A 119,304-nucleotide genomic window follows, 5' to 3' on the forward strand; every position below is an offset into this window, starting at 1 on the left:
AAGTAGAAAAAATCAATTTAGCATAACACTGAAAGTTTCACCAAAATTGGATGTTAAATAAGAAAGTTATGACATTTTAAAGTTTCGCTTATTTTTCACAAAACAGTGCTATGCACAACTAGGTGAGTCAGTCGATGATGTCCATCACTCACTATTTCTTTTGTTTTTCATTGTTTGAATTATACTATATTTCATTTTTTATAGATTTGACCATAGGGACTGACTTGACTGAACCATATAGTATAAACAATGCTAATTCCACATGTTCAGGGAGGAATTACTCACTGTTTCGCTTGACAGTGAGGAGAAAATTAGAATATTTCATATCTCATATAATAAAATACAAAAGAAATAGTGAGTGGATGACGTCATCAGTCTCATCATTTGCATACCAACCAGGATGTGCATATAACTGTTTTGTGAAATTAAGCGAAACTTTAAAATGTCATAACTTTCTTATTTTACATCCAATTTTGATGAAATTTTCAGTGTTATGCTTGTTGGATTTTTATCTTTTTATTCAAATCAATTTTTGTTGGGGTGGACTTGTCCTTTAACAAGGAAGTTTCTGTAAAGAATTTAACTAATTTTAAGGAGCTTCTTACAGTCACAGGTCATTTATGTTAGGTGTCATTAACTGCCTCGACTTAAGTAAATGAAATGAAGGTTCACTTCCTTCATTGGGGACTGTCATCTTAACTCTTCACCTTATAGGCAATTTTGTAAGAATGGATGAGTTTGGGACTAGATGGGTTAAGTGACCAAATATCTTCTGTGTACAGCTTTGCATGGCGTGAAATGGATTACAAATAAGGGGAAGCATTTCCAATGTCTTTTTCATCATCACTTTTATCCACTGATTGGCTTCTTTGCAAATACAAGCCCTTACCAAGAAGAGGAGTGAGAGAAAGAGAGAAAGTGAAAGAGGAAGGGAGAGGGAGGAAAAGAAGGGGCTCTCTTCTTGATCATTGATGCATCCAATCGCTTTTCGTGGTGGAGCACCAGCGTATAGTGGCACGACAGAGGGGTATTGTGTGGGTTTTTGTTGGCAGAGACTTAAACCAGAAGCTTAGCATTTGGTATGAAAGGACAAGAAGCGTAAAGAAGAAAGCTTGGTAAATCAAAAGAGAAAGAGAGAGAGAGAAGGGGAGAGAGGTTGCGGAGGCAGTGATTGCAAAGTCGATCTTGTCAGTTCACATGCATACAAGGCATTGAGCCTGTGATGTTTGCGTTTCCTCTCAGCTAGCAGGAAGATACTGGAATAGCATTGAGAGTAGTTCAACTGTCTGACTCCCTTTCATAGTTTGTTCATTATAAGACTAGAATGAGAACTTTCAGAGAGGACCAACCTCTGCATGAAGCAGCTCTTCTTCGTTAGCCCTGCACGGATTATTGATTATCATTTTGTTGGAAGGAGGTTGTATTTCTCTGAACTGTGCGGAGGTGGAGGTGGGTTCGTCAGAGGCACTTGTTGGCTTCACATTCTGACAGCGAATCGTGTTTTCCTTCAGAGATATAGCAAGACGAGGGAAAAAATGTTTTGTGGTCACTTCACAGCTTGAGTCCTGAGCCAGGAAACTAGGTTGGAGGGGACGGCCCACCCTAGCCTTGCGAATTGCCTCCCAAATAGTGTGTCTTCAGTGATGATCGCAGTGATGGCACCAACAGATAGATAATATTTGTTTATGGTGGTATAGGATCTAAATGCATGCATAGGATATCTACATTAGGTTTTAGAAGAGTTGGATAAACCATGGACTGTTAAACAAGTATAAAAGGAGATCACTGTGGATTATTATCTGGTGTTGACTAACTGGGAAAGTTTACTTTTGGAACTTAATCACTACCTCAAGTTTTGATGAACTCCTTTTGTTATGGTAAGTGTGATATTGTAACTGATATTGATTGCTATATTTACAGCAGCTGTATTTCTTTTTCTGTCCAAAATATCGCAGGTTTCATGAAAAATAATGTTTCCTATTATTACTAGTGGTCCACATAAGCTGTGTGCTTTTCGTGGAATATTTGAACAGAATTTATACTACTAAACCACAAGTTGAATATACATCATTGAATTGCTATAAGATATAGTGTAGCAATAAATAGAAGATTAAGGAGTATGCTGGATACAGTTTTCAATTGATAATGAATATGAACTTGTGTGATTATAAGCATTGCTGGAAAGAAAGGAAAGACATCAAAATATATAACGCAGCATTTTCAGCTATGGCCCTGGCCCAGGTCATAGGCCATTGTTATATTAAAATGATTCTGAACTGATGGAAAATGAATTAGGCTATGTAGTTCAAATAAGATATTTCTAAATTGTAAAAATATTTTTGAAATGAATAAATTAAACATGCTGCTTATTAGCAATGGAAAAGAAATAAAAGATCTCAGATCATCATCAAAAATATCTTTCTATAAAGAACCCAGAGGATACCCTTTGCTTTGGTTACTTTCCTTGTTCTGATCATGGACCTGCTAGTAGGTCCATGTTCTGATACCCTGAAATTGAATCTTCAGTACATAGAGCAAGAGATCTCTTTTTTTTTCTCTGACAGTCCAATTTCACCTTCCCTATTTTACCTGCCCGCATTTAGCCTTTCCTTTTCTTTTCCCTTCCGAATGTTGTAAGAAAATTATTAGCTTTCAAATAGAAAAGAAGTCTCACAAATACTTTTTAAATTATCCCATGTACCAGAGTGTCCCAAGTGGTGGACTGGTGGTAATGTTCAATATATGGAAAAACAACATTGTCACCACCAGTTATGTGGCTTTCCATAAATGGAAGAAAAAAATGATGCCCAAGTCGCCGCCGAATGTTGAATAGGGCCTTAGTTCTTTTACTGTATCCATTTTCATTCAGTCGTAATGTCTGCTTGGACCTCTGTGTCTGCTTGTGCTTTTTGTGCAAGATCTGTAATTTTGGTTTGATAAGGCACTCTTGTGGTTTCTTGGCCGAATGAATCCTGATAATATCTCGAGTCATTCCCATATCTAGGATTAGAGCGACATTGGTTCTTTGTCATGCAAAACGGCAAAAACATGGGTTTTATGATAGAATGAGGAGACTTTATTCCACATGGTTATATCAGCTGATTTCAATTTATTTTCATTTGTTGTGGAAGTCTTAAACCTATTCTGCAAACTTTCTTCTGTATTTTTCAAATGTTTGTTTAATCTTTTGCATACTGAAAGTGGGTGGTCCTTGTACAGAGCCAAGATGGGAGTTATAGAGTCTATTTTCAACAGGTTAAGTATAACAAGGTTCCCCTATCTTCTTTAGATGAAAACATGTTCATGAACTTAAAAGGTAGAAGATCGCTAGGCCCTGCATTAGTTGATTTTAATTCAAAGCTTTTTTATATCTAGGGTAGTATAAAACCCACCTCTAATCTTTCAAGTTCCAAGTTAATTCATTTAAAATTCAAATTGACATAACTCTGACTATATGATGTAGAATGGGGGAAAAAACTTAGTTGTTGTTGCATTATGTTATTTGGTGCTTGATCTTTTAATTTACAATACTATTTTATGTTCATTTTAAGATAAAAAAGAATTACAATAAATTTGAAACAATTTATGGGAACCGGGATCCAAAGTATCCCCAATATTGTGTGTGATGAAACTATCATTTTATTGTCTTTAAAAAAAGTGGGAAATAACCATGATTTTTATTTCCTTGCCACTGCTTGTTAAGGGTGTAGACTTGAAAGAAATAATCTTAGGAAGAGGAAAAACTGACAGCAAGACATTCCATAGACAAAGAGCATACAAGGAAGAGACTTCATTAGTTTGTTAATATGTCTGAAGATTCAATTCATATTATCTTAAAGGACTTGACTTAAAATGTAAGGCTGATTACTTCAACACCTTATTTGCAGGGTTGAGCCCATATTTTAAAAAAGGGGAACCGGAAAAACAGGTGCAAAGAAAACTCTTTTTCAGTCCATTTCTTGATATTTCCTGGTCATTATGATCATGGAATGAAATAGATAGGAAAGAAGATGTGGATTTGTGGAAGATTTGTTTTTCCTTTAAAAAGTTATCTTTTGGTATTTAGTCATTTGTATTTGGTGATATTCAGTGATAAAAAACATGGTTTTTCTTTATAATTATTATTATAGTAATTCTTGGTAATCACAACTGGAGAGAATTGCAGTAGCTTTATGCGTTAATTTCAACGTTAAAAAAGCAATATAGTTTGTCTCATCCAATGAAATCAGGGCCGGTTGCATAAAAGTTACTATTAATGATAACTTCCATCCAATGGTAACTACCATGGAAACAGTGCTCATCAGCCGATCAAAATACCATTACCATTGGATGGCAAAGTTACCATAATAGTAACTTTATGCAATGGGGCCCTTAAGTCATCCTTTGCTTTATTAGTGTATTTCCAAACAAAACTTGATCCGAACCTGAAATGGCAAAAGTCAAGCTTAACTAAAGTTTGATTTTACTCGATTCAGGCCTCTGTTTGCTTTATTATGGGCAATTCCCACTTTTTAGTGCTCATTATTGTATGTTTTAATATGGATAAGATGGTACACCAATCGTTAATTTGCACGTATGCACTAGCGTACCTACGGGGGGGGGGGGGGGGCAGGGGGGGCACTCTGCCCCCCCCCCCCCTGACGAGCCACAACCCATACAAAAGACATATACCTGCCCCCCCCCTGATGAGCTTAAAAGACCTTTTTTGCCCCCCCTGACGAGCTTGAAGACCTTTATTGCCCCCCCCCCCCCCTGGATGAGCTTTTTTTTCTGGTACGAAAACCTTCATTTTTTCATTGAAGACCTTTTTTTTTTTTTTTTTTTTTTTTTTTTTTTTTTTTTTGCTTGTCAATTTTTTTCTGGTACGAAAACCTTCATTTTTTCATTTTTTTTGGGGGCTTGTCAAATTTTTTGGCGGCCGATTTTGCCCCCCCTGTGGAAAATCCTAGGTACGCCACTGCACGTATGCCTTGTTGTGACTCTGTAGATCACAGCATGAGAGGGTAACAAAATGCAGAATATCACCTTTGTTATACAGGCAAAACTTTCATTTATTATTTCATGATGTTTTCATTGATCAGACAAGAACAGTCTCAGTATGTGGAATATAAACAAACATAAGAAATAGTTCTTATTTTTTTATTCAACAAATTATATGAACAATGTAATTTACCTCAATTCATATTTATATGTAGACCATTAGCAACAAAGGAAATACCTGACATTCCATAAGGGTAACTAAATTATCTGCAAACACATAAAAAACAAGCAGATTATTAGATGAAAGGCACACGCTTGTAGGACAGACCTTTATGGAATTGTTAATCCTTCCCTTATATAGAGATGTTGAAGATCTAAGAAGCTTATCCAATCTTGTTCATTCTGACCAAGTAAGCTAATTCCAAGATTAAATGAGAGGGAGAAGAAGATATTAGAAATACAGATTGGAAACTATTTCCTTGTGTACAATAATGATACAAGTGTTGATTTAGTTTTCAGACCAATCTCAAGAGTTGATTGCTTTAAAAAGCAGTAACTTTTTTAAATGTTGTGACAAGAGCTACCCTTCAAATAAAAAGAGATTTTTTTTATACCGTAAATTTAAGGATGAATACACATTAAACCTTTGTATGTTTTTTTTTCTCTATATTTCATTCATATAAATAATAAACCACTTACATCTATTAACTTAGGCATCTTTGACTTGATTTGGGGGGAATTCTTTATAAAAATCTAAAAATAAATTTAAAAAAGAAATGGGATGGGCTGCCGGAGGGGTGGGGGGCTTGGGGATATGCCACTCCACTTTTCAACTTCTTGAGCTCAAATCAATTGGGTTATTGTTTCAGGAAAGGTATTGGAGTATGACTTTGAATTTGAGTAGATATTTTCATCAATTTTAATTACCCTTTTCTCTGTTAATTCCTTGGGTAACAACGGGTACTTTCTAATAAATCAATAACCCCTAAAAATGGGTGTAAGGTCAGGGGATGTCAGTTGCATACCCCCCTATTTAATCAAAATCTGGGTAAACCTACCCCCCCCCCCCTTATGGTCAAACCACTCTAAGTCTTTACCAATGTTATGACATTATATGAAGTCCTTACAGCTAAGGGGGATGTTCGAAAAGGGGGGGGGGTTATGGTCATGGGGATAGTTTGCTTTTGTAGGCCTTGCGGAAAACAAAGCATTCACATCATGTTCAAACACACCCCCCCCCCTCAGGGTCAGGCGCATAGTCCCAACACTCAATTCAACAGGAGAAACAACCCACTTCGATAAGTCGAGGCAAACCAACGTGTTTGATCAACTCTCTTCAACTCACTTTATTAGTCCACCGCTGGACAATACTTGATTGTACAAGACATGATCCTAGGAGCCAGGTTGGGTGTAATTATTGAGTATCTGTGAATGTCCTTGATGGCAGATTTACTGAAGATGTCACAGAAAATGCATTGTGTGCTGGTGACGGAGGTCTATTGTGTGTTGAGATGAATTGAATGTTTAAAATCAGGCAGGCAAGATCACTAGAGGTGACGTGCCAAGCTTGATAGAAGGAAATAGATTAATTGTCATAAGAATTGGCCGTGATCTGTGTTAACTTTATCATTACTGCTGGATGCTTTTAATATATTGATGATAATCATGCCTTACTTATAGGCCTATAGCACACAGTAACAAGACACCTCCCTGTGCTTAATAATGTATAAGAAAATAAATATGGCATGCATTAATTCTTGAATATGATAATAGGGAATTATACTGTTTACATTTCTATACTGTTTACATTGTTTTGAACTTCCATATTAACTCCAATATCAATTATCATAATATTGTAACTTGAAAGATTTTTTATTCTGATTACTTCATGTTTCTTTTTAGAAAATATTTTATGGTTTTATGAATGAAAAAAGGAATCAAACTTGTTTTATCATTCACCTGACTTAATGGTGAGAACAATAACAAATGTTCATTTTTGTGTTTGAAATCGAAAATAATAAAATGATATGTAGAGACATTTTCAAGAAAATACTATACATATATACAGGGGCCTCGGAACGGTTTTCAAAGTGGGGGGGTGCTGACCATGGAAAAAAGCACAATTGTATGGTAATTTTTACGTTTTTGTACACGATTTTGGAAAAAAAGGGTGGGCTTCATCCCCCCCCCCAGCCCCAGCCCCAGCCCCTGATATATACTGTATATATTTATATTGCAGTGAGTATGGATGAGTGTATGAATGAGGCATGAATTTTGAAAGTTCTGACACAAGCTGATACTGAATGGTCTGCTCAACTTGACACAAATTATTAGATTTTCAATGTTAAAAAAACCTGATCAAAGCAGATATTAAATGGCCTAATGATGCAATCTTGTTGATTTTAAGGTTTTCTGTATATTATTCGATTTCATACCTTTGGGTTTTACTGTTTAAACTTATTATCACTCGACTTTAATCCAAGTGTATTTCTTTCTGTGTTTTATTTTCAGACCCTCACATAAAGGTGGCGGGGAAATTATTTCACGTAGCAGCTGCCAAAGAAAAAATCATGTCAGTCTTAGACACCAAGGTAAGAGGAAATCAATGTAATCAGTAAGGGTGGGGGAACATACAGTTGTTCATGAAGTTATGTAGGGATTTATGAACGAATGATGTGATGCAGTGTCAGTTAGAATTTGAATTGACATCTTAAAGTTGAATTAAGAAGACGATTCCAAATATTGAGATATTTACATTAATAGCAACCTTACAACCCCCCAAACACTAAGAGGTGATTCGAACCCCCATTTTCTTTTTTCAAAATAGTGAATTTGAACGATTTATCCCTACCCATTTTCCCCGAGTTCGCTCCTGCAATGCCTACCGAGACGGGTGTTCTTTGAGTGTGACGTCACCGGGGGGTATTCGGTCCCGGTGTAGTAAACATAGGCAGTGCCGCTTTGTGTACTATGCACGTACGCCTTCATATGGAATAACTGCAGTTGAAGTTGTATCTGCGAGCCATAGAACTTGCAAAGAGGAAATGATTAAAATATTTGTGGCCGTACTATTATTCCAAATATGTAAATTCCCTCAGAATGATACCATAGACCCTAAAGGAATAATTTCAAGGTGAATAATATGAAATTTGATCGAGATCTTCTCACCAGTCGATAACGTAGCAGACGTGTTATTATGACATATTTATCCGCGTGTGACGCGGCTCTTGCAAAAAAACACAGTTGGTTGCGGAATTGCTTTGTGCCGACCGGCCGCCCGCTCCGGCGCAGCTAGCTGTCGAGCTACCGTACCGCATACCTTCCTTGTTGTCTTCAACCATAGAGATGTATACTAATTACTATATATCTCTCTGTCTTCAACTCACTTGCGAATTGCGTTTGTATGTGTGACGGTGACCCCTAGCGTAATTAAATATAGAAAACAACTCAGAAGGCCGAGAAAGAATAATACGTTTGGTTCAAGATTGTTCTGTGGAATGAGCTATGAGTGGAAATGATCCAGAGGATATAAAAGTGGAGTCAAAGACAAAAGAAAAGAAGAAAAAACGCCAGGGGATCGCTGCACGGCCACCAGACCATAACAGTACACTCAATGCCTGGGTGTTGTGTGTACTATACTAGTATTATGCGTTCAGCGCGCGCTGAGCGAGAGCTGAGCTATCCGCCGGAATTACTTTCCAGCTACTCACTTGATTGAACATCGTGATAAAATAAATGAGAAATAGTGAAAATATCATCCAATAACTCACTGTTTGCTATCTTACATCATGATTGAAGAGTTCATGATGGTTATTCATACTGTTTTTTATACAGGGAAAGTAAAGATTTGTACATATCAGTCCTATTTGTTTGATTCGAGTTGCTTTGAAAAAAAATTGTAAAATATCTTTCTCTCTCTGCATAGCATTTCTGTATGACATTCAGGCACCTCTTATACTAAATTCCCCCCGGTGACGTCACACTCCGAGTGACTTTTCTGTACACTCGTCTCTCGGGCTCTGACAGGTGGCTAATTTCATAGACTTTCAAAGCAAAATATCGAGAAGGCAGAGGATTTTTGTGACATGCTATCTGTTTGAACAACTTATATATACTATATATTGTGTGTAGAACCTATATTTATGGAAACTCACCCCCTTCTTAATTCAACTTTAACAAAATATAATTCTATTTATGGTAATCTCCTAATTTTTGTGAATTATCAATATTCGGTTATAAGTATTAACCAATATATTTTAATTTAACCTGAATATTTTCAAATTCAAATAATAATGTAGAAAAAAATTATGGAGAAAAGATACTTGGCATTATATTTTAATCTTTGTTGTGTCATGTATTATGTCTTTAAAGTATCTAAAAACTGGTTTCCCGTCTGTTTTCTCCCCAATCATCCTTTTCACAGAGTAACCGTGTGACACTGAAGATGGATGTGTCGTACACGGAGCACTCTCACGTCATCGGCAAAGGGGGCGCTATAATCAAGAAGGTGATGGACGACACCAAGTGCCACATCCATTTCCCGGACTCTAATAGAGGGAGTCAGCAAGAGAAGAGTAACCAGGTCTCGATTGCGGGACAGATTGCTGGCGTGGAACAGGCACGGGCTAAAATCAGGGTAGGTAGATTGTTAATAAAATACATAATACATAAATTTTGGGAGTTTGGTGTTGAGAGCTGGTGTCGATTTCACCAGCCACACCACCAAACCTGAAATTAAGTTTATGCTAAAACCTTCATCACGAGGTGTTAGCTATCAATAACATGAATTGTGTTGTGTTTGTACACCATGATTCACACTCTTCCAACACTGTACTTCAAATCACCTATTGATCATATTGAATATAGAGTTGGTGTTAGCCAAAGTGATGTGATGGTCGGTTGGATAGAGTATCTGCCCCACAGCTGGTAGGTCACAGATTATAAGCGCAGGTTGAGTCATTCCAAAGCAGGAACTTAATAACTATATTCTGAGCTGGGTAATTTTTTTCTGTTTTGTGCTAAATGAAAGTTCTATTGAACCAAGTGACAGGGGCTCTTTCTCAATTTATGAAAGCTATTCAGTCTTTTTTTTTTGGTTGGGAGAAATCACCTTCTGCCTCTTATAATTTCTTGCCTGTACCTAAGTGTTTTAAAATGGTACCTATTGCCTTCTCCATCCATATATTTGCCATTGTAAAAGCAGCAGGGAGATTGCTGACATTTAAATATTTGTCATCTTCATAAGATATGAAATTGTTTCTTAGGCTATGTAAAGAACACTGCATGACTTCAACTTGAACTAAGATTTATTTTCTTTCATTTATAGATAATCTTAGGAAAGACATGAGCATCACCAACTCTGAAATGTAAATGCTTTAATTTCAAATAAGTAAAGTGTTACCTTAGCTATGACATTTGTGGCTTGATTATGTATTACATTACAATTTAAGATATTATCTTTTTTTAGGAATTATTACCACTAGTGCTGATATTTGAGCTGCCAATTTCCATGGGGGTGGCCCCCTCCATGAACTCCCCCATCGTGCAAGAAATAGTACAGACCTACAAGGTGGCCGTCAACATGAAACAGAGGGGTCGGGGCTATTCCACTACGGTGACGGTGAGGGGTGCAGTCAACAATGCCAGAGGGATGAAGGAAGGGACAAGCAGGTTGATGGAACATTTGACTGGAACAGCAGGGGTGAGTTATAGTATCAGTGATGTGGCACTTCCATAAGATAATCAACTGTTCTGTATGTGTAGGGCTCACAGGCCTAATTCATTTCCCATAGACTCATGTGTTAAAGTGGCACTTAAATAGTATTCATAAAAAATAAGGAGGAAATTCGAGGGTTGAATGTTTACTACCAGTGGATGAGATAAATGTCTGACATTCCATATCTGACCAGAAAAGGGTACCTCGACCGGCTCTTTTAAAACTAAATCAGCATTTGTGAAGACTACACCTGACTGGATCAAATTCATCACTTGAGAGAGTAAAATGGCCCTAATTCTTCCGCCAGTAAAAATATAGTTCCATAGTGGTGATATATCTTTCCAATTTGGAAAAAGGAAGTTCAGTAGCTCCCCTCCCTAGAATCAGTGTTAGATTGTCAGTCATATTCATTCATTTTTGTCAATCAGCAATATCAAATTTAAAAATTGAGCGATGGGTTGGCTCGAATGAATATCTTTTGCCTGCCAGTTGTGATTAGGCCCGTGCAACCTGTAATGCCCAATTTTTCTCAATTTTCACTTCTCTTCACCAACTGGTCAACCTGCTATAATTATATGAACTAGGAAACGAGAATGAGAAAGATTATTTCAGAAAGTTCCCATATATAGTGTGTTGGAATACACACTTTACTGAATTTCCCAGGAGCGAATAATCAGTTTTATTCCCAGTTTTGTCACTGTAAGGAAAAAGTGGCTCAATCTATCTCACACTCATATCTAAGCATACATGCCTTTACAAAGTATTTTTTGTTCCACATTATTTATTTCGAAAAGGTATTCTAACGCATTCACAAGAACTGACCTAGTGCAATTATCATGTTCATGACCTTTGATTCATTTTAAATTTGTCTAAACCCTCTCTTTCTGGGTCAATTTTCTTACACTCTCCTGCTTTATTTCCTGGAATAAGCCACCTCTAAAAAGTATAAAAATTCTATAACTTCTCTCAAGATATATATGTCTCTTTTCACCACTTCATATTTACTTTGAATTATCATCTCTCCCCATTTTTAACTATGTTAAGACATACATTTGGGCTTAATGTTAGTATTATGCATTATGCAAGAGTGTTTGATTACTATTCATTAATCTGTTTACTCCTATAAATTGTTTATGCTTAGATACTTTCCCTGAAATTGAAAATGTTAAGTAGATATCATTAATGGAAATTATGATTACATCTCTTTTGTCAGGGCACGTTACCGGTAAGCACGCAGATTGAGATATCCCCACAGCATCATCAGTTCATGATGGGACGAGGAGGATTAAATATCAAACAGATTACGCAGTGTACGGGGGCCAGTATCCACTTTCCTGATCCAAACAGCTCTCAGAAGAAAAGCTCAGTGTTTGTCTCTGGAAGCATCGACTCGGTGATCGTGGCGAGGCATCTGTTGATGGTGAGTGTGTCTGTTCCTCTTGAAAACCATCTTTGAAATAATCCAAAAAATTTCACCAAGACAATGTCATTTAGCTGAGAGCTGTTTGGTACTCATAAAAACTATTGTTGTAAGCTCCTGAAATTGTGTTTGAGTGCAAGGAGGGAAGCATAAGATAGGGGGTGGTATTGTGCTTTTCTTCATTTATTTCTTCATCTTAAAGAATTTTGATGATAACAAATGTAAAATTCAATTCATTCATTTATTGTCATGTTATTTGCTAAAAAGCATAAAAATTGTTATCAGATTGCTGATAGAGTGAACAGAAAAGTGCTTGCAAAATTGATAGAATTAAGAAAATTGAAAATGTTATTTAAAAAAAATTAAGTATTCATATTCATCATTCCTAAATAAATAATAATACCATCTGTTGCCATGACTACAGGGATGTCTTCCTCTGGTGTTGATGTTTGACATGAGAGAAGAAGTGGATGTTCATACCACCAAACTGGCTCAACTAATGGAACAATTAGACATCTTCATCAGTATCAAACCAAAACCAAAACAACCAAACAAGGTAAGTCAACATTCAAATTCATTGCTGGGCAATGCTATGAAATAAGCAACCTATTTGTAAAGCCGACGTCCATTTTCAATTCACTTTGTAGACTGCTCGAGCGATTATAATTAAAGAACAGTACAACCTATGATATGAACTTGAAGAACAGAGATGGCGCATCTTAGGAAGGTCCCATTAAGATGGGGTCGGATGAAGATTTTATGGAATTGTCCTCAATGTGCTGCTTCAGGCAGATATAGCTGTTTTCTCTTTTATCCACATTACAGGGTTCCCAGCCCACCAGGGAAAATTATTTTACGTTTTTCCAGTCAGGGAAATATCAGGGTATTTGATTTTTTTAAATACCTCAAATCAAGGAAAAAATGCCTCAATTGAGGAAAAAATCACGGAAGTTTGATCAGCCCAAAAGTTGAAAGTGCAGTAGTCAGTCAGGCTCTGTTATATTTTGTTGCATATCAAAACAACATCCATTGAATGACTGGTTATGGTGGTACTAATTAGTTTTACATTATTTTTTTATGCTGAAAGTACATGTAATTCACTGCAACAACTTAGAAAACGTGTGAATCTGGGAAGGGATTTAAATAATAATCGGGGAATTTTTAATCTTCATGAGGGAAAAATCAGGGAATTTTGTTTTCTTGAAAGGTTGGGAACCCTGACTTTAAGTATTTAATTATTGGTTAGCATTTCATGAAGCAGTTTTCAGTGACAACTGTGAAAAGCTACTGAAATCTTTGCATCCAATTGGCTTAGAGCAAATATGTCAATGGAAATCACTGGCATGTTTCAGTAAATGCCCCCTGGAGATTGTGAAATAGGCAACTAAATCTTTCATTTATTAGGAAAAGTCTTATTTCATGAATTTATATGCATCCCTTAGAAATGATTGATACATATTTCAAATAAATCCATGATTGAATGCAAAGTAATATTATTGACATTGGAACCTTTGGAACCTCTATATTTCACAATAATAAATTACTACATTATTCTTATTTGTGAAAGCTGCATTGCTCATGCTCAAATACTTGAGTTTTTCTACACTTATCCCTTCAAGTATATGGAAATTATGAAAATTATGAAAACATTAGATTTTTTAAGGTTTTCATACGAATCTTACATAAAAAAGACAGTCCCCCCCATTAGGCCTTTTGACAGCCATGCTCAATGTGAGTAAAATCCTGTCCTTGGATTTTCTGTAAGAAAACTGTTTTGTCAAGATTAAAATATCAGTGGACTCACCCCATGGTGTTTTAGCTTGAATTCGGACATAATGCATTCCTTTCACCCAGTGTAAACATGCCTGACCAGTGTATGGAATGTTGAGACTGTTTGAATAGACTTCTTGCCTTGTGTAAACACACTCCTTTGAACAACATTCTTAGTAATGGATACAGCAGAGGCCTGCCCAATGTGACCATTGTCATTCAAATTTTATATCAGGTCAAGAAACTGTTCCTGTTTATAGTTGAATTCGGCTTTATGACAAAATAGATGAAAATATGTGACAGAATCTGCTTGATAATTTTTTTTAGTAGAGCATCCATCTTGCTTCAAGACAGTTTTCCAAAAGAGTCTTTGGCCCTCAGTCAAGATTATCATTGATTTTGAATTGAATTATTATATTTGCAATATCTGATATTGTTTTTCATAAATTACAAGTACTGAAGATTATATTTTAATGATTTTGATTTCATATCATGTTATTACGCATGCCATAAACAAGAAAATGCAATATTCATGATCAGTCTTACAGAGTCCTTTCATTAAAATACCTTCAATGACTTGTAACAAAGTACATAAAATCAATCTTATAATTGAAATCAGTTGTAGGTCTGTGGTAAAATACTTAAGTTGCAAGTGATCCATCAGATTTACAGCCTTTTTCAACTCTTGTTATATACTCTTTATGTCAAAGCTATAGAGCACTGAATTAAAAACAAAAACTATTGTTGTTTGAAATTATTACTATTGTGGCTTGTTAAATTGCTTTTTCTTTTCACTTATAATTAATTTGTCGATACGTGGGTCTAACTTTTAGTTAGGAAATTATAGGTTCCATGAAATTGTGCAAGACTGCTTCTCTTGCACTATTTTATAATGTTTTCTTGACAAGCCCGCTCTAAGTGCATTCTGCATTCAAGTATTCCCTATGTCTCTCAAACGTGAGCAGGGGGCCCTCTATCCCACCCTCATAGAACCTCATTAGAAATTCTGTATATTCATTATAAAAGCCGAACAAATACTTACATTTGTTCTGTCTTTAAAACCTATTTAATGACTTGTTTTATTTCTAAATTTTTTATTTTCGTTGCAGTCTGTCATTGTGAAAAGCATCGAAAGAAATGCTCCCAACATGTACAGAGCAAGACAGATGCTCCTTGGCCAGGAGTGTGAAAGTTGTGCCGTCAATGCCAATCCTTCCCTCGGCATGAATGGAACATGCCTGCCTGTGCATGGCTACAATGTGGGCACAGTTGGTAAGGACACTTCCATTATTTTATCATGGGGATGTTTGGTGTAATCTGCTTTTTTACACCTTTTTTTTATCATTATGGTTTGCATATTGCAGCATTGGAGGATTGTTACCATTTGGATTTTAAAAGTCTATATGTATTTTCAAAAATATATCTCTCCCTCATCTTATCGTGCACAACATCTTTAGAATAAAAAAAACAATTATGCAAGCATTTGAAGTGTTAATTATGTAAGGTATGCTTAAGAAGTTTGTTGTGGTGTTACTTTTTGCACATTTTTGTTGAGTTCTGCACTGGCTTTTAAGTCCCAGCTGACTAGAATAGCTTTGTTGTCTGTGTGCTAGTGTAGAATTTGTAGTGTAAAATTTCATGTGGCCATTGAGAAATATTGAAAATAGAGCTTCTTATCTTATCTAACTACTCTTGACAAGGCTGAAGTGAAACTTAATGGGTGGTGCTCTCATATTTTCAAAACTTACTTTGAAGTTCAGACTATAAAAGAGTTGTAGTCCATACTTGAATAGAAATTCTAGGCATTATTTTCACCATTCAGTAATCAATAGTCATTCTTTGCACATTTATCAAAGAAATCATTATCATACTCTCTTCTCATTTCACTTCAAATTATATTTTTAAACACTTTTCACTGAATGAATTCAGTATTCTGCACTTGATAAATTGTTTGGCACCAGGCACTTCCATAAAGTATGGTCCAAATGAGATAACACACACTCATGTGTTTTCTGTATACTTTTGTGCAGGAGATTGTCCAGGATTTAGAGGGACTTTGAATTAAGACAAAAAAGTGAAGAAAAAAGGTTTATCATTACTCATGAGGACATTTTCATGTGAATTTGTTTGACAAGCAACAGGTCCACAAAAAAGGGAAGGCACTTATTCCCCCCTCTTGGATCTGTGCCTGCCGCTAGGTTCCAATGTATACATGTTTGCGGTGATTGATTTGTTGCACCCCTCCTACACCCCTCCAGGTCTCCTTGGGCACCATCAAGGATCCATACCGGGTCTCACTACCACCGTCCTTCCCACCCTTAATGGATTAGCTAACCTTAATAACCGCAATGCACTACATCTCACCAATACTTCCACCACACCACAGACACAGTGGACGCTGCAGAATATACCTACCAGTCTTGCATCAGGTTTGAAGCCAGCTCTTTATTTTGGCATGCCACTAGTAAAGAGATCCATTGCGAATTTGTTGCAGTTGTGATAGACAGGTTTACTAACATTAGTAGTAACATTCTTTGAGGTTTTTTTTAGAAGATTATTCTTCACAAACAAAATGTTTGCTGAAAGCTTGCTTGATGTCGCAGTTTTCTAAAATTGTGTGCAAACTGGATATACAATTCATTACAGAATATCTTTTGTAGCAACTTCATTGATGCCATCAGAGTATGATTTAAGAATTTTTCATGTACCCTCGATCTATGACTGTATAGAATAGGATAGAAGTCAATATGTCATAAATTCATCTAGGAACTTGAATCTCTATTCCTGTGCAAATTATTCATGGATTGTGTCCTTTTGTTTCAGGTTTGACGAATGCAACGATGACTCCCGTCCTTGTACAACAGCCAGTGAATCCTCTCTTGCTGACGTCACCTAGAGGATCCATCAGCTTCACTGCCAATGCTGCATCCAATCCAATAGTCACCAACCCATCAATGTCACCTTCAAATCCCACCGCTGTCACCGTTCCGACTGCTGTACACACCATCCCTAATGTCACCCCCATGCAAGCGACATTGCCTGTTGCTACTGGTATTCAAGCCGTAGCACCGTCCAACCCAGCGATAGGTATGCCAACCTTACAGACTGCCCTGCCTACCAGCCCAACAAGGGTGCAAGTCCCCCAAGGCTTAGGCTCTGCCAATCAGACAGTTCTGCAGCCTGGTTTGCCTCAAGTGAATCAAAGTGCAGCTTCTGTACAGCCAAGCATAGTAGGAAATCCCACCGCTGCCACCAGTATTCAACAATCATTACCCATGAGTTCTGCTGCAGTGATGCAGCCACCATCAACAAGCCAGCAGACACCGGTGTTCCCCACACCTGGATTACTACCTCAACAGACTCTTCAGGCCACCATGCAACAGATGCAAGGTTCCCTCAACCAAGCGGCGCGTGACCAGCAGCAACCTCCTCTCCAGATGAATATCAACACCAGCATTCCACCACCGCCTCTCCCCCAGGACTTCTTCAACAACCTCAACATGGCCAGTAGCGCTGCTGCTGCTTCATCTGCAGACCAGCCCCCATTCTCAGAAGCGCCTATATACACGACAACGCCTCACACACCGCCGCCGCCTCCTGGGTTCGTCAAGCGGGATCCAATGACTGTGACATCACAGCTAGCTCAGCTGGAACTGAATGATATCACTGCTAGAAACCAATTTACTAGTATGTGCAATAATAACAACCACATGAAGGACTTGATGATGCAGCTGAAAAGCATGCAAATGACACCATTGCCAAATTCAGGTATAATATTGATGTTGTAACTCCAGGTTATTTCATTTATTTAAAGTAGAAATATATTGAAAATCATAAAAATGAAGAATTATATATCAAATTAAAGGGGAAAATAAGAAGAACACGATGGTGTACATAATTTTTCATGGAGACCGATGAAACTCACTTAATTGATAGTTTGAAGTTCTCTCTCTGAATGCTTCAAACACGCACAATTACGTCCGCGAAATTTGGTTTTTTTTATGACGTGTATGAGTGTACGAGAGACGTGATTGGCTCTCCCACGTCAAGCTCCACTTGCATGCAAAACCTGTTTCGAGGGTACGTTTTCTCCACACTAGCTGTCACTGAATACTTCGATCACGAAATGAAAGAAAACCCAGAAGTTTATCTAGATTTTTGATTTTCAAATTGATGATTTAGAAGATGAAGTTTCTAGCTCTAGTGACGTGGATGGTGGTAAATTAGGGGAATTACGCCTATGATGATGAGTCGGACAATTCAACTTGCATGCCGATTCGCTACCAATTCATGCAGCTGCTTGTGCCACTCATCATCATAGGCGTAATTCCCCTAATTTACCTCCATCCACGTCACTAGAGCTAGAAACTTCATCATCATTCTCTTCATCTTCAAAATCGTCAATTTGAAAATCCAAAATCTAGAAAAACTTCTGGGTTTTCTTTCATTTCGTGATCGAAGTATTCAGTGACCGATGGGAGGCGTATTTCGGAGAGGCATTTTAGTGCTTTTTAATTGGCGATTTCCACCTTATGTATTACTTTCGTTATTTTTGAATGACCAAATGATAATCCCCACATCATTACCTTTCCACTGATATATAATAAGGCCATATTCATAATCAATATATTTCTCCTTTAAGTTATGTGTATAAATTTTTGACTTTTGTACGTAGTGCCTAGATCATGATGATCACACATGATGCATTACAGAAATGGATATGACTCTCCTGCACAGAATGTATGCACATTCTCCACTCCCTCTGATGATGTAGAAAATGATTTCCTGTAATGCTTGTTAGTTTTCACTGGCTAGAATCTTCAGAGATAGCATATTGTGATTCTGGACAAATTTCTATTGAAAATACTTATTTCCTATTTGGTTGTTATGTCCTCCTTCCTCTGGAGGGTGTTTAAAGAGTAACAAACTTCTGATGCGAATAGGTACTTAAATCATCAGGAGTATTATAAAAAAAAACTTCTGGCACTTGTGTTTCTTTCTTTTGATATCCAAGGCTGTTACACCAATGGAGATTTAGCCTGCAAATATTTGTTCTGGAGTCAATGGAAAACATTTGCTATAGCAAAATCATCCCGTCTCCAATGGGTACCACGTTTGTTAATTTTTCAACAATGAAATCATTATTGCCCTGTGAATGGAGGATAACATCACAAGTAGTCATGCTGTGGTGTTAGGCCTTTTGTTTCTCCTGAAAATGTGAAAGCTTTTAGGTACAAGATGTAATATCACCTTGTGACTTTATATTTTATCAGGCCAAACTGATAATATTGTAGAATATGAATGGCATCTCAGACTTCCATGGCTTTTACTTTCTTAACCTCCATCCAGATACAAAGTGCCCATTTAACCAAAGTAGCAGCCAGCCACCGACTCCGAGAGATTCTGGCTCCATAGACCTCATCACTACGGTAACACCCCCACTGGGTCAGCTGGGTCAGTCGTCGGACAGGACTCTTGACCACAGCGGAAGCAGCAGCAGTCAGAGCATGCCTAGGAGTCCAACCAGCTTTGTAGACTTAGTGCTGTCACAAAACAACAACTGCTCACCGAGTAGCAGTATGAAACTACAGGTTAGTAAAGTCCAGGGTGGTGTTTTACAAAGAGTTGCGATTGATCCAATCAACCTCAACAATATGGAAATCCATCAATGTCATAATTTTTCCTACAGGAAATGTTCACAGTGTCATTTGGAAACAGAGGAGCACACTGAATTTTTTAAGACAACAGTGAATGTATGAATATACATCATATCTAGGAAATATTTTGAACAAACATGCGTGTCTAGATGTTGACGTTGCTGGCTTTCCATAATTGTGGTTGATTGGATCAACTTGTAAGACAGGGTCCAGAGATATAGGGCTGAGGCAAGTCTCTTATCAAAGACGGGATCCTTTATCAGTAGCTTGTGAAATGATTATTTGATTAGGGTTAATGTCATAAAATAATCAAACTTTTTGCACTGTGTGTTGAATGTAGACAACAACACTACAATGTCTAATGAGCCCAGAGAAACAAACTTTATTGAATGTAATATTTATCACCTGACTTCACGATTAAATATCTAAAAGATGGCAGAACTTGAACACTTGTAAATAAATATGTTCATTTTCTGATGATAACTTTTTAGCACCACTGTATAGAGTGCATTGACAGTTATTTTTTCTGTTTTGTCTTTGCTCACCACCATACAGAACACAAGTTTTTCACCAAACAATAGCAGTCATGACCTATCAGGCATGTTGGGTGGCCATCGAAGGTCACTTACTCCAGACGAATCATCCATCTCTCTCTTCTCAAACAGCAATGGTAGTGTCACCCTCAAGTGAGTATTTCAGCAGCAGGCAATTGGTGTCCAATCTCACATTCTTTCTATGTTTTGTAGATATTAGGGTATTATTAAGAGTCTCTTTATTAGTTGATATATTTAAGTTGCTTTTTTAAGTATTGGCCTATTCAATAAGTATCTGATACCGCCTGATTTTGTTTAGGTTTACTCTACTTCAGGGTTACTCTACTTCAGGCCACCATAAGATTGATTTGTAGCCCGAGTTGGCCACCAGAAATACAAGATAAAACGGTACCCTGATATGATGACAATTCATATATCTGCAATATTGGCCTATTTCATTCTATTGACTTTCTTTGGTCGATGACTTCCCAGTCACAACCATATTATATGATTATTAAATGAGACATTTTCAAACAAGTTGTCATAGAAATATTCACCCAACTCTCAAGTAGTCTTTAACTTTTTCGAATGATTGTAGATTTATTACATTCAGTTCAATCCAATTTACGAATAACTTCTATTTAATTGTTATTAAATTTTACTCTTATAGTGGATATGGCACGAGGTCCTCTGAATCAGGATGCGATTCTGATAGCTCCGATAAGCGTGCTCCAGGATGTGAGAGAAGGGAAAGGAGAAGGGAGAGGAAGCTTGAGCAGGAGAACCAAGAAGGAGCCGACTCAAAGGATCAATCTACTCCATATGGAGAGGACTATGACAAGAAGAAGTTCTTGGCAACTAAAGGTACCATCACCCTTTTGTCCATCAGTTTGTGTCGGGTCATTCTCTAAATACCCTGTTTAATCATTCTATGCAAGCCTTGTGTGTGACTTGCAAGTGACTATTTGTGCTACCCGCAGGCCGCACACAGTTGCCCTCAGGAATTCACGCAAGCCTGATTTGCCCCTCAGAAAAATTGTGGACATGCTCAAACCTTACCTGCCAGCTTGCTTGGAATGATGTGACCTGACCTTTAGTTCACTCCAATCTTCACCTATCCCAAATCGTTTCCACCCTCCGTCATGCATTTCAGCCATCTATTGGTCTTCCTCAATATTGATGAAGGTTGAAACCTACCTGTAACAAATTAATGCTTATGTGTCTGCCAAATCAGGACGATTGGTCTGCTTAAAGGAACAAATGGCTATTGAAAGTATCAAAGGTGCTGATCCCCATTCGCAAACATTCAGTTTGTTTATTCACAGTGGTGGACCCAGAATTTACAAGGAAAGGGTCAGGGCCACAGAGTCTCAAAAAAAAAAAAAAAAAACAATTGACAAGAAAATATCGTGGTGCATTTTCCCATTAAAAATTTGGTGACAACAAAATAGGGTCATCTCCAATTACAGGTTGCACTTTCCTGTCAACCTTTTTTTTTTGGGGGGGGGCCCAAAAATAAAAAAACATAAGAATAATTTCTTTCACAGGAGGGGCACATGCCCTTGTCCCCCTGTGTCTGCTACTGATCCAATTAAGAATTAATTCAATTGCACCACAGAGTAAATTTGATGCACTCTGTCACTTTCCTTCTATTTATTTTTTGTTCTATCAGCAATGAAGAAGAAACCAATGGCTCCTGAAGTTCGTGTCCCTACTGATCTTTGGAGTGGTCTAGGATTCTCCAAGTCAATGCCAGAGTCGGCCATCAGGGAGGCACGGAAGACCAACGGTTTCTCACTCTTTCAGATGGATTCTAATCCATTACCGACAACCTATGAGGTAAGAATCCCAATAGATTCTTTTGCAAGTCATTCATTTGCATTTGCTGCACTAGACCCAGGTCTTCCAAATAGATTCCAACCCACTACCTAAAACTTATAAGGTAAGAATTCCCACATGTCTTCTGGCGAGACATTTATCTGTATTTGCCACGCTCGACCCAGGTGATGTGAATGGTTACAAGGCAGGATTTATTTTGTGAAATGTTTGGCCACTACAATGGGAGAAGGGGGTACTAGTCGTGGAGTCGTATCTTTGCAATTCCATAAAGTTTATTCATCTTTTTCATATGTCTGACCCCCATTGCATTTCATGAACTGTACAAGTTCTGATAATTTGTGAGCGTTATACCTTTCCATATGAACTCGGAAAAAAACAAACATAATTTTTGGAATATGCTACAAATAGAGAGTCGGAAACACACATTTGAGGAAATTCCCGATCTGACATGTGTGAGCCTTCGTTTATAGTGCAATATAATCATAATTGCTATTACATAATTTCCAAGCCAGTAATGAAATGTATTCTTCACATTTACGGATATATTTCTTTGAAGGAAAGAAGTACTGCAAGAACTATTGTTCTGAAATATGATTTCATACGATTGCTCTGTTATTTCATAATTTGGTGTAAGCCTGTGTATACTGGTACAAATCGTGGTGATTGATATTGTATGAAAAACAGTTTGAACAATTCAATGTAATTGTCTTTATTTTGTAACAGACACCCAACCAGGAGCAGGGTGAACAGGGAGAGGATCCTTCCTCATCGACCACCAGCTCATGGCCTCCTGGTAGGTTGAACGATGACCCTCCTCCCAGCGAGGTTTCTAATGGTGACTTTGATTCCACACCTGGCTATGTCAAGAAGAAGAAAAGTAAGAATTAGGAGAAATAAGAAATAAAATAAATTTTCTGGTTTAAATGCTATAGCACGTACCCCTCATATTTTACCTGTTAAGAATGTGATGAGATGAATGTGCACTGACGTTGATGTGGTCCCATTCAGACAATAATAAAACACTGCGCCTCTGAATAGATTATTTCTAGATGGTGCTATATAAATGCCTATTATTATTACTACTAATGGCAAACATGTAACTGATGTAAACAAAACCCTAACATACCAAAGTATTCATGACTAAAATGATCATTACTTCTCATAGATTGCTTAACTTACGCTATAATCTGTTCATGTATCTGCCAACAACTGTCTGGCATTTCCATGAAGTATATACATTCAACCCCTTTGTGTGGGACCTTCTGAAATGATTTTTCTCTACTATGGGCTTCATGTGATAAGCTGTGATGCTATCAAATAATCATTATCGCGAGTTTTTCATAAAGTGAAGGAAAATTTTGAAAAACTTGGATAAGGGCATTAAAAAGGTGGTTATGGAACTGCCCACTTTCTGATATTTAGAATCGACATTATATCCTTAGTTTTAAGTATCCAATTCGCCAAAGTCCTTTTTTGAGAATTTCTCTTTTTTTTTTTTCTGCAGCAACTACTTTCAGCGACATAAGTTGCAGTAACTATATTGAGAGCACAACATTGCCAAAGTCAAGCAAGGGGTTGTGGACAGCAAATGACCTCAATGCATCCTTCTCATACAGACCGGACCTTGGGGATATCTTCATGAATCTTGGCCTTGGGAAATATACAGATGTCTTTCAGCAACAAGAGGTAAACAAGTCATCTTCATATCATTGTGATCATCATTATAGTATTGTCTTTATCACTTTGTTATCACCGTCATAATCATCATCACTGTCATAGTCATCAGCTAAATCATTTTCATTATCATCATCAACACACCATAATCACCATCATCATCAGTAGCAGAAGCAGCAGCAGCATCATTATCAGTAAGTACCCATCGTCATCATTATCATCATCACCATCACCATCATCATCACCACCATCATCACCATTAATTACCACTACCACCATCATCATTTTTACTACTTCTACTTCCACCTCTGATTGACATTTTCCCTCTGAAAGACATTTTCCCTTTCCCAAGAGTTTCTGAAGCCTGCACTTATGAACCATAAGAACACTATGTTTACCTCTATCACACATATCTTCAGCGCAGTCTTACTCCATTCTCTATCACACCCCTCCATGCTCTAACCTTACCCGCATTTGTGTTGAAATAATTAATGGTATATTTATAAATTGCTTTGTCTGTCTCTTTGCAGATTGATCTATCAACGTTTCTGACACTTACTGACAGAGACCTAAAGGAACTGGGTATCACTACATTCGGAGCAAGGAGAAAGATGTTACTAGCTATCTCAGGTAACAGTTTGATTTGATTTGATTTCAATTGATTACCTATTTCAAAATGTTCATTTATCAACATTTGAGGATGGGAGCGTGAATTATAGGACATTGCTCACTGATGTTAGTTCCATAAATCAACTTGTATGTGACATTCCATATACATGGCAGTAATAAATGTGAAAATATAAAATAATTTTGGACGATGTGTTATAATCATATTTGTTTTGTCTGTCTGTTTGAATAATGATAATAATAATAATATTCCGCTTTTATATAGCGCTTAATACAATCGGAACGACGTGTTTTAGCGCTTTCCAGATATATTATTACTCCGGTCATTGAAAGCCTTCAATGATTAGTAATTTGCCTACTTCAACATTATAGTGCTTTATAGTGTTTAATTTGATTAGATCCAAGTAGTATTTGTTGAGATAATGACTTATATTTGAACATTAATGCTTCCTGGAAAGGGCCATCTTTCAACCAAGCATTCCTGAGATTCTGAAACACTATAATTATCTGAACCCAGTGACATAAAGCTAAGCCATTGATTGCCGGGCTGGTTTCTATGATTGGTTGCATTGACAATTTGTGATGATCCATCATAACCGGTGTGTTGGCTCAGTTGGTATAGCGTCGGTCTCACAACCGGGAGGTCGGGAGTTCAAACCCCGGCCGCATCAGACCAAAATACGTTAAAAGATTGGAGTTGCTGCTACCCTGTTTGGCTTTCAACGATTGAAGGGATAGAGCCTCGTAGATCTGGCGTTGCACAGCAGCTGCCCGGCCCACGATCAATTGGGCAAAGCCAATTTTCAGAGTATTTCATTTCATGTCTATTTCGAACAATAAAATGTGGATTTTTATTTTAATGTAAGACTCCTGATCAATCACAATTATTTATGTCACTGTCACAGGGTGATGATTTGGAGGGACTATGACTAATTCTATTAGTATTTATTTTTAAAAATTCATTTAAGACTAAATTGATTAGAGGAACTTAAACAAGATATGCCTTTTCTCTTGAAACAGATCTCAACAAAACCACCAAGGATTCCCTTGCCCCACAGACATCCAATGCCAATCAGGGTTACCATGGAAACACACCTAGCAACGGTTTCATCACGGGACAGTCCAACCAGCATACAACGTCATGTTGGTAGTGTGTGTATGGAGGCAGGTTACATGTGCCTTGGTCTTGAAGACAATCAGCAATTACTTCAATATCTTCAGCAGCATGAAACGGGCTGTTCCGATTAGTCTTCAAGTTGGCTTGATTTTTTTTGGGGGGGATGCCTAGCTTCATTTTTTATCTAGTGTCAAAGACCATAATTGTGAAAATAATATTAGATACCCACTGTTTTCTTATGCAATACAGATAATTTGTATGGTCTGGGGGTGTAACCTAAAGAGATACGATCAATATTTATGATGATTGTAACTTTACGTACATGGATTGCCATAGACTTATATTCATGCATGGTTGTACAATTGATTGTATCTTTTGTGTAACAGGGCCTCTGTGTCATATTCTATGGGGCATACTGCTACATGCACAAAAATTGCAAGCATATGGGCAGATGTATCAGGGTAATAATAATAATATGGTCCATTAATATAGCGCAGCTACTATAATTGCATATACTCTACTGCGCTTGATACTTGGTATCATGTTATTACCCCGGCCGTAGCTGAGCAGCCATATAGGTGCTAAACCATTCAAGGAATAAATCCTACCGGGTACCCATTCACCTCACCTGGGTCGAGTGCAGCACAATGTGGATGAATTTCTTGCCGATGGAAATTACGCCATGGATGGGATTTGAACCCACGACCCTCTGTTTCAAAGTCCGAAGACAATCCACTGGGCCACAACGCTCCACACATTGTAATACAAGATAAAGCATTCAGATCTGACAACTATGTCATTGGCTGACATCTTGTCCTTGGTTTGATTGGCCAATAAGCAATGGGGGTGTAACCTAAAGAGATACGATCAATATTGAAAACTTGTCAGAGTTGACAAGCTTTGTCAAAAAAATACCTAGGACTTGGTGCATATGAAAATATAATGATGTAAAACATGAGAACAATGGCATTATGACATTAAACTATTATATGGATGGTTGACCAATGAGATTACAGAACTCATGGGCACTAAGTGCTAAAAGAAGAAGAAAATAAAGATGTATAAGAAAGAATTTTCACATATTAAGGTTTCCTTTGTTGAAACATGCACTTGAGTCAATACTTGAATTTCTTCTATTGTGTATGTTACTTGCGCACAAGTATCTAGATCTTGTTCGAGCAAGATATTCATGACATCACAAAAGGATTTTACTGTGAAGGGGAAAAAAGGAATAATGAAATTGAGAAAAAATATATTTAGGGGCAATGCACTTTTATTCAGTTGAACTCAAAATATTTATTGATAATGCATTATGACTCGATCAGCAAAACACAAAATCTTCATCACTGTAGGTGATGATTAATGGGGAAGCAACACTTTTTCACATGATCAACTTATACCAATCCGAATTTAGATTCTTAGTATGTGGAATATAAAAACAAATAACCGGAAATGTATTGTATTTTTTTAAACTTCACAATGTGTCTCAGGGTATTTTATCCATATTCAATCTGAATTATAAATGATGTAGGCTGAATATCATACAAAGATTGAACTAAAAGAGTGCCTTAAGATTAGTAAAATCTTGGAGTAAATTTGAAAACCAGTATTATTACAGAACTCTTCATTTCATCGTGCTTCCCAGAACTTCAAGAGTTTTTTACCTTGATCCTAGTGCTTCTAAGGGAAATGAATTTAAATATTTATTTTTTAAATCACAAGATATGTTGGAAGCACTTGAATATTAATATTCCATCACTATCACCTTGGTTTTCTATGTAGTCTTCTGGAGTTTAAAAATGAAGGTATTTTTTAATGATTTCATGTCTTTATACCAATATTTATTCATTGATTTTCTTTGTACATTTATATTAGCAGGAATGTAATAGTTGATCAGAATGCTACATGAAGAGCTTGATTTAACCACAATCTGATCAAATGGCTCTAATATACTATAGCCCGAATGTACAAAGGTGGTTTTGAAAACCATCGTTTGAACCCCTGGTTTATGCAGATTTCATGTTAAAATTTAATTTACCGCGTATATTGACAAATATCCAATACTGATGCGCGCTTTTGTCATATTGCGCCAAAATGATGCCTATTGCCATGGTTGTGTATGCTATTTTATTCATGAGTCCACTAATTTGAAGAGTGGACTCATGAATAAAATAGCAGACTTAAATCGTGGCAACAGGCGTCAATTTGGCGCACTGTGACAAAAGCGTGCATCAGTATTGGACACTTTTGGAGTACACGCGATAAATTAAGCGTTATTTTTGCACAAAATATGCATAATCCATGGGTTCAATGGATGGTTTTCAAAACCACCTTTGTGAATTCGAGCCTATATGTTTGGCTCAATTGGTTTAATATGCCCGAGCTGGAAGCAGGCATTTCTATCTTTGCCGGAAAAATTGTATTCCTACATATGCAGGTTCACATTTGATTATGTTATATTCACTATTTGGTGTCCTCATTTTGACATTAGTGAACTTGTTCTGATTTTTGACCATTTTATTCTTAAATGCTTCCTTTCTTTGACAATCAATAAATTTGGTTTGATAGAATTTTATGAAAATTACCCGGTAAAGACAAAAGTACAAGTCAAAATGTATGTAGCTTTGACTTTGCTTCCTTGAATTTAAAAAGGAATTATCATATCATATAGGAAATAACAATGTTTATTTCATCAAAATTCAAGGTATTCATGTATAATTTTTGAAATCTAAGGATTTCTGACACCCTCATTTTGGACAGTTATAATATAATTACATCGTACTCTAGCTTTTTATTTATTCACCTCGGTTAGTTCAGATATCTGAAAAAGGCCAAACTTTTTTAATGCTTTGCCTGTTATAGATGGGATCATGAAATTGAATAAAATTGTTTGTTTGTAGTTTATGGAGACCAGCCTACGAGAATTTGATTTAAATGACTGCAACTTTATATTACTGTTCTTGTTATCAAATATGTGCTGTTTTTTATTACCATTTTTCATTGGTATGATGCATGCTGGCATGCATTATCACTTCGTCTATCAAACATTTTAGACTAAGAACATATTTAACGATGTCTAATTACTGATCACTTAGTTCTTAATGATATAAGATGTGCTTATTTGAATTATTTATACCACAAAGTTCTTTTCTTTTCTGAACATATTTGAAATGAAAATTTCTATTGTAACATTATTCATTTTAATTATAATGATAAGCTGTAGATATATTGAACACACCTATAGAAAATGATTATGTGTTTGATCATTCACTGATTAAAAGGTGGTATTTATTTTAAATTGGATATTAAGTTATTGATTGACAAACGTATGTTAAGAACTTACAATTGAACAGAAAAAATATGTATTATAAAAAATTTGTTTGTTGATACTTCATCAGAACTGGATATAAAATCAGATATTTGAGTAGGTTTCACCAATCTGTAGGAGTTATAAAAGCAAATGATATGATCTTTTATGTGTGCTATCTAGTTTGATTTGAGAGGAAAAAATGTGTAAAGATAAGTCATTTTCATCTAAAGCCCATTATGAGGCACCTAAACTATAATATGAACTCAGAAACATTATTTGAATATGTTGTAGAAACGATTGTTGTCGAAAACAAGATATTGGGATAGGGCACCCAGGTCAAATTATTGACTTCTGTAACTGATTGCTTTCAGTGACCATAGTTTTGGGTTTATATTTGACATTATTTCAATCATGATTTTAAATTGAACTTTAAAGAGTAATCATATATGCCAAAGATGGTGTAAGCACTGATTAAAATATTGCCGATATTCAGTTATTGTAGGAATGTGTTATACGAGGTTACTGACTGTATATAATTTAGTAACAATTTATTTATCAAATATTTGCAAATGTTCATCTAAATATTCTAGTGTTTCAGTGAGAAAGGTGCACAATTACTTTAATGAATAATTACACATGTCTGTAGGTTTATTGTGTATTATGAGAGGTGCATAATTACTTCACGGAATAATTACACTCGTCTTAAAGTATTATGTATTATGAGAGGTGCAGAATAAAGTATTATGTATTATGAGAGGTGCAGAATAAAGTATTATGTATTATGAGAGGCGCAGAATTACTTCACAGAATAATTACACTTGTTTTAAAGTATTACGTATTTTGAGAGGTGCACAATTACTTCACTGTACAAATACATCCGTATTTAAGTGCATCATATGCACATATTTTGTATACATTGTTTTGACAGTATGCAACTTGTTTTGTAGGAAAATATTGGGGTTTTCATCCAATGCAAAATATAAAAGAAAAGCACAATATTCATTTTAAAAACAGAGATTCTGTGCTCAAAACCAGGACAACCTGTACAGTTGTAATTTTCTTGGCTGGTATTTCTTGGCAATTGGGTAAACAAAGCTAGGAAATAGGCTTAATTTGATGTCATACATATTAGCTTTGATCATATTGATTTACATAAATATGAGAAATCTTCATTTCTAAACCCAGGCAGGAGATGGGGTTATTATTAATTGGACTCTGCTATGGCATCATTACTCAATTAAGTCATTGGTAATGAAGTGATTTTATCTTTTAAAAATTGAAGGTTAAAGTGTAGTATCAACAAGTCGTTGGAGAATGACCCCTCACCCGATATGGTCAAACCAATAACATATTTAAATTTCCTCTTTTCTGTTTGTATTGCAGTTCGCACTGCTTGTAAATTACTTCATGAACAAAATTCACATGAATTGCCTTTAAACTCTTTCATAAGATCTGTTTGCACATTCCTGTTTTGACATAAGATGGAAAAATCCATAATATAACTGCAAAAAAAAATCATTTATGTAATTAAAAAGGAACTAAAAATATACCTCCATTGAACAAGGCGGCAATGTCTTTATCATTGTCTTCGCGATGTATATAACATGTTTTTTTTAATAACATTCTGGGTTCCGTAACACAAGCATAACGATTGATCGTACGCTTGATTTTTACGATCGATTGTACATTGTAGTCAATGCAATCAATCATAAAAATTGGTTCTACGATCATTGCTAAGCTTTGTGTTACTGGGCCCTGGTTTCTCCTGTACTTGATATAAATATATTGAATTCAAAGAGAATAGCAAGGATTGTATTTTTTTTTAATTTGTACTCATGAATAGAATTTAAGATATCTGGAAATAACACGTAAGTGCGACTGGTTAAAGTGAAAATTTACAATTTTATTATCAATGCTATTAGAAAACAAATAACTTGTAGAACATGGGCTTTCTTGATATATTTTGAGAACAAAGTATGAAAAGGTATGATGAAATATTGAAAATGACATAAGTTTCATATAACATGACAGGGATCACTTGTCTTTTACTTTAAGGCATTGTGACCTCATTGTGAGTTTTCTATTTTGACTAGTTAAAAGAATTTCACTAAAGACAGGACAAAATTAGGCCTTTTAAATGATTGTTAGATTTCTCATCATTATTTCATATATCATTGTTGATTTTGATTTGAATTTAAATAAAAGAATGGGAAAAGAAGATGACTATGAAAGAAGAATACAAATAGATTTAAATATTTTTGAAAAATATAACATTTTGTGTTTTATTTAAAACCAAATAACTATTTCCATGTGGTATTGTGTGTGATGACATGTTATGTAAAAAGAGTTGTAGCTGCACAAATGTTCAAGAACAACTTGACATAAGGCTTGCGTGCCAAGACAATACAACTGTTTGTACTGTTTTATTACTATTTCGTGTACAATTATTATCACATGTACATTTGAAAAATATTTTTAATCAATTCAAGATTATATCAAATGTAAAAGTACTGTTTTTATATTCACCATCTGTTTTGATAATAACATTGGATTTATTATCAATCTTTTGTATATGTTACGTCACTTATTGTCCAGTCAAAAACAATCATGTATTTTATTTTCTATTGTACACTTATTTTCACAAAATGTACTCAACATTAAGTTGAGCAATAAAATTCACAAATGCAAATATTGTACTTCTAGTCATTTATGTTGTCTTGAATAATCTTTTAGACATAAATACTTGTGAAATTTAAAAGGCAAGTCCACCCCAGAAAAATGTTGATTTGAATAAATAGAGAAAAATGAAACTAGCATGATGCTGAAAATTACATCAAAATCAGATGTAAAATAAGAAAGTTATGACATTTAAAAGTTTCGCTTATTTTTCCACAAAACAGTGATATGCACGATTCAGTAACATGCAAATGAGACAGTTGATGTCCTTCACTATTTCTTTTGGGGTTTTTTGGTTTGAATTATACAATATTTCATTTTTTTACATATTTGACAATGACCAACTTGACAGAACCATATACATGTAGTATTAAACATTGCTAATTCTACATGTTGAGGGAGAAATTAATCGTTGTTTCACTTGACAATGAGGAGAAAATTAGAATATTTCATATTTCTATAATAAAATACAAAAGAAATAGTGAGTGGACGTCATTAGTTTCCTCTTTTACATACCGACCAGGATGTGCATATATCTGTTCTGTGAAATTAAGCAAAATTTAAGATGTCATAAGTTTCTAATTTTACATCCTATTTTGATGAAATTTTCACTGTTATGCTTGTTGGATTTTTCTCTTTTTATTCAAATCAATTTTTTGTAGGAGTGGAATTGTCCGTAAAAAAAGGGGAAATTTGGGAAGAAAACGAATAATGTATGATTAGAAGAATGTTTGAAAAATAAAAATATTACACAATGGTGATATGGATCCTTATCATATGATTGACTATATACTATCACAAGACCATTCATTTATTACATTATCAGTCATTTACCGAACAGGAAAATTTGCAAATGAATGTTTTTTTTTTAAATAATAATACATGTGATAGCTGGAGTTACATAGTGCTTTTTGCCTGAGGATACACAGTGCTGCTATTATGGATATATCGAAGTTCACAACCCGGCTTTAACTGCGCTGCCTATATAGGCACTTAAGCATGCACCATATTTCTTCCTATCAGGTATCCATTCACTTCATCTGGGTTGAGTGCAGCACAATGTGGGTAAATTTCTTGCTGAAAGAAAACATGCCATGGGTGGAATCGAACCCACGTCCCTCAGAATGAAAGACATGAGTCATAGTCACTAGACCGGTCATGGTTTGACGATGAGGATGGTTTCTGAAATAACAAGGGTCCACATCAAACCATTTCGCTTGGGCAATATAATAATTACACACACTCGTTACATTTCAATATTAGTCAAAACAAGGGAACCTTGTGCTGTGTGTATAGTTCTTACTTTTGCCTTTAATGATGTGTATTATTTTATACTATCATACTATCAGATTAAGGCACAGATTGTTCTTACATGGACCTATTTAGAATGGCATGAGGCAAGATACAGATTGAAATAATGCCAACGATTCATCAGTTTGAACACATGTATCAAAGTTTGCACAGGCATTAATATACACACATCACAATATGATATGTAATCTACATACACTTTGCATTCTCTTGTTTCATCAGTGGGCAGCCAATGAGTGGTAATAATGACAATTATCATAATGATAATACTAATAATATAGAGAGCAATTTATCAACAAAAAATATATTCCATTATTCACAACATGAATTCAATTTCATCTTCAAAAACACATTATCAACCTTCAATCAATTCATTTAAAAACTAAATACAAGCACCTACTGCCTTTGTTGAAAAGTAATGATGAAGACTATAATAATGATAATGATGATGAACAGCATTTGTATTGTGCCATATATCTGTAAAAATATTCAAAGGTGCCGGCCCCCCAAAATGTCTCATATTATTCACACAGTATCATCAATGGCATGTTCCGCCATCTTTATTCTCGATGAGCACACGCATAAAATCAGCCTGAGATGAACTTAGTGCTAGATTCTCTACTTCAGCATTAAAAGCTTCCAATGTGCCTGGTCCACTCATGTATCCTAGCAACCGAGAGGTCCGGGATGAGGAGAGAAAATCTGCATCTTTGAGATCAAGGCTCGCAACAAGTGCATGCTGCTGGCGAAGAAAGTACTTTTGATGGTAGCTGTGAAAGAATAGAATATGATAAGAAAATAACTGATATAGTCAGTCAACCAAACTCGAAAGAGAAAATCACAGGTCTGGAATTGGACCATTCAATCAAAAAAATGTCTCTTCAGAGAAAAAATATTGCAAAGTTGGTATTTTTACTTTTGTCAAACTGGAAAATGGAAATCATTATTAATTTTCACTCAAAAGCTAAACTCCTATAAAATGTATTCATCAATATCCAATAAACAACATGAGGGAATGTTGTAAATAAAACTATTAAATTCTTTAGAGCCTATCTATGATTAATAATACTAGCTCAAAATATAGCATTCGTTTTACTAAAATGTCAGAAGTCATTCTGACAACTTAGCTACTTTACTGCATTTGATGATACATTTGTACTGTTGCTGAAACAAAACATTTTGTTGGGCAAAATTTTTGTATATTTCACCTCTTTTAACAAATGCCTTTGAACCCACTAGGAAAGCTCATCAATGAAATTATCTACATTTTCGGGGAAACTGAGGGCAATATGGCTTCATATTTCATACATAATTCAAACTGTACTTGATTAGAAATTTCAAGCAGACTTACTAAAATTAGTTACTAAAATCAAGAAAGGAAACAAATACAAAAATTATCTTACTCTTCTGCAGGGTAAAATTTTCCAGCCGGTAAAATCTTTGTCACAACCTCCAACGCTTCTCCTCTCCTCTTCTGTTCAGCCTGTAATGATGCCTCGGCTTGGTGGCGCTGTACTTCATCATGATAGAAAATGGCAGACATGTATTGGGTCTTGTAAAGCTCTGTCGCATCATGATCTTGGTAGAATACTCTCAGGAGTTCTCTGTAACTTGTTTTTGTTGGATCAAACTCAATTTCTACAGCCTCTGTGTGATCTCCCCTACAAAAAAGGGAAATGAGATTTAGACTCACTGGCCCGTATTCTGAACTCAGGTTAAATTAAACCCTGGTTTAAAGTTGTGGTTTAACTATGGATAGCCAATTGGGGCACAAATCCCTAACAGTACAAATCCATTTTATTAACTCATTTGACACTTACATCATTCTGAACTGTCTGGGAATGATAATTGAAGTATTTTCTTCATTATGAAAGCAAAAGGAAACAAAATGGTAAACAAAAGAAATATACAATATAAACAGAATATTTGAATTTTTGGCTCCCCATTATTTTAGCAAAGAGTTAGACCATTAGAATTCAGAATACGGGCCATTGTATATCCAATTTCTGGCTTAAACCAAGTAAATTGCATACTCAATCTGATAAATAATTGAGATTTATACTTATCTTCCATTGATATCAAGAAGTGCATTTTTTATAGTGGGTTGTTTGTTTGAATTAATATTGTTCTCCAATCTGCAAGTAGGCCTATCATTGTAATCTATTCTAAGTTTTATTGTGCATTTTGGATACTAAATGTGAGTCAGTCAACACATTAATATCTCAAAGTCTAAAGGAAAAAAACAACCTTTGAATGTCAGATGATTTAATAGCAATTATTATAATATACCTGTTAGTTTCTTCTTGACTGCACTAGTAAATTGGCAATCATTGATAAAGTTCTTATAGAATTAACACCAAAAACAATCACCAAGACGTATTAGTTTGGAGTCAAAGGTCACAGTAAAATGCAGAGATGTGAGACTCATCATGCCTTTTGATTTTCTACATTCAGAATCTTAAAATAAACCTATCTCACTATAAGTGCCATATCTAAAGATATAGGCGATCATGGCATGCCACAAATCTCTGTTCCTGGCCGTCTGAATCAGTTCCACCTCCCGCTGATCCACACCTCTCTCTCTGTAATCCATACATTCAGGCTGTGGTCATCCAATTCATCCGTTTCCTTCTTCTACCCCTCTTATCCTCTATCTTCCCCGTCAATGCTAAATATTCAAGACTATCCTTTGTAATTATATGTCCTACATAACTCATTTGCCTTTAATATTCTTATATCTATAATGAGCTTTCCCCTCACACCAGCTCTTCTTAGGCCTCTTCATTGGTTACTCTGTCAGTCTATTGAATAAACCTATATCTTTATACATTTTTCTGTGCACTGCTAGATTATGTAAATAACAACCTCTAATGATCTTTTGTGTCGCTGATATTTAATCTTATCTGTTGGTTATTATTTCATTAAGTCTTAAACTCTCTTGAGTATTCAATCAAAATGGAAAATACCGTCTATAACAATTCTATCATTATAATAGCATACAGAGGATTGGTGCAAAGGGGGAAGGTGCCCCCAGCAGTAAAAAGAAGACAAGGAATAAAAAGAAGAAAAAAGAAAGAAAAAGAAAAATGAAGGGGAAAGAAAAGAGAGGCCTTGGATTGTGTAACTCTCTATATACCCCTCCTGTTCAATAGAAAAAAAGTGACATTATTTTTTACTTGTGCTGCCACTGACCAAACATTCAAATGATGTAATACAGGCATGTAACTTACAATCTTCTGTAATTGGGGTCCTCCAGCTTTCCACCGGTGTAACCAGCCTTGACTCTGACCACACCCGGCAACGCTCCGAAGGATGCCTCCACTCCCCAGAAACATCCCATACCAAATGTGGCTTTGACAGTCGAGATAAGAGGTTCAGAGTACGGAGTGGTAGAAGGCTCTATCTGTTAGGTGAATTGAATTTATTATAACGTCACTGGCATTCACCAATATTTTGTTCAAAAACAAAAACAATTGCAGTTATGATTGTGTAATATGTGACATGTGAAAAATATGGACAAATAAAGCAAAACATTGCAAAATACAAACAATAATCATGAATTGAGAACAATGATCTAATAATAATGATGGTGATGATTATTGATGATGATGATGGTGGTGGTGATGATGATGATGATGATGATGATGAAGGTGATGATGAAGGTGATTATGATTATGATGATGGTGGTGGTGATGGTGATGGTGATTATGATGTAATGATGATGATGATGGTGATGATGATGAAGATTGATGACGGTGATGAAGGGGATGGCGATGACGATGATATTGATGGTAGTGATGATGGTGATGATGATGAGAATGATGATGAAGATGATGATGGTGATGGTGGTGATGGTTACACTTCGTAATTCCGAAGGTTCGTAATTCAGAAACACGTAAATTGCCTATACCTCGATGTTCGTTAATCCGAAAACGTAAAAGGGTTCGTTAATCCGAACATTTGTGGCGTTATTCCGAAGGTTCATTATTCCGAATGTTCGATAATCCGAAAACGAAATAAGGTTCGATGTTCCGAAGGTTCGTTAATCCGAAAACAAAATAAGGTTCGTTGGTCCGAAAACGAAATAAGGTTAGTTAATCATTTCGTTTTCGGACTAACGAACCTTCGGAATTACGAACCTCATTTCTTTTTCGGATTAACGAACCTTCGGAATTACGAACCTTCGGAAATATGAACCTTCGGAATAACGAACCTTCGGAATATCCGAAGCTTCGGAATTACGAATGTATGCGGGTGGTGATGATGGTGATTATGATGAGAATGATGATGATGATGGTGAAGATGATGATGGTGATGGTGGTGATGATGGTGATTATGATGCAATGATGATGATGTTGACGATGATGGTGATGATGATGAAGATTGATGACGGTGATGAAGGGGATGGCGATGACGATGATATTGATGGTAGTGATGAGAATGATGATGATGATGGTGAAGATGATGATGATGGAGATGATCGATGGTGATGATGATGACGACGACGATGATAATGGTGATGATGATGATGGTGAATTGGTGATAATGATGATGGAGATGATGACGGTGGTCATGTTAATGGTGATGATTTAATACAACATCCTTTACTGTTTAAGCAGGCCGTTTATTACCTTTCTGTATCTCAAAAAACTTTCAGCATCTCTACAACCAGCACTATCAGTTGCCATGGTAACAATCCATGTTGAACTCAGCAATCCAATTATGTACATCACAGCTGCAGCCAATTTCCCATCAATATTGTGATCCATTGTTTAAATGAATTTCCTTTAGGAAGAATGAGAGAGAGGGAGAGAGGAAAGGCAACTTTATTTAATTACCATTATTGGTATCAGTTCAGTTCTGACTTGTGGGATGTTCAATCAGGTATAGTACAACAAAATGAAAAAATATTTTAAGGTTTTTTTACAAAATACTATCTGTCACTGGTTATAGGATCTCATTAACACATGTGCATAAAATGTACAAACAAACATTAGTCATTACATTTGTCAAGGCTGCAAGACACTGAATCATTATATCATTCATTCATCTGGAACTGAAATAACTGTCTAATGAATTGAAGAATTCATAGATCATGGAATGTCAGAATCTAGCCACATATTAAAACTTGCATTGCAAACAAGCATGTCAACATGATATTGATATAGATTACTGTAGGCATATATGTTACAGTATTACGTTGCGAGAAGAGTACGTGTATACGTATTACTACCAGGCACCGACACCAAGCGCCCCGACCAGACAGCGGCATTGGCTCGGCGCTCTCGGTATCGGGAAGGCGTCTACTACCACTAACCCCAACTAACTACTGTCTGTTTATACAACAACTAGCCAAGGCAAAAGAATCATAAACTATCCCCATATTATGATGCAAATTTCAGACAAGAATACCCAATTAATCTTAACGAAGTAACGGTCTAAAATGTACTAAACATGCTACAGAAGAAGAGAATTATCAGGCTTACCTTGGTCGTCTGCTGGAATTGACCCACTCGCACGAGGTCCTAGATTGTCGGACGTTGACAGTGGAGTTCGTAAGCTGATTATGGTATTATTTTGGAAGTCGGATTGGGGTCAATGTCACATTACCCATCGGTTTAGTTGGGATTTGAGCTTACCGTGAAAATTGAGAAATGTACAGATCAAGAGATATATGTATGTATCTATATGTATAGATAGATAGACAGACAGATAGATAGGTAGATTAATAGAAAGATAGACAGGTAGATTAATAGAAAGATAGATAGGTAGGGGTAGTATTAGCCCATATATAGCTCTATGATTAGACAAGTAGATAGACAAAAATATAGGTATATATTGTGTAAATATGCAGAGAGACACTATCTAGAGAAGCATAAAGAGAGACACACAGATACAGACATGTCTCTCAATGTCCGTCTCTCTCCAGAGAGATACTGTCCTCTGCTTAATCCTCCCTTTAGTCCGACTCTGTGAATGACAAGTTAATCAGTTTTCTAACCATCAAGGTCCAAGCCTTCCTCCTGGAATGTAACTGTTCAATGGTACATTTATTTCATCTTTTCCAGCCTTTCTATTTGTAGAAAATTATCCCTTTTTCATTCCATTGTTTTCTTCACTTTCTCCTCCTCAACCACTCCCCCCCCCCCTTATCTCACTCCTTCCCTCTTAATCATTCCCTTTCTCTCTGCCCATCCTTGCATCCCTCTTTCTCTCTTGATGCACCCTTTTCTCACTCCTCCAGCCCAACCCTCTCTCCCTACACCCACTTATCTCTTTAAAGCAAACCTCCAAATTCTCTCTCTCTCTCCTGCACCTTCTCTTCTTTCTCTATGGAATTGCCCATATTCATATTTTCCCTACATACAATGGCCTGTATTCTGAAGTCAGGTTTAACTTAGACCATGGTCTAACTCTGTGCTAAAATTATGGGAAGCCAAAAGTGTCAAAATGTTTAATAAGTTGTATGTTTCTGATGTTTACTGTGCTCTTTCCTGATTCATTGATGGTGAAGACAATCATCTATTTATACTTCCAAGACAATTATAAATGATATGAAAGCCAAATGAGCTGAAATATGATATCTCTACTGTTATGATTTATGTAACAATTGGCTATCCATACTTCAACCATAACTTTAAACCCGAGTTTTAGTTAAACCCGACTTCAGAATACGGGCCAATGAGTTGCATGAAAAAAAGGAAGATATCCTGACCTTGGCGATCAATTTCCAACACCACTTCAAACATTTATCAATGATAGAAAAAAAGGATGGTTTAGTCATGATCAAGCAGTTAACAGGCACATACACCCATTGACACTTCATCGACAAAAGGGATTTGAGACAAGCCACAAGCAGCAATTATCAGCTTACTTCATCAATTCAGGTTCCTGATTTGAAGAAGTTATGTATATTTCCTAACAGCTATATTAGTCTGCAAATCCAGACCACTACAGTATGTTCAAGAAACTAGTGTTTGTGCCTGCAAATATATGACCATGTGGGTGAACTCACATAATAGACTAAGAAAATAAAAAGAAATCATGCTAACTATAATGATGTATACATGTGTAAATCACTTTAATCTCTTCCTCTCATAATAAACACTTCACATTGACTCGACTTACTTCCAAATAGTATATCATTTGAAGTAAAACCATTAATACTTTTGACAAGTGATTGAACTTTAATTCACTGATCACACCATGAAAAAGAACAGAAATCCTAAAATCCATGATCAAAATGCAATATATACATCATAGGGGTATGACAACAATTTCTTCAGAATACCAAACACTGGGGAGAACATTTTGCAAGACACCTCCATAGTTTTGTACATGTCTTTGAATATGCATTGGCACAAAACTAATTCTGCTGATAACGAGATCCTTTTCACGCCTGGTGGCACAAAGTTGTGAACTAATCAAATACCTAGGAGAGTCTAATTAGTACTAAATAACATGTCATTAGTTGTTCATGTGACTATTTACGTAAAGAGATAGAGAGTTAGCTCATATTTACCATACGTTATAAATATAAATATGGAGGTCTGTCGTATCATGAGCATTTTATAGTGGTGACAGATTTGGGGAGAAATTTATGAACAGGCCCTAATGTATGATAAGTTAAGCCGGGACACAGAAAATAATAACTTCCCGAGGATCATAGCATACAGCACTAACAATCACAAAATAACGAAACTGAACTTTTAAAGTTTTTTACCCCCTAAATGGTAGTCAGCATTAAAAGTATAAAACAGGCTTAAAATGAGTAGGTCTGCACATGTACTAAGTAGTAAAATCACAAAGACAAAATTATCACTTGGTCCATGGGAAAACAAACATTTACAAAAAATCTACATAAAAATATTTAAAAGTGAAATCCAGATTGACAGTCGGAAACAACTTGTATTGTTACATAGCCGGGTTTCTTTCACAAACAATCATGACAATCATTTCCCTTATTCATACTAATACATTTATTTTGGAATAATTATCTGTCAATAGGGGTCAGCTTTTTATTCCACATCAGTATAGATTTTCTGTCGCTGTACAATATCCACAGAAAATATCAAGAAGAATTCATGTTTGTTCAAAAATCAATTAAAATGAAAATTTATTAAAAAATAAATGTACTGATTGAGATTAGGTGTATAACCATCAGGGATGTAGTCCAGGCCGGCCTCATGCCACATTTTGCCGGCCTTGGCCTCAGCCCAAGTGACATGCATGAAATCTATAGAAGAATGTTTTACCCGGTGGCCTTGAGACCAATGTTGTAACCCGCACCCGTTGCGGTACGGGTTAACCTGCCGGTATGCCCCCGATCGCGGGTTGCGGGCCGGGCCGAGTTCATTCTCAAACCCGCAGACCGTCATGCGAAAAAAAAGGGATAAGTAACGACGCATAATAAAAACATTAACAATGAAAATTGAGTTAGGATCATGTGCTTCTTACGTGGCGGATTCTTTTAGAGACGTAGATATTTCCTTTTAAAAAAATGCTGGCGTATTTTTGTCTTGTGAACAGTGAACAGGACTGAGTCCAGTTCGACATAAATACATCGAGTTGCTCTTTCGAAGAAGGAGCGCGCGCCAGTGCAGCGCAGCACAGTCTAGTAAAAAACAATCGCATAGGCCAATGAAACTCGATGTCGAGTTTCCCGTCCCATTTTTTCCAGCTCATAATGAGGATTTCATTATTCATTATTTTCCAGAAGATGAAAGTTTGACCTTTTGTAACCTTTGAACGCACTTTTATTCTGTGGAACTGTCTTGAAGCCAGGGAGCAAATCAATCATTTTTTTTCGGGGGTTCCATTTTCATTTTTTGTAATATTTCAGGGTCTCCATTTCTACCGTTTTGGAGGCTACTTTTTTCATTTCGGGGGCTCTTTTCAAATGCTACGTTTTTGTATTTTGAGGAATCCCTGTTCATTTATTAAATCAATTATTACTTATTGTTTAAATATTGCATGATTTTAAAGTTATTTTTTTAATGCTTAGAATCTTGGATGTGGGTGTGTTTGTGTGGGTGTGACTATGAGTTGAACTTGGATATAAATGAATTCAATATCTAATTTCTACTCCATCTAATTCCAGTACTTGGCCATGTAATAAAGGCCCACATACCCTAACTTTTCCTGATGTTCTTTGAAAACGCAGATCTCCACGAAAATTGCATTTCTCTATGGGGGAGTCTAAATTTGGTGAGAATGAACTCATTAATAACTTAAATATACATGACAATGAAGAAATCATCTAACTTTATTGGCAGTTTTGAATAATATTCCCGAAATATAAACTCTGTCTGAAACATAAAATCACCATCATTGAGGCCTTTACAGAGCGAATTGTCCCCCAGAGCTCTGGCAGAGAGACAGAGCTCAGACTGGCTAGCTAGTACAAGCGCCAATGCGTACGTGCGTGAGCCTCCTGTCGGCCTTGTAAAACAGATTGAGTTTTGTTTGATGATTTTTTTGTCTGATATGCCGTATGACAACTCACCAATGCGAGGTTACTAGACTATGGGATTTATTGAGGTAGCTCGACCAAACCTCGAGCGATGTTCATGCAGGCTCCACTCCACTTCACTACCGCTACATCGGGTAGGTAGAGCGTAGTGTAGCAGAAGTGAAGTTGAGTGGAGCCTGCACGAACATCGCTCGAGGTGTGGTTGAGCATGCAGTGTCATTCCATTCACAAGAAAAAAACAAGAAAATAATTACAGGTATTTACATGATATACAAGTAATTGTGACTGAAAAGCTTTATATTAATGTTTTATATCAGTTCTGAATCTAGATCTATGTCAAAATAGTAAAATAATGAATTATTTTCAGAATTTGATTTTTAAACGCGGTCCAAATTTCATAACGCGGGCGGGCGACGGGAAACTGAACATCGAATTTGCTGGGCAGCCTGTGCTACATGTAGCTAGCGCGCGCTGAGCTGCGGCTCCGATCCGAGGAGTTAATTGCGCAATGCTTTCGATTACGAGATCAGAGCCGACCCATTTCGGGTACAAAGTAACCCCCAAAAACATTTTCTCTCCGGAATAAAAGGCGAATTTGCAAATTGTAAGTAAATTCACTCTAGGCTAGGTTAGTAGTTGGCATATATTTTCGTGATTTGAGCCTGTATAGTGTGGGGATTGCAGAAATAATTTTCATTTCAAAAGATAAATTTACTTGCGGGTTAAAACCCGACGGGTCAGCGGGTCCCGCTTGCAAATTATTGGATTATACGGGACGGTACGGTTCGGGTTTTCACTTGCGGGTTACAACATTACTTGAGACTCTGAACTACCAGCCTGGACTACATCCCTAAAGAACATTTATATAAAATGCACATTATAATGTGACCCAGTTGACCAATGCACAATGCACCTTGTAACATAGTTCAGCAGAAAAGACAGATACACAAGGGAGTTTAAAAAGACAATACAATTGAAATATTTAAGGACATGAAAACAAGAAACCCAAAATGAAATGGCGCAGAATGACTTCATCCTTGGTAGAGATGTGATTGAGAAAGTCTAGTGGAACAAATGGGTTGCCTTTGGTGACCTTTGGCGTACATGATAGTGTCACTTACACGGATGAACTTGGAGAAAACAAATAAATTTAATAGAAGCTATTTCCTCCCCTGTTCATTCCAAGGCCCATCCCAGTGCCGCTGCTAGATCCTGATCCATAGAAACCACTATTTCCTGTGCTTCCGCTAATCCCTGTGTTGCCTATGGAAAAATATCAAGAATAGAAAATAATATGAAAAAGATAGAAAGTGCTTAATACATTTACCACACCAGTGCTGTCTAGAGAGTGGCAAATGGAGGTTTAAACAACCTGCCAAAGTATGCAGGTGCTGTGGTGGGATTTGAACCCCAGACCTTGTGGATCAAAGTCCAGAGACTGATCTATTTAGCTGCAACACCTCTACAGTGACAGTTGTGGGATAGATGAAAACAATTACTGTGAGCTGTCAAATTCTAGGACCCCAATTAAAAAAAAATCTTATAATAACAAATGTGCAAAAACAGTTAAAGGCTACTGAAATCCTTCAATCTGATTGGCTAATACAGTCCGACCTCTCTTATCCGGACACGTTGGGACCAGCACCAATCCGGATAAGGGATTTATCCGGATCTGGGAGACCCAATATTAAATACACGCAGCTGCCTCCGCAATAGAAGCTGCACGTAGTCTATTTAGTGGGCATACACAGACAGTATTCACTGCAGTGTCAGTGCAAATTATAGGCGGTATTTTTACGGAAATAAAATCGATTGGTGGCCAAAACTGTTGGATAATTTACCTGCTCAAATGATTGAGGTATAAATCGAGCATACTTCGAAAGAAAGAGAATGAATGACTCCATGAAACTAAGTTTTACAATAAGATCATCGTGGCGGCTATCGCAGCTTCGCAATGTCAGCCATTGTTACACTGACTGTAGGCTTAAACATGATAGATGGCGCTGTTCGTATCGAGGCCTAGCGTTGGCTAGCGAGACATGTGTTGTTTTTCCCAGGAAAAAAAAAGAGAACGTGATGAAATGTTTACATTGCGCCCCATTTTCCTGGAAAATTATCCTGCCTAAGTTCTTTCTGTGATTTGGGTGAGATATTTTCATGAAAAATAATGTTGTTTTAGGTAGACTATATTGAAAAATATATGTAATCAAAGGGAGTTTGCATATAGGATTGAGTTAAGATTGCCATCTCAATTTACTCATGTACTAGATTGAATTAAAAAAAAAAATCTCGGCAAATGTGCGTCCGGATAATAGAGAGATCCGGATAAGGGGAGGCCGGATAAGAGAGGTCGGACTGTAGTATATTTACTATAGAAATTGTGCATTTGCTTAATTATGACAAGTCTTCATGAAACAAGACCCTATCCTTGACATTTAGGAAGAATATCCTGGGGAGAAATGATAGACTGCAAAGGGTTGCTCTTCAAATGCCTTCACATTCAATGTAACAAAGAGCTAAATACTGTATCTTGTATCTCTCTGGGCCTCGTAACATAAAAGTTATTCAGCAAATGCTCATATGGCAAATTTCTATGTTTGAATACATTGATTATTGGGTATGATCAATCATAAAAATCAGCTCCATGAACAAATTACAATCACTATATCCACTCCTGATTGTTGTAGTTTTCATTGCTGCCCCCACCCTTTCCCCAACACCCCCCCCCCACATTAAGGTTACTCACTATATCCAGTGCTGTTGCCATTACCAAAACTGCTGTAACCACCACCCAAACCAGATCCTCCTAGAGAGCTGCTACTGTAGCCCCCACCGACACCGCCTCCGTAGCCACCTGTAATGACAAAACAATATGAAACAGATGATCACTTGCAATATATGACTCATTACCATGTTGCCGTTTGCCTCTGTTTTTAGTAAAAAAAAAAAAAATTGGGAGGATTCTTGTGATTCATCACCTTAAGTTTATTCAAAGAAATATTACTATCAAAAGCAATGTGCTATAGTCCTTCTGAGCAGTGCTAGCTTGACCCTCATACATGAAAACTTGAACCTTACAAGAGCAGCCTGCAATTGTTACATTTATTTTGGAGATGATCAATAGGCCTTAGTCAAGCCTGTCTGTCCACTGGAGCCCAACAGATGCTGCCAGCCACCAAGGCAATTTCCCACACACTGGAGTATTGATGATAATAAAGTTATACATAAAAATTTGGTGCTATATAACTTTGACAATTTGACAAAGGTTAAGATCTGAACATCCTAAAAGTTTTATAGATTAGATTTCAAGCCATAAATCGAAATCACAATGATTTAATTTCCATAGGCCTGCTTGTTTGATTGAAGGTTTGAAATTTAATATTATGTGATAATTTTGATACAGACCAGAAAATGAATTTCTTAACCTTGCTCAATTCTCAAGTCATCACAGACACAGAATTTCTCAGTATTTATTTCATTGGTCCAGTAGACACAAAAAAGGTTTTGATGCCAGCTTAACTATCCACACTGTGCTGCATTTGACCCTGATGAGGTGAATGGGTACACGGCAGGATTGAATACACTGAGCACCGTTGAAAAACTGCTAGCTCAATCTAAAGCCGAGGAAATACCAGCAGCGCTTTGTATCCTCAGGCAAAATGCACAATATAAATCCAGCCATTATTATTTATTATCCAGGCTATTTCAGCAGTACACCTACCTCCCGAGTAACCTCCAGAGTTTCCCTGGCTACTGCCATATCCTCCAGCTCCGCCACCGCCAGCGCTCTCATCGTTGTTAAGGAACAGCTCAATGTAACGAGGTCCAATCTCCTGTTTGTCCTTGGACATGGCAGCCTTGGCGGCTTCAAGGGTCTGGAATTCCACATCGGCTTCACCCGTGGAACGGTTGTTGATCTTATGAATAACAACATTGCAGGGGGTAGCAACTTGTCCAAAGAACTGGGGGGGGGGGGAAGAGATACAGGAGAAATTTATACATCCAGTGCTCCAGGAGTATCTTCTCATGATAGGTACTAGCGCATCACAAACATCAACATTATAAATTTATCACTGTTTCTCTCCAATGGTCCATCACTGTAGCCAGGAAGGATCTGGGGTCCATTTCATAAAACTTATTGTAATAAAAATTTTACAACAGTTAAAAGCTACTTAAACCCTTCAATCCGATTGGCTGACAGTAAGTTTGTTACAGAAACCGTGCATTTGTTATAATAACAACTTTTCATGAAAAGGAACCCTAGATCCTACTGCAGAAAAGTTCCCATTGTGGTAACTTTGTCATTCAATGTTAACTCTCATGAAATCCTTGATTTTATTAGCTGTTTAGGATTGTTACCATGGAGTTACCCAGTGGATAACCGGAGGGGGCCTAGCTCCTGTCAAGGCTGGATGACATCATAAAGTACCTATTCAATTGTATTTTCCATACTTCTGTTCTATACTGTTCATTCTTCAATGCACACACTAATTACTTTTCTGGATAGTTCTTGATGTCATTATTTCGACTATATCACCATTAATTTTTTTTTAATATCCTCCAGAATCCGGTTTCATTAAACAGGACATAAATTCAAACAAATGAGATTAAATTCAATAACTAGAAAACTTCACAAAATTGGTGAAAGAAAACTGGGTGAGATATTTATTTAATTCATTCAACTCTGGATGATTTACAACCCCTGTTACACCGTCAACAATGCATGCAAGCTCACCTGGGTGATGTCATCCTCTGTTGCTTTGTATGGGAGTCCTCTCATGTGGACGGAGTAACCAGCCTTTGGTACGTAGTCACCACCAGCACCAGCTCCACCACCACCATAGTCCATGCCACCGCCGCCCATGCCGCCACCCATGCCACCGCCCATGCCGCCGCCGCCCATGCCACTGCCCATGCCGCCGCCCATGCTACCTCCCATGCCACCGCCCATGCCTCCGTAACCACGCTTGGCGAAGTCTCCTCCTGTAGTGAGAAAAAAATAGTGACCTCTAGATTAATACAGGGTGTTATACTATCACCAAATGCAATATCACAATCACTTGATAAATTATTTCCCATATAAGTGAACTTGGCTAATAGTGGCAGTGCACCTAGGAGAGTGATAACAGTTGATTAGGATGGACATATGTTGATAATCAGGGACAAAAATCTGGGATATACATCATTAACAGAAAGAACATGTGACCATGTATGTGTCAAGTAGTTAACTTTATGAACTACCACCGTTTTGATAAGACAGAGGTTTATATTTAAACTCTATTTATTACTAGAGTGGTATTTGATAAAGCTGTTTGCAAGTCTTAATGAAACTAAGGGAAACCTTTTATAAAAATATCAACATGTGATGTAGGAATATTTTCAATCATTCTAATTCTAAAATAATTACTTCAAAGAGAAGGCAAAATGTCTAAATAACAAAACACACAAGGGGTATATCATTAAAGGAAAAAGACTGGTTGTTCATTTTCACCAATCAAGCAAAAAAAAAGCAACAGTAGCTTTTAACATTCTAAAATGAGATCAGTTCAGAATAGGTTTGTTTTCCTTAACCAAGGAGTGTGAAATGTCCTATTTTGTGACATAGCAATATGTACTTGGGCATCAAAAATGGGTCATTACGTCACCACTGTTTTAGCCTAGTTATTGCCCTCCTTATATTTCTTGATGGACTTTATGCTTAATTAATTCTTTCTATTTCAAAGTTTACATAAAATCATTCACAATGTACAAGTAATTTATCATTTCATCTATGCAATAAATCCTAAACCACTTTAAGCTTTACTGGCAAGTCAGAAGAAGAAGAAGAAACTTGGGAGTTGAAAATCGCTTCACATCATTACAAGGAAGTCAGATCTTTATCTCACAAGAGTTAAGCTTTACGCTAATCAATTAACGCACCTATACTTTCTTATAAGAATAAAAAGAATTTGGGACAAAATATGTGCAAGGTGAATGCATTTACACAACAAATTTACCTTTTTGTCACAGAAAATGATGTTTTTTTCACACCGACTAGATGACATAATGCTCTGGCAATGTTTGCTCCTTAAATTCTGACAGTTGCTATAATCCATATCAGGAACAGGAAATGCTCCAATGATGTTAATGTAAAAAGGAATGGTTCTATGCTAACACTACAGTGAATTTTTAAAGGTCCACAAAAATTATTTCTGAACCAAGTGCGCGAGTGTCTACCCATAAAGATGATTTTATCATGTGAAAGACTAAACTCCTTGTATTTATATAGCGAGATACATAATGCACCCAGTCTGATTTGAATTAGGGCCAACCATCCCCAGAGCTTGTGTCAGCTAATCGATGCATCATTTGAACAGAAAAAAAATTAAAGCAGATTGCGCAATTAAATACTTCATGCCACTGACGCACCTCTTGGCAGAAGCGGCTGAGGTCCACCTCCCCATCCCCCTCTACCTGGTCCGGAGATGCCACGCCCACTATATCCACTACCACCACCACCACCACCTCCTCCTCCTCCTCTTCCTCCTCCGTATCCGTACCCACTGCCAAAGCTGTAGTCTTCGTCATAGCCATATCCTGCAACAAGAGAGAATGTTAGTACAACACTCAATGTAACTTCTAGTTTTGGTGACAATCATAAAATGATTTCAAACAGAATCCATTGAACTAGTGCTGCAAGTCTGGCGGCATGTTCGGGTTCTGTTCGGCAGTTTTTTTCCGAACTTTGGTTCGTGGTTCGGCTATCAATGCCAAAATTAAATTATTAACATAAAATAAGGAAATGCCGACCCTCGAACAGATAATCTGTCATATATTTATAATAAATTTTGTTTCTAAAAAGAATAGTTTCTTTTATTTATTTTAATCTTTAAACAAAAATTAGAGTCATTTCTACTTTCATTTTTAAAATGAAATAAAAAAAAACAAAGAAAAAATATTGATGAGAGAATCAGGACAGAAATGGAATTACAAAGATCATATTTTTTTCATGATTATTTCATGTAGCTATGATCATGATCGATTACAATGTCATTGCAAACGCTGCACGCAGCTTCTCCGATTGGAAATTGTTGATCGAGAATGTCGAAACAGTAGACAAAACAACCTCCATTCAACTGTTATTATACTGGTAAAATACACATTCCAAAGAATATGAAATGTTTTAGAAAGTCCCTATTTTCTGAAAAGTGGTTAAATCTGGTCGATCAATTACTTTAAAAAGATAAAATATCAGTCCATTCTTGGTCCAGAAAGATCGCCGCTACGTGACTTCAAACATATTTCCAACACGAAAATGAGTACATGGGACTGTACTGTGTATTTTAGTGTTGTGAAATCACTCGGCGTTGATCTTCAGAACCAAGATGGAACTGATAATTTATCATTTCATTTTCAGTAATTGACCAGATTAAACCACTTTTTAGAAAATATTGACAATGGAAAAACATTTCGAATTCGGAATACAAATTTTACCTGTATAATAGCAACTGAGAGCAGGTTGTTTGGACTTCCTGTTTCAACTTTCCTTATCATTTCCGGAACGCGATCAGGGAACATGCGTTGATTTGGTTTGAATTTTTATCTTTTCTGTTTTTTCTACCCTCATTCCTTCATCTCTTATTTATTTATCTTTTATCTTAATATGAAAATTTCAGAAGGTGAAATATATATACTTTACCATTACTTTGTCTGTCACAAGGAATTAGTTTATGTATTGTCTTTTTCTTTTTTTAAATACAAAACAATTACATGTACGTCCGATTACAATCACGATCGATTACAGCAATACGTAATTCAACTACACTTTTGAACTGTGTTTAGCTTAAAATGTTCCCAAATTTCATGAAGAAAAAAATAAATTCATGTTTATAAAAATATTGAAACTGATAAAAATTCAATCAAAGACGAGACCGAAGCTGTCATACCTTGTCATTTATGAGGAATGAATTTATGTCTGGTCCTTTTCTTTATTAAATACAAAAATAATTAGGTCCAAATACGATCACTATCGATTACGACAATATGTAATTAATCACACTTTTATACCGAGTTTAGCTTCAAATGTCCCCTCATTTCATCAAGAAAAAATATATTCATGTTATTAAAATATTCTTAAGTTGATAACAGTTCAATCAAAGACGAGATGGGAGCTTTCATAGTGGATTTTAAAAATATTTTGGGTGGAATTCTTATTGTGCACAATCACTAACCAATAATTTTTTTATTTATTTTACACTTAAATCTATGTAGTCCCTGCCGTTATGCATTTCAATTAGCTAAATTAATGTGCCTTTTTTTTTTTTTACTGAACCACCGAACTAGGCCTTTGCGTTCGGTTTGGTCCGGAAGTGCCAAGTTCGGCGAACTTCCGTTCGGTTCGGCTTCAGCACATTGAACTTAGTATCCAAGTGTGTTGATTCATAAATCCTTTTTCTTCCTGGTAGAAAATGAGCACAGGTAACACAAGTCAAAATAATTCCTTATAGATGTCTTTACTATGAAGAACATATCCCTTTAATCAAGGAATAAGTTAGAAGTGGCAGAAATCTAATAAATTCGCACTCACCACCATATCCACCAGACCTTCTTTCAAATCCAGAATTCCTCATCCCCCTTCGGCCCGAACCCATGGGACCAGCGCGATCGTACGGTCCAGGACGGTTCATTCCTCCGCGAGCTCTGCCCGGGTTATTACTTGCGTGTTTCGCTTCTGATGCGTTGCACTGAAATACCTCAATGTACCTAGGGACAAGAGTTACAGCATAAGGAATTATGATTTGTTTTATTTTCTGGATTTTTTTACCCCACTTAATTCATTGATTTCTTTTACAGGCCATAATAAGTGACAAACCAATTATTCTCATGATAAAAATTCTATTTAACAGTTTTCATTCTCTTTCCAATTTTTGCACACTACTAAAAAGCTTTAAAAATGACAGTATTTCATAATAAACAAAGCACAAAAAATAACTTTCACGATGTATTATGTAGAATGACAAATATTCACTGTCCAAAGAAGAAATTAAATCAAATATATACAGGACTGTCAGAGAGAACTGATTGAAAGGCCTACAATATGCCTAAAACATCCATTAAAGTTGCAAATAGAGTTGCAGCAGTAATACAAAACTTTTATCACTGGAATGGGCAATTAAACCCTAGTAAAACTGCTGAATGCTGATATTGTAACTCTCCATTTTATCTTCCATAGTGGGGAGGATGTGATTAGAGAAGTGGATTAAACAAATAATTATCTGCGATCGTTACACAAATGAATTTGTATATTTTCAATTTTCTGTTCCAAGTCATTGGTATTTTGGGATGTTATTCTTAAATTCATGTCCAATGCCTACACAAGTTATGTTTCAAGAGGCAACATCATTATACATGTACCTACAAATTTAAACTAAAGGATGAGTGGGTGGTTTTTATTAATATATATTAATCAGCATTATTGAAAATAATTCATAAATTTTTTGTTCAAGAAGACATTGTAAAAACCAAAACTGATCTACTCTCATAAAAGATGAACTACCAAAAATCTCTTCCCACCTGTGTCCCATATCACACTTGTGCTTAGACAATGCCCCCGTAGCAACTTCCTTTGAGACGAACTGCACATACGCTTCCCCCGTGCTCCTCCCATCGTAATCCGTTGGTAATGTAATCCCATCTTCCGAAATCTGGTATCCTTCGCATTCACAATGGTTTTTGCAAGTCCAGTGTCATTTCCATCCCACCCAGAGAAGGGTAAAGTCGGGGCAAACCAGTTTTAACCGGTTCCAGCCAGAGGATGCCCACCAGGCCCACCCAGTCCGTGTTGTTTGTTGCAAGATGGTACCGCCCACCAAGCCCAGCCAAACCAACCATTCAAGGGAATGGGGAAGATGCCGTCAGTTGTTCCACCACGCCCACCAAGCCCGACCAACCAACCAATCAGGACACACCCCCGGGGGTTGGTTGTAGAGTAGCAAGGCACCGCCCACCAGCCCGTCCAAACCAACCAATCAGGATACAGGATGACAGATGAGTTGTGAAGCCATGCCCACCAGCCCAGCCAACCACCCAATGAGGGGTAAGGTAGAATTCATATATGAAGGGAAGGGATACAAATACACATCTAATGAGTTCACAGTCATGCACGTACCATATTATTAGTCAATATAATTTCAAGAACTTGGCGAACAGAATACTATTACTGACAAATCCAAAGAGCAATTTAGCATTGTATATCAATTCCTAATAAAAACAGAAAATTTAGAGGAACTAGCCTGCCAAGGTTTGCATCAAATCAGGCAGATCAAAAAATTATGAATGTTGAAAATAAACATATAGGTTATAGGTGCTTCAAATTACTTTCAAAATGTGATACACAAAATTATATCAAAATATTCTACATAAATACATAATTCAATACTTTTTCAATTATTTTCTTTCTGACAGTTAAAAAGATTAAAATGTAGTTTAGGCAATTTTTTGAAAGTTTATTCATTATTAAACGACTGATCTACTCTAACTAATACATCGGTCACATTTGCTCTACGGCGGCCGTACGGCGATTCGAAAAGAGCAGTTTAATTCATTTTTATTCAAACCACCAATATTTAGCTGGTACCAAAAATGTTAAAACGGCTGTTTTCGACTCGCCGTACGGCCGCCGTAGAACAAATGTGACCGAGGTATTAGCTATACAAGTCATTGTTCAATTCATTTCATAACGTATTTCTTCAAAAACGTATTTCTTCAAAAAAGTTTTCTCCTTCCATTATTCATATATAGGAATAAAAAGAATTTTGTTCCAATGCAGATACAAGTAATTATATATGTGAAAATGAGTTAAGCTGCAAAACATTTTATGTTATATGTTGCTATCAATCCGTAGTACCTCAGCGGAAAGAGGAAGGGTCTACAACTGTTGCCATAGCCTAGGAATATCAACAGAAACAAAATCAAGCTTTTGAAAAATTTTATTTGTGGGAGTTTTGTAAAGATTTGCAGAAGTCATGCATGACTTCATGAAATACGCAGATCCAGATACTTAATCACTCCACTACTTGACCCCTTTCCCCTACTTCATTCAGAGGCAGAGTGAGTTTGAATGACTAACCTTTGAAAAATTCCACAATGTCATTGGGTCTGCAATCAAAAGGGAGACCACGAAGTCGGACACAGCCGTCATTCTCCTCCTTTGCCTTTTCTCCGCCTCTTGATGTTACCCATTCCATTTCGCTGAGTTTGGATCTGTATACTGGAAAAACATATGAACACAAGACGATTACTGTAGTATCTAAAATGTATTTTCAATGTAATGGAAACATAGAAATATTTGCGGTGCATTTATTTTAGCAAATTTCACTCAAGGTATGCATGATAATCCAAATCGCAAAAATATTTTACCAGCATGTTCTTATAACTTTTTTCCTTTCAAGTGTCACGCAACTTGTGAGACCTGGGGCCTGTTGCAGAAAGAGTTGTGTTTAAACGCAAGTCAAAATATCAAGAGCAAGTCCTGAATATCGGTGCCTCATTGGCTGAAAATCAAGTTGCGAAAGATTTTTTGAGTTATTTTGATCGCAACTTTTTCTGCAACGGGGCCCAGATTTGCAATACCAAGGTATGCAACACATATATTACATGTTCTTTCATACCTGCGTGTAAAAAATAATAGCTCAAAAATTTAATTTTGATTAGAAATTTAATATAAAAAATTATGCTTTAAACAAAAATTGATAGATGTATGAGTTTTTGATGACTTTAAGAAAGCAAGATTGTAGGCTATACATACAATTTTATTTTAAAAAACAGAGAACAAAAGACACCCCCCCCCCCATAAAATTTTTTTTTATAAACAATACAATAAACTAGTTTTTATATATATTTGTTCATACATGTAGTAGTATGTTTACTAAGAAGGCCATAAAAACACATCTTGACCAAAAATATGCTTATTTTGATCTCCAGGTGACAACATCACATGGCCGATGGCACAGACCCTGAGAGAGGTGTCCCGAACAATAATCTACCAAAATGAAACCCATTCAGTTAGTGCTAATGCCTAAGTGTTCGGAATCTTACCTTCGATGTATCTATGACCGATGTGATTGTTGTTTTTCTTCAGGGCCTTGAGAACATCTTCGGCAGTCTTGAAATTGACAAAGCATTCTCCTGAAGGGCGCCCTCCGGAAAGATGGACAAACTTGATACCATCAGCACCTCCCTCAATCTCGGAGTCTGATTTAGAAAGATAGTATATGGCAAATTATAAACATATTAACTTTCAACATTAAGGAAATGGTTAAGATTGTCCGTGTCAGTTTAACGCTAAGCATAGAACTGACAGATTAACACGTTTCCAACTTGCACTACTGTATGTCTACAAAGTCACTGTACCTCACAAACATAATATTTCAGTTATTTCTTGGCGCAACACTGTAGTCAAGTTATAGTCTATAAAGCTTAGAGTATATTTTCAGGAACATTTGTTATGATCCTCTGTAAGCTTTTTTCTTCTTCATTAGTTTGCTGAGAGATGAAACTTTTTCAAACAAGTAACAAGAGTCACAAGACTAACATGAAGGAAGACCTACAATGCAAGAGGCCCAGTCATGAATATCCAAACAACTTTCCTTGAGTGAAAGGGTTTCCAAAGCAAACTAGTTTTTTATTTGGGTGCTTGTTAAGTAAAGGTATGGCCTATTTCTATACTTTTAATCCCCTGCCTTGTGAAAAATTAAATGATCTTTTAAAAATTCAAAAGACATGTATAAGAACATCTCAATTATGTGGATCTCACTCACCGCTGAAGAATGTGATGATATCATCAGCAGTAGCTGACCAGGGGAGACCCCTGGCTCTGACGATGAATCCGTCTTCTGCTGACATTTTGTTGGGTTTGAGTTATGTGAAGCAGTCAATGGGGCTCTTCTGAAGGCTGCCAAAAATGAAACATTCAATTGCAATTAACATACCATAGTTTTTCTTCCATCACAATCATTTACAATTTCCTTGGTTTTCTTTATCTCGCAAAGTACTCTTGCCCAATAGAAAACAAAATACATTTTGAAACCGAGACATTCACACTCAAAGTTTTTTAAGCCAATAGCATTCAATTACATTCATTCTTCATGCAGATGAATTAGAGTCTCGATCAATTTCAGCGTGCATATGCACTTCTTAAAAATCCAAAGAGGCGATTACTTTTAGAAACTCAACTGCTTGATAAATTGAGATTGTCCTTGTTTACATTTTTTTTTATACTTACCCCTGCTGGACATACATGTAGACGTCAATTACTAGGATATAGCATTCTAAAAATAGATGAGTGACCTCAATTCCCCCCAGTTCACCATCTATTTTTCACGACTTGCCGTCTTCCAATAATCTTTATTTTAAACCCGATATGTTTACTTGACTAGCGCACTTGATTGGTGTCGGCACTTGATACGTGAATGAACTTTCCTATTTCTTGTGTGGCGAAATCTTTGAAAACTGAGAACAGTCCCTGTACACTGGGACGATCCAAATTTTCTGACCAGTGCCTCGACCACTCACCTATTTGTTTGCTGCATGTTTGCATTATTTTGTTCGCTAACTTTTCAGTCCATATAAAATTTGAGGCAAAGCGATGTCTAAAAATTCAAACGATGATGTCGAGATCAAAACCAAAGTACAGCCATTCCCATCAGTGATATTCGGAAAAGCGGTAGGAATATTGACCTTGAAATGTGATTGAGAGACTTGCTATGACATTTGATTTCCAAACAATAACTGGTGGAGAAATTTTCTTGAACTTTGAAGTCCGCATTGCTGGTGCTGGCATTGGCGCCAAAAATACTGCAATCTGCAGAAAATTTCAACATGTTGAATCTTGGGCAGGTTAATCTAGATCTACTCTACATTGCAATTGCTTTTGGAAAAAAATCATCGGGTTGTTATAATATCATTAATACAAAATGGATAACACATGCACTATTGCTTTATTAAAGGACAAGTCCACCCCAACAAAAAGTTGAATAAAAAGAGAAAAATCCAACAAGCATAGTGAAAATTTCATCAAAATGGGATTGTAAAATAAGAAAATCATGACATTTTTTGAGTTATGCTTAATTTCGCAAAATAGTTGTATGCACATCCCGGTCGGCATGCAAAAGAGGAAACTGATGGCATCATTCACTCACTATTTCTTTTGTATTTTATCATATGAAAAATGAAATGTTCTTATTTTCTCCTCATTGTTCTGCGAAACAAAGTTTTATTTCTCCCTGAACATGTGGAATTACAATTGTTTAACATTTTATGGTTCAGTCAAGGTGGTCCTTATTTAGTGCCCTAAGTTTTCCGCTTTGCGGATTTTCCGCGGAAATCGGGGTAGAAAGCGGAAAACACAGTTTTGAAAAAAACAGTGAATTCGGTGAGAAATCTTAGTTTTAAACTTTAAAGTATAAAATATTGGTTCCAAAAGCATCCTAATTGATAATACAGTCTATAAAATCTAGTCTAGGAATTGCACAAATTAAGCTCTTTGAAACCAGCCTACCGATCGCGATCGCAAACCTTACCAGATTTGACCCACAATAAATGTATAAGTACAACAACACTACATACTACTAACGCAATGCAGCTATCCCAGCAGCCTTTGTGAGTGATTCGTTCTGGAAATTTCCATGCATAGCGAAAGCAATATTCACGTGCACATCACGTTACTCCGGTGATGGAACGCTTGGTCGCCTGTACTAGTAGCATGTATGCATTAACGAACGTCCAAGATTTCTAGTCGAACAGACCGAAACCCATGTCATCATCAGACTCCTCTGACTCTTCCTTCTCTTCCTCCTTCTTTTCTTCGCACATCACGTTACTCCGGTGATGGAACGATTGGTCGCCTGTACTAGTAGCATGTATGCATTAACGAATGTAGAGGGCAGCAACAACAAGTGTGTTGCTGCCCTCTACGTTCGTTGGTATGCATGTTCATTCATTCAATATGCACATGTATGTACTGTGATGTGCACTGTTGTTGTTTTGATCGTTCTGCTTGCATGCGCATATGACTTTAGTTATTCGAATTCGCCCATGCTTTGGAGTACGTAGGAAGGGAAGTCAGGTAAGAATTTTTACAGTTTTTACTCATTTAAAATTTTAAAAGTGTCTTTTCTGAGCTTTCGAAGAATTTCAAAGTGAAGAAATTTAGAAAGCAGAAGAAAGCAGAATTTGAGGTTTGTAAAGCAGAAGAAAGCAGAATTTCAGGTCTAGAAAGCAGAAAACTTTTGGCTTTATCCTTATTGTCAAAGCTGTAAAAATTGAAATATTGTATGACTCAAACAATAAAAACAAAAGTGAGTGAGGGACATCATTGATTCTCTCATTTGCATGTGACTAAATTGTGCATATAACTATTTTGTGACAAATAAGCGAAACTTTGAAAAATTGTAACTTTCTTATTTTACATCCGATGTTGATGAAATTTTCAGCATTGTTTTTCAGATTTTCTCTTTTGATTCAAATCAACATTTTTTTGTGGTGGACTTGCAAAAATATACCCGTTTTGCAGTAATTTAGTCACCCCTTGTAAAATTAAGTAGGCTACATGACATGCCCAAATTTGAAACGGTTGAGACCCCCATTTTCAGCCTAAATTTCGGTTCCAGAGTATCACCAATTCAGAAAGCCATAGAATTAGAAATTTCCATTTATTCCCGTTCCAGAGACAATCAAATTTGTGATTTCTCGCTCCAGAGAGTGCCCGTCATGGTCTACTCAGCAGGTCGGAGCGGCGAGCTCGATCAGCACGGAGCCATTATGCTCAGTAGAGGCGCACGGCCAATATTGGAGACTGTCTCCAATGTGGGAGATTATCTCCAATATCAGAGACTTTTGTAAAGAATTTGGGTATCCAATTTCAGAGACAGTCTCCAGTTTTGGAGTCCAATTTCCTTTGTTTACATTTGCTGCAAAAGGATTACCTTGGCGGCAAATAAAAATGTGATAAGCAGATTCCTCATGAAAAATTACCCCTTTTCACCGTCTACTTTAAAAATTCACCGTCTACTTTTATTTTGATAAGGAATTTTGTTGTCAATCACACACAAAACAAATGGGCTTCTGACCTCAGTGAGACAAAATTTTGGGTGGAAAAAATCATACTTTTGTTGGTGTTGTTTCTTTTGTCCTTTTGCAAAGCAAGTCTCCAATGTGGGAGATTGTCTCCCCTATTGGAGAGAGTCTCCCATATTGGCCGTGCGCCTCTACTGATGCTGGCCCGCCGAAGCACCCAGCGCCCACTGCTTGCTTGCGCTGGCCCGATATCTAGGAAGTCACGCACGCATTTATTACGTAGCCAATAGAGGCGCATTGCCAATATGGGAGACTCTCTCCAATATGGAAGACAATCTCCCAATTCAAATTGGAGACTTGCTTTGCAAAAGAACAAAAGAAACAACACCAACAAAAGCGTAATTTTTCCACCACAAATTTTGTCTCACCGAGGTCAGAAGCCCCTGCCACTGGCACATCGCACAGCCACAGGAACCAACAATTTGTTGGCGTGGCACATAGCTTTAGGTATCATGTTATAATTCGAGTACCCCCCCACACCCACCCTCTCTTTCATTCTTTCACTCGCCGTTCTCCATCTCCGCTTGGGCCTTGGCGAACCGGGCAGCGCGGCGATGCATAGTCTTCAACCATAGCCATAGCCCATAGCCATAGCCAGGCCATGCCAGCGCCAGTTTGGCGAGCGTGATGATGAGCCTGTGTAAGAGTACCGTATGGGTACTAGTATTCAACCCGGCATAATTCAAAGATTTTGACATAGGGCCTAGGCCTACTCCCCCAAATATTTAGTAATAGGGAATTTATCTTAATTTCATACCTTTGTTATTTCCAGGGTAATCTGTTGTCGGTATTTTCTTTGTCAATCTGTCGACTGTATGCGCGGAGGATCGAATTATGCGTCGATGGCCTTTTGCACTGAATGGCACTAGTATTCAACCTAGTGAGGATTGATAGGAAATCTCAAAAGGGTTTAAATTGCTAAATTAGATCTAGATCTATGTAAGTCTCTGGCTTTGATTAATTCCCTGTTTGGTCTCATCTCAAATGGTCTAGTCCATAGTCGGATGGGACAAGGGCAGATTGAGAAACAGGGCCATCTTTCATCGCTAGGTTGAATACTAGTGCCGACGGGTTGAATACTAGTACCAAAATCCGTCGCCGTATAATTCGATCGCCCGCGCACACAGTCAACTGGTTGAAGAAAAAAATAACGGAAAAAGAATAACCAGCATTTGCTCTTGGAAATAAGACGGGTCTGAAATTCAGGTAAATTCTATATTTCTATATATTTGAGGAAACTCTCCAAACGGGTTGAATACTAGTGCCCTTACGGTACCGGTACCGGTAGTATGACTCCGAGCCGAGAAGAAGTCCCGCAGAAAGTATTCTAATTAAATTGTTAGTTTCAATGAACTAGTGCAGGAATATTATCTACAGTATTTCTACAGGATATCCATACATCGATAGCAATGTTAAAGTGCATATGCATTTGCCTCATACATTAGAAAACGGGAATAAAATACTTCGAATTGAAGGTCACTTACTCGGATAAAGCGGAGTGTCACTGGAAGAGGATTGTCTAGGATCCGATTCGTCGATGATTAACTTCGCAACTTTATCCGTACCGATTCGGCCCTCGCTTCACGCCACTTGCACTGTCTTAATTGGTGAATTATCGTATGGTCTAATACAACTTGGTCTACTTATCAGTTCGTCCAACTTCATAAAGTCTAAATCCATTTCGTCTACAATCAGTTTGTCTAATATCCGGTTCGTCTAATTCCCACTTGGTCTAATATCCAATTCGTCTAATTCCCATTTGGTCTGATGCAGTCGGAGCCTCGGCTAATTCACGGTCTAATATCCGATTCGTCTAATTCCCACTTGGTCTAATACCCTATTCGTCTAATTCAGCAGTTGGGCTATAACCATTTAGTCTAATATCCAGTTGGCCTAACACCACTTGGTCTAATTTCATTTCGTCTAATTGTCATATGGTCTAACTTAGGCCTATTGGCCTAATTTCCATTTAGTCACCAGCCCTACCCCGGCTCTACCCATCCGGATCCTGCAGGGCGACATGTATTTATTTATCCATGACCATTTTAGATCAAATAAATCCGATAATGATTTTATATTAGACTAAATGGACATAAGACCAAGTGTGAGACCAAACGATCATTCATATAACAATTAGACGAAATGAATATAAGACCAATAAAACGATTAGCCCAACTGCATGGTCAATAGACCATTTGGCTATTAGACCAAGTGGTCATTAGACCATCCGATAATTTACCATCCCAAATGCCTGCCGATAGAGACAATTGGGATTTTTCGTTCAGCGACTTTGGGAGAGTACAAATACCCGGACAGCTTGGAGGTCTTTGTCGAAAATTCAGCAGCGCGATAACTTGTACTGTAGTTTAATTATGTTTGAGTTGTTATTTCTGTTTATACTTGGTCTGTGTTGACCCAATAAAACATGTAAATAAAAAAAAATCAGCAGCGCTGTGGGTGTTCTTGCATGCAGTCGCTACTGCATTGGCCAGTGTGACTACATCAGGATGTAGTGATGAAAATGTAATATTTTAGTTATAAAAAGTCTGAAGACAAGACTACAAGTAAGATTCTAGAAAGTTCCTCTTGGACTTCACTAATGAGTCACAAATTAAGAATTTCTTTGTTCATCTCATCTACTTTCATTTTGGGAAGAGTATTGGTCATTCTCATTGTCGAAGTGATGCAGTAAGGTTCACGTTATATAACACTGTAGCAGAAATCTTTAAAAGTTAGTTGTGGAACATCTACAAAGGCCCAATTCGGTAAGAATACGATTTGATTATGTTAATTATGTTCTTAGTCATATTATTTAACGTCAATAATTGTCATTTTATTTGAATAGATTAATGTTTGGTAGAGATATAATTTTACTGAGGTGCTATACCAGCATATAGCCTACCTGTTAGTAGTAGACAAAGAGATGAGTCATGTTACAGTGTGCGAAGTATATAGCAGAGTGGAGTAGATTTCCTTCTTTACGTTGATAGAAAGTATAATTGTGCATATATATAATTAAGTAATTCAGTGTTAATCGAATGTTTGATATGTGATAATATAGATTACTGTTCGTACATGTAGTTCATGATCAATTTGTAATTTAGAGTATTAGACCAAAACTATAACTTTCATCGGAGAGAAAGAACTTTCCTTTGTGAGTGATTTAGGGAGAAACCTTGAATGAGTGACTGTGATGGAATGTAGTTATGTTCACACGGCTAATCTGTCTATTGGTAGAATACTTATATTAGTAGTGCACTGCACAGAGTGAGTGCAGCTGTGTTCATATGAGGATTTAATCGCCAGCTTAACTTTATTCCTTGCATATTTTTATACTCTGTTGATTTATGTAGGTTAATGTTATACGATATAATAGTACATGGGTATGTTGATTCTTATTTAATCACACATAATAGTTATTGCTATACTAATTTAGATTTAGTTATTGACAAGTTTTCCAGATGAAACATTTGTTTATTATTGTTTGTTTATTCATTTTGTTACAGATTGTTATCTCAAGGTTTGACTCAAGGTTTGAACTTACAGTTTGGATCTCAAGGTTACAGAGATAGTGTTGAAGTTAACGCTATTGAGTTGCTGAATAAAACATAAGTTTGTGGAATTCTAGCAAATTGTGTCCAGCGTGTATTTCGTTGAGAAGCCTTGTGAATAACAACAGTTGGAAATAGATGCGAACGAAACTCCTTCGTATAAAGATTTACGAAGGCAGCCACAATAACAATCGAAGAGCATTAAAGTTTTGCAGCAGAGTTATTAAAGAAGGTGTGACGTCATGTCTTCGGAACCAGCATCAAGACGTCAATCGACATCAAAGAGGATCTCCACATCAAAGGCCAGGAGTCTGGCAGATGATGAGTGCATCAAAGATGGTGTGGAAGGACAGTGTGAGCCAGCCATGAAGGCCGAAAGCGTAGCAAGTTCGCGGATGTCCCGCAGAAGTGCCAAACTTGCTGAAGCATTCCAAGCTGAGCTGGCAGTGATGGACCAAGAGGACAGACTAGAAGCTCTGAAGTATGAGCAGTCAATGAAATTGCGGGAGGAGCAGCGAAAGCTGAAAGAACTGAAGCTGAAAAATGAGTTGGCAGCAAAAATGTCAGCACTTGAAGATGAGGATGATGCTTCAGAAGGTGACAGAGATGACATCCAGGTACCACATGAAATACCTGGTGATTCTGTGCGAAGGTATTTTGATTCTCATCCGGACGTGGAAGCAAGTGCAGCACCTCCTCCTCACGATGTACATCAGACGGGATTTGAAAAGATGGCGGAGTCCATGGCTGAGATGGCAAAAGCAATGATGCAGCAGAATGCAACAACACATGGTCTCGCCATCTCAAGCCAACTTCCAAAGCTTGAAATACCAGTTTTTAGTGGTGATCCCTTGCGGTACGCCCTTTGGAAAAACAGCTTCACCAACTTGGTGGACTCAAAACCCCTGGATGGAGCAACTAAACTCAACTATCTAAATAGCTATGTTATGGGAGAGCCAAAGAAGATAGTTGAGCACTTCATCTTGTTGGGGACAGAAGAAGCTTACTTCCAAGCGATGGAGCTACTGCAAAAGAGATATGGCAGTGGCAGCGTGATCAGTGCTGCCTTCTCTAACAAGCTGACCTCATGGCCAAGGATCTTTGACAAGGACCCTGCAGGATTGCGGAAGTTTGCAGATTTCCTCGAACAGGTAGCTGCAGCAAAGTCGACTGAGTCTTCTTTGGGGATATTGGACTATCCTCAGGAAAACATCAAGCTAGTCAACAAGCTACCCCTTTACCTTGAAAGATCTTGGCGTGACGAGGTGGATAGATGGCAGACACATGGCTACGGAAGTTATCCTCCATTCAAGGTCTTCACCGACTTTGTTAGCAGAGCGGCCAACAAGGCCAACATTCCTGAGCTGGAGGGACTGCGAAGCGGCGAGTCTAGACCACGGCAGTACCAAGAGGAACGCCCTAGGTACGCTCATCAAAAGGGAAAGGTACTGTCAACCAAGGTCGAGTCCAAGATTAGCAAGGGAAATTACAGCTCCTGTCCTTTCTGTGAAGAAGATCATCACCTAGATGACTGCAAAGACTTCAAGAAACGGTCACTTCATGCAAGGAAAGGATTCTTCTTTCAGAAGAATCTGTGCATGGGGTGTGGAGTAACAGACAGCCATCAGGTGAAGGATTGCCAACACCGAAGGAAGTGTAAGGTGTGCCATGGAAATCATCTTGCAAGCCTTCATCGATTTGAAAGGGCTAAGATCCAGGGCGAGGGAGCTTCATCCAATTGCACCAACGTCTGCTCCCTTCCGGACCAAGATGGCCAAGAGCATTGCATGATCGTTCCAGTGTGGGTGAGACACAAGGATGAACCATCCAGAGAGTTCCTTCATTATGCAATCTTGGACGATCAAAGCAATGTAGGCTTTGTGTCGGATGGACTGTGCGAGCAGTTAGGAGTCCAAGGAGCCGAAACCACGCTCAAACTCACAACGATGCACACCACAACGAGCATCCAGAGCAGGAAGGTATGTGGGCTGCAGGTGCTGGACTTTAAAAAGGAGAATGAGATTGATCTTCCACCAAGCTTCTCCAGAGAGTCTGTTCCAGCTCATAGGTCCCAGATTCCCAAAGGTGAAGTCATGAAGGAGTGGCCTCATCTGGAGCCAGTGGCTCATGAGCTCATGCCCTACAACACAAGTATTAAGGTATCGCTCCTTATTGGAAACAACTGCCCCCGAGCCATACGCCCTCGTGAAGTCATTGCCGGTGAAGAAGACGACCCATATGCAGTAAGAACAGCACTTGGATGGGGAGTAGTCGGCAAGGTATGCCTAACATCTTCAGGGGAGGCGCAGATCTGTAATAGGATTTCTGCAGTGGAGAGGTACCCAAGGTTTGCCTTCGCGAGTAAGGCCAAGGAGATCCTGGACACAGAGAAGATGATCCGAATCCTTGAGCAGGACTTCAGGGACTCGGGTTCGAACGGTGCGCCGTACTCTGTGGAGGAGAAAAGATTCCTGGAAATCCTGGAAGGTGGTATCCGCAGACGTGATGATGGCCACTATGAGATGCCGCTACCTCTGAAGGCTCCAAAGGTTAGTCTTCCCTTCAACAGGCCTCTAGCACTGAAGAGGTGGAACCAGCTGTCTGGAAGGTTGCGGAGGAACCCAAAGTTCGGCAGAGACTACAGGGAATTCATGGATGACGTCATCCAGAATTATGCAGAGAGAGTGCCCGCAGACCGTCTCAGCCTACAGGACCGGGTTAACTATATCCCTCACACTGGGGTGTATCATCCGAGAAAGCCTGATAAGATCAGAGTAGTCTTTGACTGCTCTGCACCTTATCAAGGAGTATCCCTCAACGATGTTCTCTTGCAAGGACCCAACACTATGAACAGCCTCCTGGGAGTGCTCTGTCGTTTCCGAAAGGAAGTAGTAGCTGTAGCAGCGGACGTAAAGAGCATGTTCCACCAGTTTTACGTCGCCACAGAGGATAGAGACCTCCTGAGGTTTCTCTGGTGGGAAAATGGTAATCCTGAGAACGCTGTCGTGGAGTATCGCATGAAGGTGCACTTGTTCGGTGCAGCTAGTTCTCCAGGAGTAGCTACCTTCGGGCTGAGAAGAGCTGCAGATGACGGAGAAGGTGAATATGGTACTCCAGCAGCTAACTACATCCGAAGAGACTTCTACGTCGATGATGGGTTAAGGTCAGAACCAGATGTAGCATCAGCAATTAAGCTCCTCAAGAACAGTCAGGCAATCTGTGCTAAAGCCGGACTAACGCTGCATAAGATTGCATCCAACAAGAGGGAGGTCCAAGAGAGCTTCAACAAGAAGGAGGATCCAAATGAGGAGAAGGGTCTAGGGATGCAAGGTGTGTCGACAGTTGAAAGAGTGCTCGGAGTTGTATGGTGTGTCAAGAATGACATCTTCAAGTTCAAGATTGAACTCAAAGAAAGACCGTACACCAGACGCGGAGTGCTGTCAACAGTCAGCTCTTTCTATGATCCTTGTGGTTTCCTCAGCCCTGTCATGCTCAGAGGGAAGCAGATACTCCAAGAGCTTTGTCGGAGCAAGCTTGACTGGGACAGTCCAATGCCAGGCAATCTTCGCCCAGCCTGGGAAAGATGGCTGCAGGAGGTGTTTCATTTGGAGAAGCTCCAGATAGCCAGATGTTACAAGCCCCACGACTTTGGACAGGTCAAGGCGACAGAGATTCACCACTTCTCTGATGCAAGTCAGAACGGATATGGACAGTGTTCCTATATCCGTTTTGTGAACACTGAGGATAAGGCCCACTGTTGTTTTGTCATCGGGAAGTCTCGAGTGACTCCATTGAAGCAGGTCAGCATTCCAAGGTTGGAGTTGACGGCAGCTACAGTTTCTGCAAAAATGAGTTCATTTTTGAAACAGGAGTTAAAATATGACGACATCAAGGAGTATTTCTGGACCGACAGCAAGGTCGTACTGGGTTACGTGCAGAACGAGGCCAGGAGATTCCATGTCTACGTAGCAAACAGGATTCAGCTTATCCGAGACCTGACGGACCCTGATGAGTGGTGCTATGTAGACACAGCCCAGAATCCAGCAGACGATGCTTCGAGAGGACTATCTGCCACTCAGCTAACAGAGAATTGCCGTTGGTTGAGGGGACCTGGTTTCCTGCGGACAGATGGCATGTTCAAGCTTGATCATGTGCAGCCACAAGTCCAGCTTGAAGAGAGCGATCCAGAACTGAAACGTGCTACTACCCTAAAGACAGGAGCCGGTGATGCGAAAGGTCACTTCGAAACTAGCCGATTGAACAGCTTTTCGAACTGGCACAGAGCAAAGAAAGCAGTAGCTAGGTGTATGCAGCTCACAATGAAGCTGCAGAGTAGAGACGTCAAAGTTTCGAGCTCATCTCCAGATGCAGGAAAGTCATCCATGAAAGAGCCCGTGACTGTAGATGAACTGCAACGTGCTGAAAGGTTGATCCTTCGGAGCGTCCAAGCAGAGTGTTTCTTGGAGGAGTTGCAGACATTGCAGAAGCTGAAAACTACAAGAGAGCTCACTGACAGACAAGCAACCCGTGTCAGGAATGCTGAGCTCAAGAAAACGAGCTGTCTTTATAGGCTCGATCCTTTTCTTGACGAAGAAGGAATCATCAGAGTTGGTGGACGTATAGACAGAGCAGATGTCAGTAGAGATATAAGGCATCCAATCATCCTTCCCCGGAAGAGTCATATCACATGGTTGCTGATCAATGATTGCCACAGCAAGGTCAATCATATGGGACGTGGTCTAACACACAACGAGCTTCGCCAAAGAGGTTACTGGGTGATAGGAGGATCTTCTGCAGTTTCTCAGTTCATCTCCCAGTGCGTTACCTGCAGGAAGCTTCGAGGTTCTCTTGTGCAGCAGAAGATGTCAGAGTTACCCAAGGAGAGAGTTGAACCATCCGCCCCTTTCACCTACTGTGCAGTCGATTACTTTGGACCGTTTCTATTGAAGGAAAGGAGAAGTGAGGTGAAGAGGTATGGTGTCCTTTTCACATGTATGTCTTCGAGGAGTATACATCTCGAGACTGCAAACAACCTTTCCAGCTCCTCTTTCATCAATGCTTTGAGGAGATTAATGAATCGCCGAGGAACCATTCGACAGCTGAGATCAGATCAAGGGACAACCTTCATAGGTGCCAGGAGTGAGTTGAAGCTAGCTCTTCAGGAGATGGACCAGCAGAAGGTGCAGGAGTATCTGCTAGAAAACGGGGTAGAGTGGATACCATTCAAGTTGAATGTTCCACATTCTTCACACATGGGAGGCGTCTGGGAAAGACAAATACACACGGTGAGAAGAGCCTTAGACACTGTACTTGCTAAGGCCGGCAGCCAGCTTGACGATGAAGCCTTTCGCACTTTCATGACTGAGGCAGAGTGCATCGTCAATTCTCGACCTCTCACCATCAATGATCTAAGTGACTCAGAAGCGCCTGAGCCATTGTGCCCTCTCCATCTTCTGACGATGAAGCCAAAGGTCATACTACCACCCCCAGGGAAGTTCCAGGGAGCAGACAAGTACTCCAGGAAGTGGTGGAGAAGGGTTCAATACCTCGCCAACGAATTCTGGTTGCGCTGGCGTCGAGAGTTTCTCCAGCAGCTGCAGCCTCGTCAGAAGTGGACGAAATCTCATCGGGACCTTACAATCGGCGACGTGGTTATTGTAAAGGAAAACGAAGACGCTCGACTTCGATGGCCTCTAGGAAGGGTGGAAGAAGTTATTCCTAGTGAAGATGGACGTATTAGAAAGGTAAAGCTCCTCATGGCCGATGGAGCTCTGGACAGTAATGGTAAACGTTTGAAAAAGCCTTGTTACCTTGATAGGCCAGTTCACAAGCTCGTCCTGCTATTACCCACAGAAGAGAAGGAATAATTGAACTGTACATTGAATTATATCGATGCACGAATAGTGTTGTTAGTAGACTCATATTTCTTTCCTTCTGTTGTGTTTCTCTCTCTTTCTTTTCCTGTTCAGTGCTCATTATTCTAGCTACGCTTCTTTTGTAATTTCTTTTTCTCTATATTCTTTTCTTTCTTTCACATGTATTCCTCCTCTTTATATTCTTCAATATGTTTGTACATATTCCCTCGTTTGGTATGCCTATTTGGAGTTAATTTCTGTAGTAGTCACGCAGAAGACAAATGGGATTCCCCCTCAAGGAGCCTTGGTCATCGATGTCGTATATTTCTGATGTCAGAAGTATTTTTCTGTTAATTTGTAATTTTCATGTACATTCATGATTATGTGGTTAGTGGATCAAGCGTTCAGGTTCTGTCAGTGTTTTTGTAAAGTAATAGGTTGTATACTTATTTAGCAGTACTTAAGATTGTCGTTTTCTTAAAGTATCGTAAGTCCGTATAATCGTATATTGTTATCACTTGTGTTAATGGTGTTTAGGTTAAGTAATTTTGCGCTATAGAAAATCAGTTTATCGTTATTATCATAGGTTGAATTACAGTTGTTTGAGTAAATGTTGCGAACATTTAAAGGAGCCATGTGACTACATCAGGATGTAGTGATGAAAATGTAATATTTTAGTTATAAAAAGTCTGAAGACAAGACTACAAGTAAGATTCTAGAAAGTTCCTCTTGGACTTCACTAATGAGTCACAAATTAAGAATTTCTTTGTTCATCTCATCTACTTTCATTTTGGGAAGAGTATTGGTCATTCTCATTGTCGAAGTGATGCAGTAAGGTTCACGTTATATAACACTGTAGCAGAAATCTTTAAAAGTTAGTTGTGGAACATCTACAAAGGCCCAATTCGGTAAGAATACGATTTGATTATGTTAATTATGTTCTTAGTCATATTATTTAACGTCAATAATTGTCATTTTATTTGAATAGATTAATGTTTGGTAGAGATATAATTTTACTGAGGTGCTATACCAGCATATAGCCTACCTGTTAGTAGTAGACAAAGAGATGAGTCATGTTACAGTGTGCGAAGTATATAGCAGAGTGGAGTAGATTTCCTTCTTTACGTTGATAGAAAGTATAATTGTGCATATATATAATTAAGTAATTCAGTGTTAATCGAATGTTTGATATGTGATAATATAGATTACTGTTCGTACATGTAGTTCATGATCAATTTGTAATTTAGAGTATTAGACCAAAACTATAACTTTCATCGGAGAGAAAGAACTTTCCTTTGTGAGTGATTTAGGGAGAAACCTTGAATGAGTGACTGTGATGGAATGTAGTTATGTTCACACGGCTAATCTGTCTATTGGTAGAATACTTATATTAGTAGTGCACTGCACAGAGTGAGTGCAGCTGTGTTCATATGAGGATTTAATCGCCAGCTTAACTTTATTCCTTGCATATTTTTATACTCTGTTGATTTATGTAGGTTAATGTTATACGATATAATAGTACATGGGTATGTTGATTCTTATTTAATCACACATAATAGTTATTGCTATACTAATTTAGATTTAGTTATTGACAAGTTTTCCAGATGAAACATTTGTTTATTATTGTTTGTTTATTCATTTTGTTACAGATTGTTATCTCAAGGTTTGACTCAAGGTTTGACTTAAGGTTTGAACTTACAGTTTGGATCTCAAGGTTACAGAGATAGTGTTGAAGTTAACGCTATTGAGTTGCTGAATAAAACATAAGTTTGTGGAATTCTAGCAAATTGTGTCCAGCGTGTATTTCGTTGAGAAGCCTTGTGAATAACAACAGTTGGAAATAGATGCGAACGAAACTCCTTCGTATAAAGATTTACGAAGGCAGCCACAGCCAGTATACTCCAGCAGTTTTTAGTTCATGAATGTACCCTTTGGATTTTTAATGGCGTTGAGTTTTTATCTTGAGTCCATCTCAGAACACATAAAAGCAGTTCAGTTAAAATTTGATAGTAGTGTTATTATTTTAGGGTACGCCTATATATTTGAAAGCAACCCCCTACATGTCTGCCAAAATTTCTGAACCCCCTTTCACGGGCTTTTCCTGCCTTGGAGACCCCCTAAATCTGGAACACTGCTCAATGTACCCCCTATCTCAGATGAGCTCTCATTCGAACCCCTATCCCAGGACAGACAACCCGCCCCCCCCCCCTTCATCTCAGGTATAAGCTGTCATTTCTCTTTACACGTTCTATCGTAATCTCTCTCGCAGATTTCGAGAAGTCCGTACTATCGAGTCGATCGTGTGGGGGGGGGGGCTATGTTTTTACTTTTCAAAATGAAATAATTCTGAATGAGCTTTCAAAACTAGCAGAAATTTCAGGAATTTGATCAATTTTTGTCTCACCTGCCGATAGCAGAGTGAGACTATAGGCGCCGCTTTTTCGACGGCGGCGGCAGCGGCGTCAACACCAAATCTTAACCTAAGGTTAAGTTTTTGAAATGACAGCATAACCCCAGGGGGGGGGCACTCAGTATATAATGCATAGTGGGTATGTGCCGCGGAGGGGACCCCCATTTTTACACTCAAATTTCCGTTCCAAGGCATATCATTTTTTGTCTTATTGAGAAAAAGAACAAAGAAAGCCGCTCCAAAGCATAGCATTTTCTTCTTATCGAGAAAAAGAAGAAATAAATCCGCTCCAAGGCTTCGCATATTTTCCGTTACGCCGTTCCGGTCGCATTGTTCTGCTACAATCAGCCGCAATTTTGGTGAAAAGCGGCCACAGAGCGCTGTCCGACCATCGCCTCTGCGCTAGCGCACCCGGCGCCCGTGCCGCTGGGCTAGCTGCAAAGCAGCTGCATGCACGTTCCATAGGGGTGCATACGCACTCACACGCAGGGACCCGTTCCAAGGACCCCCGTTTTCACAAACATTTGTAGTTCCGAAGCCCGTTCCGAGGACCCTCCTTTTTACAATAAGCCCGCTCCAAGGCCCCCGTTTTTTGTCTCGCCCGCGGCACATACCCACTACTTTTTGGTCGAGTGCCCCCCGGGAGCATAACTTAGAAAGTATATGGACCTAGTTCATGACACTTGGCCATAAGGTTAATCAAGTATTACTAAACATCCTGCCTGAGTTTCAGGTCACATGACCAAGGTCAAAGGTCATTTAGGGTCAATGAACTTAGACCATGTTGGGGGAATCAACATCAAAATCTTAACCTAAGGTTAAGTTTTTGAAATGTCATCATAACTTAGAAAATATATGGATCTAGATCATGAAACTCGGACATAAGGTTAATCAACTATTATTGAATATCTTGCTTAAGTTTCACGTCACATGACCAAGGTCAAAGGTCATTTATGGTCAATGAACTTTCGCCAAATTGGGGGTATCTGTTGAATTACCATCATAACTTTGAAAGTTTATGGATCTGATTCATGAAACTTGGACATAAGAGTAATCAAGTATCGCTGAACATCCTGTGCAAGTTTCAGGTCACATGACCAAGGTCAAAGGTCAATGAACTTTGGCCATAATGGGGGGTATCTGTTGAATTACCATCATAACTTTGAAAGTTTATGAATCTGATTCATTAAACTTGGACATAAGAGTAATCAAGTATCACTGAATATCTTGTGCAAGTTTCGCGTCACATGATCAAGGTCAAAGGTCATGTAAGCCTATAGGTCATTGATCTTTGGCCATTTTAGAGGTAATTATTAGATTGCTGTCATTACTTTCAAATTTTATAGATATAGTGTATAAAATGTGGATATAGGGGTAATCAAGTTTCACTGACAAGTTTTAGGTCACATGATCAAGGTCAAATGTCAATGAACGTAGTATTGTTTAATTATATGAATGGTTTTTTTTCGTGAATAATTATTTGATAGTAGTTTTCAAAGTCAGCACTGCTGCTATATTGAATCGCGTGATGCAGGTGAGACCGCCAGAGGCATTCCACTTGTTTATGATATTCAAGATATTTTATAACCCCCTTTTTAAATTTCTCAGGAGTCCAAAGAGAGAGAGAAAAAAAAAAACCTTTTTAAAGAAATCTCCGGGTGAAAAGTCAAATACACCCCTTTTTTTACAATTCGCGGGCTGGACTTGTTCCACGAAAAGGTACCCCTTTACCGGACCTTTTGGGAACACACATGCGGTCCCTCCGACCCTGGAGTGGTATTTGGCTTCTCCATCATTTCTGACGGGGTTACTATGCTGAAATCAACTGGCGTTTCCAAAGACGAAACTGCGATTTGGCCGAAACGGGCTTTTTTGGAAAGGTCGCAGTTAACTGATCCATGCGCGTATTCTGGGTAGTCCAAAAGGGGCGCCAAAAAGGAGAAGAAAAGAGAGTAAAAGAATAGGGAGAGAAAAAAGTAGGGAAAGAAGAAAAGAAAGATAAAAAAGGGGAAAGAAAGAGAGAAGAAAAAGAAGAAGAGTGAATTAAGGGGCGCCGAATTGATGTTCGATATAGGGGGCCCCGAATTGATGTTCTATACCTAGGGGCACCGAATTGGAGTTTGATATAGGGGGCACTGAATCTATGTTCGACCTATAAGGGGTGCCGAATTCGATATAGGAGTGCCGAATTGATGTTCAACCGAAGGGGCTCCGAATTGATGTTCGACCACGGGGCGCTGATTAAGGGGCTCGCAATTGATGTTCGACATATGGGGGGGGGGGGCGCCGAATTGATGTCTAACCGAGGGGGGGTGCCGAATCGATGTTTGACCTAGGGGCTCAGAATTGAAGTCCGACCTATAGGGGCGCCGAATACAGTCATGTTCGACCTAGGGGCGCGCCGAATTGATATTCGACCAAGGGGCGGTGATTGACGTTTTATTTAGGGGCGCCCAATTGATGTATAACCGAGGGGGGGGGGGCGCCCAATTGATGTCCGACCTAGGGGTGCGCCGAATTGATGATTTACACTAGGGGCGCTGAATTGATGTTCAACATAGGGGGGGGGGGCGAATTGATGTTCGACCTAGGGGCACCGAATAGATGTTCGACATAGGAGCATCAATAATTTATTTGATGTTTGTCCTGAGATGCCAAATTCATGGTCAACCTATACAGTGCGTATTAAAAAAAACGGGACAGTTTTGAAGTCTATAAAAAAATTGTTTCAAATTATGATATCAATATTTTGATGGTAATAGATGCTCTTAAATCTTATCTTTGAAATGCCATATTAAAATATAAATTTTGTTCATGCTTGAGCAAACACGGGACGTTTTTGTCGAGGGTTCAAAAAGAGGTTTGCGCCAAAATGGCAAAAAATAGAAATTTGATGATCAGACTTCTTGCTAATCAGCAAACTTCCTCTTAACCTTTTCATTATCTTTGCCATGATTTTCGAATTATAATAATAATAATATAGGGTATTTATATTGCGCACATATCCACCTTGTTAGGTGCTCAAGGCGCTCCTATATTACCCGGCTAAGCTAGGCGTTCACAGCGCACACAGCTTCTTGAGGAATTACTTCCTACCGGTACCCATTTACCTCACCTGGGTTGAGTGCAGCACCGTGTGGATCAGTTTCTTGCTGAAGGAAATTACGCCATGGCTGGGATTCGAACCCAAGACCATCTGTTTCAAAGTCCGGAGACTAATCCACTGGGCCACAACGCTCCACATGCTGTCAAATTTCATTAACAAATTTATTTATTTACTTGAATTATCTTTTTTATTAAAACTTCTTTAACCTTTGAATTTTCCTTCATAAGTAAGGAAAGAAGACTTTTTGTCAACCCAAGCAAGAAGATTTACATTATTAATTGGGAGAACTTGTAATTATTCAAATTTTATTTTATTATGTGAACAAATTATGTTATGGTACCTTTAAAAAACATGAATCCTATTTTCATGGGGTTATTGATTCTTTGACCAATTTTAAGTATGTGCTTGACAGGACAAACAGGAAAGGATCCATGTCTTTCAATGGCAATGGTGTATTGGGTCAAATTTGAAGGAGCTAGATATGGCAGATCGGAGAAAATGTATCAAAAAAGTTGTGAGCGAGCGAAGCGAGCAAGGAAAAATTTCCACTTTTTTGTTAAAATATCAAATTCTGTGATAGATTTTGACATAATATTCCTAAAATAAATCATATTTCACTTTCTATCTTTCCTTTTATTTTCGTTCCATTTTATTTTTTATTGGGGGGAGCACCCCGAGCTCCCGCCCATCTGTATGCCACTGTTCAAAGGCACCATAACCTTTGTAGCACACAATGAAAGGATTTGAAAAAAAAACACGCTCTCCCGTACTTCGGTTGAAAATTATTTTGTTGTTTTTGCTTTAATAAGGAACATTCAAAGTTAAAGAGAACATATTCAAAAGAAACAACAGAACAATTCAAGCAAATAAACAGATTTGAAAATGAATTTTGACCGCATAATTCGAAAAGTATGGCAAAGATAATGAAAAGGTTAAGAGGAGGTCTGCTGATTAGCAAGAAGTCCGATCATCATATTTATCATTATTTTTATGCCATTTTGGCGCAAGCAATAGGCCGCGGAGCAGAGGATTATCTTTTGTGTTTGGGGGGGGGGGACATCTATTGTTGCGTCCCCCCAAACACAAAAGATAATCCTCTGCTCCGCCGCCATGCCAAGCATCCCTTTTAACCCCAGACAAAAACATTCCGTGTTCGCTCAAACATGAACGAAACTAATTTTTCAAATGGCATTTGAAAGATAAGACTTCATAGCACCTATTAACACCAAAATATAGACATCATAATTTGAAACAAAAATTTAATAGACTTTTCAAATCCGGTCCCGTTTTTTCATACGCACTGTATAGGGAGGGGGCGCCAAATTCATATTCGTCTTTTTGGGCGCCAAATTGATGTTTGTCCTGCCTTTGTCCTGGGGCGCCAAATTCATGTTCAACTTAGGGACGGGGCACTAAATTCATATTCGACCTTTGGGGCGCCAAATCAGCTCTGATGAGAAGTTAAAACCCCAAAGTGCTTAAAATTCTATGCTTCAGTCTGGTCGCATTTATTCTTTTCAAAAAGTTGTATGACAACATGTGCCCTTTTTCACGTGAGTATGAAATAAGATAATTCAACACCTCAGTATAGCGGGAGGGGGAGCCCGGCGCATGATTTTCCAAAAGTGCACAGGGCTGCCAAAAAATGGACCTGAGCTGTGACCCCCCCTCCGTAGTCGAGGCTCCACTCGTTCTTGCCTCGGCCATCGCTGAGACAGGAATTTTTGCAAGTGATCTCGATTGCCCTTTTTGACAGGCCAATAGGTGCCTGATTTTGTGCCCATTTTGTGCCCCCCCCCCTCCCGACACTGAGATCCCGGGATGAAATTTCAGGGGCCATAATGTTTATGTACAAAAGCCGTCTTCTCAAAGTAAAGCCCAAAGCCGGCAACAGGCTGAATCAACGCCTGTTGCTCCCCCCCCCCCCCCCCCCACTAAAATATGTTCCATATACGTTCCACTATGCATGGACCTATACATGGTTCCACGTACCGTCCCCAAAACCAAACTATAAGACAAGTCAGGCTAGAACATAATTATGGTAGGGGCGAATTCATAACGAAATGTAATCGAGATTGGACGAGTTGACATCGTATTGGGTCGACTCAATCTATACGCTGTCCAGATCCGATATCCATCATCGATATATGATCCGCGTGCTCGCTCCGACAAAGCTGCGCATAGCCCTATTGCGCACTGTAAGTTTCCGGGGGTGTATTAACATATTGTAAAAACTTGATCAAATTGGATTTCGTTTAAATCGAAAAAAATAAGAAATATTATAAAAATATCACAACTCTGATGTTAGTTGGAGATCATACATACAAAAATATAAAAATTGTAATATTCAAATCAACTTATTCCATAGCTTTCCTTTTTGTGAGTCCTGGTGAGTATGCACCTCATTTTAAATTAGAATTAGAATCATGCTGAAAATATATGTGAACGGACCCCGGAACACGAGGCTGATATAATTGCTATATTTTTGTATGCGGCATGCATGCATCGCATCAATCAAAGAAAGGTGCAGCACGCCAACAGGACAGTGGATCGGAACAAACCCCAAATATAAACTGATTTTACACAGTCTTTAATTAGGTACCGTATGCTTGTCGAACTCATTCTCTAGTGGCTTCGCTAACTTTTAAACAATAACTAAGTGTGGTAGCCCGATTCTGAAGTGTACTATGGAGGTGGTTCTGCCCGCCACCGTCATGACCGTGTCGTGTGTGACTGTGTGTGGCCTGTGGGCACCCAAGGCCAGTGTTCATTTTACATGCCGCCGCGCACAGAAAAATCAAGCCATAGGCATAGCCATAGTCTAGTAGAAGTCTAACCCAGGGAGCTCCCGCCCGCTGCGCGGGCGGGAGCCCAGGGGCTTACCGTGTATTTTACCATACTCACGGGACTAGGGTGATTTATGGTCTAAATATTTCTCCAAATGAATTGTATTTGTAAAAACAGAAATTATGCACTTACCACGATTATGGATGAAGGTTTAGGAAATTGGCAAAGCCGATCTCCTAATAATAAATATAAAAGTTAGATCCTAGTCCTACCTTAATTCTTGCTCACCAGAGGATAGAATGTGGTCCAGCCGCTCAGAATCTCAGGTAAATTGCACAAATCCGTGAATAGAAATATATACACTTCACAATTTCAAATACAGTAGATAAAGGGACAGATGTCACAAAATGTCTCGCGAAGTAATGAGCTCATTAAATATGCAGAGAATATAGACTTCGAATGAGTGGAAGTGACGGTAAGGAATAAGATTGGAAAATGCAGAGAAATAATTAAGTATAAGTTGATCCTCCACAAGATTTGATTCAATCCTCACTAGCAGCTGGATGAGATGGTCAGCATGAGTGGACAGGACGAAGGCAGAGAGTAGAGTGATGATGTGGTAGAGAAAACAAGTTGTTTTTACCAACATCAGAAAAGATGAGACAAAGAAATAAGCGCCAAAAAGGGGGCAAAACACAGTTGAGAAGAACAAAGAAGAGAGAAGCAGACTGTGAGAAAAGCAAACATGCAAGCATCTCTGTATGATGTTGTATACCTGCAAGTTCATTGCAATAAACAAGGAACAATGAAAGGATGTTTGCTACAAGTCTAGGAACAAAAGAAAGGTTGTTTCTCAATATAAGAATGTGTTTGCCAAGTAGATTTGGGCAGGAAATTGTCTTGCTCTGTGAATGTACAGTATTGTAGTACATACACATGGCGTGAACAAGTGAGAATATATGAAATTGGAAATAAAAGAAAGAATTTATATACATATACAGAATGTTGAAATATAAATGAAAATATATACAAGGAAAGAATATATAGATGTAGATAAAGATATAGTCAAGTCACTACAGTAGCTCCCCCCTAGGCCTAGATTTGTACCAAATAGAAATGTAGTAACAAATCGACAAGGGAAAGTAAAAGGGAACTTGGCTATATAAAACAAGAAAATAAAAGGAGTGGAAACATCAGTGAATTTTGAGACATGTTTCAACCGTCTCCGAAAAATTGAACGTATTTGGCAGGAAACCTGACATTGCGACCAGAACGGGTCTTACGAATTTCGGGAGGCATATGCTTGTCATCAGGATCCCCTGCCAAGTCCGTGGAGTTGGATTGTTGATGAACTTGGTCAGGTGGATCTTGATGATGAAATGGAGTGGTAGCCTCCTGCTCGATGAAAGCCGGTTTCAGTCTGTCGACACTGACATTTTCATGTTTACCATTATAATCAATGGTAAAATACTTGTCAGTGCGACGGATGACTCGGAAGGGTCCTCTGTATGGAGGCTGCAATGGCTTTGTAACAGTATCATCTCTAAGAAAGATGTGAGATGAAGAATGGAGTTCAGGATGTACCTGCGTTCGAGTTTGCTGTTTTCTAGTAGGAGTGGGATGTAATTCCCGCATCATTCTCTTTAGTCTGTGGGCATAGTTAGATGGGTCATCGGCAGCATCAATTTGTGAAGGAGCTACAAATTGTGCAGGTAGAGTGACTGTAGTCCCAAACACAAGTTCTGCTGCAGAGCATCCAATGTCCGCCTTGATTGCTGTGCGTATACCCAGCAAGACTAAAGGGAGTGACTCAGTCCAACGGACCTTGTTATGAGCCTTGAGAGAAGCTTTAAGTTGGCGATGAAAACGCTCCACCAAACCATTTGCGGCGGGATGGTATGCTGTTGTGCGGATGCGTTTAGTGCCAAGGAGGTTGGTGAGTGAAAGGAAAAGTGCTGACTCAAATTGCCTACCTCTGTCTGTTGTGATGGTAGTAGGTGCGCCAAACACTGCTAACCATCTGGCCACAAATGCTCGCGCTACCGTCTCCGCAGTGATGTCTGGGATAGGGATAGCTTCTGGCCATCTGGTGTAGCGATCAACACAAGTAAGAAGATAAAATTCGTGCTGGAAAACGTTAAAAATACATCTTTTTCGAACAGTATTATTGATGTTGATAGTCGCGCTTACTTTCGGTCAGAAGTTGATTTTCATTTGGGCGTAAAATTCCAGAGGATTGGCAAAATTTAATAGGATTTTTTCTGATGATCAGACAACAATTGCACAGTATTGACAGCGTAAAATAATGTATTGAAAACTGGAAATAAATTGCGCATTGCATTATACAATGTAGGTAATGCAGGGACTTTCCCTGATCGCAGCAATCGAGCTTGCATGACCGCATCTGGTTGAAAGAGGGCCAGAGATCGAGCGGTGACTGTCAATGTCCGAGAAGGGATTGAGTAAACAATCGCCCCGGGCGCTCGTAAAAAAAGCGCCAGGGAAAGTTAACTGTCACAGTGTGACAACAATTTTGACAGCTGGAAACAGGTGGTGGCCATAAAATGCTCTTGTTGAATGTCCATTTGTAATAGGTCCATGGTGGGATTTACTGGAAAGAGGCACTGGCAATGCACAATCATTAGCGCCTCTCCCGACAGCGACGCTGCGATTCTAATTGCCATTGGACGCTTGTCACGTTTAAGTAGGCCTAACAAGTTAGGCCCTATACTAACTTTTTAATCATTCAGAATGCACACTAGCTTAGCTGCCACATCTTGCCACTTGTACTAAGTTTAGTTTTATTTTTGCAGGCACCACGGAAGGTTTCCAAACTGGGGGGGGGGGGGGGGGGGTAGCCAGGAGGCTCGAGCATGTAAAGAGTTAACCCAGGGGTGGTATTCTGAGATCAATTTTATCTTGGATAAAATAAGATATTTTATCTCCGTTAAAATCAGTGAGATAAAATACCCTTAAAATCTCTCAGAACAATTTTATCTCTGTAAGACACACCTATTTTTTTAATCAACATCCAATTAGAAATGCGCTTTTATAGCTCTCATATCACTCAACTAATGGAAATCCATTCCGCCAGGAGGTGTGGCAAAGGAGTGAGATTGCGTCAATTTATTGACTTCAAATATGCTTGCACTATACGCTTGCACGTCTTTACTGAGATTCCTTTTTTTTAAATGACAATACTCTAATCTTTTTTTCGAAGTCTATATCGCATCTTTTCAAGCATCATTTCAAAGACACTATTAGTCAAGAAAAGTCTCATGAAATACTTCCTAATTGTACAGGAATAATGTTAAGGTGTTATTTATTCTCAATAAATATATAATTTTCATTTTCATGTTAACATTTGGAGTTATTCACCTAGAAATAATGATGAAATCAACATCGCGGAGATAAAATAGCCCCTACCCTCTTTGAAGTTTATTTTATCTGGCTTCAATATAATATGGGCGCAAGCACATCATCCGCGTTGCAATGGCCAGATACGCGATGGGTATGTCTACGCAGGCACTGCTCTGTTGCGTATCATTCAAGTATCATCTGTAGATGCGCAAGATAAATTTTATACGCAAGATTAAATTAAAAATTTTATCTGAGAGATAAAATGTCATCTATGATGTCGGAATACCAATTTCATTTTAAGAGATAAAATAAAAATATTTTAAAGATAAAATGACCTCAGAATACCGCCCCTGGACTCGTCCTAGTAATACTAGACGGACATATGCTCTCCAAAATGGGGTCGCAATAGCACTCAAAATAAAAGGGGAAAATATGAATTATGCACTTACCTCGATTAGACGGATGAAGGTCTATCGTGAGACACAGAATCCTGACATCAAGGCACAAACTGGACCCTCAAAAAAAGGAAAAGTTCTATCTCGTTCGTTCTTCTGTCAAAATTGAAAACAAAATGGCTGATCGATACCGAAAACAAACACGACAGAGGTCTAACTTTTCCTTTTTTGAGTTGGTCGAGAGTAAAACAATTGGTATACACATAATTATTATAATTAGACTATATCTAATTATTATTATATAATATTGTTGTCTCAGTAATATTAATATTATTTTCTCATTATTTTTAAGCCTGAGTCGAATCGATTTTAAAATTGGTGTTCGATCGATGTCATCGAGCGCCGGTGCAAATTTTGCAAAATTGGTGCAGCCCCGGGCGATTCGTTTGGTTCACATAATCAATCATCAAAATAAACAGTAATGTCCAACTTGACTACTACTTGCTTGATTGATATCCCTCCAAAATGAAACCGATTGTGTAATTATGATGCCTATTCACCATTAATTTGAAGTTTATTGCGATCATAGTTCGAGTTTTACTCGTCTGCTCGTGCCGAGATAATGTATGCACGATGAATTCATAAAAGGAAGTCATCGCATGCGCAGTACTGTGCTTTAATCAAACCAGAAAATAGCCGGAAAATTGACGCGATCAACATAAAAATAAACCTTGCTTTCATGAACAATATTAATATCATGACCATGGAACATTTTTTAATCATAATATTTAACAATAATTTGCATATGATAATCATTGATATGAATTTAGAGCTTGATGTGAAACGTTTGTATTTCGTTTCAATGTTCAATGACGGACATCACATGACGATCGACTTGAGTGAGTGCACTTGTCTAAAAAAATTATCACGTCTCGGATTCTCGAACATTGTCAACATACAGAAACTCTTTTCAAGATCGTAATATCACCATATAATAACATTTTACATGACATAACAGAAACTTGCGTTTGATTTTTTTTCTCCATCAATTTGAAGCTAGTTTGTGCCCAACTTTGGGCTCTGATTTCATGAATGGAAAATATGTCATGCGTCAATGAACGCGCATGCGCATTGTGCTTTTTTCTCGGAGACGTCCAGGCCAGAGATGGAATAAAAATTAAAATAATGCCAGTATAATACTATTAATACTTCCATATGAACATAACATACTTTGCTGACACTGTCAATATTTTTAGTATGGCCATGCATAAAATCTTATTAAATCGTAATTATTTAACATCCAATAATTATATGATTTAGAGCTTGATCCGAGACATTCATATTTATTTCGATCGCATGCTCTTGTTGTGTCTGAAATTAAAAAGAAAAGAATTATCATATCAGGATTAATTCTCGAACATCGTCATAACTCATATTCCACAATCTCCCCTCACAATCGTTATATCAGCATTGAATACCAATTCAAATGACCATCCAGAGAAAATTACGTATTTATTCCCATCAATTTGGAGCTCATTTTGGATCCAACTACACAATCTCAGGCAAGTTACAGTGCTCCCCGCTGGTTGCACTTGTTTGCTGGCGCTGGCAAGCACGCCTGTCGTTTCGGGAGAGTGAGTGTACGGGGCTGCGGCGCAGACGGGGCTGGTGTGTGCGAGTCTGGACTGCGAGTGCTATTTTACTGAAAATCATTCGGATCGACTCTGCGTGATTCATGTCTTTAATATTGTTTCATTTTAAACTTATATGTTGTCATCTGCAAATATCATTGTTGAACATATTTTGGGAAGAATTCTGCATTGGTCCCCGTTTTTTTTTGTGTTTTGTGATCATGGAAAATACAAACGAACTTTGCTCACTCATCTGCTTGTGCAACGCTCACCCGGCCAGCGCTTACCGTCAGTGCGTGCATAGCGCATCGACGCGACGGCCAGAGTTTTCCCCGCCGCACCTTCCAAATTTCGATGTTCGATCGAATGAAAGCTGTCGAACACGGGTTTTCAAAATAGTCGATATGACTCGGGCTTAATTATTATTATTGTTGTTCCAGTAATATTGTCTTATCATTATTGTCTCCACTTGTTTTAAAATAGCATACCTCGTCGGGCGTGATGAAAAGTTCCCACAACTTAAATTTGGTGGGAAGTGGTCCATGGGGGCCTAAGATATGACTTCTTGACTTCATAAGGCCATGCAAAATTGATCACATATTGATCGTCCAGATTTTCTGTAAAAGAATAATGGTTTTTCTTGCAGTTCTTAAAAATACATTTGGTCTAGCATTTCATGACAGTCAGATTTTAATGATCATTTTCTCAAAACATGGGGAATGATAATCTCTTTTAATCTAGTTTGAGTTAAAAGGGTTAGTTTTAGGTCTACCACCTGCCAGCAGGAAATGGTTTTCCAGTCCTTTTTCACTTCCTACTATTTCTTGCTCTGTGCGAATGATTAAAAAGAGTGCCAGATGCACTAAGAACAATTTGCATTGTCAGAAATAAGAAAACAATGATTCAAATATTTTACCATGTTTGTATCTCTTTTGATTAATTGTAACAGGCTTCAATAACACATCAACAGTGATCCAAAGAGATGGCTGAAGATGATGGTTACGTCATACGGGCCCGGGGTTTACCCTGGAGTACCACAGCAGCTGAATTGATGGACTTCTTTGAAGGTTTGTGGACAACTACAGTGGTAGTCATTGTGTGTAACTACACTTGAATTACACTCGGTGCCAGAGCAATCAAGTGACCAAGCAAAGCCAGGGTTCCCAGCCCATTAGAGAAAATTATTTTACCTTTTTCCAGTCAGGGAGAAATCAGGGAATTTGATAACAAAATACGTCAAATCAGGGAAAAGTGCCTGAAATGCGATAAAAATCAATTTTTTTTTTATCAGCCCAAAAGTCGAAAGCATGGTAGTCAGTCAGACTTTGTTATATTTTGTTGCATATCAAAACAGCATCTATTGAACGACTGGTTATGGTGGTACTAGTTTTACAATATTGTTTTTATAATGAAAATACATGTAATTCACTGCAACAACTTAAAAATTATGCGAAACTGGGAATGAGTTTAGGGAATTTTTTAAACTTCATCAGGGAAAATTCAGATAATTTTGTTTTCTTGAAAAGCTGGGAACCCTGAAAGCCCTATCTATTGTTCTGACCCGGTGTATAAATTCCAATGTAATCTTTTGTCAAAGATTGCTGCCTAGGTCTGTAGCAACATTTTAAAATTGTCATTAGTTACATACTTACAGAGGAATTCAAATGTGAATGTCTTGAGTTCTCATAGGGTGGAAATTTCAGAGTCAAGAATGTGTGAAAAGCTATTGAAAGGAAATACTTAAATGAAAGGGGGCCCAATGTCTGCACAATTTACATTTAAATGGGGTTCAATACAAACTTCTTTCTATTCAACAAAATGTGTCCGTTGATATTTCTAATATTTTGAAGAGTAAATGTGCAATAAATCTCATTGAATTTGATAACATTTGAACAAAAAACACAGCTAAAAATCATTTGTCTTGTGATAGAAGCACCATATGATTTAAGACCTGGCATATTTAAGATTAGAGGGACTTTTTTTAAACATACACTTGCAGTCAGGATATGTGATTCCTGACCTATTGCGATTACCTGATGGTTTGAAGTAACCATTGAAATTTGTTCAGTGATTAGGGAATGCATGGCTGATTTGCTAGATGAATTAATGAAATAATATGAAAAAATAGAAGAAGCACCATCATATTTAATACCCGACTTGTTTGAAATTAGGGAGACTTTTTTTACATGTAGTCAGGATACATGATTCCCGACCCATTGCAATTGAAGTAACCACAAAAATTGGTTCAGTAATGATCGAATGTGAGTGATTTGTTAAATTAAAAAGTAAAAAAAATATGTGTATGAAAAAGATTATGCTTTACCCTAATCCTAGGTTGCAATATCGTTGATGGGGAGAAGGGCATCAACTTTACCTTCAACAATAGTGGCAAGCCCTCTGGAGAGTGTTTTATAGAGTTTGAGACAGAGGATGACTTTCAGGAGGCGATGAAGAAAGACAAGGGTTACCTACAGAAGAGATATATTGAGTGTAAGTTGAAAAAGTTTAACATCACATGGTAATAATAAACAATATACTCGCCAAGAAGTCATGTCAAGGAGTGTATACTACCAGTCAGCTATCTCTAACTCACTATTACCTGTAAAAAACAGAGAACAATAGATTCAGTGGACCAAATCTATTCTCTGGTTTTTACGGTAATAGTGAGTTAAAGAGAGCTGTCTTGCAGTGTAAGTAACGCATGCAGGGTGACTTTCTGGTTTATATTAATAATGGATTCGTTATTGATCTGGTAAAATGGACCTTGTCCTGAATAAGGCAATAAAAATTGGTTAATTGTATGCAATCACCTTCGATATGTATTGGGGGCCAACCCATCTCTTTTTTTTTAATCCACCAAAACAAATATTTGCTACAAGCTGGAATACCATGTTTATTTTATCCATTTCTTAGTTGTCACACATCTTCTACCAGAATCAAATGGAACATTTTTTTAAAATATTTGATAGATACAAGCATTTGGGTGGTCATTTATTGGATCTTGTAACTAATTTTTAGATTGTTCCCAAAACATCTGTATTTATGTTTTAATACATCCATATTCTGTTTGTTTATACTCAGTATTCAAATCTAAAAGGACTGAAATGGTATGGGTCACAAACCGCAACAGTGATGGAGGTGAAAATCTTGTCAAACTGAGAGGGCTCCCTTTCAGCTGTTCTAAAGAGGAGATCGCAGAGTTTTTCAGCGGTATGTATCAAAATTGTTCAAAACTATTTAGGGATTGATAAAGGGAGGGCCTTCTTTTAGCTTATACAATGTGGATTTTGGTTCAGAATGTTGGTACAATATTTTTATCCACAAGCAATTGTTATTTTTCCATAAAGTAATCAGAAAGCACGAGGAAGCTGAATACATTTTCACACCGAATCCAGTATTGCATTTTATTTATATTGCTTGCTGTCTGAAGTAATTTTCAGTTTCCTATTTAATAAGAATGAGGGAGAAAACAAAGGGGAGGAGAAAACAAGTTTGCTTGCTTTATTTCCTTTAAATAAAATATATATCTATATTTGTATACAAATAGTGACCAGGGGTGGTATTCTGATATGACATTTTATCGCTCAGATAAAATTAAAAATGTTATCTCGCGCATCTATAGATGATGCCTGCGTAGACTTACCAATCACATATTTTGCCATTGCAACGCGAATGATGTTCTTGCGCCCATGTTACTTTGAAGAAAAAATAAAGTTAAAAGAGGGTAGGGGCTATTTTATCTCCGTGACGTTGATTTCATCAATGTTTCTAGGTGAATTAACTCAAAATGTTGACATGAAAATGAAGAAAAGTTTAATATTTTTTGAGAAAAACAACTTCACTTTTTCCTGGCGGAATGGATTTCCATTGGTTGAGTGAGATGAGAGAGCTATAAAAGCTCGTTTCTCATTGGATATTGATTAAAAATAGGTGTGTCTTACAGAGATAAAATGAAGATAAAATTGTTCTCAGAATGACCGGTGTGTTGGCTCAGTTGGTAGAGCGTCCGTCTCACAACCGGGAGGTCGGTGGTTCAAACCCCGGCCGTGTCAGACCAAAAGACGTTAAAAGATGGGAGTTGCTGCTACCCTGTTTGGCGTTCAACGATTAAAGGGATAGAGCCTCGTCAATCTGGCGCTGCACAGCGGCTGCCGGGCCCACGATCAATTGGGCAAAGCAAATTTTCAGAGTATTTCATTTCATGTCTATTTCGAACAATAAATTATGGATTTTTTTTTTTTAATACCGATTCGGAGAGATTTTAAGGGTATTTTATCTCACTGATTTTAATGGAGATAAGATATTTTATTTCATCTGAGATAAAATGGATCTCAGAATACCACCCCAGTTCATGATATTTATCATTTAGTGCAATTCCAGTCTCAGAGAAGAGAGTTGAACAGGCTTTGTTTCACACCATTTCTTGCTTTCTAATCAATAAGCTGGGACAGGAATACTTGGAAATGAATAGTCAAAATTTTGCAAGGCAGATGTAATTGCTGATGACATGACTTGATATACAGTACTAGTATGTATGTAGGAATGATAAATAATTTTCCATACTTTTTAACGTTCGTATGCCTCGTAATGATAAAATTATTTTTTTAATTGAAAAATGGAAGTGAATGTGCATAATCCTTTACAAAAGGGAGAATCATATCTTCAACAAGTTTGTAATGTTGGAAAATTAATTAATGCATTTAAATGAAGTTTTGATTTCAGAATCAGTTTGAATAACTAGACAGGCGAAAGGCTAAATGTAGCCTTTGTTTTATTGTGGGTTTTTTTAGAGGGGGGGGGGGATGGGCAAACATTCAAGAGGTGTTGTGTTTGCAAAAAAAAACATTCATTCTCATTTTAGATTTCAGCCTCAAATAGAAATGTTTGGGTTTGCATGTGGGCAGGGGGAGGAAACCCCCCCCCCCACATGTTGTTTTGACCTACGGGCTTGGTTCTTGTAACATTCTAATGGGGGAAGGAATTTATTACAGTGTTTGTTTGCAATGTCTGATGTTGTCACTGACCTGTGTATGTCCATTCCTTGTGCCTTCTTCTCCCATTCCTTCTCCCATTTGGGTTGGTGTTGCCGGGGGCAACATGTCAACTATCTCTCACACACACACACACAATCTCCTTGGTTAACCCTGTATCGGGTTGGGCTCGCTTCCGCATATGGGGTGTGGTGTTGGTATCTCTCCGGGGCCCTATCGACGGTCGGCGGCCTGCGACGTTGGGGTTGGTGTTTTTTGCGATGATGATGGGATGGATGGTGAACGCAGGGTTGACGATTCAAGCGAATGGGATTACGCTACCTACGGACCACGATGGGCGCAAGACGGGAGAAGCCTTTGTGCTGTTTGCATCAAAGGAAATCGCTGAAAAGGCTTTAAAGAAACACAAGTCACATATGGGGCACAGGTGGGACTAGAAATGTAGTATGGTATGGTATGGTTGGTTCAATGATAGATGTTCAGTGTTTTAGATCCAGCAAGTTCTTTTGTAATCACTTTCATACAGTTATACATAACTATTTTTTTTATAAACTTGGGTGAAGATTAAGAATTTGTCATTTCGGTTTCAGACAAAGTATTTCCCACTTTCAGTAGACTGCCATGACTTTACCTGATTTTCATAATTCATAATACTTCATTACTGAATAACATGTGGATTAAAAATGCATGTTATCCTCTAACAGTAAAAGAAATATTTTCCCATTTTGAATATCACACATTTGTAGGCCTCAAATTTCAATACTCTGAAAGGCAATGGGAGGGGCATTTAGGCCAGTTAGTAGGGCATCCAAGGCCTTGACCTTGGATTCAATGAAGCCCTGCATTTTCACCTTTCAATTACTCTAGGATTTGAAGGAACAAAAACTTCATTAGCCTTCTTGTCTTCTTGAAGATCTTGATGTTACACCTTTTTGAGGGGGTGGTGTTAAAGGAATTGGCCACTGTCACTGTATGGGGGAGGGGGAATGGGAGAAAAACATAATTGTCAGAATATGGGATTATGTGATGGCTAGAAAAAAAAAAAGCCCATAACATCTAAAGTTGAATTGCCCTCTTGGACTCGGGTGATATTTAATTTTATTCATGAATGTATAATTTTCCTTATTTTTTATTTTGGAGGGAAGTGATTTGAGAATTGCGTTCAGGGACTGCAATATCTTATGTTAAAGTCACACCAACGAAACTGACTCCAAACCGACCGATGGTATGCAATTGGAAATACCATAAAAGTTTTGATCAGGCTGGAGTCAGTTTCGTTAGTGAGACTGGAATTTAGGGGGAACTTGGCCAATTGACTGAACTTTGTGACGTCTTAAGCTTCTATCCTGTGTTCCCTAAAAATATCATGAGCTCCTCACAGCATAGTTGCCTTTGTTGAACCAGATTATTACATCATAAAGTTCAGCAACTAGTCTAAGTTTCCTTGCAAGTGCAAGTTTAATGCTTGTTGTAATTGTTAAACCAACAAACATTCCTTTGATCATGTGTCAAAAAGTGCTGATATAGTCAATATTATTAGTCAGTGAATAGTTTTTCATTTTAAGTTGAAACAGTGTTGAAATACTGAATGTTGATCAAAGGTAAAAATGAATAACAAAAAGTTATGCTCTGTTACCAGTTTACATACTACCCTCAGATTGAGATAGCATTTCTTCCTATTGATTATGATTTTGATTATTATTATTTTAATCTAATTTAATTTTTTTTTTTTTTTTTGGGGGGGGAGTTCTGTCATGTGTTAAATAGACAAATCTTAATAGCATGAGCACATTTTTGTTTTTTTTATTGAATAAGTTCATATCAGAAAATTCATTGAAAATATCAACTATGTGTTGGCTTTGTCAACTGTTATTAACTCACTACATACTTTTCATTAAAAATACATATTGTTTTGGGTGAATAGAATACATGTACTTCACATTTATATTGAAGCTGTTCTAATAATGTATTGTGGGTATCTCTTGAACACACAGGTACATTGAGATCTTCAAGTGTCAACGGGATGAGCTCGGAAGGGCAACCAACCCATCACGTGGGCGTGGCATGAACAGACCCGGACCCTATGACAGGAACTCTGGCGGGGGAGGTGGCTTTTCTCGCGGTCGTGCACGGAACTCTGGTTTTGAGAGGAGATATGGTGGTGGCGGTGGTGGTGGAAACAGTTACGGAGGTGAGGTATTTCTTATAAACTTCTATGTTTGAGCCTACTTTCTCTTGATCAGGGTGGCATGGAGGCATACTGACTACCAACCAAAGGAGTATCCTTTGTAATATATCTTATGTATGTCGTTAAATTACAATTTCTTAGAAATTCTTGAAAATACCCTTTTTTAAATGTTTAGTTAGAACAAGATAATCAGAAAGAAAAACGTACTAATGACTAGTGGCACGGCAGTTGTCATCAGTTTGAAGCCCCAAATAAGGAAAAACTGTCAATATCCTTGTATAAATTTGGAAAGAAACAAGGGTAAACTTATGATGAAAATTGTCTTACAATTTTTTCAGATTACGACAATGACTTTGGGTATGGAGGCTATGGTGGCGGTGGAGGAGGAGGTGGTGGATACGGTGGAGGTGGAGGAGGAGGTTATAGTGGCGGTGGAAGGAGTGGTAGAGGAGGAGGGGGAGGAGGATGGGGTGGAAGCCCCCAGCCATTGTTCTCAAGAGGAGGAAGAGGTAAGGGTCTTCTATTGTTACAATCAAACCTTTTTCACAGATTTTCACCGACTGAATTTCCTCTCTGCCAGTCAGATGCAAGGATTCGCAGAACAGGTTATAAAATCTGTCAGTGAAAATCACAAAAGTTTCACGAGATGGTTCCCTGTCATAAAAACCATTTCCATTCAATTAAGACCTTTAAAATTGGCAATTGATAGGTATTGTTGATTTAGGATTGAAGAAAATACACACCAATAAAGTCAGGGAGATGAACGATCTTGAATGGTTTTACTTAAAACTTAATTTCTACTCTTAAATAAAACTTTTGAAGGTTGTGCATAATATGTGATGTTGTATTGCCTATGCAGCAGAGCATATTCAATTTTTTGATACCCAAACCCCCCCCCCTAAATTTTTTTTTTGGGGGGTTGGAAACAACATAAAGTTGGTGGTGATGACCTTTTTTTTAAAAATTCTGCGTGTACGCTACTGACACGTACCCCTCAAATTTCAGGTGGAGGGGAGAGTCCCCCCTAGAGAAATGAAGAATAAAAGAAATTAAGAACGAAGACTGAGAGAAAGAAATATCTGTACGTTTGATGCAGTGATTAATGGAGCTATGTTATATTATGATGATCAAAATTGATATCAAAGTGTCATGGTCAGTTGGTAAGTGGCACATCAATCTCCGTCATTTGCTGCCAATGTAAATGAGACTTGCAACGCACATTGTTATTGGAGTGAAGGCATGCAAGACACATTTTGTTAAGGGTTTGTACTGCATTGCCGTGGTAATGGTATATTATGGGCAATTCCATAAAATGATCAACTTTTTTGTACGTCCAACCCCCATTCTTCTCAAGTTTTACTTCACTTCATAAACTGACCAAGTCATGGTCCTTTGAGAGAACATTACAGACTGTCAAAAGAACAAGAAGTCAGAGACAGAAAATTTAATGAAGGTCCCACATATAGGGGGTCGGATGTTCATATTTTATGGAATTGCCCTTATTGATAACAGATCAGACCAATTTTGCGTAGCAAACTATTTTCTCAGTTTTTGCTAATGACACTTCCCACGGATTTGTCTCAGTGTGGAGAAATGCTATCATTCTTTGATTGTGCTCGGTCCTGTGTTATTACCATCATATGGCAGTTAATCAGGGATAATGCCAGATCTCATTCATAATAATAATAATAAACAGTTCTTGTATAGCGCATATCACGATTATGAATAATGTCTCTATGCGCTTCCAAAGGACTTGGATATTATTACCCCAGCTGTAGCTTGGCATTTATATGTAATCTCCTCCAGTGATGTATCTGTTTGCTTTTTTCATGTTGGATAAAACAATCTCCTTTCCTTTTTTCACAGGTGGAAGACGAGGTGGAGGAGGAGGAGGAGGAGGAGGAGGCAGAGGTGATATGGGAGGGGGCGGAGACTTCACATCTTCAACGGGCCATTATGTTCATATGAGAGGGTTACCGTTCAATGTCACAGAGCAAGATATCAGAGAAGTGAGTTTGTTTTTTTTAATCTGATTTTCTTTTGTACTTATGAAAACCTGTATTTTTCACTCTGCTCTGTAGTTTCATATTTTTCAACACATTTGTTCGTATTTCCTAAAGAGGTTTCAATTGTACCATGTTATAAAACCATACTTTTGTACATTGGCTTATTTCATTGCGCACACTAAGAAGTGTCCGAATTAGAGTCGTTCTTATACGCCAACGCATTCGTTATTTAACGCATAATATGATTGATGGATACGCAGTAGTGCGTCTCCTGTGCGCATGATATGACCGATGACGTGATGCATTATAAACTGCAGTCACGCAACTGAAATTAAGTGCGACTCTTAGTCACACTTTAATCTTTGTGAAACATCCCCCAGTTCCACTTGGGAGATATTTGACCTTAAAAAGGTATATATGTAACACTTATTTTGCATAATCTGGTCTGAAGAATTGCTTCCACTTAGGTATACATTTGACCTATCGACTGTAGTTTTGTTAACATGGCTATAGCATCCAGATAATTGGCTTAACCTGATGTCAAACTGTTATTGTTTATATGGGTCAGGGCATTTCTGAAAGTCATGAATATAGAAAATCCTTTTCCCAGAACAAATAAAAACTTGGGGAAAGATGGAAAATCAAAAGTATTTGTAAATATCTTCTGTAATGCTGTGAAGGAGAATCAGTTAAAAAGGTGACTTTTTCATGATAAATAGCAAATTTGCCCTTAGAATGCATCTATATAACATCAGTTTTGTAACCTGTAATTTTCATGTCAGTTTCATATCACAGGTGATCTATTAGTCATCGAACTTTGCATTTTCTGCTCTGGGAAGAAAATGTGGAAATTGAACTTGTATAATAAACTTTGTACTCTATTCCAGTTCTTCCATGGAAGCGCCATGCCCTGCAATATTGTCATCCACGATATCAATGGCAAACGAACTGGTTTAGGCGACGTTGACTTTGGAAGTCATGATGAGGCCCAGGCAGCCATGAAGAAGGATAAGAACAACATTGGCACACGTTACATTGAGCTTTTCCTTCATTCTAACGAAGAAGGCGGAGGTGGAGGTGGAGGTGGGAGAGGGTTCGGCTCCGGAGGAGGACGAGGAAGCGGCGGTGGATACTCAGGTGCGTAGGTGAAATTTTTCATGCAAAATTGAAAGCATCGAAGAGGAAATTATGGATGATATTAATTATTTAAATATCAACTTGTCACTTTCACACAAGGGTGGGGCAGAAGTGATGGTGATGATAATTATGTTTAGTTAAGTGGAGCATTGTGACCCAGTGGATTAGTCTTCTGATTTTGAAACAGAGGGTCGTGGGTTTGAATCCCAGCCATGGCGTAATTTCCTTCAGCAAGAAATTCATCCACATTGTGCTAAACTCAACCCAGGTGAGGTGAATGGGTACCCAGCAGGATTAATTTCTTGAATACATGAGCGCTGAAAGGCAGCTAGAGCTAAAGCCGGTGTAATAATAACAACGCGCCTCAGAATAGAATATTTCTAGATAGATGGCGCTATTTAAATGCCTATTATTAGTATTATTAAGTTAGATGGTGATGATGAAAATGATGTCGAATGTGATGATCATGGTAGTTGTGGTGATAGTTACAGGGAGACATCTATGCACTGGTGGGCTTTTTGTGGTAGGAATTAGGAGAGTCTCTGAACTTGCTCTCAAAGACGTCTTGTTCCTGTATTTGTTGTAGGTGGTTTCAGTGGAAGGGGAGGTCGCGGTGGTGGTGGTGGTGGCTACAGGGATAGCCAAATGGGTGGTTACGGCGGCAGTAGTGGTGGTGGAGGTGGTGGTTACGGTAAGATACTACATATGTAATCCTGCCTTCCTGGTGTATTAACCTTTCCTTGCTTTGCCATAGTTTGTGGATTTTATTTATGAATAAGCAGAGTATTGTGACTAATTATGTGACTTCCAATATTTTTTCAACTATGCATGAAGTTGAATCACCTTAATTATGTACAGTTACAAGTTAATTAATAATAGATAATGACTAATTGGTGGGAGTAGTGACACTGGTTTTTTACCTTGTCAAGTATGCATCTAGTTATTTGTATGTAGTAACTATTTGTAGCATGTAGTATAGTAAGTTTCCTTGTGTATTAAAAAAATACGGTGCTACCTCCAGAATGCATAACATTTTAATCCTGATTTGTTAAACATTTTCTTGTGTTACATTTGGGTGTGCTGTACTGCATGTATGCGTGGATGTCAAATGAAAGTGGTTGAATATATGTATATGCATGCATGCATCAGTAAATTGCATATCTATTGCCTTTTCTGTTTCTATTGGTACCAAATTCACCACATGAAAACATGGATAATTACACTGGAAACAACTGATTTGTATTAAATTTCTGTGTAATCACAGTATAAATGTGCATGTGCATTTCAGAACTAATCTGGAATTCTCTATATTATTTTCCTTACTTTTTTTTTCTCTTTGTTTTATGGTGTATTCTTCAATTGATATCCTCTTCCCCTTATCCATTACCCTCTATCCTAAGTTCTAGTTGCTCTAAAGACAAGAAAAGAACTCTATTCAGGGCTTGTTTTTAATCTAACGGTCTGGGAAGCCCTTTTGATTAGCCTCATTTTCCCTCTCATTTGCCTTCAATATTTTCCAAATTGTGCTGTAATAAAGAAATGTGCATGAGATGGAAAAGTGGCAATGCCTTAAAAATATTGAAATTCAATGTCTGCTATATATTCCCAACTTTTCATGTACTGTACATATTCATTCACATACTATTCATGACCGTTTCCTGCTGTCTTTTATACGCAAAAATCACACAAATTCCTGCTCTCAGACGAGTGATTTAGTAGCCATTTCGACGTCTTGAAGAATCTCACACACATGGTATGGTCTGTGCTGCTTTACAATTATGTTGGAGCTTCACGAAGTTACCACCCACACAGCTCTCCAACATTTTCATCCCCCCCCCCAAAAAAAAAAAAAAAAAAAAAAACCCATTTATCCTTGGAATCTTTACTTTGAAAAAATATAAATTGTGTGAACTATGTCAGAATAATTGTGGCATTAATGAGGGAAATAGATTGCAGTGTTATTGCTTGAGATTAATCAAGTATATTTACCCACCAGCTAGTGTTTATCTGTAACAAAGAATGCTTTCTGTTTTAATTGAAAACTTGCTATAAACCTGTTATTGTGATATCCAGGGTGCTACATAAGCACTTGCCCGATTGCCCGGGGCAAGTAAAAGTTAGAGTCAGGCAAGTGTTTTGAAGTAAAGACCGAAACTACTTGCCCGAATTGGGCAAACAAAATTCTCACAGCAGAATGACAAAAATTAGGGTCGATATGATATATTGACCCTAATTTTGGTCATGGCAGGCAAGATAAAATCACTTTAGAAAAAGAAATGCAATAACAAAGTAGATCAGTTCATGTCAAAAGAGAGAAAAAGCTCAATGGTTTATAAAACCGCAAAACTTTCTTTTGAAGAGGTAAAACTTTTTTTTCAATGATTTTTTCGGGCAAGTGAAATAGATTTTGGGCAAGTATATTCCAACTATTAAAAAATTTACTTGCCCGACCGGGCAAGTGCTTCTAAAAAGTTATGTAGCACCCTGGATATCTATACCAAAAAGATCAGAGCTTTTTTTTTTCTTAACCCACTATTTTACTTTTTTCCTTTCTTTTACCAGGTGGTGGTGGTGGTAGTAGCGGTGGCTACTACGATTCAATGGGCGGAGGAGGAGGAGGTGGAAACAACTACGGTGGGGGCTATCAGTGACCTACCACATCCAGCTCCATTCTACAATCAACATTTCTTTCATGCCCTTACCACATGTACATGAATCAATACGAAGATGGAATTCTATTTGTTTGATGATGCAATTGCTGTATTTCTTATCTTTACGTTGTTGGGTGCTGCCCCTTACATGTAGATCTCCTCACATTCATAATAGATTATCAAGTTGAAATCAGAATTTATCTATATTTGAACATGCATGCATACTTGACAAAATTATGATTTTCTGCAATACATGAATTTTCTACAGAACCTTCTGTTTTATATTTCTTATTAGAATTATGTTCATGAATTTTTAACTGGTATTTGTTACGAGGATGTTGCACGATTTGCATATTTTTAAGTCCCCAGTGGCAAAACCATGTAATAATGAATTGCCTACTACCCACGTAGGTTGTTGGTTTTGATACTAAATGATTGAATCACAAGAGAAGATAGAAGATCATCAAAATCCTCAAATATTTTGCCCAATGCAATGTAATTCAAAATCTTTTTGTATTAGATCGGAAAATTGGTTTGAATGTTTAATATGTTGACGGTATTGGCCAAAGAGTTTGAGTTGTTTTTAACCATGTACAGAATACCTAATGTGTTTTTCTAATGTTTAGGCATCAAATCTAACCTAGCTTACTTACGTGTTCTCCAATGAAGCATACAATTGGAATCAATTATGAATGTGTCCTGGAGAAAAACACAATGTCGGCTATGTGGTCATTCAGGCAGGCATTTCTTGAAGCGATGTGTCAATAAATGGTATTCTCTGACAAATGCATCTTTAACCAATCATGTGCAAGGATTTTAGTAGCTTTTAACAGCTGTCAGTGAAAATCACCAACAAAATGCTCTGTGAAATGCTCTCCTAATGGACAGATTGATGCCTCACATCTATACAGCCCATATTGATACATGTATTTAAATTAGAGGCTAATTAATTAACAAAAAATATGAAAAACCAAGTAACCCTTACTGTATTCTGGATTACCCTTTTTCAATGGATCAAGAATAGTTTGTAAATATTTCTTAATCATGTTCTGATTTTCATTAGTTGATCTTGAGATGGCTTATTAAAGGGATAGTCCGGGTTGAAAGTATTTATAGCTTAATAAATAGAGTAGAATTCACTGAGCAAAATGCCGAAAATTTCATCAAAATCGGATAACAAATAACAAAGTTATTGAATTTTAAAGTTAAGCAATAGTTTGTATAAACAGTAGTCATGAATATTCATTAGGTGGGCTTGATGATGTCACATCCCCACTTGTTCTTTTGTATTTTATTATATGAAATTAGGTTTATTCCAATTTTTTCCTCCAAGAACTAGAAAAATTGGATTGACAACTGATTTAGTGCATTAGATATTTATTGCTGCAACTTATTTCATTATAAGGGAGACATATTAGTCACACAAGTATGAAATAATGAAAAAATTATGATTTTATGTAATAACATAAGAAAACGGAAAGTGGAGATGTGACATCATCAGCCCACCTAATGAATATTCATGACGACTGTTTTCACAAAATATTGCTAAACTTTAAACTTCAATAACTTTATTATTTGTTATCCGATTTTGATGAATTTTTCGGCATTTTGCTCATTGAATTCTACTCTATGTATTAAGATTAAATATTTTCAGGCCGGACCATCCCTTTAAAGTGCTATAATTGATGCATGGATACCGACTTTGTATACTTCATGTACATATTGTATATGTCAGTGTAAGTTGTCAATTTTTTTCTCAGTTCAATTTTGTATTTGATAAAGGTGATATCAGCATCTTCTACTTGAAGTTAAATGCAACTGTATATACTTTTAAATCACACTGTGGTAGGTTAGATGAATTCATATCTTAATTGAAACACAAGTTACAGTTGACACAATATCAGTTCAAATTGTTGATTTCATTGTGTTGGGTATAAATTGCATGTCACATGCCCATTTACATCAAGAAATGGAATTTATATGATTGTTGAGAAAGGTGTCATTCTAAATATCTTGATTCATCTTAATGATCTTAGTAATGTGATCAGTTGCCCGTGATACACATTTATTGTGTGATGTTAATTGTTATTGTAAATGTTATTCTCTTCTGCTTTGTTCCAGTTTTGTGTAAATGAACCTGTTTTTCTAGAATTCTCAAGTTTCAAGCTCTTATTTATTTTCGTATGGGCATTTTCTAGATGCCTCATGGCAAAGAGGCCAAGAGAGGGGGAGAAAAAGAACGAGAGGAGTGAGGGGGGGAGAGAGAGTGAGGGGGGAGGGGGAGAGAAAGAGTGAGAGGAGTGAGAAAGAGTGAGGGGAAGAGAGAAAGAGTGAGAGGAGTGAGGGGAAGAGAGAAAGAATGAGAGGAGTGAGAAAGAGTGAGGGGGAGAGAGATAAAAAGTGATAGAAAGACAGGGGTAAAGATTGAGGAAGAAGTGGGGGAGGGAATAGAATAGAAATGAGAGGGAAAGCGAATGGTGAGAGGGATGAAGAGCAAGGAAGAGGGATTGCAAGTGAAAGAGAATATTGAGAGACAAGTGTATGTGGGGGGGGTGGGGATGAAAGAAAGAAATGGGTGGATTGGGAAGCTAAACAGGGAGGGGGAAGAGAGATGAACAGTATACATAATTTGGTTTTGAAGACGATTATCAGGTGAGAAGGGAATATATTTAAGAATCGATGCAAGTCGAACCATTATGGTCTTGTTTTTCATATACAAATGTGACTTGTTGATTTGTGAAATGAAGTATGGAAATTTTTCCTGAGATGGATCAAGTTATCGGTGTAGGATGGATTAAGGTAAAGGGGGGGCTTCCAAAATCGATTCCACTTGTTCTCTTGTTGCCCTTATCATTTCATCGTTCATCTTATTCTCTCCTGCCTCGTATTCTTCCACCCCCTTATTTGTGTCTCCCCCTTCTTTTTCTTTCACCATATGCACTCTATTCAAGTCCCTCCCCATCTATTCTGTCTACCTTGCTTTCTCTGCAGATCCCGTTTCTCTTCCAGCTAGCATTTCATGAAAGGATTCGGGATAGGTTTTATCAGAAAGTTCCTGTTTTATCCGACAGTTACCATAGGAACGGTGCTTTTAAAGGCCACCGCACACCTTACGACTGTTCGCGATCCGATTTTGGAACAAATCTCATTTTGCTCATTTTCTGAGAATGTGAATTGAACATATTTAATTTGAGGTTAAAATTAATTGAAAGAATACTAATATAACCATTTTGAAAGATTGCAAGCCTTTATTTTCGAGTAAAGGCTAAATCAGTTCCAAATCGTAGCCAACCTTACGACTGCTATGACGTCATTACGACTAGACATTAAATTTGATATTATTCTAAGAAGGATGATAGCATAGTCACAGATTTGAACATGGGTATTCGTACGATGATTTCGAACATTACACAGTAAGATATTCCAAGTCTCAATATTAGCATTAAATTCCCGGGGGGGCCACTTCCACTGACGAGTGGATACCATGCGCGACCAAGGGGTCTCGAAAAGCACCCTAAACACATATTTTCCATATTCTGAAAATGCACCCCTTAACAAGTATTGGCGTCTGAAACCCTACCCTTAACAAGTATTGGAAACAAAACGACACTCTTGGCAAGTATTCCCTGAAATGAACCCCTAAACAAGTACAGCGATATTTTATTGTTAAAACGGTCCGTCGGTCGTCGGTTTAACCTTTACAATTTACACACCATTTGGTTTAGTACGGCCCCAGCTTCCACACCTAGGGCAAATCGGACTCTAAACACGTAGTGTTGGGGCAAAAAGGACATCCTTTATAAAACATTTTAATTTTGTTTTATCATCCCCGCAAAGTTGACCCTAAACACGTAGCTTTCCTAGCGAAATAGATACCCTTTTTTCATTATTTTTGTGTTTTTGACACCCTTATCACGTTACGTACGTAATGTGCCCTATCTTGAAAAAGACATCCTTTTTACGTGTTTTTTTGGTCGCGCATGGTATCCACTCGTCAATGTAAGTGGCCCCCCCCCCGGATTAAATTCTACTACATTTTATTCCAAAATCGAGTCGCAGACCAATCGTAAGGTGTGCGGTCACCTTAAGCCATATCAAAATCAAGGAAGGTTGTCGGATCTCACAACTTGGAAGGCAAATATTGATGAAACGCTACCCTGATCATCTCCCTTTTGTTCTTTTCTTTCTGCCAAAATTTCTCTTCCCTCCACCTCCCTTTCTCTCAAATTTGTTTTTCTGTCTCTCTTCCTCTGCACATTTCTATCCATTATATCCCCTTCTGTCGGTTGTCCTATGCCATGGTTGTCTCTGCCAATTTATTGTCTTGAATAAACACAAGTAATCACCAATAAATATATATACACGACATTGTTTGGTTTGTACAACTGGTCTCAAAACTGACATTTATTTACAAGTTCTAAATTACACTTACAACTTTATTTCATAAAGAGACTTTCCTGTATAGGCCTATTTATAAGGAGTGATAAAAGCAAACTTCAGGGGATATTGAGTGAAGTTTGCCATAATACAACCAGTAATACCAGCACATGAACCTATGTAGGAGCTATCCCTTACAGCCGTATACTTCCCAAGCACTATTTCATGTATGATGGGGGAACCTAAAGCTACGCATTTTGTTTACTAACGATAAAAACAATGCCAATTTTCATATTTGAACAAATCATCTTTCACTTATTTGTGATAAATATTCTAAAGATCCTTAAACCAAGAAGAAAATATTACAAAACTCACTAATGTGAAAATCCTGATGTTTTCCGAACACCTCTTGATAATGATTTCGCTGCCTGATGTAGAAGGGGTCCTGAAGCTACACACTCGATTTATCATGCAAAGAAATAGCATTTCCTGTGCCTCAATTTCTAAATTAAGTGGAGATTTTTATAATTATGAAATTAAAGTGAATAGAACTAAAAAATTCCAAACAGTTGCTGATTTTCTCTGCATTTAGTGATTTATTGCAAACTCTTTAGAAAAATTAAATAGGAATTGTTTGTCACTCTGCAGTCACAGTTCCACACACAGAGTGCGCATTTTGCCATTGAAATTGCATGCGAGATGAGTGGTGCGCAGCTTTAGGACCCGCGTAGCTTTAGGAACCCCACTACCATACAAGGAAAATGTATATGACGAGAAATATTAGAATTGGGCTGCGGTTGACTGTAACAGCTTTCATGCTACCAAGTAGTGACTAATTATCAATGACTTGTTAATAATTTGATTACCGGTAGTACTTTGAATATTCTACAGCCAATCAAAATCAATGAAGTTGTCAGATCTAATAAATTATCAGATAAAAATGTTGGTGAAATGCTCTCCAGAATGTGGCAAGCCTAATTGAGAGCCATTGGTTTCGCCCTGAGTTTTTAACGAAATGCAACTCTTTCCATTTAAATTGTTGCAAAATAAGTATGTGATTTAGCAATACGAGTGCAGATTGAAATCTGAATAGTATTTCATTTTTATCAATACAATTAAAACTGAACGGGAAACCAACTTTAGGCTTATCCTACTCCACTCACAAAGCCATACATAATGCCACAATTACCGTGTTTACATGTGATCGGCTTTGCGAGCCGATGCAGAATCGGCTTTTGGGTTTATTTTTCACCGCATTTACACCCTGCATCGACTCGCGGTTCAGAATCAGCTCGCGTGTCAAAAACCTGAAATGATCCACGCACCAACAATATACGTCATAATAAAGACAACGCTGGATCCGTGCGCTTTGAAGTACGTCATAATGGTAAAGTAAATGAAATGCGCTCCAACGGCTTTCTGTTTACACGTAGTAAAAAAAGCCGATTCTGCATCGGCTCGCGGTTCTGAACCTACTACTTTGGTGGTGCAAAATTGCCGATTCTGAACCGAAAGCCGATCCAAGTTAATCGCGTTTACACGCAATGAAAAAGCCGATACACGGTAAACTTTATGTCACCTACCCCCCCCCCCAACAAGCATATTACCGGGTAGTTTATGAGAGAAATTATATTTTCTTCACCCCTCCTTGGAGAAGTAAAAAAAAAGTTTTCTCATCAAGATGTACAATTTGTAGTTACATTAACATTGATCAGTCAGATATCAGAAATACTGTAATAAAAAATACCAAAATAAACTACAAAGGGCATTAAGAATGAATAGAGGCATATCCCATTGTATGACTGTCTGGCAAAATGATCTAAAGTTGCATGTTGTTACTGTACACTATAATACGACCACCACAATGTGCGATGATTAATATTAATTGAGTAAATGTCTTCAATTCACTAACAATTCTTACAGGTCAGGTCTACCTCAACATGTTGATTTAAATGAATAGAGAAAAAAATCAAACAATGAAATGGGATATAAAAAGAATTATTTGAATTTTTAAAAAGTTTTGCTCATTTCAAAACACTATTTCTTATGTATTTTACTTTATGTATAAGTGATATCAAATATTTAAATTTCAAGTAAAATACAAAAGATAGATTGTGTGATATCAGTTTCCTCATTCACATCTGCCCATGATGTGCATATTATGTTTTATTTCTTCTTAAATAAGCAAAAATGGAAATGTGACATTTTTCATCTTCACATCTTATTTTTTTTAATTGAATTTCAGTGATATGTTTGATATTTCTCTATTTATTCAACACAAATTATTGTTGGGGCAGATTTGACCTTTACATTTCCTTCATAAAAATAGAGTATGTATACCAGTATACCATTGGACAATAAAAAGGAAAGTACAGTAGAAACTCGGTGTAATTAGGTCCTTCCAATCATCAAAATAACATGAATCTTATTAGGTTTTCAGAATAATAAAATATCAAGTGACGTAACATAGAACATTCAATAATTATCCATTAAATATCAGCAACACCTCATCAGCTCTCATTATACTAAGTTTCCATTAATGCCTTTATGGAAACAAAAGGAAGTATTTGGTCTATATTCCACACATTTTTCGACAGAGAATTGGGATTCCGATATGTATTCAGAAGTCATGCTATGAATCTAATTGTGATCTAATCATGGAAAAGCCCGTGTCAACAAACGATGAATAGGAAGTAATGCACGTACATCAAGTCTCAGAGTAGAGTTTGACAACATGATCAATCTTTCACAATTATCCAAGCAAATGATTTGTCCATTTTATATCCCCTCCAATTTCATTTTTTTTTATATATTTTTGATTGCATATGGAATGAAAATCTCTGTATGTGCTTGGGACAAAATAAGTGGTTAGCGGTGAGCAGGGCCCGGTAACATAAAGCTTAGCGACTGATCGTTGGGCTGATTTTTACAATAGTTCATACACAATAATCAATACAATCAATCATGGAATGAGGCCCCATGATCAATCACTAAGCTTTATGTTACGGGCCCCTGTTTAGGAAATAATGAACTCAATTTTGATTTGATTGTTCCTGATTTTGATTTTAAAAAATCTTTGAGGACACCTTACAACTATTCTATATTAGTGGTACTTCTCATAATAAGGAATTATTTGAAGATGAGGTTGGATCCTGGGGAGTGTTTCATGAAGGGTTTTGTCAGTGATTTTCACTGAAAGATGTAAGAAGCCCCTGAAAACCCTCACATCTGATTGGCCGAGAGAAAATTAGTCCGTAAAAAATCATTGAAAAAAATCTTTATGAAATGCCCCTCCCACCACCTGGTCACCAACAAAGGAGAATGCTAAGATTTTGTTGACGTTTCCTCGACACCCGTCCCCATCCTCTGTGGATCCTGTGAGGGGTAATGTACCGCTGGGGGCTTCGCACTACCCTGCTGTGACCTTGGGGGCGGGGGCACATTGGGGGGAGGGGGCAGGGGCATTCTGTGTCGCATATGCGGTGGCATGGGACCATCCCTCCTGCCCCCGAAGGGAGGGGGTGGAGGGAACCTGGGCATCCTCGGGGGAGGCCCACCTGGAGGGGGAGGGGGGAACCTTGCCCTGTTGCCTGGGGGCATGTGGTGAGGGGGAGGGGGTAACCGTGGGGGTGGGGGCATACCCATGCCGTACCCAGGAGGGGGTCGGAACTGGGGGTGGGGATGGGGAGGGTTGTTCATTGGAAGGGGAGGAAGCATCGGGGGAGGGAATGGTGCGTTGCCTTGGTTCATTTGGGGTGGATGTGGTAATACTGCAAAGGGAAAAAAGAGAAGAAAACAAAAATTAATACCTTGATAAGAATACATTTATAATGTAACATTGAGTGTTTAATATATAAATATTCTGAATTACTAAAAGCACACATGGATTCTTGACTTTCCGTAGTCGTAAACTATGCCTCCGCCATTGCCAGGTCTGGAATGTATTACATAACATGACTTCTCATTTTCAATAACATTCACGATCTAATCAGATCATCACTCCAACATTAATTGAAGGACCAAGTTTACTCTGATCTATCTATTGGATCTACAAGCTCTTGTTATGACAAGTAACAAACTCTGTGTGTATGTCCATTGCCCAATAGCCCACCACCACCCCCCCCTACACAAAAATAAAAAGTAAATCAGCTCAAATCAATGCAATTGCCATATGCATACATGAAAAAGTTTGATGCTGAAGACTTGAAAGAACACAATGACAGTGTTCAACCTTTCCCACGGCTCGAACCCACTTTCAATAGATTTTGAGCACTTACCTCCAGGCAGTCCCGGTACCGGTTCATAGTTCAGTTCCTTCACCCCTTCCTCATCTTTCTTCCCAGACCCCTGCTGGGCTTGGGGCTTCCCCCATTTGATGTTTAACCTTCGGCCTTTGATGATGAGCTTCTGGAAGGAGTTCTCTGCAGCCGCCTCGGCCCCTAGTCTGTTGGTGAAGGTGACGAAAGCACACTGCTGCTTGGGGACTACGTTGATGCTTCGTAGCTCACCAAACTGATAGAAGTGACCCCTGCAAAGTATTCAGAAATGAATTGAGGACAAATGTAAAAAAAAAAACATGTGCCAAAGCTCATGTCTGCTGATCAAAGTAAAATGATAAAAGAATGGCGCCTGGGGCCCATTTCATAAAACTTGTAATAACAAATTTGAAATAACAGTTGAAAGCTACTGAAATCCTTAAATCTGATTGGCTGATATTGAAATGATTTGTGTCTATTATCTAGATCATAAAAATTGGTAATGCTCTCAAATTATGGCTTGAACAGTTCATGAAGGGAAGTAAAAATGGCGAAATGTGGGAATCGGACATACAAATATGATGATTATTTTGCAACACTCACTTAAGATCTTCCTCTGTGACCTTGTCTCCAAGTCCACCGACATAGAGCGTAGTGATCATCCTATCTTCAGGTGACTCTAGCTTGGGCATGGCCGCTGCTCGTCTCATTAGCTTATCAGCGACAGGATCATCCACTCCATAAAAACGATCCTTGATGTTCTGATCGGCCAGGGGGTCATCTGGGTCTGTTGGCTTCTCATGCCTAGGATACACAGAGACAATACAAAAACTATGATGGAAGGAATGTACAGGATAAATGAAAAGGATGTACTAAGTAATGAAACATGGGATGAAATTTAAGAATGTTCTCCTTTTTACAATACTGAAAAATGGAGCCATGGTAAGGGCTGACATTGTTAACTTATCAACAATTTGTTTGTCTTTCCGCGATAAATGTGTTGTTGACTAGCATTGGGATTAAAAGTTGCTATGAATGTGTGTGTGGGGGGGGGACACAAATCCTCCCATGGATTACCATCTTAAACCCTACAATTTAACACTAAAAGGACTGGGGTATTTCAGAGGTGATGCAGATGGGGGGACAATCATTGCCCCTCACCGGGCCCACCCTCACCTCCTTACCTGCTGATCTCAGCCACCATCCATGTGATCATGATAAAAAGATTTCATGCTCATTCCTAACAACATACAACTACATATAAAAGAAATTTGTTTCACTCATCTATCAAACATAAAACACTTGTAATAAAACTTCCAGAGAAAAAAATGTCACAAGGGGCTCAGGGTGATTTTACCCCCGAAATTCTCAAAACAGCCCTGGAAGTTAAGAAAAGGAGCCCTAGAAAAATTCTCATTCACTGTAATATTAAATCTTATCCAATGTTGCAGATTTAGGCAGTAAATTGTAAAAAGTAATCCCCGAAAATATAAAAATATTTTTTCTTTACTGAAAACCACAATATAAATAGTAGACTTGCAACTAGACTGAACCAACAATAAAACTAAACATTTATCTTACCTGTATGGGCACTCTTCTCCTCTCTTACACTCTCCCTTGACCCAGAAGGAACATATATGAGGCCTATTCCTCTTGTAGTAGGGTGTGGTCCGAGCCAACTTGAGAAGAAGATCGCTGGGGGCTTGGGCCTTCCCTACCGCACCTAGTGCCTGGTTACCCTCTACATTGGCCAACTGTGAAACAATAATAAAAGTCAAGTAATCATTTCTTTTCTGTCAACTCATCCACTTTCCAAAACCAAAGCTCTACAGATAATTATACAGCAAAGAATACTTATAATAGAAGCATTTGAATATTTTAGATTGATAAAAACAGCTGTTACAAGAGGGCAGCAAATTATACTGCATCGCGGGTCAGATTGTTTTTCCAGCAATTGTCATTAAGTTGATTATAAATTATTGCTTTAAATTTATGCATTGAATGCAGATTTCAAACAAGCTGGTGTATAATTCAAACACCATATTGATAAAGAAAAATCCTGGTAGAAGACTTAAGATATTTTTCTTTCAAACATGAATGTAAGAAAATTGTTTTTACAATAAATTATTGCAAAGAGCGCTAGACAATTTTCATTACAAACAAAATCCGAACAGACTGCAGGTGCATAGAAGAAAAGCCTCAGTCGTCATTGCCTAAGACATCTAAAGCAGCTAGTAGGCAAGCAAGAGAATAAGACTGGTATTTCCTACCTCTCTTTCCATGTTCTGTGAGTAGTACTCCTTGTTGACATCAGACTTGGGCATTTCATCTTTGACATTGAGGGCAGCATCACGGACTTGAATCGGTAAACCTGATATAAAAATAAAGAAAGGGGTTGACTTGTATGTCCTTAGGTTGTTGTTCAACTCTTGCTAACACATAAATTTGTAAAAGCAAGGTCAAACGTCATAATGCAACATGGATTCAGAACAATATTTAAAATGAGCTTCCAATCATTAGCAATTTCCTTATAAGCTGAGTTAATATTAACATTGAGTTCATTCATAAGTACACAGGGGGAGGGATTCGTAAATAAAATTTGAAATCAAATGTCGATGAAATCTTCAATGATACACCAATTTCACTATTTACTTGCATTTACTTGGATGTAGAGACATAAAGCTGGAAGCTTATTTGCCCCTCATCACGTTGGGTTGTCTCTGGTATGGTGAATATTTTAATGGATGGGATTTCCAGTGCCCCTCGATTGCAGATTTAAATGCATTTACACTAGTAGCAGAAACTGCTTCCTCTGGCAGAGCATTCCAGTTATTGATGCTTCTAGCTATAAAAGCATATTGCTGTGTCTGTAATCTACATTTGTATTTCCTAAATTTCATACTATGGCCTCAGGTCCTTTTATTATCATCAAGATGGAATTTTAATTATTATTTATTTTGCTTTATTTAGACAGGCTAGCCCCATCAGTAGTCTTGTACTGTTTTCCAGGGGGCCCTGTAAACAAATATTTACAATATAACAAACAAAACAAATTACATAAGGAAACAACAAGCAGAACATCCAAAATATTCGTAAGTGAATACATGGAAAAAAGATGATCGTACATGAGTACAATGTAGGGAATAACGTTAATTCATCTAGATTTCAATCAGCATTACAATAGAGGAAATTCAAATAGTTATAAGAAATAAAAAATGCCCCCTGGAAAACAGCACAAGACTGCTGATGGAACAGGCTACTCAGACCTACCCAATCAATACCTCTCACTTTATATCAAAATTAACTTGCTGATAGGGTAGACTTGGCCTGTAATAGCTTTACTTAGTACCATACTTACCATACTCTAGATCAAGCAGGCAGGTCTGACAGACGTTCTTCAGCTTACTACAAGTTTGGCAGACTTCTGTCTTCTTGAATCTCATCCGAGCACCAGGGCACCAACGGAATATGGTGAAGGGACGCTGACATATCTTACACTCTCGTCCAAACTTCTCCTTGGTCTGACAAGTAGATGCAAAATCAGGTTACATTTTATGTTTCAAGAATTTATATGGTGGCTGATTTTCTTCATTGGATATTCAGATTTTTTTTTTCTTCAGTAATGACATGTGTACATTGTTCTTTGGGCTAAAATAAATATCATACAACAATTAAGAATATAATGTACTTATTGATTTAATTCTTTGCTTTTTGTTTTCTTACAAATAGATGATCATAATGATGATAGTAAAATGAGGCAAAGAGTAGGATGGTGGTCCTTATAGTATTTTCTCTTCCACTTTCTACCTAATATTTCTTATTTTCCTTCAGGTAACAGTAAAGGACACTATCTGGTCAATTGTAATATGGTTTCAGAAATAAGATTTAATAAGTGCAGAAACTGTATACTTACCATGCGAACATATGGGTTATCACCAAGGCATGTTTGACACAGAATAGGGAAATCCTATGTAGAAAAGAATCAAATACAGATTTGTTTAAATATAATTTCAGGCTGTATGTATTCTGAATCTCCTAGGATGGGAGAAAATTACCTTGACAAAGACTGAGGTAACTTGCCAGTTCAGGTGCACAGCCAAATAATGTTGGAGATTCTATACGCGTGTCGTAGCTTAGCTACTAACAAAGAGGGCAAGATGGTGACGTCAACATCGGTAAGTTACATCCCATCTCCTCGAAATAAATTTCTGGGTTTTTTAAATATGTATGTTTTAAATATGTAATGAATAATGTTTGAATGTTGGAAATGAAGTTCTAGCGCATTTACATAATTTAGGGCTAGAACTTAGAAGTAGAACTATTTTTACCTTCTTATAAGTATACGCGCATGTAATGTTGTAACCCGCAAGTGAAAACCCGAACCGTACCGTCCCGTATAATCCAATAATTTGCAAGCGGGACCCGCTGACCCGTCGGGTTTTAACCCGCAAGTAAATTTATCTTTGAAAAGTGAAAATTATTTCTGCAATCCCCACACTATACAGGCTCAAATCACGAAAATATATGCCAACTACTAACCTAGCCTAGAGTGAATTTACTTACAATTTGCAAATTTGCCTTTTATTCCGGAGAGAAAATGTTTTTGGGGGTTACTTTGTACCCGAAATGGGTCGGCTCTGATCTCGTAATCGAAAGCATTGCGCAATTAACTCCTCGGATCGGAGCCGCAGCTCAGCGCGCGCTAGCTACATGTAGCCCAGGCTGCCCAGCAAATTCGATGTTCGGTTTCCCGTCGCCCGCCCGCGTTATGAAATTTGGACCGCGTTTAAAAATCAAATTCTGAAAATAATTCATTATTTTACTATTTTGACATAGATATAGATTCAGAACTGATATAAAACATTAATATAAGCTTTTCAGTCACAATTACTTGTATATCATGTAAATACCTGTAATTCTTTTCTTGTTTTTTTCTTGTGAATGGAATGACACTGCATGCTCAACCACACCTCGAGCGATGTTCGTGCAGCGCAGGCTCCACTCAACTTCACTTCTGCTACACTACGCTCTACCTACCCGATGTAGCGGTAGTGAAGTGGAGTGGAGCCTGCACGAACATCGCTCGAGGTTTGGTCGAGCTACCTCAATAAATCCCATAGTCTAGTAACCTCGCATTGGTGAGTTGTCATACGGCATATCAGACAAAAAAATCATCAAACAAAACTCAATCTGTTTTACAAGGCCGACGGGAGGCTCACGCACGTACGCATTGGCGCTTGTACTAGCTAGCCAGTCTGAGCTCTGTCTCTCTGCCAGAGCTCTGGGGGACAATTCGCTCTGTAAAGTTTATATTTCGGGAATATTATTCAAAACTGCCAATAAAGTTAGATGATTTCTTCATTGTCATGTATATTTAAGTTATTAATGAGTTCATTCTCACCAAATTTAGACTCCCCCATAGAGAAATGCAATTTTCGTGGAGATCTGCGTTTTCAAAGAACATCAGGAAAAGTTAGGGTATGTGGGCCTTTATTACATGGCCAAGTACTGGAATTAGATGGAGTAGAAATTAGATATTGAATTCATTTATATCCAAGTTCAACTCATAGTCACACCCACACAAACACACCCACATCCAAGATTCTAAGCATGAAAAAAAATAACTTTAAAATCATTCAATATTAAACAATAAGTAATAATTAATTTAATAAGTGAACAGGGATTCCTCAAAATACAAAAACGTAGCATTTGAAAAGAGCCCCCAAAATGAAAAAAGTAGCCTCCAAAACGGTAGAAATGGAGACCCTGAAATATTACCCAAAAAATGAAAATGGAACCCCCGAAAAAAAATGATTGATTTGCTCCCTGGCTTCAAGACAGTTCCACAGAATAAAAGTGCGTTCAAAGGTTACAAAAGGTCAAACTTTCATCTTCTGGAAAATAATGAAATCCTCATTATGAGCTTGAAAAAATGGGACGGGAAACTCGACATCGAGTTTCATTGGCCTATGCGATTGCTTTTGACTAGACTGTGCTGCGCTGCACTGGCGCGCGCGCTCCTTCTTCAAAAGAGCAACTCGATGTATTTATGTCGAACTGTCTCAGTTCTGTTCACTGTTCACAAGACAAAAATACGCCAGCATTTTTTTTAAAGGAAATATCTACGTCTCTAAAAGAATCCGCCACGTAAGAAGCACATGATCCTAACTCAATTTTCATTTATTATTTTGTTAATGTTTTTATTATGCGTCGTTACTTCTCCCTTTTTTTTGGCATGACGGTCTGCGGGTTTGAGAATGAACTCGGCCCGGCCCGCAACCCGCGATCGGGGGCATACCGGCAGGTTAACCCGTACCGCAACGGGTGCGGGTTACAACATTACGCGCATGATTAATGGGCACAACCCCTGGCAGTAGAGGCGCACGGCCAATATTGGAGACTATCTGCAATGTGGGAGATTATCTCCAATATCAGAGACTTTTGTAAAGAATTTTGGTATCCAATTTTAGAGACAGTCTCCAGTTTTGGAGTCCAATTTCCTTTGTTTACATTTGCTTCAAAAGGATTACCTTGGCGGCAAATAAAAATGTAATAAGTAGATTCCTCATAAAAAATTACCCCTTTTCACCGTCTACTTTAAAAATTCACCGTCTACTTTTGTTTTGATAAGGATTTTTGTTGTCAATCACACACAAAACAAATGGGCTTCTGACCTCAGTGAGACAAAATTTTGGGTGGAAAAAATCATGCTTTTGTTAGTGTTGTTTCTTTTGTCCTTTTGCAAAGCAAGTCTCCAATGTGGGAGATTGTCTCCCCTATTGGAGAGAGTCTCCCATATTGGCCATGCGCCTCTACTGCCTGGCTCCGTGACACATTAGTGAATTTTTACTCTCTAGGAGCCTAATGGCTACTCTAGACTTGTGCACCTCAAACTACATCATGTAACTGCTCATGCTGAACTGCATTTCATGTTGACGCCGAAACGAAAGCGAAAGCATAAAGATTTGAGCAAGCTCAGCTGACGTTTCCTATCAGTCACACAGTTGACATTCAGATTATATATTCCATCCATATTCATGGTTACATTCAAGCAAAAATTAGGCTTTCGCACCGACATTTCTGTCAATTAGCTTCAATGAGCAATGAGTCACACACGTCCACTTTTTTTTCTTCTTTTCTCTTCATCACAGAAACCAATACACGAATACCAACAGGTGGGACAGTACAACCAAAAATTACTCCACAACATGAGATTGCAAAATAGCATGGATCTTTGTAAATCTTACATGAAATCAAACGGAATGTTGATGAAATTCTTGAGGGAATAATGAAGATTCACATTATGACCCAAATAAGATAAAATTAATTCGTAAAATACTTACAGCTTCTTCCCAATTCAGTCGATTGTAGGTGTTTGCGCTTTTGCTCACCGCCATCGCTTGTGCTGCTTTCTTAAACTGAAATTACCGACCGAAAATAAAAGTAGCAAGGCGATAAAGGCATACGGTATCGCTTATAATTAGTCAGTTTAGTTTTTGGTAAAAATATTTATCTTTTTCATTTTTCAACTTAATTTTTAAAGTGCTTTTTTCGGTTAATTTTTACAATTATGATTTGTTATTGAATACGTTTTTTGTTTGTATTTTGTAGAATTCTCTGAACATCTAACTTACTTTGTAGGATTACATGTACTTTCAGAGTAACATTGAATCAAAGACTTTTTAGGTTTTTGATGACTTCTTTTCATCCCACTATTCTTATCATCTGTTCTCACCCATACTTTTATCATCGATTTTTTAATAAAACAATTGCACACCTAGTTACCAATAATGAATATAGCATTTCCATTTATTTGAAAACAGGATAAAATAGCATTGTAGAATAAAAGCCTTGCTCAAGGGCATAGGTGCCGCGGCCGGGGATCGAACCCCGGACTTTCCATGTGTAGCCAGGCGCCTTCGACCACTCGGCCATGGCACCACCACATTGATTGATTGATCGATTGATTGATTGATTGATTGCTTCTATTTTCCAAGTCACCATACATGTATACAGTAGCGTTAAAATCATAGGCTTGAACAGGATAACCAGTTGGAAGCTTATTTCGTTATTTGTATTTCTAATGAGCGATTTTAATGGGATGTTGCAAGAATTTTGCAATCGATTGCATGTCAGTTTTAAATCTTGAAATTAATTGCAAATTTGCAATTGTCTTCTCCTTGTATAACAAGAATACCGTTGATTTGCTTTTCTTAAAATTGATCTATAACTTGTAACATTTACAATTAATTGCAAATATTTTCTTGCAACACTCCCTAGGAATAATGGGCCCATAACCTAAAAAATCACTCGAAGAACACAATTTGTTAGCTTTCGGGACTGGTATGTATTGAATGCATTTATAATGGATGAGATGAGTTTTGTTCAGAATTCGGAATGGCGCAGGTATATAGGTCTACTCCTCACAATTTTGAGTGAAATTAAACACCCACTCCATAAAAAAGCCTAGGAAAAAAATGACACTATAATTGTGTCTCCCACTCTCTCACTGTCTAGTTCTTAATGGCATCACATAAATAATGAGTTTAGCTCACAGCTAGAGGTGTAACAATACAAAATATGAAATGTCTAATTTCGAGTATATGCAGTGCTGATTGTTCACCACAGCACTCACACAAAAGCAGGTGCAGTGGAAAATAAAAATATATTTTCTTTTGTGTGTGTATTATTCCTGTGAAGATCGACTGTCATTCTATTTGTTTCATTTTCAAGAGCCCCGGTCTCCGAGTGCTATGAGTATGGGCATATAGTACACATGACATTCTGATAAATTTGTCGATGTCAGCAGTTTAGGCCTATATCGCATGATAGCTGACTTGTTCAACACTGAAGCAATAGACCTGCTATATTATTATTATTATTACTGTTATCATTATTATTATTATTATTATTAATATTCTTCTTCTTATATTCTTCTACTACTTCTTCTCCTCCTCCTCCTTCTCCTTCTCCTTCTTCTTCTTCTTCTTCTCCTTCTCCTTCTTCTTCTTCTTCTTCTTCTTCTTCTCCTTTTTCTTCTTCTTTACGGCGGAGCAAGATGCTGAAATTTTGATCAAAATCAGATAACAAATAACAAAGTTATTGAATTTTAAACATTTGCATATTATTCCGGTGAAACATTTCTAGGCAAGTCTTTATGAACATTCATTAGATGGGCTCATGATGTCATATCCCCACTTGTTCTTTTGTATTTTATTATATGAAATTAGGATTATTCAAAATTTTTCTACCAAGAACGAAAACAAGTGGATTGACAACTGATTAAGTGCATTAGTTATTTATTGCCGCAACTTATTTCATCATAATGGAGACACATTATTTACACATGTATGAAAAAACGAAACATTTATGTTTTCATGTAATAGCAAAAGAAAAAGAAAAGTGGGGAGTGACATCATCAGCCCACCTAATGAATATACATGACGATGTGCGAATAACCGTTTTCACAAAATATTTATAAACTTTAAAATTCAATTATTTTGTTATCCGATTTTGACGAAATTTTCAGCAATTTGCTTTGTGAATTTTACACTATTTATTTGAATATAAATATTTTCAGCCTAGACCATCCCTTTAACATTCCGGGTTAACATTACACCCCCCAATCAATGAAAATCAAAAGCAATGAAGCCTATTGCATGTTCTATTCGAATCCATTGCACTTACGCCCTCAACATAGGCAAATCGCGATATAGCAGATATCGCAGGTTTTCTATCGTCTGCTACGTGTGTAGAAGCTGGAAGTCAATCCTGGAGTCAATTTGGCAAATTTTGTATTCGGTGAACTTTTATCTTTAATTACGCTGAAATAAGATAACAAACATCTGAATCTGTTTATGTGACAGAGGAAGAGATCCATCTTGACATATAAACGAATGCAGATAATTCAGTGAGTAACCTTTTTGTTGCAGTTCGTCGTTTTTAAGTTTATGATGTTGCTTAGATTTTGGAGGTTAATAATACAGTGCATGTGATGCGGATTGGGATGTACTCCGCGGGGAACTCCGGGGTTGTTGGTCTCAGCGTTGTGGGATACAGGTGATATTCGTTCTTCCGCTCTACCCACACGCCGCGCTGCGCATATCGAACATTGATGTTCATGTTAAAACTGAAAGTGGGGAAGTCAAACACAATTTGAGAGATAAAAACTGAGAATATGATGGTAAAGTGATTGAACTCCTGGCATTTCGGAGATTGTACCAAAATGATGATGGTGAAGATGAAATGTTACAGTCAGTGGCGGACCGTGACCCGGAGGAGACAATTAAAGCATTGGAGGGGCACTGTATTCATGGTATTATTTGTGAACAATGCTGTGCCCCTCCAATGCTTTGTCTCCTCCGGGTCACGGTCCGCCACTGGTTACAGTGATGGTTGTGGTGGTGGTGGTGGCCTGATGATGATGACAGTGATTGCTGATGATAATGATGTGATGATTATGGTTATGATGATAGCGGTGGGGTGGTGATGATGATGATGATGGTGATGATAAGTTATGATTATGGTGCATGGTGCATAATCATCAATTTCATCATAATGAAATTGAAGATTATGATTGTGCAAATCATTTTGATATTTTTATTATTGTGATGCTGGTGGTTATATTATATTGTGAATAATTTTCCTGGTATCAAATTGCATTTTGCTTCACATTTTTTATAGACTGAAACAGAAAAGGTATTTTTTATGTAGCAGATTTTTACACTGTACAGGACTTAGCTGAGAGATTTTCTCTTATGATAACCAAATTTGGTTGGCAAAAATTTGTATTTTATTACATAACAAACATAAATATATTGATTACTGTTTTTTAGGTATGAATCATTAATCTTCTGGGGTTACTTTTTTTTAGCTCACCAGCCCTCGTTTGACACGTCACATTTGCCACAGTGTTCATTGGACTCTAGAGGGATATCAGGGGATCTTTTGAATTTTTCCAGGGCTATTGGGGCATTTTTTGGGCGATTTCGCCTGAGCCCCCATATTTTGTGCCGTGCTGGTAATTGTGATCATGATTCAGGACTGAAATTATACCAATATTAAAGGCCTCAAACACCATGACTTGGATGCACTGTTGATTAGCTTTGAAGCCCCTCTCATTGGCCTTGAAGATTTGTTGTACTGGTACTCCTGTTTTCATTTTTTTATTGTTTAACTCCCATTTTAATTCCCTATTTATGGTGTACTAGTAGATAATGTGCCCTGTGGACAAGTGGCCTTGCCCTTAGAATGGGAATATTAATAACATGATATTGCTTATGATTAGGCTACTTATGATAATTGTGACTGGCATTTATGGGGAAAAATATTGGGAATTATTAATGTTTCTTGAAAAAAATAATCATTCTATTGTCCTTGCTGCAGTCAATAGAACAGATCCTTGTGATTCCTCTTCAGTAGAACTGAAAGATTTAGAAAAGAATAATTTGAAGCACTTAAGCAGAGAAGTTCCAGAAGCATTTTATAATAACAATTTTTCGGGGTAGGGGGCTTGACTCGACAAATCATATCCTCAGTAACCACTAGAGAAACACCCCCAAATTTGTTATTATGTCATCAATTTTTATTTCCATATCAATCTCAGATCAATCAGATCTCTCAAGTCTACACAATAGTTTCCATGTTGGTTCTCACTTCGGACCTAGATTTTCCCTTCAAAGCATCTGTTCTGTGCATCCAACCATCACAAACAATAATCCATGAGATATAACAAAGGCTTTAAAGCTCTTTCAATGACATTGAACTGCTCAACTGCTCTGGGTGTGCGTATTGATTTTAGAAAGTTGACACGTGCCTCGAAAACTTTCTGTAGTACTGGCCCTGGCTGCCAGCTGCTACAAAATTTGGGGAAAAATAAGGAAAAATTAGGGGGGGGGTCCAAAGGAAGGGCTAACTGTTCCAGTTTCTTATTAAAGTTTTGGTGATTTTTTGTAAAGTGAAATCTCATTATTGTACTTTACAAAGTTAGTGAAAAAATCTGATCAATTTAAATGATAAGAAAAATCAAAAGATTGAAGTGGTTGTAAAGTAAAAAAAATAAACAATTTACATATTTTTTTTTCTGTGTGTGTAACTTTTATCAAAATGATTTTATGTTTTATTTGCAAATAGATTTCTTTTGGTAACAAAATAAAAACACAGACTTCCATATACATTTGCTGAGTGAAATTATATTTTCATTGGGGCATAGATCCCAAGATATATGCTCACATATGTGTATTGACAAATTAACTATTGCCATTTTAACAAATTAATATACATTTCTCTTAACATGCAAAAGTAAAAGTTTGTGTGCAAGAATTTTGCTTTTTCTAGGATGCATCTTATTTGTTAGGAGCATTATGCAGGTGCGTAGCCAGGGGGGGCGGTCAGCCAGGGGGGGCGGTCCCCCCAAAAAAAACGCTACAAAAAAGAAAACAAAAGAAGGAGAAAAAGAAAAAGCGAAAGGAGAAAATGGAATAAAGGTATAGCTTTGTTGTCTTTTCCCTTCTCTTTTGGTTAAAAGAATAAAAACTTAAACGAGACGTTCTTCTCTCTTCATACAAAATTTTGCGCAGGAAAAATATCAAAATTGCCATTCCCTTTTGTTTCCCACACCTTTTTTCTACTCTGTTTTTCCCCTTCCCAGCTGTGGGAATCGTATATTCTTGCCAGAAATTATAAAGTATACATGGATGTAAAGAGTATGACAACTACAAGTATTTTTTTTCAAATATTGCATTGACACAAAAGTTTGGCTTTTCTGTTTGGAGCGGGTAAACATTACTGTCACTCCCCGAGTCCCCAAATGCTATTTCTTCCGCATTTCAGCAAGTAATTTTTGGCAAAGTAACTGCTCGAAGGGGGAGTCATTAAATTTGTGCCGTGCTATATGCAAAAGTATGTACGATATTATACTTTATTCTATATTGCTGCACATCCATGTCTTGTTTTGCGCCATTGATTTGAAATTTTGAATACCACTGAAGTTTCTTAATAAATAGGAAGCGCTTAATATGAGCGAAATTACACAATTTTTTTCCAAAATAAATCACAGAGGTTTCCGCGCTTCACGAGCATGGAAAAGGAAAAGTCCCTCTTCTAGCTTGCATCATCCCTTTCACATTTTGAGCTTGTATTTCTTCTTAATTGAGATATAATAATCTAAGAAATATCATATTTAGAACAGGTTAAAGTTTCAGAGATTTAAAAAAAATATTTATAAAGAGCTTCAACGCCATTCGCGGGAAGGAATGTAGGGTTATTTTCTTTCTGTATATACCCATCTTCTACTCTGTTTTGCGACTTGAGTTAACGAAATTTAATGTGGATACACTTTTAACAATCAAATCTGATGTGACCAAGGTAGGCATAATCATTTCTGTTCTCTATTTTTATAAAACTTCTTAAGCTTCGACGCTTAGCATGGTAAGAGGAATTATTTCAAATTCTTCAATCTTTTCCCATTTTTGGGGCGCTCATAATTTCTTTCGAAAACAATTTTGTTTCAATCATAGTAAGTCAATATTCGAGTTGATAAGGGTACAAGAGACGCTTTTGATTTGAATTTGATGAGATATCGAAAAACTCCCCCCTCCCTGCACCCTCCCCCCGAGGGAGCGCGCTCGGCCCGCTCTGTAAGTGTTGGCACGCTTCGCATGCACTTACCGCCCCCTCCAAAATTAAATCCTGGCTACGCGGTCGGCATTATGGTCAACATTTTCTAATCACTTTCAGACAATATCTTTCATATTTATAATCCAATCTCTCAATCAGAATTTATGAATATTTAACTGTTGTTAGCAGTAATAACTGCCAAGAAATGCATCAAAATCAAATGAAACTTATTGAAGCAAACCACTAAATGATCTATGAGAATTTTTTTCTACTGAACTATGATTATCTTGTTTACATGAAACTGAACAACACCCCCTGTTTAGTATATCCTGTTACTATGCCATTTGTCACATCTGTAGTATGACGTAAATTTGTTGTATTGCTATGCCGACCCTTATTCTCTTTGGTGTTAATATTTCCAGGTTAGCTAGGCTAGGAGTGTGAGAGAAAATCACTGAGTACAGTATAAAAAATATACGAGGCTTAGTTTAATCTAGTAAAACATGTGAGATTCTGTTTTTTAATGAGTAGTGCTGACAGTGCTGAATGCAGTGGAGATGAATTTAATTTCCTCCCAAATATTTCAGAGGATGCTGGAACTTTCAATTCCATGATTTAGAGAAAGTATTTAAAAAAAAATCTTGTATTGAAAAGGGCAGCCTGTCATTTTTTTAATCATTGTGATATCTGATTTGAGATAATCATTACTTTTTTTTTAATTTCCAAAACTGTGGCTATTTAAGTATTGTTGTCATAGAAATGAATAAATTAGAGAGAAAAGGAGAATGATCAAGTGGAATCAAACTCATGAAGCAGAATGTTTAGGAAAGTAAGATAATGCTCAAATCAGTCATACAGCCCTGAAAAAAAAATCACTTTGAAATTGGATGCAATGATGCATGAGTGGGGAAGGGTAAATGGAAAAGGGGAAGGAAAGCGAGGGGTAGCTAAAGGGGAAAGGGACAGTAGGGGATATGGGGCGAGAAAGTGGGGGGGGGGGGGGTGTTTATAATAATCATTGTTCGTCATCGAAACCAATGCTGCAAAAGTCAATTAAACAGTACATTGTGCTGCTATAGATCGGTGAATTCAGCTGGTATATAATATCAAAAATCCATTTAAAAAGCTTTAGTGATTGAAGAGAAGGTATTGTGTCCATTCATTGATACATAATCCTGCCCGATATTGAGTTCTCTCAGCAAAAATGTTTCAGGATGAATATCTCTACGAATTGAAAATGAGTATAGCAGTCGAGGAAAACATACACCAAGTCTGTATCAATAAACGAGGGTTTATCTCTTGCTGAATGCATAGATACTAGTAGTTGTTCCAACCAAATGAAGCAAACCAGCCAAACAATATTTGCGAGAACTATTTACATAATATACATTGCATTGTAGAAGATGTGATTGTGAACTTGATTGGAAAATGCTAATTTGAGTCGTACATTAGGAATAACTTTATTTTTAAAGCTATGCATGAAAAATACACTATTAGTGAGATGCATTGGGGAGAGTTAGGCTTTTAATGTCAGTTGGTGAACTCTAATTAGCCATTCCTGTACTATGGAGATGCTAATTGGCAGCCATTTTGAATTTTGTCATATGGCCTTGACTATGCAATCCACATCAAATCAATAGCATACAGGCCTGCTTTCTGTTTCTGTGTAAAGCCAATATCGATAGAATTAGGATAGATAGGGATGATAATAAGCACTTTCTTTCAACTGCATTTATGCATCCCTACTTATCATTTTATGTGGTATTTGAGCCATAGATTTTTTTATTTTTATTCATTTATTTATTATTATTATTTTTTTTTTTTTGGGGGGGATGTTTATATTTTTTTATTAACTCCTGTTCTCATTTGATTTCTATAAATTTCTTAGATAAGATACATTACATATTTTATATTAAACCCAAAGACTGACAAATTTCAGGATGTAGTCAATATTACAAAACAGATTAGTAGCTCTTTTTGAAATTGGAAATTATAGTAATATCATGATCTTTTGAATTATATTTGTTAAAGAATTCCTCTCTCAAATGTCTTATTATTTTGGGGATAGTGAATTTTTCTTCTTCTTGATGACACTCCTCAACATCCCTATTAGGAACCACCCAAGAGGCTTTTTACTACAAAGCATTGTTATAAAGATTTCAAGATGTATATCCTCTCACCGTTATTTTTTGGTCATGCTTGTTTTTCATCACTTACACTTAAATGATCAAGAATGAATTTAAGCAATTCTTATTTTTACACTTACCCCAATTTCTATCTATTCCTTATTGCTTCAATGCTTGCATCATTTATAATTTTCAATTAGAATAATTTGTAAAATAAAAAGAAGTTAAGATTGGAAAATAAAGTTTACAGAGGCAAAACTTAGGTTTTCATACTGACTTTGTGACAGTAATGTGACATCTTCATGAGATGTCAACTTGTTGACTGGTTCTTTGAGAAATGGCTTTAAATTTTTGTCATTCTTCTTACAAAATGATGGTTTACATGCTAGAATGACATTTTTTCATTACTCTCAATTATTGCCCTTCTCTCTCTTTCTCTCTCTCTCTCCCTCTCTTTCTCTTCTCCCTCCTTTCTTTATTCGTGTCCCTCCTTCTCTTAATCCCCATTTCATCTCTCAATTCTCTCTCTCATCTTCTAAAGTAACCATCTTTTTCTGTCTCTTTTCTCACCCATCTCCTTTTCATCTCTCTCTTTCTCTCCCTTCTCCAGTTTTCTGCCTCTTCTCTTTCTTTTCAGCCTCTTTC

The 119,304-nt window shown here is 37.7% G+C and overlaps 6 protein-coding genes across 10 annotated transcripts; 3 read left to right on the plus strand and 3 right to left on the minus strand.

Annotated features, from left to right (window-relative positions):
• The first annotated feature begins 1,138 nt into the window (after nucleotides 1-1,138).
• On the plus strand, nucleotides 1,139-30,255 carry LOC129281838 (protein bicaudal C homolog 1-B-like). The gene is made up of 18 exons (XM_064112967.1): nucleotides 1,139-1,877; nucleotides 7,492-7,571; nucleotides 9,404-9,616; nucleotides 10,448-10,681; nucleotides 11,910-12,116; nucleotides 12,541-12,672; nucleotides 14,996-15,158; nucleotides 16,145-16,315; nucleotides 16,710-17,654; nucleotides 19,236-19,477; nucleotides 20,099-20,229; nucleotides 20,747-20,940; nucleotides 21,749-21,915; nucleotides 22,639-22,792; nucleotides 23,420-23,601; nucleotides 24,120-24,219; nucleotides 25,237-29,369; nucleotides 29,432-30,255. Exons 1-17 carry the CDS (start codon nucleotides 1,859-1,861, stop codon nucleotides 25,365-25,367), a joined length of 3,465 nt encoding a protein of 1,154 aa, XP_063969037.1. The 5' UTR covers nucleotides 1,139-1,858; the 3' UTR covers nucleotides 25,368-29,369; nucleotides 29,432-30,255.
• Nucleotides 30,256-30,896: 641 nt separating this feature from the next.
• Nucleotides 30,897-38,575, minus strand: LOC129281270 (peptide methionine sulfoxide reductase MsrA-like). The gene is made up of 5 exons (XM_064112968.1): nucleotides 38,117-38,575; nucleotides 37,262-37,415; nucleotides 35,861-36,033; nucleotides 34,034-34,291; nucleotides 30,897-33,400 (listed from the first exon to the last, which is right to left on the minus strand). The coding sequence occupies exons 2-5, from the start codon at nucleotides 37,397-37,399 to the stop codon at nucleotides 33,169-33,171; spliced, it is 801 nt and encodes a 266-aa protein (XP_063969038.1). The 5' UTR covers nucleotides 37,400-37,415; nucleotides 38,117-38,575; the 3' UTR covers nucleotides 30,897-33,168.
• A 1,119-nt stretch (nucleotides 38,576-39,694) lies between these two features.
• Nucleotides 39,695-59,790, minus strand: LOC129281887 (heterogeneous nuclear ribonucleoprotein H2-like). 4 transcript variants are annotated; one of them, XR_010296449.1, is made up of 12 exons: nucleotides 59,700-59,790; nucleotides 54,900-55,033; nucleotides 54,178-54,333; nucleotides 53,210-53,350; nucleotides 51,655-51,793; nucleotides 50,669-50,844; nucleotides 48,556-48,678; nucleotides 46,838-47,085; nucleotides 45,824-46,064; nucleotides 44,849-44,956; nucleotides 42,313-43,365; nucleotides 39,695-42,195 (listed from the first exon to the last, which is right to left on the minus strand). XR_010296449.1 is itself a non-coding variant. In XM_064112995.1 (11 exons), the coding sequence occupies exons 2-11, from the start codon at nucleotides 54,982-54,984 to the stop codon at nucleotides 43,253-43,255; spliced, it is 1,530 nt and encodes a 509-aa protein (XP_063969065.1). In that variant the 5' UTR covers nucleotides 54,985-55,033; nucleotides 59,700-59,790; the 3' UTR covers nucleotides 39,695-43,252. The 4 variants fall into 4 exon arrangements, 2 of the variants coding, with proteins under 2 accessions (XP_063969065.1, XP_063969064.1); XR_010296448.1 differs by having other exon boundaries at nucleotides 48,511-48,678; XM_064112995.1 differs by having other exon boundaries at nucleotides 39,695-43,365.
• A 1,086-nt stretch (nucleotides 59,791-60,876) lies between these two features.
• On the plus strand, nucleotides 60,877-69,402 carry LOC135157513 (uncharacterized). The gene is made up of 2 exons (XM_064113356.1): nucleotides 60,877-60,980; nucleotides 61,722-69,402. Exon 2 carries the CDS (start codon nucleotides 62,009-62,011, stop codon nucleotides 67,631-67,633), a length of 5,625 nt encoding a protein of 1,874 aa, XP_063969426.1. The 5' UTR covers nucleotides 60,877-60,980; nucleotides 61,722-62,008; the 3' UTR covers nucleotides 67,634-69,402.
• A 6,226-nt stretch (nucleotides 69,403-75,628) lies between these two features.
• Nucleotides 75,629-96,434, plus strand: LOC129281820 (heterogeneous nuclear ribonucleoprotein H3-like). 2 transcript variants are annotated; one of them, XM_064113122.1, is made up of 11 exons: nucleotides 75,629-75,735; nucleotides 82,260-82,377; nucleotides 83,645-83,800; nucleotides 84,392-84,520; nucleotides 86,590-86,728; nucleotides 88,296-88,492; nucleotides 88,828-88,998; nucleotides 90,356-90,498; nucleotides 91,383-91,632; nucleotides 92,219-92,323; nucleotides 94,195-96,434. In XM_064113122.1, the coding sequence occupies exons 2-11, from the start codon at nucleotides 82,293-82,295 to the stop codon at nucleotides 94,281-94,283; spliced, it is 1,464 nt and encodes a 487-aa protein (XP_063969192.1). In that variant the 5' UTR covers nucleotides 75,629-75,735; nucleotides 82,260-82,292; the 3' UTR covers nucleotides 94,284-96,434. The 2 variants fall into 2 exon arrangements, with proteins under 2 accessions (XP_063969192.1, XP_063969191.1); XM_064113121.1 differs by lacking the exon at nucleotides 75,629-75,735 and adding an exon at nucleotides 79,988-81,458 and having other exon boundaries at nucleotides 81,635-82,377.
• Nucleotides 96,435-98,651: 2,217 nt separating this feature from the next.
• LOC129282121 (pre-mRNA-splicing factor RBM22-like) lies at nucleotides 98,652-110,378 on the minus strand. The gene is made up of 8 exons (XM_064113125.1): nucleotides 110,260-110,378; nucleotides 106,830-106,883; nucleotides 106,275-106,437; nucleotides 105,187-105,287; nucleotides 104,498-104,670; nucleotides 103,520-103,720; nucleotides 102,938-103,188; nucleotides 98,652-102,430 (listed from the first exon to the last, which is right to left on the minus strand). The coding sequence occupies exons 1-8, from the start codon at nucleotides 110,311-110,313 to the stop codon at nucleotides 101,985-101,987; spliced, it is 1,443 nt and encodes a 480-aa protein (XP_063969195.1). The 5' UTR covers nucleotides 110,314-110,378; the 3' UTR covers nucleotides 98,652-101,984.
• Between the last annotated feature and the right edge of the window lie 8,926 nt (nucleotides 110,379-119,304).

The sequence above is a fragment of the Lytechinus pictus genome, chromosome 18 (assembly GCF_037042905.1).
Source record: "Lytechinus pictus isolate F3 Inbred chromosome 18, Lp3.0, whole genome shotgun sequence".
Taxonomy (NCBI): Eukaryota; Metazoa; Echinodermata; class Echinoidea; order Temnopleuroida; family Toxopneustidae; genus Lytechinus; species Lytechinus pictus.

Bases quoted from the DNA above. Each gene is read 5' to 3' on its own strand.
- LOC129281838 (XM_064112967.1), top strand. The intron at 10,682-11,909 runs GTGAGTTATAGT...CTCTTTTGTCAG, and splicing joins ATTTGACTGGAACAGCAGGG to GGCACGTTACCGGTAAGCAC. The intron at 12,117-12,540 runs GTGAGTGTGTCT...CCATGACTACAG, and splicing joins TGGCGAGGCATCTGTTGATG to GGATGTCTTCCTCTGGTGTT.
- LOC129281270 (XM_064112968.1), bottom strand. From the start codon at position 37,399: ATGGATCACAATATTGATGGGAAATTGGCTGCAGCTGTGATGTACATA. The intron at 36,034-37,261 runs GTAATAAACGGC...TTCACCTAACAG, and splicing joins GTTTTTTGAGATACAGAAAG to ATAGAGCCTTCTACCACTCC. The intron at 33,401-34,033 runs GTAAGATAATTT...ATTCTTTCACAG, and splicing joins AAATTTTACCCTGCAGAAGA to CTACCATCAAAAGTACTTTC.
- LOC129281887 (XM_064112994.1), bottom strand. From the start codon at position 54,984: ATGTCAGCAGAAGACGGATTCATCGTCAGAGCCAGGGGTCTCCCCTGG. The intron at 50,845-51,654 runs GTGGGAAGAGAT...TCTTGTCCCTAG, and splicing joins AAGTGTGATATGGGACACAG to GTACATTGAGGTATTTCAGT. The intron at 48,679-50,668 runs GTGAGTGCGAAT...CTCTTGTTGCAG, and splicing joins AAGGTCTGGTGGATATGGTG to GATATGGCTATGACGAAGAC.
- LOC135157513 (XM_064113356.1), top strand. From the start codon at position 62,009: ATGTCTTCGGAACCAGCATCAAGACGTCAATCGACATCAAAGAGGATC.
- LOC129281820 (XM_064113122.1), top strand. From the start codon at position 82,293: ATGGCTGAAGATGATGGTTACGTCATACGGGCCCGGGGTTTACCCTGG. The intron at 84,521-86,589 runs GTATGTATCAAA...TGGTGAACGCAG, and splicing joins GATCGCAGAGTTTTTCAGCG to GGTTGACGATTCAAGCGAAT. The intron at 86,729-88,295 runs GTGGGACTAGAA...TTGAACACACAG, and splicing joins AAGTCACATATGGGGCACAG to GTACATTGAGATCTTCAAGT.
- LOC129282121 (XM_064113125.1), bottom strand. From the start codon at position 110,313: ATGGCGGTGAGCAAAAGCGCAAACACCTACAATCGACTGAATTGGGAA. The intron at 106,438-106,829 runs GTAAGTATACAG...TCTACTTGTCAG, and splicing joins ATAACCCATATGTTCGCATG to ACCAAGGAGAAGTTTGGACG. The intron at 103,721-104,497 runs GTAAGATAAATG...TGTGTATCCTAG, and splicing joins GGAGAAGAGTGCCCATACAG to GCATGAGAAGCCAACAGACC.